Raw genomic sequence first — 121,896 nt, forward strand, 5'->3', positions numbered from 1 at the left:
CCATAACGCCCCTAACACCGGAGCTCTCAATAACTAGTAAACCCCTGCCCACGTCTGCCTGCTTAGACCCTTCTGAAGAAGCGGCCACCTTTCCACTCACAGGGTGAAAGTGTGAGGCCAGTCTACACAATGGCCCTCCACCTTGAGTGACGTGAATGCACTACCACCCCCACCACTCATCCTGCTGTGGGGCAGATCCACCTCATTGGGTGCACTAGGAGGTGCCTCAAAAGCAGAGTCCATGGAAAAAACAAGCAACACCTGAGGTGTCCCATGCAATGCGCCACATTCTCCACCACTGCTACACCCCAAGGCAGGAGCCTGAAGGTGACTGACTGACCATAGCCAAAAGTGCATCCAGCTGTTTGCGAACTGTGGCCAGCTCCTCCTACGCCCGCACACAGCATGCACACATCCTAGCCATACTAGCAAGACTAATTGAAGAAGTTAAGTACAAAAGCAGACAGAATTCCAAATATGCAACTTGCTATATTCCTGATGGGTCACCAATGAATGCTGATGTGTTAATGGGCTATGTAGCTGGCTGTTCAGTAAGCAACTAATGCGCTATAGACCAAATGAATTTACACTTACAAAAATTGGAGATTAAACATCTTAAAAAGAAGAAACATGCATGAAATTTTATAAACATACTACAATGAAAACACAGAAAAAGATAAACACTTAACTTACTGCTCTGTAGCCGTATATCAGCTCAGAGCTGTGTTACTGTGACACAGGAATAGCCCACTGGCTAGACAATACTGGGGTTATCACTCCATTACTTTGCAACCTATCTAATGCTCATGGATGGCAAAAGGCACCGGATGATCTCTACAAAACATAAGCACTGCTGATTGCTTTAAGCAAATGTGGGCGTGGAACCCTGCTGCACAACCTAATGTACATCAAACAGCTGCTTGAAACTGCACTCAAAAATTATAGAGCTGTGTGAATGGTGTCACAGTTGAAACTAGATTCAGTTGGTTCTGAATTTGAAAACCAAATAGCAAGAAAGCATCTAAGCAGAAACTTTCAGTTGTTGTCGTCTTCGAGTTGACAACTGGCAACCAGTATGTGTCCTCCTTAATCACAGACATGGCCTTTCCTGCAACCAAATGGAAATATGCCAGCACTCCATTAATATCCAGTTGCAATATGAGCCTCTTATCTTGTCTGCTGCTGCTATCGTCACCAGCAAGATAGCATGCTGCACTGACAGTTGCATCTGTGATAACACAAAAAAATTATCTGGCAGTGGCAGCCTTTTTTAAGCTCCATACTGGAAAGCCGTAATTTTTCCCAAGGGCATGCAGCTTTACTGTATGGTTAAATGATGATGGAGTCCTCCTGGGTAAAATATTCTGGAGGTAAAATAGTCCCCATTCGGATCTCTCAGTGGGGACTGCTCATGAGGACGTTGTTATCAGGAGAAAGAAATTTGGCATTCTACGGATCAGAGTGTGGAATGTCAGCTCCCTTAATCAGGCAGGTAGGTTAGAAAATTTAAAAAGAGAAATGGACAGGTTAAAGTTAGATATAGTGGGAATTAGTGAAGTTCGGCAGCAGGAAGAACAAGACTTTTGGTCAGGTGAATAAAGGCTTATAAATACAAAATCAAATAGGGGTAATGCAAGAGTAGGTTTAATAATGAATAAAAAAATAGGAGTGCGGGTAAGCTACTACAAACAGCATAGTGAACGTATTATTGTGGCCAAGATAGACACGAAGCCCATGCCTACTACAGTAGTACAAGTTTATATGCCAACTAGCTCTGCAGATGATGAAGAAATTGATGAAATGTATGATGTGATAAAAGAAATTACTCAGGAAGTGAAGGGAGACGAAAATGTAATAGTAATGGGTGACTGGAATTCGAGAGTAGGAAAAGGGAGAGAAGGAAACATAGTAGGTGAATACGCATTGGGGGTAAGAAACGAAAGAGGAAGCCGTCTGGTAGAATTTTGCACAGAGCATAACTTAATCATAGCTAACACTTGGTTCAAGAATCATAAAAGAAGGTTGTATACATGAAAGAATCCTGGATACTAGAAGGTGTCAGATGGATTATATAATGGTAAGACAGAGATTTAGGAACCAGGTTTTAAATTGTAAGACATCTCCAAGTGCAGATGTGTACTCTGACCACAATCTATTGGTTATGAACTGTAGATTAAAACTGAAGAAACTGCAAAAAGGTGGGAATTTAAGGAGATGGGACCTGGATAAACAGACTAAGCCAGAGGTTGTACAGAGTTTCAGGGAGAGCATAAGGGAACAATTGACAGGAATGGGAGAAAGAAATACAGTAGAAGAAGAATGGGTAGCTCTGAGGGATAAAGTAGTGAAGGCAGCAGAGGGTCAAGTAGGTAAAAAGACGATGGCTAGTAGGAACCCTTGGGTAACACAAGAAATACTGAATTTAACTGATGAAAGGAGAAAATATAAAAACGCAGTAAATGAAGCACACAAAAAGGAATACAAACGTCTCAAAAATGAGGTATACAGGAAGTGCAAAATGGTTAAGCAGGGATGGCTAGAGGACATATGTAAGGATGTAGAGGCTCATCTCACTAGGGGTAAGGTAGATACTTCCTAAGAGAGACCTTTGGTGAAACGAGAACCACTTGTATGAATATCAAGAGCTCAGATGGAAAACCAGTTCTAAGCAAAGAAGGGAAAGCAGAAAGGTGGAAGGAGTATATAGAGGGTGTATACAAGGGCAAAGTTCTTGAGGACAATACTATGGAAATGGAAGAGGATGTAGATGAAGATGAAATGGGAGATACGATACTGCGTGAAGAGTTTGACACAGCACTGAAAGACGTAAGTCGAAACAAGGCCCCGGGAGTAGACTACTTTCCACTGGAACTACTGACGGCCTTGGGAGAGCCAGTCCTGCCAAAACTCTACCATCTGGTGAGCAAGATGTATGAGACAGGCGAAATACCATCAGACTTCAAGAAGAATGTAATAATTCCAATCCCAAAGAAAGCAGGTGTTGATAGATGTGGAAATTACCGAACTACCAGTTTAATAAGTCACAGCTGCAAAATACTAATGCGAATTCTTTACAGACAAATGGAAAAACTGGTAGAAGCCGACCTCGGCGAAGATCAGTTTGGATTCCATAGAAATATTGGAACACGTGAGGCAATTCTAACCCTACGACTTACCTTAGAAAACAGATTAAGGAAAGGCAAACCTACGTTTCTAGTATTTGTAGACTTAGAGAAAGCTTTTGACAATGTTGACTGGAATACTCTCTTTCAAATTCTAAAGGTGGCAGGGGTAAAATACAGGGAGCAAAAGGCTATTTACAATTTGTACAGAAACCAGATGGCAGTTATAAGAGTCAAGGGGCATGAAAGGGAAGCAGTGGTTGGGAAGGGAGTGAGACAGGGTTGTAGCCTCTCCCCGATGTTATTCAATCTGTATATTGAGCAAGCAGTAAAGGAAACAAAAGAAAAATTCGGAGTAGGTATTAAAATCCATGGAGAAGAAATAAAAACTTTGAGGTTCGCCGATGACGTTGTAATTCTGTCAGAGACAGCAAAGGACTTGGAAGAACAGTAGGACTTGGAAGAACAGTTGAACGGAATGGACAGTGTTTTGAAAGGAGGATATAAGATGAACATCAACAAAAGCAAAACGAGGATAATGGACTGTAGTCAAATTAAGTCAGGTGATGCAGAGGGAATTAGATTAGGAAATGAGACACTTAAAGTAGTAAAGGAGTTTTGCTATTTGGGGAGAAAAATAACTGATGACGGTCGAAGTAGAGGATATAAAATGTAGACTGGCAATGGCAAGGAAAGCGTTTCTGAAGAAGAGAAATTTGTTAACATCGAGTATAGATTTAAGTGTCAGGAAGTCGTTTCTGAAAGTATTTGTATGGAGTGTCGCCATGTATGGAAGTGACAAGTGGACAAGAAGAGAATAGAACCTTTCTAAATGTGGTGCTACAGAAGAATGCTGAAGATTAGATGGGTAGATCACATAACTAATGAGAAGGTATTGAATAGAATTGGGGAGAAGAGAAGTTTGTGGCACAACTTGACAAGAAGAAGGGACCGGTTGGTAGGACATGTTCTGATGCATCAAGGGATCACAAATTTAGCATTGGAGGGCAACGTGGAGGGTAAAAATCATAGAGGGAAACCACGAGATGAATACACTAAGCAGATTCAGAAGGATGTAGGTTGCAGTAAGTACTGGGAGATGAAGAAAGTTGCACAGGGTAGAGTAGCATGGAGAGCTGCATCAAACCAGTCTCAAGACTGAAGACCACAGCAACAACAACAACTGCGACTAAATTAGATATGCCTCTTACACAGTGAAAAATGCTAATTATGATATCCCTATCAGTAACATTCACTACTGACAGATGTTAAGAACATGAGACGTTGTTGTTGTTGTTGTTGTTGTTGTCTTAGGGCCAGAGAGTGGTTTGATCCATCTCTCCAAGCTACTCTATTCTGTGCAAGGTGCTTCATCTCTGAGTAACTACTGCAACCTACATCCTTCTGAATCTGCTTAGTGTATTCGTATCTTGGTCTCCCTCTACGATTTTTACCCCGCAAGCTTACCTCCAGTACTAGACTGGTAATCCCTTGATGCCTCAGAATGTGTCCTACCAACCGATCCCTTTCTTTAGTCAGGTTGTACCATACATTTCTCTTCTCCTCAATTCTATTCAGTACCTCCTCATTAATTATGTTATCTACCCATCTAATCTTCAGCATTCTTCTGTAGCACCACATTTCAAAAGCTTCTATTCTCTTCTTGTCTAAACCGTTTATTGTTCACATTTCACTTCATATATGGCTACGCTCCATAAAAATACTTTCAGAAAGGACTACCTGGCACTTAAATCTGTACTCGATGTTAACAAATTTATGTTCTTCAGAAACGCTTTTCTTGCCACTGCCAGTCTACATTTTATATCCTCTCTACTTCGACCATCATCAGTTATTTTGCTCCCCAAATAACAAAACTCCTTTACTACTTTTAAGTTTCTCATTTCCTAATCTAATTCCTTCAGCATCACCCGACTTAATTCGACTACATTCCATTATCCTCATTTTGCTTTTGTTGATGTTCATCTTACATCCTCGCTTCAAGACACTGTCCATTCCTTTCAACTGCTCTTCCAAGTCCTTTGTTGTCTCTGATAGAATTACAATGTCATCAGTGAACCTCAAAGTTTTTATTTCTTCTCCATGGATTTTAATACCTACTCCGGATTTTTCTTTTGTTTCCTTTACTGCTTGCTCAATATACAGATTGAATAACATCAGGGAGAGGCTACAAACCTGTCTCACTCCCTTCCCAACCACTGCTTCCCTTTCATGCCCCTCAACTCCTATAACTGCCATCTGGTTTCTGTACAAATTGAAAATAGCTTTTCACTCCCTGTATTTTACCCCTGCCACCTTCAGAATTTGAAAGAGAGTATTCCAGTCAACATTGTCAAAAGCTTTCTCTAAGTCTACAAATGCTAGAAACATAGGTTTGCCTTTCCTTAACTTATCTTCTATGGTAAGTCGTAGGGTCAGTACTACCTCAAGTGCTCCAACATTTCTATGGAATCCGAACTGATCTTCCCCAAGGTTGGCTTCCACCAGTTTTTTCCATTTGTCTGTAAGGAATTCAAGTATTTTGCAGCCACGACTTATTAAACTGATAGTTCGGTAACTTTCATACCTGTCAACGTCTGCTTTGTTTGGGATTGGAATAATTATACTCTTCTTGAAGTCTGAGGGTATTTCACCTGTCTCATACATCTTGCTCACCAGATGGTAGAGTTTTGTCATAGCTGGCCCTCCCAAGGCTATCAGTATTTCTAATGGAATGTTGTCTACTCCCAGGGCCTTGTTTCAACTTACGTCTTTCAGTGCTCCGTCAAACTCTTCATGCGGTATCATATCTCCTATTTCATCTTCACTTACATACTCTTCCATTTCCATAACATTGTCCTCATGTACATTGCCCCTATATACTCCTTCCACCTTTCTGCTTTCCCTTCTTTGCTTAGAACTGGTTTTCCATCTGAGCTCTCGATATTCATACAAGTGGTTCCTATTTTCTCCAAAGGTCTCTTTAATTCTCCTGTACACAGTATCTATCTTACCCCTAGTGATATATGCCTCTACCTCCTTACATTTGTCTCTAGCCATCCCTGCTTAACCATTTTGCACTTCCTGTCGATCTCATTTTTGAGACATTCGTATTCCCTTTTGCATGCTTCATTTACTGCAGTTTTATATTTTCTCCTTTCATCAATTAAATTCAATATCTCTTTTGTTACCCAAGGATTTCTACTAGCCCCCAGCTTTTACTCCATCCTCTGCTGCCTTCACTATTTAATCTCTCAAAGCTACCCATTCTTCTTCTAGCATATTTCTTTCCCCTGTTCCTGTCAATCGTTCCCTATTGCTCTCTCTGAAACTCTCTGTAACCTCTGGTTCTTTCAGTTTGTTCCACCTTGGTTTGAGAAGGGTTTTTCAACGGAAAATGCTATATACACTTTCACTAATGAAATATTAAATGCTCTGAGTAACCGGAAGTCACCCGTTGGGATTTTTTGTGATCTATCAAAGGCTTTTGATTGTGTAAATCATGGAATACTTCTAGATAAGCTCAAGTACTGTGGTATGAATGGGACAGTGCTCAAATGGTTTAAATCATACCTAACTGGAAGAGTGCAGAAAGTTGAAGTAAGCAGTTCACATAACATGCAAAAAAACTGGTGATTTCTCAAACTGGGGAACGATCAAGAATGGGGTGCCACAAGGTTCGATCTAGGGTCCTCTGTTGTTCTTAATATATATCAATGACTTGCCATTCTATATTCATGAAGATACAAAGCTGGTACTTTTTGCTGATGATACAAGTACAGCTATCACACCCAACAGACAAGAATTAACTGGTGAAATTGTAAGCGATGTTTTTCAGAAAATCATTAAGTGGTTCTCTGCAAATGGGCTCTCATTAAACTTTGACAAAACACTGTATATACAGTTCCACACAGTAAATGAAATGACACCATTAATAAATATAGACTTCGATCAGAAACCGGTAGCTAAGGTAGAATATTCAAAATTTCTAGGTGTATGCATTGATGAGGGGTTGAACCAGAAAAAACACACTGAGGATCTGCTGAAACGTTTGAGTTCAGCTACTTATGCTATCAGGGTCACTGCAAATTTTGGCGATATACATCTGAGTAAATTAGCTCACCAGACCTATTTTCATTCTCTGCTTTTGTATGGCATCATATTCTAGGGTAACTCAGTTCATTGCACAAAAGCGAGTAATCAGAATAATTGCTAGAGCTCATCCAAGATCATCCTGCAGACACTTATTTAAAGAGCTAGAGATCTTCACTGTAGCCTCACAATATATATATTCACTTATGAAATTTGTTATTAACAATCCGAACGAATTCAAAAGTAATAGCAGCGTACGTGGCTACAACACTAGGAGAAAGGGTGATCTTCACTACACAAGGTTAAATCTAACTTTGGCTCAGAAAGAGGTAAATTATGCTGCCACAAATGTCTTTGCTCCCTTACCTAATAGCATCAAAAGACTGACAGATAGCCATATAGCATTTAAAAGGAAATTAAAAGAATTTCTTAATGGCAACTCCTTCTACTCATTAGATGAATTTTTGGATGTAGTAAGTGGGTAATTTCCCCAACCCCCACAAAAAAAAAAAGATAATATTAAGTGTCATGTAATATTTTGTGTAATGTAATATCTTGTATAGACACCTTTTATTAACCTGACACGTTCCACATCATTACGGAGTGTCATATTCATGATCTATGGAACAAGTAATAATCTAATCTCTATCCAAGTCCCATCTCCTTTAATTCCCACCTCTTTGCAGTTTTACTATACACTTGATAAACAATAGATTGTGGTCAGAGTCCACATCTGCCCCTGGAAATGTCTTACAATTTAAAACCTGGTTCCTAAATCTCTGTCTTACCATTATATAATCTATCTGAAACCTTCCACTGTCTCCAGACCTCTTCCACATATACAACCTTCTTCCATGATTCTTAAACCAAGTGTTAGCTATGATTAAGCTATGCTCTGTGCAAAATTCTACCAGGAGGCTTCCTCTTTCATTCCTTATCCCCATTCGACATTCACCGACTACTTTTCTTTCTCTTCCCTTTCCTACAATCGAATTCCAGTCCCCCACGACTATTAAATTTTCATGTCCCTTCACTATCTGAATAATTTCTATTATCTCATCATACATTTCATCAATCTCTTCGTCATCTGAGCAGCTAGTTGGCATATAAACTTGTACTACTGTGTTAGATGTGGGCTTCGTGTCTATCTCGGCTATAATAATGTGTTCACTATGCTGTTCATAGTAGCTCCTATTTTTTTATTCATTATTAAACATACTCCTGCATTACCTCTATTTGATTTTGTATTTATAACCCTTTATTCACCTAACCAAAAGTCTTGTTCCTCCTGCCACCGAACTTCACTAATTTCCATTATATTTAGCTTTAACCTATCCATTTCCCTTTTTAAATTTTCTGACCTACCTGCCTGATAAAGGGATCTGACATTCCACACACTGATCCATAGAATGCCAGTTTTTTTTTCCTGATAATGACATCCTCCTGAGTAGTCCCTGCCCGAAGATCCGAATGGGGGACTATTTTGCCTCCGGGATATTTTACCCAAGAGGAGACCATCATCATTTAACCACACAGTAAGGCTGCATGCCCTCGGAAAAAATTATGGCTGTAGTTTCCCCTTGCTTTCAGTAATTCACAGACATTACAGTATAAAATATTTCTTATTTCTGTAAGTAATTATGCTTTCATGGTTAAGTGGCAGTTTATTCCCATCCCTCTCCCCCCCCCCCCTCCCCTCCCCTCCCCTATCACAACCTATTTTTCACATTTTCAAGTATACCTTTGCATAGGGTTACACTGAAATATCTAAATAAAATTATTCCAATGCTTAATCAGGATCTTCCAAAAGCTAAGTACATCTAATTTAAGTAGCAGTGGTTATATCTAGGTATCAAAACAATGTAAAACGCTATCAGTTGCCATGTAGCACCTCTGACAACGAGAAGTATTTCTCAAATGAGTTCAAAATACAAGGGAAGGGTTTCAAGGTGACATGTTTCACATAAAATAGACACATCGATAACAGTGAACATTCACAATGGCACAAGAAAACATAACAACTTCCATACAGAGAAAATACTGAGTGCACTCTAGATAGGAACACAAACCGAAACACTGGAACTTGGCATTCTGTAGCCATCTATCGCTCAGTCATCTATATAGTAAGTGGTTTTTGTCTCTTCCCACGCCTTTTTCTTCTTATTATTTTTTCCCCCTCAGACTTTTCCATAATCACATTAATGGAGGCTCAGGAATTTTAGTGTATCTGGTAACAGATGGTTTCATGTAAACACAAACTATTTGTTTCCCCCCTCGAAGTGCGACAAAAACTATGACTGAAACTCTTTGCAGTCTCTGTTTTCATAATATGTGACTTTCACAATAACCCAAGATACACTCTTCACACAAGCTCATTGATGAAGCCTGCTTTCTCATATGCTGTACATTATTAATAGCTATGAAGCCTTAATCACTACCTTAGTTCCACAAAGCTTTTTCCTAAAATTTCTTATTATTAGAGTAAGTTTCATTAATGGTATTCTCATGCAGTTTATTATTTATTTGCAGTTGCACAGATATCGAAGTAGTAATCCAAATCCCATGGAAGGCAAGTCCTGACAGGTGTGAATATTACTGAACTTTCAGATTAATAGGTCATGGCTGCAAATACCACCACAAATAATCTGTAGAAGAACGAAACAACTGATGGAAGCCAACCAGGGGCACGATCACCTTTGGTTCTGAAGACATGTATGAACACACAAGGCAATACTGACCCAACTAATTATCTTAGAAGATAGACTGAAGAAAGCAAACCAACTTCTAAAGCATAAGTGGAGTTAGAAAGGTCTCTTGCCTATGTTAACATAATTATACTCTCTGAAATTCAGATACTCTCTTGAATTCAGAAGTTACTAGTCATAATACAGAGGGAGCAAAAGGTTATTTATAACCTGTACAGAAACTATACTACAGTTACGAGTTGAAGGAAATAAAAAAGGGAGACAGTAATAAGGAAGGGAGTGAGACAGGGTAGTAGCCTACCTTCCACATTCTTTAACCTGTAAACTGAACAAGTAGTAATAGAAACTATCGAGAAAATTGGAAATGGGATCAAAGTTCAAGGAAATTAAATAAAAACTTTGAGGTTTGGCAATGATATTGGAATTCTATTAGTGATAGCAAAGGACTTGTAAGAGCAGCTGAACAGAATGGATAGTGTCTTGAAAAAGGTTGCAAGATGAATATCAATAAAAGTAAAACAAGTATAATGGAATGTAGTCAATTAAATCCGACACAGCTATGGGAATTAGATTAGGACATGGGACAATGTAAGTAGTAGATAAGTTTTGCTATTTGGGCATCAGAATAACTAATGATGTCCGAAAGTAGAGAGGATATATCAACAGCAGACTGGCAATGGCAAGAAAAACTTTTCTGAGACAGAAGGTACGTATCAGAAGTATAGCCATCTGCAGAAGTAAAACATAAACAATTATGGATCAGACAAGAAGAGAATAGAGAAATTTGAAGTGTGATACTACATAAAAATTCTGAAGATTAGTTGGATAGATCGCACAACTATAGAAGGGGTACTGAATCAATTTGGGAGCAAAAGACATTTATGGCACAAAGTTGAACTTACAGGAAAAATCCTGAGGCATCAAGAAATAGTCATTTGGTAATGAAGAAAATGGGGGGAGGGGGATGGCGGTAAAACTTAAAACTTGTTGTTGTTGTTGTGGTCTTCAGTCCTGAGACTGGTTTGATGCAGCTCTCCATGCTACTCTATCCTGTGCAAGCTTCTTCATCTCCCAGTACCTACTGCAACCTACATCCTTCTGAATCTGCTTAGTGTATTCATCTCTTGGTCTCCCCCTACGATTTTTACCCTCCACGCTGCCCTCCAATACTAAATTGGTGATCCCTTGATGCCTCAGAACATGTCCTACCAACCGATCCCTTCTTCTGGTCAAGTTGTGCCACAAACTTCTCTTCTCCCCAATCCTATTCAATACTTCATCATCAGTTATGTGATCTACCCATCTAATCTTCAGTATTCTTCTGTAGCACCACATTTCAAAAGCTTCTATTCTCTTCTTGTCCAAACTATTTATCGTCCATGTTTCACTTCCATACATGGCTACACTCCATACAAATACTTTCAGAAATAACTTCCTGACACTTAAATCTGTACTCGATGTTAACAAATTTCTCTTTTTCAGAAACGCTTTCCTTGCCATTGCCAGTCTACATTTTATATCCCCTCTACTTCGTCCATCATCAGTTATTTTGCTCCCCAAATAACAAAACTCCTTTACTACTTTAAGTGTCTCATTTCCTAATCTAATACCCTCAGCATCACCCGACTTAACTCGACTACATTCCATTATCCTCGTTTTGCTTTTGTTGATGTTCATCTTATATCCTCCCTTCAAGACACCATCCATTCCGTTCAACTGCTCTTCAAAGTCCTTTGCTGTCTCTGACAGAATTACAATGTCATCGGCGAACCTCAAAGTTTTTATTTCTTCTCCATGGATTTTAATACCTACTCCAAATTTTTCTTTTGTTTCCTTTACTGCTTGCTCAATATAGAGATTGAATAACATCGGGGAGAGGCTACAACCCTGTCTTACTCCCTTCCCTACCACTGCTTCCCTTTCATGTCCCTCAACTCTTATAACTGCCATCTGGTTTCTGTACAAGTTGTAAATAGCCTTTCGCTCCCTGTATTTTACCCCTGCCACCTTTAGAATTTGAAAGAGAGTATTCCAGTCAACATTGTAAAAAGCTTTCTCTAAGTCTACAAATGCTAGAAACGTAGGTTTGCCTTTCCTTAATCTTTCTTCTAAGATAAGTCGTAAGGTCAGTATTGCCTCACGTGTTCCAGTATTTCTACGGAATCCAAACTGATCTTCCCCGAGGTCGGCTTCTACTAGTTTTTCCATTCTTCTGTAAAGAATTCGTGATAGTACTTTGCAGCTGTGGCTTATTAAACTGATGGTTCGGTAATTTTCACATCTGTCAACACCTGCTTTCTTTGGGATTGGAATTATTATATTCTTCTTGAAGTCTGAGGGTATTTCGTCTGTTTCGTACATCTTGCTCACCAGATGGTAGAGTTTTGTCAGGACTGGCTCTCCCAAGGCCGTCAGTAGTTCCAATGGAATTTTGTCTACTCCGGGGGCCTTGTTTCGACTCAGGTCCTTCAGTGCTCTGTCAAACTCTTCACGCAGTATCGTATCTCCCATTTCATCTTCATCTACATCCTCTTCCATTTCCATAATATTGTCCTCAAGTGCATCGCCCTTGTATAGACCCTCTATATACTCCTTCCACCTTTCTGCTTTCCCTTCTTTGCTTAGAACTGGGTTTCCATCTGAGCTCTTGATGTTCATACATGTGGTTCTCTTATCTCCAAAGGTCTCTTTAATTTTCCTGTAGGCAGTATCTATCTTACCCCTAGTGAGATAAGCCTCTACATCCTTACATTTGTCCTCTAGCCATCCCTGCTTAGCCATTTTGCACTTCCTGTCGATCTCATTTTTGAGACGTTTGTATTCCTTTTTGCCTGCTTCATTTACTGCATTTTTATATTTTCTCCTTTCATCAATTAAATTCAATATTGTTAAGGAACAACAAAAGCTAGACCACAGTAAACAGTTCAAATGAATGTAGGTTGCAGTAGTTATGGAGAGATGAAAATGTCTGCAAAGGAGAGACTAACGTGGAGAGCTGTGTCAAACTCATCTTTGGACTAAACGGCAGCAGCAACAAAATTAATGCAGGAGTATACATAAACAAAAACACTGTTATATATATAAATTTGTGATATAGCTTTTTCACACTTTCATTGAGTGTAAGGCACATAGAGAAGTCATTGCAGGTTGCGTCTGAAATAAGGAACACTCGCACATGTTGACACTGAAATTCAGAAAAATAAAAAGTAATTTTGTTGGAAATAACATAGATTCGTAAAGTAGCCTATTCTGGGATTTCTTTTTGGTGTGTGTGTGTGTGTGTGTGTGTGTGTGTATAGGAGTGGAAGGGGGTGGGGGCATCACGCACACTCTTTAACGTGCTGACTGCTGCCGCACGCTTAATGATAGGCCAGGCATGCGGTGTTAGGCATGAGGCTCACCTGTGGCTGCCACCAGCCACAGGGCATCAGGCATGAAATTCTGCTGTGGCTGCCTCCAGCCACACAGCAGTCAATGTGTTAAACTACTCTTCTGAAAAATAGTCACCTCTTGATTCACTATTAGATATTACCAACAAAAGCTGCTGATTTCGTAGTAGAGGATATTCAACACTTTTATGTTCTCTTGATTGCACCTACGCCCAGACAAACATGCTCATGACATACCTCTGAGATATACTTTTCATTTCTTATATATTAAATCATAAACTATGACTGAATAAATTTGCCGTCAACTTTTTAGAAAATATTTATTCCAAACTTCCAAATAACACAAAAAATAAAATTTAAAAGCTATTTCAATTTAAGTATCTTCAGTCAATATTATGTATTTTTTGTCTATCACTGACAGTTTTCAGAGATCTTCTTTACTTTAAAAAAAAACACTGATACAAGTCCACAAGGGCATAAAAATACACAGTACTTGAAGAAAAGATATTGGAAATACATATGGCAGAAGTACTTTTCCTTATTTTTAGTGACATAGGAAACTATTGTTCCTTCTTTTAGACATGTGAAGATTCTTGAGAAATTTTTCTTTTTAATGTCCTCAATATAATACTGAAATTGCCATATACTTTTCCTTAGAACTTCTACATATGACAGTTTATTATTTGTGTCCACTCCTTGAGAAGAGTTATGGCACTGACCCAACTGACAGCAACAATATTACAATCGGAACTGAATCGGTAGTTTGAAGAAGTAACAAATCCAAAAACCCCATCTGTAGGAAAAACAAAAAACCTTTTCCTGTTCGTATTTGTAATTTAGTCTTAACCAAAAAATTATACAAGATTGTTTACATTAACCAGTCATCTCAGTGGCATGGAAAGATGAAATGTTTTGTCCAGAAATATACATCAGCAAATTAAAGACTGAGTATTTGTTTCCTTCTTCAAACTGATTATGTATTAGGCATTAAAACTTCTTATTACATCAGATATAGTTATATTTTCATAAAACTTTCATAATACAACATTTACAGGAAATGTCTATACTATTCAAAGGTTTTGAAACCATTATCTATGAAATTTATTTTAAATATAATTACTGTCCTTCACTTTCACTGTTTTTGGCCTCATCAGTACCTTCTCATAAAACAGACTACTCATATGGAATGCAAGTAAGTATGTCATGTACAACCTGGATCTTCCTGTCTGGTATTAGATTTTTTCCAATGTATGCCAAATTCAGCTGTGGTTAAATAACCTTAGGTAAGAAGTGTTCTAACGGCCTGTACTTGGATAGTGAAGGACTTTTCCAGGAACTTCGCACCCTCCACCCATCCCACCCCAAACAGAGGTCACCAGTTCTTAAAATCCAGGATACTTTCAGCAGAGATCTGAGTAATAATGAATTCTGTCTTCATTAATGTGTTCATCAATAAAAGCACATATGCCATTCAGTATTGCAATGGCCATGCTTGCTCCTATTATTCAGTGCCTTTCAATAAATGATAAACAAAAATGCTATATCACTTGACTGATGCTTCATTTGTGATTGCTTCCATAATGGTGATATTTGATCAATCAGGTCCAGTGAGAATGTGTGTGCTTGATTTTTTTGGACGTACATCAAGCAAAGTTCCTTCTCATCTAAACTTCAGTATATATATATTTACAACAGCAAACATCGCAATTCTTTGTCTTACACAGTGTTGTTACACCTGTCCTAATACTCTTATACTTGTCACCACAACGTCGTTTGCTTTTCTAAATTTCACAGCTGTATGTTTCTCGACAACGAATGCCTTTCTCCTTTTTTACTGTAGTAGTTAATATCAGTTTCAGAGATGGATGAAGACCTTTTTGCAATAACTTCAACACCAAACAATTTAATCGTACACCTACAACAAAAAACATGAAACCACATTAAAAATGCCAAACTAACATGATTTTGAAACATCTAGAATAATTACTGTATCAACAACTATTATTCATTACCTTTAATGAAGAATATCTAAACTCTGACATCAAACATTAAACACACAAAGATACTCTATGAACTGAAACCACGAGGCAACCACGCATTCGACATCAACCAGGCTCTTATAACTCGGTGCATACACACAATTTGGTAGCCTTCAGGCATAAATCTCTAATTTACTGGTGTAAGATGTCTAATGTCTTTGGGAGCAAAGAGTTTTGTACTGAACTTATCTGGTACAGATGGACTCTATTGGGCAAAGGAGCATCTTCCTCTTAATAATTCAAGCTTTTCATCAAGAATAACATGTGCAAAAAGAAAGTAGTCATGCTGATAGTTGGCACAAATTGTTGAAACATACCTCAGCTAGGTGTAAAATGACCTTTCTTCGTTTTTTGCAATCTTAACTCTTAGTTATCGAACCTTATGACTTGGAAAATAAATCTGAACCTTTAGAGACTCACAGAGAAGGAAGTACGGATGGAGGAGACTTTATACCACACATGTCAGATTAATTGTATATGATGCTATCAATGCACTGACTGGAGAATTTCATATTAAGTCTATTACTCAGTCGTCAAACAAATATTCTGAGGTTCCTAAAATTCAGTTTACATTTTTGACTACCTGTCACATCTGCAAGCTTGGCAAGTAGATTTGGTTAAACAGTTTTCCTTTAATCATTAGAATCTTCAAATAATATCTCATGTCAATTTTCGGACTTGAAAACAAACATACAGACTATTTCCCTGATATCTTATGCAGTGTATAAATAAAATACTTCTTTTCTTGATGCCATTTCTGACCAGTAATGATTGAAAGAAATGCAAAAGTACAGTTATTGTGATTACCAACCAAACTGGAACAAAGCTGATTGTATCATATACTTTAGATGTAGCCTCACTAGAAATACTATCAATCTTAAGAATTTACACAAAATTTGTAAGAAATTAACCAAATCTATAAAAATGCAAATTACTCACAAAAATAGTCATGCTGTATCTCACAGTTAAAAGGACATAGTGGGACAGCATATGTTTGATCTTCGAAGGACAGAAAGTAATAACGTGTCACTGTTGGTAAACTATAAGGACGGGTGGTTGGGAACTCGCAGCTCTGCCCACACCCCATTTATTCAAGAAAAGAAAGAAAGAACAGCTCTCAGATATCTGATTAACCATGTTACGCATGAAACTCAGCATATGATATGCCACAAAAAAAGTGTCTCTTCACACACAAACAAATGCTAGACCTTGGAAAGTCCTGAACAGAGTACAAACAGTGTAAGACATAAAAGTAATCGCCCACTGAATACTCCAGGTGTTGTGCAGTCAAATTAGTGCTGAGGTTGTCCTTCAGAGCTGACAGACTAATTAGAGGGAGGGGGGAGGGGGCAAATTGAAACATGCACAAACTTATTCCAGTGGAGTATTACCACTAAAGTTAACTCAATGGAACCTATAAGGTAAAAAAAAGTTCTCTCTCTTCTTCAATAACTACAACTATATTGTCCCAGAAGCCCTGTAAGTTTGCAGCATGAGAATGCTGTGTGTCTAGTTTTTACCTCATTAGCTCTCAGAGGAGGAGCGTGTCTGAAAACTTAGCAATGATTTCATTTTTGTTTATTTGCCTGTCAACACCTAAACTACATAAGAAGTGGTTACCTTCCCCATATTCAATGGACACACACACACACACACACACACACACACACACACACACACACACAGCACACAGAAAGAGAGAGAGAGGGAGAGAGAGAGAGACTCTGGCTGCTGGGGACAGGCCACTTTCTGACCACAGCAGCCAGAGACTGTGGTCATGTATGTGCATGTTGCGTTTAAGTGTGTGTGTGTGTGTGTGTGTGTGTGTGTGTGTGTGTGTGTGTGTGAGGGGGAGGGGACATTTTGTCCATTTCTGGTGAAGGCCTTGTTGGCTGAAAGATTACTTCCTGAGAGTGTTTTTGTTGTGCCTGTCTGCAACTCAGTATCTCTGCTACATGGTGTGTAAAAACTATCCTTTTCGTAATATTGTCATATTCAATTGTTTAAAATGAATTTATACATTTTCTTGCTACAAAATCAGTGTCATGTCCATGTACTACCTCCTATTGATAAAAAAAAACTGAATTTTGTCCTGGATGCACGATGTCAATCCTAATAGTTTTCAGTTATTTGTATATGACATTTGTAACGTTTTTTTTTTTGGAAAGAGCCACAGTTTGTTCTACAACTCATTCAAAAAATTCTCCATTGCACTGTTTGCAGAGAAGGGATGGGAGAAAAAATGTTGACTTTCATTTCAAAATAAAGAGATATTGTTAATACGACATGTCAGTCCTTCAAAAATGCCTTTTCATCATTTGACACATGAAACTTTGCTTCTTTTTAATGACATATTATCTTCATGTAAAACAGATATAGATTTACAGGTTGCTTGTGTTCAGGATGGGCGCTAACCTAGATTTCTGTTTGTACAGGGGCCTCCAGTGACATTCATGGGGATATAACTGGTTACACATTTAAAAAAAAAAAAAAAAAAAATTCTTAAACATTAGTGTGACTATTTTGGTCCGGTTTTCTATTATCAGCAAAGGTAATTAGAATAAGGGCTAAGTTTTATTTATTGATGTCAAAGTATCTTGGAGTTATTTATGAATAGATTTAATTTGCTGTTAATATAGGAGACACATTGAAACTCTGCTGAACAGGACTATCCCATACCACTAATATGTGTTGATATGGAAGCTGCTATGAGGCAGAGTGTGGTATGATTCACGCACACTTGTATACAAAATCTCTAGTGTCTGAATCAGAAAAACAGATGACATTCAGCTCAGACTTTGTTGGAAACCTCCAGACAGTGGCAGCAGAAGAGCTTTGTGTGTTGTCTTGATAGCACCACAATCGTCCCATAACATAAGCCTGCCCTTTGTCACTAGTCACAAATCACAACTTGCCACTGAAAAAATAAGACATATTATTTCATTTTGCTGTATACTGATCACATTACTATCTTAGTATCAGAGTTATCCTTTAAAGATGAAGTGGCAAGTTACATATCTCAACTGGACACACTGGTCACCAGTCACTGCCAAATGCAAAGAACTGGCGACAGGTTAACAGCCACATACCAGAAGTACCTTGTTGCTTCAGAATGAAATTCATCATTTGTGTAAATCAAAAATACATAGCATTATGGAATTAGTGTGGCACTGCTAATAGAAGGGAATTATGAACATTTTGTAAAGAAGAACCACATGTCATTTTATAATTAGAACAATGCCTTGTGGTTGTATGTCTCTACAGAAGAGACCTTGGAATAGCTGGATGAGGATAAAATAATTTAATTTGTTTAAAAGGCCAACATTTTCCAAGCTACAGACACAGGAATAATTTCAATTATGAAACAAATAAATAATTTTTAAAATCTTGATCATGTCTGGAGGCAGCAAATGTAAACTGCAGGAAAAGGAGAAAAACAGACAAATCTGTTGCAATAGTAAGAAGGTTTCTTAAAACTCCTGGACTAAGATTTTGACATCATTAAAAACATCATCTTCAGAAGGACCAATGACTGACACTGGTCACCTCCACAAAACTATGTAACCAGTGTCAAAATCATTGATCCTTCTGAAGAAGATATTTTTCAAGACATTGAAAGCTACGTCAAGGAGTTAATAAACCTATTTACTATTGCAATTGATTTATCTGTATTTCACCTTTTCCTTATGATTAATAAATAAACTTAAAAGCATTCCAGTAACAATAGAAAAGAAATGGTCAGCAGTCACCTTTAGACACTCATGACATAAGACCACTGTGCAATCTTCAGAGTACACAGGAAAAAGATGCTGTAATGATCCTGGAAGGATACATTCATGTTTCATTTTGTGGCAACGATCCATACTGTCTTGGTGAATCAGTGTCAATTCCAATGTTATTGATAATTACACAGATACTATACACAAAAGGAACAAAATTTTCTGTATGTGAATCATGCCAAAATTATTTTACACACCACTGTATTTGTCCATATACAGAGGAAGAATTGCACTCAATATGTACTGCACAACAATGCTCTCAATGCATCTTTCTGACATCTCTGTCTGACCTACTATGGCTGATGATTCTTTCCAGCTGTAATTTACTTATATATTACTGTGATGATGATATGAACTCAGGGTTTTGCCAGAACTTCCCAAAAGTTATAGGTTTTCCTGAAAATGAAATAAATAAGTATCATGCAGTCTGCAGCCTAGTACAACACAGTAGGTTTGATACCACTACGATACCCTGTTTATCGGTTTCACTGATTATTTGTTCAAGCAGCTTTTCATCTGTCTTCAAGAGGCTGAGGAGACCAATCCAGACTTTTCATTTCAGAAAAATATGGTATGCTCACTGAGAAACAAATTCAGAGCCACCACACCAGTAGACCACACAAGGATCAAATCATGAACATGTAAATCAGAACAAATGAAAAGCTAGCAAAGGTAAAAGTTTTAGATTTTACTTCAGTTCCATATCCCATCTGCAAATTTATTGGTTTACTTGCTAAGGCCCTTAGTGAGATTAAAGGTTAGATAATGTTCAAATTTCCCCACTACAAGTGTATTATTTCCATCATTTTCTGCTTAAATATTTGTCACGGTATGCAAAAATTATTGCTATTACTGGTGGAGGTGCAGACTGTCATCCAATAGGCTGGAATAAAAAGGATGTGTGGAGACTTAATAATAATAATTATTATTATAATTATTATTATGTGTGACAGGGCCCCATTGGATCTAAAGTCACTATTATTAAATTTACAATGTTTCCATGCAGCTCTCAGTTTTTATTTGTAAATTCTCTTTCTTCAATGCATTTTGTTCATGTTTTCCTTGCAGTTTCATTCTCCAACTGTACCTCTTACCTGTCAATTTTTTGATTCTATAAGTTCTGTCCAAAACTTCCAAGGAACTTATCTGAGCTCTTTCTAGATCTTTTTTGACTTGATGAAACCATGAAACAGTTTTGTCATTCAGTGTGTGTTAAAATTTAGTGGGTAAGTCTTGCTGCTGGGAGACTAAAGCTGTGTCCACAAATATTGAATTTACTGCTTCAGGGTCGAATATTTTTGATGTCTGATGTGTTTCTCTGTAACCGTCTTCTGTTCTATATGGGCTGAGAATCTCTCACAATTCTGTACTCTTCTTTCAGGAAGTTTCCCATGTCATCCTTATGTGAAGTGGATAGTTTTGCTGATATACAGGGCTTCTGGTTTGATAACTGTGTTGAATGCCTGATGTTTGTATGAGTAGAGAGACATTTTTTGCTGCACATTACAAATTCTTCTGCAGGCCCTCTCGAGTTTCTTAAGCAAATCATCTGCATGTCCCCCTCCCCCTTTCCCTTCGCTCACGAACAAACTTTTTCATGTATGCAGAGTATTTTCACATTCTGAACTGCACCATAAAGATTGATTGTTCTTCTGCAATGGATTAATTTTTAGCCTTTTACCATTTTTTGTTGCAATTTTTCCCAAGTGTGTGGCTGTTTTTTGCCCTATTCCTCTTTTAAATTGGTGTGTAATTTTTTTGCATCAAATTTCAATCTCTTTATTAAATTATTATTACCACATTTGTTGTGTTGCCCACTTTCATAGCAGAGTGCTCAATGCGACATACCCTCATGCAGACAACTTGCATACTGCACGGGATTTTTCCTTGGTGGCAGGAATGGTCTGGAGTGGGCTCAGCCTTGTGATGCCAATTTAGGAGATCTCTGATTAACAGGTGGAAGCTCCAAAGTCGGGACATTGACAACAGTCAGGAGGGCGGTGTGCTGACTCATGCCCCTCTGTGTGGCATCTGATGATGATAAAGTGGTTTGTCAACTAGTGCATGGCCTTCAGAGATTGATCATGAGGTTTCCTTTTTTTGTGTTTGTCATGATGCTGCTATCACTACCATTAAAGATTTTTGTAATCTAAACCATTTCTCATATTGTTCAGCTACAGAAGGAAAATGACTGTTTTTAAAGGTAAAGGCAGGAAAATTATGATGAGTAGAATGCCAGAACTTGACCCCAGGTTATCCTAATGAATAATTGTTATTAAACTGGTGCTACTCTGGATTAAACTTACACTGGAGAAAATTGGTTGGATAATAGCAAATAAGACATTTGTATTGTTCGTTGTGTCTGTCACATAGAACTTGAAAACAAGATTCATTAGGATACCACAGACATGTTCAAGAGTTAATGTCATTGTTGTTAAGAAAATATTATATTCTGTTATGGAAATTCAATAGTCTGTACACTTTTATCATTGTTTATTACAATAAGGGGTGTATGTTTGCCAAATTTTTCAAATAATAGTTTAGCCTGATCAGCACTGAATTTATAGAATTTGTGTTGCTGGGGATAATCCAATGACAAGTAAATATGTTTTGGAACAAAAGAAATGAAGTATCACTCCATGGAATATTTTTGCTTACAGATGCCAACCAACTCCAATACACGGTTGTGCCAAAGAACAGTAGCTGCTGGTCATATTTCAGCAGACATTGGGGAGGATACCAGTCTTGCAGTGAACTCTTCACACAATAAACAGGATTTGGCTGCTAAATCACAAACCACTGTGACACAAATTGTATTGTTTTGTACACTGAAGTGCCAAAGAAACTGGTATAGGCATGCAGATTGAAATCAAGGATATATGAACAGCCATAATATGGCCCTAGTCAGCAATGCCTGTATAAGCTAACAAGTGTGTGGCACAGTTTACTGATGGTTTGATGGCAGGTTATCAATTTTTAAGTAAGTCTGAATGTGGTGATATAGTCGGTGCACGAGCAATGGGGCACAGCGTGTCCAAGGTAGCGATGAAGAGGGGATTTTCCCGAAGACCATTACACGGTTGTACCGTGAACATAAGGTATCTGGTAAAACATCAAATCTCCAACATTGCTGCAGCTGGAAAAAGATCCTGCAAGAATGGGACCAACTACAACTCAAGAGAATTGCTTAATGTCACAGAAGTGCAACCCTCCTGCAAATTGCTTCAGATTTCAATGCTGGGCCATCAACAAGTTACAGTGTGCGAGCCATTCAACGAAACATCATCAATATGGGCTCTCAAGGCTGAAGGCCCACTCGTGTACCCTTGATGACTGCATGACACAAGCTTTATGCCTCACCTGGGTTCATGAACACCGACATTGGACTGTTGATGACTGGACACACGTTGCCTGGTCGGACGGGTCTCATTCCAAATTGTATCGAGCAGATGGACGCGTACAGGCACAGAGACATTCTCATAAATCCATGGACCCTGTAAGTTGGCAAGAGACTGTTCAAGCCGGTGGAGGCTCTGTAATGGTGTGGGCTGTGTGCAACTGGACCCTTGATATGTCTAGATATGACTATGACAGGTGACATGTATGTAAGCATCCTGATTGATCACCTGAATCCATTCATGTACATTGTGCATTCCAATAGACTTGAGCAATTCCAGCAGGACAATGCGACACCCCACACATCTAGAATTGCTACAGAGTGGCTGCAGGAACACTCTTCTGAGTTTAAACACTTACGCTGGCCAACGAACTCCCCAGACATGAACATTATTGAGGATATTCGGGATACATTGCAATGTGCTGTTCAGAAGAGATCTCCACCCCCTCTTACTCTTATGGATTTATGGACAGCCTTGAAGGATTCATGGTGTCAGTTCTCTCCTGCACTACTTCAGACATCAGTCAAGTCCATGCCACATCGTGTTACGGCACTTCTGCGTGCTCGCACGGGCCCTACATGATATTAGGAAGGTGTACCAGTTTCTTTGACTATTCAGTGTAAATAACATCTGTAAATTTCTTTAGTTTACTAATTTTGAGTTGCAAGAAGGCAATCTGTGTTAATAGATTAGAGAAGATAAACTTTCTTTGCCAAAGTTGCTAATAATAACCTTCATTCTCAATAACCAGTTTCAGTAATAAATGTTACCATCTTCTGATCTGGAAAGCATTTATACAGTGTAACTATATGCAAAGCAGTTGTAGTCTACAGTATCAGATACAATATAAAAGAAAAACCAGAAATACTACATTAGCTGCATGAATGTATAAATGCTTTCCAGATCTGAAAATGGCAACACTGATTACTGAAACCAGTTATTGAGAGTAACGATTATTATTAGCGATCTTGGCAAAGAACTTTATCTTCTCTAATCTATTATCACAGATCACCCCCTGCAGCTCAAAATGAGTAACCTAAAGGTTACTAGTCCACGACAGGTGCTAAGGGAAGCACACTTCACACTGCAGCAGAAAATTATAAAATTCCGCTCTCAAATTCTTTTCAACAAGAAGTGTCTGCAGCTAATACTGTATTTCTGGTTTGTATATCATATTTGCGTTTCTGAAGAAGAGAAATTTGTTAACATCCAGTATAGATTTAAGTGTCAGGAAGTCATTTCTGAAAGTATTCGTATGGATTGTAGCCATGTATGGAAGTGAAACATGGACGATAAATAGTTTGGACAAGAAGAGAATAGAAGCTTTCGAAATGTGGTGCTACAGAAGAATGCTGAAGATTAGATGGGTAGATCACATAACTAATGAGGAAGTATTGAATAGGATTGGGGAGAAGAGAAGTTTGTGGCACAACTTGACCAGAAGAAGGGATCGGTTGGTAGGACATGTTCTGAGGCATCAAGGGATCACCAATTTAGTATTGGAGGGCAGCATGGAGGGTAAAAATCGTAGAGGGAGACCAAGAGATGAATACACTAAGCAGATTCAGAAGGATGTAGGTTGCAGTAGGTACTGGGAGATGAAAAAGCTTGCACAGGATAGAGTAGCATGGAGAGCTGCATCAAACCAGTCTCAGGACTGAAGACCACAACAACACAACATATCATATTGTACCTGATACTGCTTGTTACAAATGCTTTGTATGTAGCTACAAAATATAAGTGCTTCCCAGATCTGAAGATGCTAACATTGACTACCAAAACCAGTAACCAAGATTAAATGTTATTATTAGTGATATTGGCAAAGATGTTTATCTTCTCTAATATATTAATTTACAAATTAAAATCTTTATGAGACACTAGGAAAGTGTATTTGAGTTTCTTCAGGTGCATTAATTGTTTACAAATCTCCCGAAAATGAAGGTGTGTAGACGTTCAGTAGAAGAACCTACTGCTATTCTCAAGGTACACTGTAATACTGAAATACCGGGTTGTTCATTAAATCCTACATATTCATACTGTACTCCATATGTACAAGGATCTTCTCATACCATATTTCTCAAGTGAACATAATATCTAACCTAAACTTCATAATATATAACTGTATGACAACTACCAGGTATACATAAAAAAGACATACACCAGTCAATAGAGAATTTGCAAAATGAGAATAAATTTGTGACAGTTCACAGGAGATGTCATACCACATATCAACCAACAGGTCTAATAACCAAAAAATTTACTAGTAAGAAAATGGACCATTAGAGCTGGGATGACTCTCCTCTTGTACAACTTTCATTAGTTACCTACCAAAATTCTAAGTGAATTTTTCTCCAAGATCATACCAGCTGCAAGATATAATTCCTGTCACATGTTTGGGAGTTGTGTGGAAAAAGAATACAAATAAATAATTTAAGAGTACAAGAGACCATTCAGTGAATAGGAGAAGCTGAGCAGTCAACAGGTGCACAAAAAAAGAAAGAAAATTTGGTAGATTTTGGAAAAATCCTGTAATAAGCCACAGTAAACGAAAACAACACACACACACACACACACACACACACACACACACACACACACACACACAACATACACCTGTGCAGTCACACTCTGCCAGCTGAACACACATTTTTCATGTTGCATATGACAGCTACATTGTGCACTGATAACATCCGTTTAAAACTACACAATAATGTACTACTTTTTCCTGTGGCTCTTAGAGTTTTTTGCAGTCAGATTCTTAAATCATGTAGATATGTTTCAATAATTCCATACTGAACACACAAAATTATCTAGGATGTAGCTACCTGCCTGCTGTCTCGCAAGCTTTATAAAAGGAACCCTTAACAGTTTTGTGCAGTAACATGCTAATGATTTCAATTAACAAACAAACAAACTGAATGTGCAATTCAGCAAAGGCATCCATGCAGACTAAATGTGAACACATCCATTATTAGCTCACAGCACAAATCACTTTGAAAATTCCGGACTGATATATACATTGAATCTAATTCATGACATACAGGACTGTGTCAATCTTGTTTTAATATTATCAATCTATCTTTTTCTCACTATTATTAATGTTAGAACTTTGTACATGGCATTTTCTTTTGGTAGTTGCATACAATCTTTTCTAAGGAAACTTGGCAAATGTTGCTTTCACATTACTGAAGCAATAAATACAATTTATCCTCAGAGCTTACCGAGCGACATGACGCAGTGGTTAGCACACTGGGCTCACATTTGGGAGGACATCAGTTCAAATTTTCGTCCAGCCATCTTGATTTAGGTTTCCTGTGATTTCCCTGAATCGCTTCAGGAAAATGCAGGGATGATTCCTTTGACACGACATGGCTGATAGCCTTTGCCATCCTACCCTCATTCGATGGGATCAACGACCTCGCTGTTTGGTCCCCTCTCCCACATCAACCAACCTCAGAGGTTATAGTTAGATGACTCTTTTGGTAAATCTGCTTTCAATTGAGATAAATGAAAACTGCAATCTACAGAGAGCATATGCTCGACTGAACAAGTGTGGCAAGTTAAAACCAGGATTCAAAACCTGTCTATTGCAAGACATGGGCTGTATGCCATTCAAGCAATACTTCCCAACTCTGATATGGGTCTTCCACAATACTCTGAGACTAGTACTTTTGAGAGAAAGTTATAGTGGTGAGGTTGGCTTATCAACAGCCTCTGTTGCTATTAACTAGTCAACTAAATCTTATTTTCCTCGCAGCATGAAGTCAGTATACATAGTTGATGTTCTAGTCAGAAACAGAAACTAAGCTGACAAATTATGGGCTGCATACACAAGTTAAAAAATTGTTCTGGCTTCCAAATATTGATAAAAAAAAGAGGTTAAAAGTTAGCCAGTGTAAATGTAGCCATGCCAGTACCCTGCCCTGAAAGCCTCTACAGTGAATTATACTCTTACTCTCCATGCTGAATAAAACAAAGCAGCTGTTTAAATATCAAGTTTCTAGAGGGTCATCCACTAATGTAGGAAGAAGAGAGTGAGAAGAGGCATAAATTTGAAATAAGAGATTAAAAGTGGAATGGAAAATTAAAAAGCCATTTTAATAGCATATGCAAATTTTTCTGACACAAAATATTCCAAAGAAGAAGACACAAGGAGATGATGATAATCATTAACTGTGAGCCATTAACATCTGATATCAGTATGTGTGTTTAAGTAACAATTGATCATCATTTTCTGTAGTGATAGAATTAATGTAAAACTTACCTTTGGGAAAGTTTGGGAGTACCAAAAATGCCAAGCTATTTCACAGTTTTCCTCATGCACTATGTTTGCTGAATAACTTGACTACATCATAATAGAGTAGGGGCACAATACATTTGTTAGGATATGGTGTGTACAGCAATGAGTCTTCAAAGCAATCTTCTCAGCACTGCCGACTGTTTTTAGTTTTATTTCTGGATACTTTTTACTTGAGAGAGAGACAGAGAGATTAATGTAATTCTTGTCAAACAATAGCACTCAGAAACAGAACAAGAATATGTGACTACAGGTGTGTTGTCTAAGTTACTGTTCCATTATTTTAAAGGACTTTTATTATTAAAATAAACAACAGCTGTTGAAAGTGTCTATCTACAATGATATATACAGAATAAGGGACCTGCATTCAGGATGAATATTCTACAATTATTTTAAGCATTTAGTAAATTTTCTGTGTGGTGTAATGACATGTATATTCCACGCCACAAGCAGCTACTGAATGCATGTAAAAATATACATAGAATTCAGAATTTATAACAAGGACTGAAACTAATGAGCACAAGAAACAATCACACTTTTCAAAATAATCTCTTCACTAGTGTACCAATCACAGAAATAAGAAACAATGAAGACACTATAAATCTATACATGTTACCATATATATATTCATAAGTAAATAATGGTATCTCATTTTTCACTCTTTACCTAACAAAAGAATCATAACATTTACAACGTTGTACAAGCAAATCTACATTATTTGACAAAATATGACACAAAAGTTATTCTTCCCCACAACAAGTTGTGTTAACAAGACCTGGTGTCCTAAAAGCATTTCATCTAACATTGTACTTTAATATCTTCTTTCCAACAATAAAGCGCCACAGATTTTATTTCAGTATTTGGTAGATGTAACATAGTATCAGTTAATTCTGAACTTCCAAAATATATGTACATCAAATTGTTATGATAAGGGGAAGGAACCACAATGTAGAACAATTTCCTTCAGTATGGACCTTCAAACTGCACAGCATGAAAGCAATGAGACATCACAGCTTCAACAGCACACTAGCACCATGTGATGAAACAACAGTTATTGCATTGCTTAGTGTAGTCACCATTAACAAGTTTAAGGCAGAACTGAGAAATTGTTAACAATGGTATCATTATTATTAAAGGTGTCACATCTACTAATACATCTGAATACAGTAAAAAACAAAACTGGTATAGGCTTTTATTTTTAAAGAAACTATTTCTTCTCATAATGCATATATTTAGCCATTTATAAAAATTTTCCACTTCCAATAACTATTAATCTGGTGATTATGTATGAGGCTGCAGTCTGTAAACATTAAATGTATACAAATGTTATATTTTCTTTTCCTACATTTTGCATTGTGGAACATTATAAATAAGCAAGATAAACTTCCACATACCTGTCTACAGTTCTTGCTGTAGTTCATATTTGCATAACGATTGAGAAATTTCTGTAACAGAAACTTTAAATTGAAAAATAAGTATAACTAAAAGCTCTCACATGGATGCTGAACTATTTCAGTTCAATGAAAATCACTGAAATGTGTCTCGTATAAAATTCACTCAAAACTAACTGCAACTAAATAATTTTATGATCATTAGTTGAGAATTTTTACTCTACGTCCTTACCGTAAGTTAAAACTAGTTCCAACGATCACATTATTCTAACACGTAATGCCCAAGTTCATTCACAGTTGAGTCTTGGATTGAATATTCTGCTGAATTTCATTTTGAATGATTAAATATTTTAAGGCAAGGTTTTTTCAGCACTTGTGAATGCTTCAGGTGTTTACTTCATACCAAAAAGCATTTTATCATGGCGTTTTGTTCTCAGTGATAAGTTTTTTTTATATTTAAGATTATAATATTTTTATAGTGTAAACTATTCGCATGAAAAACATCAGACATTTCATTTTCTGTTACAAGAAAAGTCAAATATACCCACTGCACTCACATTTTCAAAAAAGAACTAAAAAATTACTGTAGGATTCATTCAGATTTGTACTGGTGTTACTTGCATTTTGTTCCTGGAAATACAAGTACAATAAGGATTTCTTCATAATCAATGAAGTGACTCTGAGTTGCAACTTAAAACTTTTACTTAAGAACAGGAACCAAAGAAGGTAAAGAATTCTGTGCTAGCCTTTACCAGTACCTCTTTTCCTTGTATAACACAAACAAGCAAAATACTGATTCATAATAACATTGGCCTCACCTGCGGCCAATAACAGGTTTCTGCTACAAAAATTAAACTCCTTGTACTTTGTGACAATTAATCCACTGTTTACACTATTGATGTCACACAATCCTAATAAACTAGGTATAAAATGAATGAAGAGGGAAGGATAGGACAGGGAAGGAACAACTGCTGACATTTAAAAATAAACTGAGTTAAGAAAGGATTTAAAATTGATGTAACAGTCAGTCATGATAACAGTGTTCACTATTAAATGAGAACTACACTTGGTACCGTATGAAGTGGACTAGAACATGCTGTTCTTCACCACACAAATGTCTCAAACATTCATCATTTATCTCCTGAGACATCTTGACTGTTCTCAATCCTCATCTTCTTTTTACTTTCTTCTTCTAGTGTTGTGTCAGCCTCCTCAACCACCTCAAGTTCCCTCTTAACAGTTGTTTGCTGGGGAGATTGTTCAGCTGAGGTTGTAGTTGTGACGTATGAGTTACTGCAAGTTACAAAATAAAATCAGCATTACAACATCAATCAATCAAGTTATATAAGCAAGAAATGCAACATGAAGTACAATTACCACTGCATAAATTGCTTTGGAAACATAGAGTTCTGGAAGGCAAAATGGTGAACTCTAATGTAGGTAAGTTGGCCTAACTACAAGTTTTGTGCTTTGATTATAAATTAACTTGTCCGATAATTAAAGCCTTCATGACAGTTCTGCTGATGATACATTACAGGTTACTGATTTTTAATGCAGCATGATATCTGTTGACAGACAAGATGTTTTCACTAAAATAGTGTTTCTGTAATTCCAATCTTCCCTCTTTGTTATATATTTCTTCTCTACATGCATTCTTCCTTGCCTTATCTTCATTATGCTTTTAACACCTTCTATTTGCATTGCTACAACAGGTCTGGCACCCCATTAAAAGAAAACAACTTAATTCAGAAAACAAGCTAAACCAGTAAAGTTCACAACTTATTAATCATTATCTATGACACAGCATTAATTTGAACATACACTGTACAGTTATTTTTTGTAGGTGTTTCAGCTGACAAATTTTGTTTCAAGTCCCTCTTTTCATTGTGTATGTTGTACTCAATTTCCAGTCGCAATTTTGTTATAATCCATACGGTAAGAGCAAAATCGATGAGATTCTAAGAAAAGTATAGGTTACACGAGAATTAATACCACAAATTTCCACTGCAATCACCGTGTCCCTTGCAGGCAACAATAAAGCAGTTATATTTCAGTTCTATCAAACAGAAAATGAATTAATTTGTGATATGTGAACATTTGTTGTAAATAATTGCATATACCCACCTGTAATTAGAGTATGCAGCCTGCACAATGACAGGAGCTGGCGTAAAAGTAGCTGGGGACAAAGAGCGTTCCTCAGCTATACTCACAAGGGTGGTAGTGCTGTTTGGCATTAGGTACTTCTCTGTAAATCAAAATTAAATGGTTACTATTTAGGATTTAAGCAAACTACACATTATCTTATGCAATTATTGCACACAATGATGATAAATCAAATACTTAAAAGTTTTCAAACTAGTCAAAGATGAAAGAAAATATAAGAAATAAAACACTTTTTTTAAATTTTCAAATTCTCTAAGTAGTTTCACAAGCAGAGCATATAGTAGGATCATCCACCCCATCACTATTTCAAGTTTTTGGAAAAAATACCAAATCAAAATCCTAAGCAAAATTACAAAATCTCCTATGTCAAAAACAGTACCAACATACGTAAAAGTATCATCTATTTTAATGATCATCTTAGCATAGCAATGTGAGAACAGCCCCTATCCAGCAGTGGATCAGTGCTTCTCATTTCACATATCCTCATTCTTTTCACATTCACATCAAAAAGGTAATAACATTCAGAATAGTGGGTGCACATACTGAATTTTGTTAGTACAAAATTTTAACCACTGAGATAATAACTGAACAGGAAAACTTCGTGCATGTTGAACAGCGTTTTGTAGTATAATTTTTACACTTGGGAAGACACACTAAAATCAAGAAAACCTACACAGTGGCAGACCAAGTCCAAATGTGCATATGATATAAAAATATCAGGTGAACAGGAAATATTAATAATAAATTATCTTTAATACCACCTGGTATTTATATGAATGGCCAAAAGAAGACCCAAACCAACAAATTTACTGAGATCACACTATTCACACTATACTGTGGGAGAAAGGGGGGGAGGGGGGGGGGGGGGGAGGAGAGGGTAGAGGGTAGATCAGAGGGAAAGGGAGAGCTCTCTCTTAATCTCAGATTTCTTCAATTCATGTGGAACTACTGTTTTCACAGAGCCCATCATTAATCCTATAACACAGCAGTAACCTGCTCTCCAAGCCTGGCTACTGTCAACAAATCAACATAGTACAGACACTGTGTTTCTGTACAAAGACTTCTTTGCACATTCATCTGAAAGTGTCTGTATGCCGTATGTATTTACAATTTAAAAACCTACGGATACCTTTGCTCATCTTAAAAACTGAAGATCAGCACTGAAGTACACACATTCACTTACTCACTCACTTTGCCCTGAAGTATTTGCACAAATGTAAAAATTTTCATTACGTAAAAAAACCTGTTTCCTGATATCACCAGATAATCTGGAAGTCACAGACACAAAATTAATTAAAACAACAGCCATAGGTTTAAATTTCAGATAAACTGCACGACAAGCAGAAAGTATGAGTACTAATCCACAATCTCCATGCTGCAGCATGGAATTCTCTTCAGAAAAAGAACAGAACCCTGCATTTACTCCAGTTTGACCTTTGAATGAACGACAGACTTTCACGTACCACTTCTTATCTGACATTATAGGACAATCATTAATCAATTGTCTCCACTTAATTTGTGTTTTCAAGACACACTGTAATATGTGTCAGTCCATAAATAGTTTACTAAAATGTCAACATTACACACTGTATTTCAGCATTCTTTCACTTTGTGGACCATTATAAGACTTCATACCAGGTATGTAGGCTGTGTATCAGAACTGTTGAACAGATAAAACTTTAGCTTCATAAGGGATATGATTGCTGCACAAACTGACTAAGGCATACGTACTGATGTAGTTTTCTCTAACTATTATTTACACAACTCAAAGATGGAAAGGACAATCATTGTTTACATGACTCAAGAGTGCAAAGAACACTTTTTGGAAAAGTGGAGTAGCTAAGAAGTAGGTAAAGTAATTGTAACAATGGTTCATCACTGCAAAGTGCCGATACTGATTTAAATACACACAGTCATCTATAGTCACTCATGGTTGACCCTGTCCTCATCTTCGAATACATCTATTACTGGAAAGAGAGTTAACAGTCTTCAGTTGGACTATGGAATCCTCCAGTAACATTTGCTACCTCAAGCAGTGATCAATGTTTGTGTTTCTTTCCTCTATCTTTAATAGTATTAATCAGGATGATGATGTTTGGTATGTGGGGCGCTCAACTGCACGGTTAACAGCGTCCGTACAAATTCCCAACCATTACTCAGCCCAATTTCGCCGCTTTCATGAATGATGATGAAATGATGAGGACAACACAAACACCCAGTCATCTCGAGGCAGGGGAAAATCCCTGACCCCACCCGGAATTGAACCCGGGACACCGGGCTCAGGAAGCCAGAACAAGACCTTGAGATGCGGACTAGTATTAATCAGTTGCACACCAAGTGGTCCCGAATACAATATGCCTCAGGATATATTTGGTTATGTCAACTAGTCCCTTAATTACTTGACCAGCAGTAAATGTCACTCTGAATAATCTGACTGTGCCACTTATACAAAGTACAGAAATATCCATTTTCTTACTCATTTCTCAAAAAGAAAGGTATGTCCAGAGCTCTGGGGTGCTGAATAATATTGATTATCTCTTCTTCTATCTGAATTACGTGAACTGTCATTGTTGATGCCTCGTACACTACTCAACTGTTTCTTAGCAGCACATTCAACATTATCTGCATATAAAATATTCTCCACTCTTCATTTTAAAAAAATATGGGGAACTGATGGTGAAAGCCTCTTTTGTTTTGCAGCTGATTCATGGTCGACTATGTAGTAAAGTCATCTTGTCTGTTACTTTTAGTCTGGATGGTTCTACAGTATTCTTATACTCACTTGGTCTCTGTTCGATTTTATAGTCCCTTAATCCTAGAAGGGTACATCAGGATCAGCCTGACCATTCAGCATTGAGTGAGACCTAGTAGAGGACTAATGTTCTTAGTTTTGGAACATTGCTGTTTAATTAATGTGGCAGACAGATTTTTTTAAGGGTCCCTGTGACCCTGGAGTACACACTGTGTAACTGTTCTGTCACTAAGTGTGAAAAATGTTTATGTGGAAACAGCACGTAGAAGTGACATTTTACTAACGGCAGATGCTATATGGGAAGCATTTTTAGATGAACTCAGTCTTGAAAGTGACAAACGACTTCCCTGATGAAAGTGAACCTGAAACTGATGTTCCTGCAGTGGTAAAAATTACGAGTCTGACGAATCTTCAGACAGTGTTGAAGAAAATACAATTGTCCACTGCAAGAATGGTCATTGTTGCAATACAGCTGTTCCTAATAGAAGAGGCGAGGCAGTTGTCAATAACATTGTACTCCATATTCCACGAGTGTGGAAATAATTTATTAATGGATTTATAAGTAATTTGGAACATTTCAAAATATTTGTGTAATACATGCATTTAATTAAATGACTAGCATCTTCATGAAATTAAACTGCAAATAAAGTCTTTAAATCTGGATCACATTCAAGTTATATCACTGAAAATCTTCCATGACAGTTTTTCACTAGTCTCGAGTTTTGGATGCATTAATATTAATAGGGACTGAAAAAGTATGTGACAGAAGTGAAATAAAAAGTGTTTAATATCTGAGAGTCCAATATCATTATAAAATATTTTACACCCAGACAATTTCTCCAACAAATAACTGATGGCCACAGTGACACTGGTGCACACTTCATTGACAATTTCAGAGGTGTACTTTATTTGGGTTAATTACACTGAGATGCTCTCCAAATAGGAGCTGTAGTAGTTCCTGCAGCAATTTTTTGCACATCTACTTGATCTGGAGCACATAAACCCTAGAATTTCCTGGTAAACTTTCAGTGTGTTCTATCCAAGAACAGTGAATTACTGTAAAATGGCGATTTAAAAAGGAGGACTTCTGTTCTTTGTTATGATTTGCTTAGCAAATCTCCTGGCATGGTATTGTCATGAGTGTTGTCCCATAACATGGTTATTACACAAATGAGATGGAACTGTTCGGGAATAATGGAGGAAATGCTTCACAGTGAACTAAAGTCCTCAATAATAAGTGGTTCAAAATTAGGTCAATGGGTAAAACATTGAGTCACACTGTTTTCATTGGGTATGTGAGTAACTAATGCATCTCAATGGAATACGGGATCAACATCAAAGTTTGGCAAACTTCTTTACCTACAGCACAATGCTCGCAATTACAAGCAACCTCTAATGAGGTCTATTCTTCATAAATCGGTCAATGATTTCTATAGTATTTTGACGAAAATTCATTACAAAAACCATTCAAAATTTGCATTATTCTCTTCAAAATTTACTGGAGATTTTAACAGGGATGTAAAGGGTATAAATATTCGTTGGCAGAAAGTTTTCATTCCATCAGTAGAGTTTTGCACTTTTGCACATCCAAGCAGCTATTTTTTCAAGTCCCGATCTGCACACTGAATAAACTTCAGTATAATGGCTCACAAGTTCAGGATACCTGTGCATCTTGACAAAATTATATCATGCAGCTTATCAAACAACAAAATTCTTGTATGTGGAAATATCATGAGTGAAATACAAGCCATAGAACAAAATAATTATTTATCATTTGTATGCAGTCAGAGCTGACTGACTCCACTTTCATGGCAATATGCTTTAATACAAACACAAAATCTTTTGTACTGAATGAAAACAAATTAATTCAGCATTATGCCACGCTTCTTCTTCACGCCTTTTTCTGTTTCTCTATAGAGTCTCTCAGGGGATCAGCAACAGTTTCGGCACATTACAAAAAATTCTTAACAATAAGATATATTTACACTCCTATTAAAAACATATGTATTATACACAATTATAGCTTATTACTTTTTCCCAAAACTTGGCCAGCTTCAATGCATTTTCTGTTCCTTGATGAACATATTCTGTGCAGGAGGCTGGTCACAGTCAGCGTTAAAGCGTATGATGAACAGCCTGGTCTTCTACACAGTCACCCTGAATATCATCTTTATCAGTGAAGCCCCATCTTGTTAAATTAATGTTTGATAGGCCAACTCCAAATCTCAGTCTACTCAGGGACTTCTAAGGTATCCACTCCTCATCATGCCCAGGAGGTAGAGTTTCTGAAACTCTTTTCCAGCCAGGGGGAAGGTAGATCATAGTCCTCCAAAATTGCAATCTAACTTTTATGGCAGTGTTTCTAAGTGTGGTCTATGTTCTAAGAAAACATCTCCTTGACTTCAGTCATTCTGGGTGCAGTCTGTGCCCATACAGAGGATGCGTTCTCTCCTGATCCACTGCGTTACTAGCCTGGCACAACTACTACAATAAACTAACCCTGATGGAGAGTTTAGTGGAAGGAGAAATTTCACACTTTTTGTCAAACAATCCATTTTCTTGTGTAATAACTGCAGTAGCACAAATTTCTATAATCGAAGTATAACGTGACAACAGACAGATAATTTCCTGTTTCCAGTATCAAATGTGCTCTATGAAAGTACCTACCACCAAGGAAGAAGCAACTGCTGCATTTCACAGAAGGGTTACATCTAAAGGCCAAAATCTACTTTGATTTCTCACTGATTAGTTTAAATGTAGTGTCAAGAAAGTATATATTTAAGAGTACTACTGGTGATCATTCACTAACAAAACCACAGATAATTTGCAGGCGAAAAAATGAGAATATATAACAGCCAGTGACACTAACATGTGAGCAAATTTTGGTGTTTAAAATTAATGTGTGATGTCCATGCAGCTATCTCTGAATCCCAAATTAAATGGGACTATCTCCAAGAACATTACCTTTTTATCTCTCTTTAGCCTACTGTCTGTACTGATACAATAGCTGTAACCTCACACCTAATTTCTTTCTATCGGCAAACTATGCTCAAATTAAGCCCTCAGATACATCTTTCGGAACGCAGATGGTGTCACTGAGGTGAGGAAGAAAGATGTGGCCTTCTTATATGCAGTGTAGCTCACCTCCTCCCCCCCTGAGTACCTGGCATTGCCTGGGTATGTATTTATTCCAATCTTCTATTAGTTCGTCTCCTCCTCCTCTCCACCTCTCTCTGACCATCTTCTCCTCCCCCTCTGATCTTCTCTCCCTTCCCCAACTGCATCCATCTTCTCCTTCCCCTTCTTTGCCTGTCCATCTCTTCCTGCTCCTCCTCCCCACTTTCTCCATGTTGTCACCCCCACCCCAATAGGAAGCTGATGGTTCTTTTTGGCACCAGATCATAACTAACGTGTGTATCAAATTTTATTGGAAATATTATGGGGGTTTAGGATAAGCTTTCTAGATGTGGTTTGCATGTGTATGCACATGTCAAATACATTTCACATCTATTTAAATTATTTCACAAGTATTTGTACACATATTCCACCTGTATTTCTTCCAAATTTCGCCCTGCAGTCTCATTTTCATGCATCTCAATGTTAATGATGTTGTAACTCCTGAAATGTGTTGGTACAATGTTTACTTTGCAGGTACATTCAGTAGGATATGTAAATCTTGTTTGTAAAATGTGTTGTGAACACAGTAGTACAGAAGTAATAAATTAAAACGTCATGCTTCAGGCGGCAGTTTTAATGGATGAATAGCAAATATTTCTTAAGAGACAAACTTTTTCCTATCATAAATAAGAAAAATGGTGGCCACAGGTATAAGAAGTTTGAAACTATTTATTATGGCAAATCTATTTCAGTCACTGTGTAACCATCTTCAGCACAAATATTTTAGTCTTGAAGACTCAGTTCAAAATTTGTTTGGTAGCTGCTATGTTTTTCGTATTGACGCCATGTTGAAATTGTAATATGAGCTATTACTCCATGAGTCTTCAAGATTTAAATACTTGCACTGAAGATGGTCACACAGTAACTGAAACTGATTTGCTGTAATGAATGATTTCAAACCTCTTATGATTGAGGCTGCCATTTTTCTTGTTACAATACTAAAATTGCAGTCACTGAGCACATGGTTCCCAATGGAGTCCAACCTCAAGCTTTTTTCCTTTCATCATTGTGTAGGGGTTGTCAGAAAGGAAAGTTTCATAAAGGTTTAAAGCTATTTGTAATGTTTGCTGTGAATCACTACTTGCTCTCATTGTCAAATACTGGATGAATACCATACGGGTATTCGCACAGCGATGCGTACATTGTCTTTTAATTCACACACTGAGCTCTTTGATATGTAGATAGTTCTTACCCCCACAGCACATCGTTCCGAACAGTAACAGTTTAATCAAGTTTAGTTGAAATCTGTTCAGTGGGTTAATAGGAGGAGACGTGGAACATACACATGTACATTTTTATAACACGTATCAAATGTCCAACAATAATTATATGCCAAATTTGATGTAATTTTTCAGTTTAATTTGGCATTTTTTGCCAATTTTGTTGTTATTCTTTGATAATTCTGGTGTTTTTACAAAATTCAAAAAAATAAAAATATGGCACAGCACTGAAACATCTGATTCAAAACAAGGCTTCCAAAATAGGTAGGTGCTGACAGGTGTGAAGAGTATTGAACTACATGCTTAATAAGTCATGGTTGCAAAAATAATGACAGAAATTATTTAGAGAAGACTGGAAAATCTCCTGAAATTCAACCTTGAGAAGGATCACTTTGGTTTCCAGAGAAATGTTAGGAACATGTGAGGCAATACTGATTCAACAACTTATCTTAGAAGTAGGCTGAAGAAATACAAATCTACATTTATAGCGTTTGTAGATTTAGAGAAAGTTTTTGATGATGCTGACTGTACTGCACTCTCCGACATTTTGAAGATAGCAGGGATAAAATACAGTGTGCAAAAGGTTACTTACAACTTGTACAGAAACCAGAATGCAGTAATGTGGATCAAAGGATCTGAAAGGAAACAGTAGTTGAGATGTGACAGGGACATGATTGTAGCCAGTCCCCGAAGCTGTTCAATCAGTACATTCAAGCAAGGTGTAAAGGAAACCAAGGAGAAGTTTGAAATGAGAATTAAAGTTCAGCGAGAAGAAATAAAAACTTTGAGGTTTTCTGATCGCATTGTAATTCTGTCAGGGCCAGCAAAGGACTTGGAAGATCAATTGAATGGAATGAATAGTGTCTGAGAAAAGAGGTTGCAAGATGAACATCAACAAATATAAACACAGGCAACAGAATGTACTCAAATTAAATCAGATGATGGTGAGAGGATTAGATTAAGAAATAAAAAGCTGAAAATGAAGACTGGCAACAGCAAAGAAAGCATTTTTGAAAAAGAGGAATTTGTTAACATCTAATGTAAAATTAAATACTATGAAGTCTTTTCTTACGGCATTTGTCTGGAGCATAACCTTGTACGGAAATGAAATGTGGACGATAAACAGCTCAGACAAAAAGAGATTAGATGCTTTTGAAATAGAGTGCTATAGAAAAATGCTGAAGATTAGGTAAGTAGGTCAAATAACTAATGAGCAGGAAAAGAATTTAATTGGAAGGAAAAGAAATTTATGGCAAAATTGACTAATAGAAGAGATCGGTTAATAGAACACATCCTGAGGCCTCAGGAAATAATCATTGAGGCAATGGAGGTAAGGGCATGCCTAAATACAGTAAGATGGTTCATATGGATGAGGGTTGACAGTAGTTATTCAGACATAAAGACATTTGCACAGGATAGACTAGCAAGAGAGCAGCATCAAGCAAGTCTTTGGACTGAAGAACACAAAAACAGTAACTGATACAATCTCCTTCATATTTTATTACATATTTAATTCTCATGTAACATTTACCATTAACATTACTCCAAAATCAACACTTATATGAAAATTCACAGTGTTTAACATATATAAACATTTAAAAGGTAAACTGTGTGTGACTTAAGTCTTCTTTCATGCACAACATACTTTGATGAGATATTTTTAGATTTTTAAAGTCTATAAATTATTTTCATTGCAGTTGCTGAATTTTTACTAGTGATACAGCTGCAAGGCAAAGATCTGTATGATAAGCACTGTAGTTAACAAGTGACATACACTTGTCATTTTGACAATGTGAAAGTCAAAAACTGTTCAAGCAGAACAAGTGAGACATTACCTAATCCAAACCATTCCAGAACTTTTGACACATTGTGTATATGACTCACTCTATTGTACTCATTAGAAAATGGTGATGTTAAAGATCACTCAAAAAAGAGTAGTAAGTGAGAGGGGAGGGATAGAAAAATAAAACATTTTATGTCCAGCCGTGTGTTGAAAAATCATGTTGCTTACTCCGATCGTTTAGTTTCTGTATTACTGTGCAAATTGTAGAATTATATTACATTCATCTTGACAAATGATAATCTGAGGTACTGCGTATGCAAATAATAATTAAAATAAAATAAACTATATCTATCTGGGTTCCCCATGTGATATACAAGGCCTGTAGTCTAAAACTATTTTCACTCACATTAAATTATACATGTGAGGAAGAATAGTGCCAAATGTCAGTGAAGTGGCGAAGCTTTTAACAGTTAACATGTAAGATAATCAAATTAAGCACTTAAAAAGATGTGTACCATCTGCACATATGACAGATAATAAATGCCGTTTGAGATCGAATCTATTGAAAATTATTGACTGTGTGCAAACAATCTTAACTGGTAGATGTGCCCTTTAACAACTAAATAATCAATAATTTTGAGGCAGAATTAACCTTTCACTCTGCAGAAGAGTGTGCACGGATATGAAACTTCTTGCTTAACTGGGACTCAAACCTATATCTAATCTTACCAACTGATTTACCCCAGTATGACACTCAGTCTACACTCACAGATTCAACTCCTTGGCTGTGGTCATTGCTCCATGACATGGTTCCTTTCAGGAATGCTAGTCCTTTTAGGTTTACACAGAAAAGCTTATATGAAGAACAGAAAATATGAGAAAAGTACTGGCACAAATGAAGCTACAAGGATGGGTCATGAGTCGTACCTGAATAGCTCAGTCAAGATTAGCATTGCCCACAAAAGGCAAGATTTCAGGTTCAGGTCCCAGTATGGCACACAGTTTTATAATTTCGGTAATTCTGAATTCTTCTGTAAGAGCATACATATTTTCTTTGCAAGATACAGCAGTTTTTGATGAGTTAAAGCTGATTATCTGAGTCAGCTACATTTCACAAGTGAGACAGAAATAAACAATTTTTCAGTCCTGTGATTGTGAAGAGTATAGTTTGAGCAATTAACATTCAAGAAGTCCTCTCTTCTCTTGAAACACAATTATACCTTCAACTATCTGCAAACATTCTTTGATAAATCCATCTTCCCCTAAAAACTTTGTGGTGTTTCTACTTATGTGGCTTTGACAGTGCTATGGGGCTGAATTCTTCACTTTTTTTAAACATTTACTGCTGGATATTCAAGTCGTAACTTTTGTAGCCTATTTCAAATGAATGGAGTCGGCTATCAAAATTTTAGATGCCTGTATATCTCTCTTTATAGTGTCCCTACCATGTAGCAAAGTAGATTGGTTCACAGCAAGCATAATAGAAAATATTTATTAAAATAAAATTTCTCCACTTAATTGTCTTGAAACTGATGACACTAGGCCACCAGAAAAAAAGAGCAACAGCATACATGCCAAAATTTTTAAAAGTGGAGCACTGTCTTGCACTAAATGTCTAGTGGGCCATTCCATGTCAAATCACACAGGTTATGTCAGCCATCATTTCAGATTTTCATGGAACTTTGCACATTTGCTTATATTTATAAGAACTTGTGCAAAATAATTTTGGTCTCAGACTGAAAATTTTTTTATAACTGATTTTAAATGTTGTGTTATTCTGGTAACTGGACTCTGCAAGAATGTAAATGCAAAATGGTACTTATGTACATAAATGCCGTAACTCAGGTGTTTATGAAGCTTTCAATTTGGATTTTTTTGTTCATACCGTAAGAGAAGCACATCCTTAACAGGCATGTAATTATTTAAGCAGTTAAGTTACAAAGGATAGTACAAAAAAATTAATGTGTGTCACTTTCCAATTTCTGGCAAAAGTACAAACACACTGGAAAATGTTTATATCACATTTCTCCAACTTGGTGGGGATTTATTACTGGTCTTAAATAATTCCCAAGACAGTACACATTGTAATGAAATAAAATTATTAATGGGTTTTCTACAAATGGACACACAAATAAATCTGAAATGACAGTACTTTGGTTGTGATGAAAATAATAATAATAATTCTAAGAAAGATTATCGATACCTGACACACACTGCTTCAGATTTTCATGAAACTTTTTCTACTTTTTATTTTCTGTGTGGCAATAGTCAACGCAAAATCTCACCACATATTTCATGTGGTTTGAAGGGAATAAATGGAAATTTTTTACACACGTAAATGACAGAACTGAAGTTTGTCATTAGGACTGCATTACTATTATTATTACAGGATTAATCAATACAAAGATCAATTAATAACAACATCTTGTTATATTCCTGTTATCCTCCGCCAAGACTCTTTATCCAGCGCATCTTCCTTGTCGATGCTGCAATGTTCTGTTACTCCATTTATATGGTCTGTCCAAGAACATCATGGGCTTCAGCACTTACATCTGTTGGGTGGTTTCCATTCATAGACCTTCTTTGGCCACCGATGATCTGCCATTCTCATCATATGTCCATACCATTTTTGTGGTTTTCTTTCAATTCTATCTATCACTATTTTCCCTCATTCTAGCTCTTACTTCATCATTAGATTTCCTTTTGATTCTTGATATTTTGGCACTCCTATGCAAATAATCCATTTCCACAGCTATTAGTCTTCTTTTGACATCAGCATTTAAGATCCATAGTTCTGATCCATAGCACAGCACTGATTCAACAACTATCTTATCTACTCTTTTTTTTATTGCATTACTCCAGACAAAAATAATAACGGAAAGAATCTATTTTCAACACATCACTGTCATATTTCCCCAGATGTATCTTTATTGGAAAAAAATTAATAACTAGTCTTGACTTATGGAAATATAGAAAATCATCTTAAGCTGTTAAGCTGTTGTAGTCCAAACAATGATTTTCAAATATGTAAAACACTTTCTGACAACTGAGACAAGGCTTATTTTTACCAAAACTCTGATATTATTATTTCTTTTAAAAAAAGAGAGAGAGAGAGAGAGAGAGAGAGAGAGAGAGAGAGAGAGAAGTTTTGACAGATATTGGATGTTCATTTAACATACATCAAATCACTGTTCAGAAGGTCATTCAAATTAGATTATGTAAACCACAACCTACAGCACGACTTCCTCATGAAAGTACTGAGCCAAAAGTTATTAATTTAACTGAAACATTTTCATTACACGGGTTAACTTCATTTAGTGTGTCAAATTAGAATCTTTAAACAATTACTCAAGCCACACTAATGTTAATTTAAAATGTACATGTTCAGCAGTGAAGATCCATGAAACTATCAATGAAACTTCGTAAGAGCATCTCTGTTTTTCATCCACTGCGACAAATTATATTCTGTTAACTTCGTAACTTTTTCATTAAAGTAATACATTCTGCCTATTGATGTTGATTTAGGTACACCAACACCACATAAAATGTTTTCCAAAGGCACAAAACAAGAATCCTCCTTCTCAGATCAAAATAATAACACTGTTGGTATAGGTGGGTGGAGAAAAAGTAGTTCAACGTCTCCTTCTTCATCACTGACATTTCTGCGCCTGCTGTCATATACAGCTGCTACAAAAGAATTTATTTGAGGACAAATGCATGTCCATTATGGGGCACTTTCACTGCCTGAAAAAATCAAGGAAGCTTTTTAGAAGTATTTACTCTCCTAATCTCTAAAGAATCACAGGAAAGTGGTTTATAATGGTGAAAATTCCTGGTACCAGATATTGTGTGGATTGTTGTAAATCTCTTTGAGGTTCTTGTGTAGGAAATCTACAATGACTTTTTCTAAGAAGTGAAAAAAACATTTGTCAATATTATCTCTGCATAAACCATAAAAAACAGATGCAGTTGTTATTTGCACATCATCCAATAGTTGAAGACTAGCTCTTCTCAATATATTTTTTACAGTTCCTTCCAAACAATCGTACATAGATTTACAATAGCTATTAGCAAAAAGTAATGCTCAGCATCAATAGAAAAACTGTTTTTCTGCTCACACAAAATTTTAAAGCTTTTTCTATTCTTATATTGTGCAGTAAAGTCAGCACTTTCTTCACTTGTGGGTAATGCTCTGCCAGCCATTTAACCATTTATTTCTGGACGTTACAAACCCAACATGTTCCACAACATCACTTATAAAGCAGTGGTTCACTATTACCAATTTACTTTCCTCATTTATCACATAAACACACATGGGATGGAGTGTACTGTTGCTCTTTGTCCAGTGGTAACTCTGAATTTCATTCTAAATTACAAAACTGTAGTTTTCAGCAAAGTCCATTAACAGAATTGCTTTTTCAGGGGTTACATTTTCTTTTAATTTTTTCAATGATTTTGTCTGATACTTAGATAGAAATTAGTGTGGTCTAAGTACCTGTAATTTTGTTACCAACGTCTATGTATTCACCAGTTGCAGACTGCTTTACCAACTCTGCCCAATGATCTGTGTTTATCCATTAGCTGAATTCAATTTCATCATCAGCATCTTTGTAAGCTAATTTCTGTTTTAATGACTGTGACAGGGTCACTACTGGGACAATCATCACATCTGCATACTGTCTTAGTTTTCAGTGTCACATACAAGAAATTTTATAAGTTCTTTGTATGTTTCTTCAATGTGTTCCACATCCAAAAGCAGTTTTACATTTTGGTGGATCAAATCTCTTCATCTTCACCAAGTTCTTCAATCTTTTTTTACTAAGCTATAGGTTGTCAAATGTCATGTTGTTTTTAGTAATTTTCCAACAGTGCAGGAATTCACATTTTCCATTGCAATTAACTGGGCACTAATTCACTCAAAACATACTTTATACAAGTGGAATGATAAGGCCAAACCACAAACAAATATGCACTGCCTCACAGAAAGACAAAGAGAAACTGAGGCCAAATAGACTAACTGTTGCAAGGCACTTATTCTCAACAATGAATTTCAGCAATAGTTGCTTTGTTTTCATGTCTATAAAGGTTTCAAACAAGTTACTGCTGTCAAAAAAACACTTTATCACTGTGAGCAGATGACTGGCTGAACACACAAATCATATATATTATAGTCTTTAAAGAATAGCTGAATTAGTCAAATGAAAGGAAATAAATTTTCACACTAAAAGTTAACCTGCCTGCCTAGAATGAGTTATACTTAAATATGCTAATTTGGTATTCTTGCATCTGAGGCAGTGAGACAGTGAGTGAATGAACTTACTTAAAATGACCCTTTCTATCACAGCAAAAAGTATTTTGATTTCAGATGGGTGTGTCAATTAACAGAAGCTCCATTAACATTTATTTTATTAGAAAGCTTACAATCTAAGGGATTATTTAAGACCAAAATCAGGTTCCAAGCAGGTTGGAGAAACATGATCTAAGCATTTTTTCACATCCTCAATTTTTCTGAAATCAAAAATTGAAATACATCAATTTTTTTAAAAATTTTCTTTGTAACTTTACTGCCTCAATAACTGGATATCTGTTAATTATATGCCTTAACTTCTGGGAAAAAAAACCAGATCAAAAGCTTCATGAACATCTTAGTCATGAGAATTTATGTAGGTAATTACCATTTTGCAGTGACATTCCTACAGAGCCCAGTTATCAGAATATCGCTACATTTAAAATTCGATATGAAATAAAGTTCTAGTCTGAGACCAAAAAGATATTTCAGAAGTTCCTCTGTTATTAGTAAAAGCAAAAGTGCAATGTTTTGTGAAAATCTGAGATGGAGGGTTACAAATCTTTGAATTATTGCAGGTTTTGATGTGGAATGACCCTAGCAACAGTTAAACGCTGATTGGCAGTTTTATTCTACAGTACCTCTTGCACTGTCACTTCGCCTACATTTATTCACAGCAACATTTTGCATGAATGCAGATCCCATATAAATAAATTAAGAATAAATAAATTTTACTGGTTAATTTTTTCCTTCAGAATCTAAGAAACAATATTTTGGCATTCATACATTATCACTCATTTAATTTTGAACTTTTTCTAAAATGTGTTCTAAATGATTATTGGAAAATCTCATATTAAGATGTGAAACAAATACTAACAAAGAGATAGCGGGGCTGGCCAATACTTACCTCAGCTCAGTACAGCCGATAGATTCACAAAACAGAACAGAAAATTTACATTCCTAGCTTTCGGAAATTTGTTCCTTCATCAGGGAGGAGAGAGGGGAAAAAAGGGAAGAAGGGAAAGTGGATTGGATTCAGTCACTCACAACCCAGGTTATGAAGCAACAGGGAAAGGATAACAGGGAGGGTAGCAAGGATGGAGGCACGGTTGTCAGAGGGAAGCCAAAGATATTCTACTGTTAAGTACTGTGCCAACTTCAAACCAAAGAGGATGCATACAGAAGTAAAGAGGTATATAGTATAGAGATAAACACAACTATGTAGGATGAAAAGATGTGTGAATGGCTAAAGAGGAGAGGGGAAAAAGGAGAAGACTGAAGAGTAAACGGTAGTGAGGTTGTTTAACATAGGTTCAGTCCAGGGGGATGGCGAGATGAAAGGATGTGTTGGAGTGCAAGTTCCCATCTCCGCAGTTCAGAGGAACTGGTGTTGGGTGGGAGAAGCCAAATGGTACGTATGTTGTAGAGGTTCCTAGGTTCTTAGAATTATGCTGGACGGCATGCTCTGCTACTGGGTATTAGACATCTCCTAGGCGGACAGTTCGTCTGTGCCCATTCACGCACTCAGCCAGTTTAGATGTCATACCAACGTAAAAGACTGTGCAGTGCAGGCATGTTAGCTGATAAATAACATGTGTTGTTTCACATGTGGCCCTGCCTTGAATTGTGTATATTTTACCAGTAGCGGGACTGGAGTAGGTGGTTGTGGGGGGATGCATGGGGCAGGTTTTGCAGCGGGGTCGGTTACAGGGGTAGGAACCGCTGGGTAGAGAAGGTGGTCTGGGAATATTGTAGGGTTTCACAAGGATGTTACGGAGGTTAGGGGGACGACGAAAGGCAACTCTGGATGGTGTGGGGACAATACTGTCAATACAATCCTCCCCGTCCAACAACAATGTTCCTACCCCCAGACCACACAGAAGCATCCCCCTTGTCACCCAATATTATCCTGGCCTCGAATACATCAACAAATTACTCCACCAGGGATATGACTTTCTCAAGTCAACCCCTGAAATGAGATGATCCCTTGACAATATGCTTCTGTGCAGTCTGGGGGTACAAAAATTGTTGTTGGACGGGGAGGAATGTATTAACAATATTCTCCCCACACCACCCAGAGTTGCCTTTCGTCGTCCCTGTAACCTCCGTAACATCCTTGTGAAACCCTACAATATTCCCAGACCACCTTCTCTACCCATCGGTTCCTACCCCTGTAACCGACCCCGCTGCAAAACCTGCCCCATGCATCCCCCCACAACCACCTACTCCAGTCCCGCCACTGGTAAAACATACACAATTCAAGGCAGGGCCACATGTGAAACAACACATGTTATTTATCAGCTAACATGCCTGCACTGCTCAGTCTTTTACATTGGTATGACGACAACTAAACAGGCTGAGCGCATGAACGGTCACAGACAAACTGTCCGCCTAGGAGATGTCCAATACCCAGTAGCAGAGCATGCCGTCCAGCATAATTCTAAGAACCTAGGAACCTGCTACAACATACGTACCATTTGGCTTCTCCCACCCAACACCAGTCCCTCGGAACTGCAGAGATGGGAACTTGCACTCCAACACATCCTTTCATTCTGCCATCCCCCTGGACTGAACCTATGTTAAACAACCTCACTCCCATTTACTCTTCAGTCTTCTCCTTTTTCCTTCTCCTCTTTAGCCATTCACACATCTTTTCATCCTACATAGTTGTGTTTATCTTTATACTATATACCTCTTTACTTCTGTATGCATCCTCTTTGGTTTGGAGCTGGCACAGTACTTAAGAGTAGAATATCTTTGGCTTCCCTCTGACAACCATGCCTCCACCCTTGCTACCCTCCCTGTTTACCATTCCCTGTTGCTTCATAACCTGGGTTGCGAGTAACTGAATCCACTTTCCCTTCTTCCCTTTTTTCCCCTCTCTCCTCCCTGATGAGGGAACAAAGTTCCGAAAGCTAGGAATGTAAATTTTCTGTTCTGTTTTGTGAATCTATCGGCTGTACTGAGCTAAGTACTGGCCAGCCCCTTTATCTCTTTGTTAGTATTTGTTTCACATCTAAAAAATGTGTTCCTCAGATAGGGTAAGTTTCTAAGTATTTCTTAGTAAACTTTTTTTTCTCAAATTTGAGGTAACAAAATGTACTAATTCAGGTTTGAAGATGGCTGTACCTAGTCAGATAGTTGCAAATCAATATCTCATTAATTACAACACCACTGACAATGGTGCATATGCTAGGACTGCGCGCATATAGCGAGAGAAAATAACCATTTCAAATGAAGAACTCTGAAAATTGTTTAAGCGAAATCAGAATCATGGTTTGAACGCTACTCTCCCTAATTCAAGACCAGTGCCTCAGTGACTCCACTTGGTAAATTTGTTCCTAAGGCAAGGAACAGTTTGGTTTGTCTTTTTTTCTTAAAATAAATAAACCTGCTGTGAATGTAACTAGTTACTGAAATTCGTATTTCCACTTGAAAGTTTGGTTTATCTCGAATAATAATAATTTAACACACTTCACTTAGTACTAAGCAATGTGAGAAAGACTCTGTTAGTAGAAAACATAGTATGTTTATAACAGGAAAAGTAGAGGGTTGTATCTGATCTACAAGGAGCAGCAGCTTCCTGTATGTGAAAGAAATACATATGAGGAGTCACTGACAATATATTAGTACAAGCAAAACCTGTCTACTAACTGTCTGAATCTAAAGTTACAACGATCAGTTTAGGGCTTGTGTGTCCATGATACTGAGGACTGACTCAGACTATTGATTCTGGACATTATGCCTGTCTACTGCAGCAAATATATCTTATGTGCCTTAAGCAGAGAACAAAATCTGCTTTGGTGCAAATGTGTGTACTGATTCATTGAAGCAATAACAAAATGCATAGAAGTGTTACTTGTCCTTTAGTACAGTATTTTGCAGAAACTTCACCTCGTACACATCTTGTTGTGATCTCCAGTCAGCGGACTGGTTTGACGCAGCTCACCCTGATACTATATCTTGTACGAGCCTCCTTATCTCCCAATAACTACTGCATCCTACATCTTTCTGAATCTGCTTACTGTATACATCTCTTGTTCCCTCTCTACAATTTTTACCACCCACAATTCCCTCCCATACCAAACTGGTGATCCCTTGATGTCTCAGAATATGACCTATCAACCGATCCCTTCCTTGTCTTCCCAATTCTCTGCAGTACCTCCTCATTAGTTACGCGACTGATCCATCTAATCTTCAGCACTCTTCTGCAGCACCACATTTCAAAAGCTTCTATTCTCTCCTTGTCTACACTATCATACACGTTTCACTTCCATACATGGCTACAGTCCATACAAATACTTTCAGAAAGCTACACTCGATGTTAAATTTATCTTCTTCAGAAATGCTTTTCTTTCTATTTCCAGACTACATTTTATATCCTCTCTACTTCAGGCATCATCGGTTATTCTGCCGCCCTCATAGCAAAATTCATCTACCACTTTAAGTGTCTTGTTTCCTAATCGAATTCTCTTAGCATTACCTGATTTAATTCGATTACATTCCTTTAGCGTTGTTTTTCTTTTGTTGATGTTCATCTTATATCTTCCTTTCAAGACACTGCCCATTCCATTCAACTGCTCTTTCAAGTTCTTTGCTGTCTCTGACAGAATTACAATGCCGTCAGTAAACCTTAAAGTTTTTATTTCTTCTTCCTGAACTTTAATTCCTACACTGAATTTTTGTTTTTTTTTTGTTTCCTTTACTGCTTGTTCCATGTACAGATTGAATAACATCAGAGGTGTACAACCCTGTCTCAATCCCTTCTACATCGCTGCTTCCCTTCCATGCCCCCTCGACTCTTTATAACTGCTGTCTGGTTTATGTACAAGTTACAAATAGCCTTTTGCTCCCTGTAATTTCTCCCTCCTACCTCCAGATTTTCAAAGAGAGTAATCCAGTCAACATTATCAAAAGCTTTCTCTAAGTCTGCAAATGCTATAAATGTACGTTTGCCTTTCCTTAACCTATCTTCTAAGATACGTCATACGGTCAGTATTGACCTGCGTGTGCCCACATTTCTCTGGAATTCAAACTGATCTTCCCTAATGTCAGCTTCTACCAGTTTTTCCTTTCTTCTGCAAGGAATTTGTGTTAGTATTTTGCCACTATGACTTATTAAACTGACTGTTCGGTAATTTTCACACCTGTCAGTAACTGCTTTATTTGGAATTGGAATTACTACATTCTTCTTGAAGTCTGACATTATTTCATCCGTCTCATACGCCTTGCGCACCAAATGGAAGAGTTGTGTCATGGCTTGCTCTCCCAAGGCTATCAGTAGTACTGAGAGAACATCATCTATTCCCGAGGCCTTGTTTTGGCTTAGATCTTTTAGAGTTTTGTCAAATTCTCCAAGCAGCATCATATCTCCCATCTCCACTCCATCTACGACCACTTCCTTTTTTATAATATTGCTTTCAAGTTCACCTCCCTTGTATACGGACCCTCTACGTATGCCTTCCACCTTTCAAACTTCCCTTCTTTGCTTAGGACTGGTTACCACCTGAACTCGATATTCATACAGCTGGTTCTCTTTTCCCCAAAGGTCTCTTTAATTCTCCTGTAGGCATATCTATCTTTCCCCTACTGGAATATACTTATAAATCTGCACATCTGTCCTCTAGCCATTCCTGCTTAGCAATTCTGCATTTCCTGTCAATCTCATTTTCTAAATGTTTGTATTCCATTTCGCCTGCTTCATTTGCTGCATTCATCAATTAAATTCAATATCTCTTGTGTTATCCAAGGACTTTTGCTAGGCCATATCTATTTACCTATTTGATCCTCTGCTGCCTTCACTATTTCATCTCTTTAAAGTACCCACTCGTCTTGTACTGTGTTCCTTCCCCCAGTTCTAGTCAACCTTTGTGTAATCCTCCCTCTGAAGCTCCCAACCACCTCTGGTTCTTTCACCTTATCCAGGTTCCATCACCTTGATTTCCTACCTTGTTCCAATTTCTTCAGTTTTAATATGCAGTTCATAACCAATAAATTGTGGTCAGAGTCCACATCTGCCCCTGGATATGTCTTACAATTTAAAATCGGGTTGCTAAATCTATGTCTAACCATTACACAATCAATCAGAAACCTTCCGGTGTCTCCAGGTCTCTTCCAAATACACAACCTTATAATATGATTCTGAAACCAAGTGTTAGCGATGATTAAATGATGTTCTGTGCAAAATTCTACCATGCAGCTTCCTCTTTCATTCCATTCCTTCAGTTCATATTCACCTACTATTTTTCCTTCTCTTCCTTTTCCTACTATCGAATTCCAGTCCCCATCAAGATTAAATTTTTGCCTTCTTTAACTATCTGAATAATTTTGTTTACCTCATCATACATTTCTTCAACTTCCTCATCATCTACAGAGCTAGTTGCCATGTAAACTTGTACTATTGTGTTAGGCATGGGCTTCGTGTGTATCTTAGCTACAATGATGCATTCACTATGGTGTTCATAGTAGCTTACCCCCACTCCAATTTTCTTAGTCATTATTAAACCTACTCCTGCAATACCCCTATTTATAACCCTTTATTCACCTGAACAGAAGTCCTGTTCCTCGTAACTAACTTCACTACGTCCCACTATATCCAACCTGCCCATTAAGGGATCTAACACTCCATGCTCTGATCTGTAGAATGCCAATTTTGTTTTTCCTGATGACAACATCCTCCTGAGCAATCCCCACCCGGAAATCCGAAAGGGGGGCTATTTTACCTCCGGAACAGTTTACTCAAGAGGACACCATCATCATTTACCCACACAGTAGAGCTGCATGTCCTTGGGAAAAATTACAGCTTTAGCTTCCCCTTGCTTTCAGGTGTTCTCAGTATCAGCACAGCAAGGCCATTTTGGTTGATGTTATATGGCCAGATCAGTCAATCTGAAGCACGCAAGCCACTCCACAGACGGTAAGATCCATGGTTCATACAAAAGCAACAATTAAAGAGTCTTCCATAGCCTTTGCTGGAGTGTACTGACCAGAATGTGGAAGTATGTCTGGTGGCTATTCTCTACCTTTTAATAAAATGCAGTTGTCCAGCTTTCAGTATAACTACTATTTCAAAACACTAACCATGGCCATACATTTATTTTGCTTTTCTTTTGACCACCTTGTGTCAGATTATGCCTTCTGATTTGCACATCAAAACTCCCCCTTCCTTCTCACAACTGACTACTTCCTAACTCCCCCTCCCCCCTACAGAATTTTTTTTGCTTTTTCCAGAACTCTGTATGTGCCATGTGGCAATAAGATACTCCTGGCAAAACACAAAAACCCTTCCTTGTACAAAAAGCAAAATATAGTTTTGTGACAAAATTTTTAAAAAATCAAGGCATTTTTTTGGGATCATTAAACACAAGGGCCATCCTGAAAGTAACACACATTTTGATCTATCGCGGCACTGGGTGGAGTTACAGCCGCCATCTTGGTGTCATAACATTTCTACACTCAGTGGGCATCCAGTGGTAGTAAAGTGTGGTCCTTGTCTCTGATACTTTACTTTCTGTGACTTGTGAAGATTATTTTGGGAACAAGTTTCCGTTGGCAAAAAACTACAAACCAACTGAAATTTATAGTGACCTTTGTGATGTGTACAGAAAAGGAATACTGAATGATTACGTTTTGCAACATTTTTCTCAAGTTTCAAGGACTTTGATGCATGAAATTGTGGTGGAGAATCTTGGTTACCAAAATTTCTGTGCTAGTTGGGTTCCCACAAGCCTAACAGAAGACCACAAAAAACAGGGGCAGCCTGCAGCACTGACCTTCCTCACAGATTGTGAGAAAAATGGTAACTAAGTTATCGATTGTATCATAACCGGGGATGAGACTTGGATGAAGAACGTTAACTGTGAAAGAAAAAGGCAGTTTATGGAATGGGGTCACACAAATTCTACCAAGAAACCAAGGAAATGTTTGCAAATATTGTCAGCAACAAATATCATGACTACTTTGTTTTGAGACTCTAAGGGAGGAATTTGTATTCATTTCTTTGAATGTGGCACAACAATTAACTCAGAGAGGTATTGTCAAACACTGACAAAGGTAAGGTGGGTGATGCAAAACAAGCACCAGGGAAAACTTAGCGGAAAATTTTGTTTTTTCATGACAACGCATGTCCACACACAGACAAATGTACTTGAGAGCTCCTACGGAGTATGGATAGGAGGTGTCTGATCATCCACCATACAGCCTGGATTTGGCACCAAGCAGCTACCACCTTTTTTCAGCAATGACACAGTACAACAAGTGCCTCAGTCTGAGTGGTGATTATGTAGGAAAATAGGTTAAGAATATCCATTTAAAATGTAAATAATAAAATTTGTTTTTACCAAATTGTTAATTTTTTATTTCAAAACATCTGTTGCTTTCTGGATAGCCCTCATATTTTGTTATTGCCCATTATCTGGTTAACAGAAAGCTCGCATTAAATTTGGACATCATTTCCGTCTACTGCATTTGACATCAAAACTCACTCAGACATTATCTACAAATCTAGCTTTAAGAAAATGCACTTTTTTGGATAAAGGAAGTTACTGGTAAAAACTGGAAAATTGTGAGTAGTTTCGGTACAAAGTCATTATTTTGTCAAAATCAAATAATGGAAACTCCAGGTAGGAATATGAACAATGAAGGAGAAGACAGATTGCTACTTACCGTAAAGAAGGCATGTAAAGTTGCAGACAGACACAATTAAAAGCTTTCAGCCACAGTCTTCGTCAGTAAAACACACACACACACACACACACACACACACACACACACACACACAAAGCAAGCAAGCACATCTCATGCACACACTACTGCCAACTAAAGCAAGGGATAGTAGTGTATGGGTGGGGAGAGAGAGACAAACTCTGTCTGATGGAGTGTGCAAGGACTAGACTGCTGACAGGCGCAGTGTCAGGAGGTTGTAGGGCAACAATAAGGGAAAAAAGTGAATAAAAAAGTAGAGAAGCAAGGAAAGACGGACGGATGCATTGGCAGAGGGCTGCAAATAAACAGGGTGGGAGATGAGAACGGAGAGGAGATGATATGGCAGAGTGGGTGGAAACTGGTCGGTGGAGGGTGCAGTGACAGTATGTTCCATAGGTTGAGACCAGGATAATTATGGAAGCAGAGAACGTGTATTAAGATAAGTCCTACCTGCGCAGTTCAGAAAAGCTGATGGTGGAGAGAAGAATCCCGTTGGCTCGGGTAGCGAAGCAGCCATTGAAATCAAGTGTGTGATGTTCAGTTGTGTGTTGTGCCACAGGATGGTCTACTTGCTCTTGGTCACAGTTTGACGATGGGCGTTCATCGTGATGGACAACTGATTGGTAGTTATACCAATATAAAAAGATGTGCGATGATTGCAGCAGAGCTGGTAAATGACATGGCTGCTTTCACAGGTGACCCGGCCACTGATGGTGTAGGATATACTTGTGACAGGACTGAATTAGGAATTGCTGGGTGAATGGATAGGGCAGTTTTGCATCTGGGGCTACCACAAGGAGTTGATAGTTGTGGCAAAGAGTTAGGAATGGGAGTGGCATAGGAATGGACTAGGATATTATGAAGCTGGGTGGGTGATGGAATACCACTTTAGGAGGGGTGAGAAGTATTTCAAGTAGGATGTCCCTATCTCGAGTAGGATGTCCCTCATTTCAGAGCACGATGGTAGGTAATCAAAGCCCTGGTGAAGTATGTGGTTCAGTTGTTCAGTCCGGGATGGTACTGGGTGATGAAGGGGACACTCCTTAGTGGCTGGTTCTTGGAGTTGGTAGGAGGATTGAGCGTGCAAGGAGAAATGGCGTGGGAGATCTGTTTGCAGACTAGGTAGAGGGTAGTGTCTGTCCGTGAAGGCCTTGGTGAGACCTTCAGCATACTGAGCAAGGGCATTTTTGTCACTGCAGATACACGGTCACCAGGTGGCCAGACTATATGGGAGGGATTGCTGGTGTGAAGGGGATCTCCTCCGCATTCTCATCTCCCACCATGTTTATCTGCAGCCTTCTGCCAATGCATCTGCCTGCCTTCCCCACTCTTCTCCTTCTTTGCTTATTTTTTTCTCCGCCTCCCTGCTCTACATCTTCCTGATGCTGCACCTGTTGGCAGTCTAGACCCTGCACACTCCACCAGACAGAGTTCGTCTCTCCCCCCACCCATACACTATCATGGGGTGTGCTTGGTTGTTTGTGTGCGTGTGTGTGTGTGTGTGTGTGTGTGTGTGTGTGCGCGCGCGTGTGTGTGTGTTTTGTTGATGAAGCCTGTGGCTGAAAGCCTTACGTGTCTTTTTATTTTTTCAAAAAGTAGATTTGTCACAGAATATTATGAAAGTTGGATGAAGTACTTCAGCTTCCAACAAAAGAATGGATACCAGTTATGCATATGCACACTCACTAACTGAATGCATATAAAAACCACAGACATTACATCCTCCGACTTCACAACTATTTATGCACTCCTCTTGCCAGGAATGAAGACTCAGAACATCTAAAAGGAAGTTATGTGGAATTTGGATGAAAGGAAAATGACATTCCAAACAGATGAGGAAGCACACAATATGCAAGCAATTTAGAGGCAGCTCTTAAAGTTGGGTACTCAATATGTGTCTTCTTCCACTACTGTCTGTTCTAGCTGCAATAGTTCAGCAATTAGTAAATAGATATTCTTTTCTGTCAATATTCATGTTGGAAAAGAACTCAACTTTCCACAAATAATTTCTTGTAGTTACAAATACATTCACTTTTACTGCCAATCTAACAATCAACTTTCAAATACAACCGTTTTGTTACAGCTTTCACACTATACTTAATAACCAACAATAATAATTTTAAGGGAAGAAATGGGTATTTAAATTCATTCCACTAGCATAGTAAATTGTTTTCAATGAAACAATATTCTATACATTACATGAACTAATTATATGGCTTATTACTCTTTTTCTTCATTTAAAGATGTCTTTCAAATACAAATTTCCTTTTTTTCTCTATTTATAAAAAGACAGTTTAATAATTACATTATACTATAAATGTGTAAACATAAATGAAAGTGTTTCACCCAAATGTTTGAAAGGAACATAGAAGAAAATTTATTGTTATTATGAGTCCCACTGCATATTTGCTTTAAATAAGATATGGCCAAACGGAATCGTATCTCAGAATATGAATAAAGAATGACATTACTGAGGCCTTCAGTTACTATTGCTCTGCCATAGTAATTTCCTCACACATTTCACATTAGGTCTACCCATATTTACACAGTACAGTTCATTTATTGAAAGCTTATTAATGTTAACCAATATCTACTTCATGGTTTTTCATTTGACAGTTGGATGTTTCAAAACAAGAGATCTTCACTGGAATTTTTGCTTTCATAGATCTCAGATGAGACTGTCTGAGGAGGAAGGAATTGATCACAGTGCTGCACTTTGTCAGAAAGATATGCATCAAATTCACAAAAAATAAATGACACCAAAGGTTTAACAGGATGAACAAGGGCAGAAAATACTTCAACAACATTGTATGACACCTCGTTGTTCTAGTGCATGCAAATAAAAACAAAAATAAGAGAGGCAGCCAAGATTTGTTTAACCCCGTTGTGTATGATTACTACTTCTGTGTCTTGCAGATGATGAATTATTCTTTTATGTGAATTATACATTCCTTTCTTTCACATCCACATTGCACAACTTAAAAATATCACGTTCTACAAGAATTTATACTGTTGTTGGTACACAGTGGGTCTTGCATGGTATTACTATGTCCTACTGTCAACAGATTCAGCACCAATTTTGGGAGGAATTGGACATTACTTAAGCACTACATCAATACTACACACATACCATGCAAGATGATGAACTCTTACAGCATTTTAACATATTTCTGTTTCTCCACTGTCGACAACGATATTCTTTCAATTTGGCATTTAGTCAATATGTAAATGAAATGACCATGAATTTCCATATGTGGTTTGTAACACCAATGTTAACACCATTGCCCACTGTATCTTGTGGATTTCCGTACCTCTCAACTGTTACAAAAATTTATGCAATACCGCTCATCCGCTCACATCATTATTTCAAGCTAAATTAAAATGAGGTGTATAAAGGATACAAGTTTATAAATGCTTTCCCAATGTCTGTGGTTATACATTCTTCATATAAATGTCTTAGGAGAACGACTGGAGTTATTTTCTAACACACTTATTCATGTCATGCAAAAGCTGCGGTTCCTCCAAAATAAAAAACATAAATATAATTCAAAATTACAAGAAAATTGATTTAACTTTGCTACTGTGTTGAAAGAGTATGTGTACCTTCTCTAGTAACTTCTCCACTCACTCCATTGGTAACCACAGCAATCTGCTGTGCTGGCAACATGATCCGTGATTTTCCCATTACTGTGACTTGCTGTGGTTGCCCAGTAACACTGCTTGTCACAAAAGTGACACCTGTTAACACAGTCATACTTGCATTATTTTACTGTGCACCTTAACATGTACTCTCAAAAATACACATAGGAAATTAAACTTCTCACAAATCACAACCATTCTCGAAATTCACAGAGTTTACAGAAATAAACTTGACCAACATAATTTACAAGGATGAATCAAATAGAAACAGGATTTTATTTTAAAAAATCAATTTATTGAAAAGTACAAGGTAGTTACAATTCATTTCTCCACATAGTTTGCCACTTTAGAAATACATTTTTCCCTGTGAAAAGGAAGGTTTTTTTTATCACAGCACCATAGAATGAAGCTGGTTGCACCAGGAGCCAACTGGGCACAAATTCCTTGACACCTTCATCATCCTCACATCAGTGCCCTCCCAGACATTTAAACAGTCCAAAAAAATGAAATCACAGGGTGATAGGTCTGGGTCCTACGGAGGATGATCAAGTTGAGTCTTGTCTGCCAATGTTGCAGAGAACGATGTGTCAAATTGGTTGGTCTTGTCTTTTGGAGCGATATACATCCCTCACCTCCTTCAACAACTCGCAGTAGTGTGCTGCACAGACTTTGTGTTACTCACGCAAAAAAATCAATGAGCAAAAAGTCTCACTAGTTGAGAAAAAAATGGTTGCAAAAAAACCTTCCCAGGTGACAGTCGAGTCTTGGCTTTCACTGGAGCTCACTAGCCTTTCCTCTGCCACTCCTGGCTCCTTTGGATGCGGAAGTGTAGTAGTGGACACTACAATTCACTGCAGGTGAAGATCCAACTCAAAAATGCATCAACTTCTTTTGCAGCCTTTGCTCTAAGCCTCTGGCAGACTTCCAAACATCTCAACTTCTGATTTTCGGTCATAAGATGAGGGACTCATCTCAAACACACTTTATGGAACGGTATGTCATTTGCAATGATTGCTCGACAGTTCCCATACCTTATTCCGACCTGTTCTGCAATATCTGATACTCTCGCCCATCGATTGCCTTCAACAACATCTCGAACCGCATGCATGTTTTTGTCTGTAACGCTGGTCTGAGGGCCAGTGATCATGTTGCTGATCTTCCACGTTTTCATCCTTCCTTGAATTCTTTATGCCAGGCGAATGCATGTGTCCTTGACAATGTTTGATCACCGACTGCACAGTCAATCTCTGGAACATTACTGTTGCATGGTCTCCTTCACAAGCAAGAAATTTTATAATTGTGTGTTGCACCGTGGAGAGGTGCATCTGTTGCTATGGCATCCTGTGCATTACTGACAAGCTGTTGGAAGTACATAACGGCTGGTTCTCCCCACTACTAATGGCCCCGTCCTAGCAACAATTGATGCTCAGGAACAAAAATCCTGTTACATTTGATTCACCTTCATATTTACAAACAAACTTCATTACTATTAATCAATGAATGAAACTATAATACAAAGTCTATTTAGATTGCAAAATTATCTGTGATTCACTCTGTGGAAATCCCAAACTTTAAAAAAAACATGAAGTTGTCTGGAAGTGCCAAAACTGTCACCATCAAGAAACAATATTAATGACGAGCTAAAACTTGTCTTTTTGTTCTGCCTCTCTGCGACTCAACATCACCTCTACATGGTGAGAAGCGATTTATCCTTTTCATAATACTGTCATTATTCAGTCCTGGATTTTCCACTGCTTGATACTATCTATTAAAGGTAGTATAACTCTTAGTACAATAGCAAACCACTGGTAAAAATCACACAAACAGATGGCTAAAACCTTGACAGCTAAATGGTTCAAATGGCTCTGAGCATTATGGGACTTAACATCTGAGGTCATCAGTCCCTATAACTTAGAATTACTTAAACCTAACTAACCTAAGGACATCACACACATCCATGCCCGGGGCAGGATTTGTACCTGTGACCGACCTTGACAGCCTTAATTAAAATTACCAAAATGAATTTCAAATGTGATGATTAGTAAATTGAAAAATATTATCCATCATATTTTGAAAGAACGTTGTTGAAGAGTTTATATGATTTTTTGAATGTGAATTTGCAGAACATTTCTAAAAGCATAGCACAAAACACAGATCCATTTAATATCATGTAGTGTCATAATTCTGGGTACAAACCAACTGAATCGTGTAAAAGCTTACTTTTCAAAAATTCCCAGTCTGTACATTCCAAGATGTTTGTAACAGTTGTCATTGCAGTGGTTTTCAGTTCTAAGAGTTATTTGATGCCACATTAATTTATCCTGCGCATGGCTCTCGAGTTCTGCATTAATTACTGCAACCTACATTCACTAGAACCTGCTTATAGAAGACAACGGTTATTTTCCCTCTACAGTTTTTACCATCACCCTTCCCTCCATTATGAAACTGCTCATTCCCTGGTGCCTGAGGATGTGAGTTATCATCTGATCGCTTCTTTTAGTCTACTTATGCAATAAATTTCTTTTCTTCAAATCAATTCAGTATCTCCCTGTACCTTCATTAATTATTTGATCTACACATCAATTCTTCAGCATCTCCTACAGTAACATATTTCAAAGGCTTCTATTCTCTACTTGTCTGAACTGTTAACTGTCCACATTTCACATCTACAAGGCTATAGTCCAGACAAATACCTTACGAAAAAGACTTCCTAAGAATTAAATTTATATTGGATGTTGACAAATTTCCCTTTTTTCTTGCTACTGATAATCTGTGTTTTACACCCTCTCTACTTCAATCATCATCAGTACCAAAAACCAAAACTTACCAACTGCTTTTGGCATCTCATTTCCTATTCTAATTATCTCAGCAGTGCCCGATTTAATTTGCTACAGTCCATTACTCTTGTTTTACACTCATTGCTATTCATCTAATAACCTCTTTTCAAGACACTATCCACTCTCTTCAACTGATTATAGAAGTACAATACTGTGGCACCTTTGTTGTTCAGAAGCACAGTGCAATGTTCCTTTATACAAGCAGGCATGACGACGTATGGAAGTTTGGGTCTGGCCACGATGCAAGCTTGGACAGCCTAAAGGTAAGGTGACCACTAGGGATAAGTGGGAAATCCGTGTTTGAGTCGCGGTCAGGAACAAATTTTCACTGTCATCATTCCATTATACAACTGATGCTTGTCCATATTCGCAACTTTGAATATATTTCATGGATCTTAGCAGTTCTTCACAGTTTGACAGAATTACAATGTTTTGACAAACTTTAAGGTTTTTGTCTCTTTTCCCTTAACTTTAATTCCCCTGTTCAAACTTCACTTCATATATTTCAATGATGGCTCAATATACAAATTAAATTACATGTGGGATTGGCTACTGCCCAACTCACTTCTCAACTACTCCCTTCCTTCCATCCACTCATAACTACAGCCTGGTATTTGTAAAAGCTGTAGCTCACTCACAACTCTCTGTATTTAAACCCTGCTACCCTGATAATGTCAAATAGTATTTTCCAGTTAACATTGGCAAAAGCTTTTTCTAAATTTACTAATGCTGTGAACATAGATTTACCTTACTTCTATCAATCACCTAGGATAAGTCATAGGGTCAAGTATTGCCTCATCTGTGCCTGCATTTCTCCAGGACCTGAACTTATCTTCTCTGACATTGGCTTCAGGCTTTCCATTCTACTATAAACAGTGTCATTATTTTGCAACTATTAATTATGAAACTCATGGGTCAGTAATATTCACACCTTTCAGGCACCTGTCTTCTTCAAACTGTGATTATTACATTATTCTTGAAGTCTGCGGGCATTATTCCTGTCTCATATATCTTGTATACCACGTGGAACAGTTTCATCAAGGTTGATTCTCCCAAGGATCTCAATAATTCTGTCTACTTGTTTTGATTTAGGTCTTTCAATTGTCCATCATATTCTACAATAGTACTGTAACCGCCACCTCATCTATCTATTTCGTGTCCCCCTCCCCCAAAATCCATAATACAGTGTGTATCAAAAGGAATCATCCGATTTAAACAAAATCATAATTATTATGTTATTTGAGATATGTGCATGCTCAACATACTGTTGGAAAGAGCAAACTCTCAAGTTTTACATGGTTCCCACTAGGTAGCAGCAGTGTGCACCCACTTCAGTTCTAGTAAAAATGGTGTTGGGACAACAGAAAGCATTCCGTGTTCTACGTTTTGCGCAGTGCGGGTCAGTAATCTCTCTTCAGCATGACTTTCATACTAGGTATGGTGCGGATCTTCCTGCAGAACAGAGCATTAGACAATGGCGTGAACAATTCTGAAAAATAGGTTGTTTGTGTAAAGACAAATCACCAGGTTGTCCCCGAGTCTCTGACACAGACATCAAATGGATCCGCCATAGCTTCACAAGGAGTCCACAGAAATCCACTCGCCATGCAGCTTGACAGCTCAACATGCCCCAGATGTCCACCTAGTATGTGTTGCCCAGCCACACTGGCATCTGGAAGTGCAGGACTTTTTAAATCAAAGGATTACTGAACAATGGATTGGTCACACTGGACCTGGCTGAATGCGATTATGTCTTGTGGAGGTTTATAAAACACTCTGTTTTTGTGCCTCCATTGCCAACAACAATGAATGAACTGAGACGTCACATAACAGCAGCTGTAAAAACTATTAACTCAAGACATGTTCACTGCAGGGTGGGAACAATTTGAATACCGCATTGACATATGCCGTGCATCTCATTGGGGGCATATTGTACATCACCTATCAAAACGAATGGAATTTTTTTCCCCCCTTAGTTTCTCAGTAAAAAAAAAAAAAATTAATAATAATAATAATAATAATAATAATTCACTGTATGTGTTTATTAGTTTCTGAAATACAGAAGTGCCGAACTGGATGGCTCTTTTTGGTACACCCTGTACTGCCTTCAAGTTTGTTTCCTTTGTAATAATCATAATGGTAAAATTACTTAAACAAGGGGTTACAAGGAGTATTACAACAGTCATTCTCATCCTTCACTATCCATAACTGGAATGATAGGCAGGAAGAAAAATGATTCTCCACAATAGGTCGTATTACAGGTGGCTGACTTTAGAATGGATGATGAACGAATGTAAGTACACAAAACTGCACAAAGCTCAACCTTCTCCAATTACCTTCAGTCCTGGACTTTCTGTGAATGGCTTATCTTCTAATAAGTGATACAAACTCAAATAACTAGCTTATCTATTGATAGCAAAGACTTTCTCTTAAAATTAGATACTGGATTTCTTAACAGATTACTTCATTCTACATCTCAATAAAACTGCATTAAAATAAACAAATTAATGAAAAATTTTTAATAACCAATTTGTGCTCCATAAATAGTCAAACAGGAAAATAATTACTATTTCAGGAATCCAAACTGTTCAGATATTGGGGATAATTTCTACGATGGAAGAGAAATGCAGTGCCAAATGTAAATACTAAAAGTGAGCACACAATGAGTGAAGAAATTAGCATTTTTACCACTCCCAATTAATAAGTCAACTAACAAAGATAACTACACTATGTTTCTCTTGTCAGTTTTGAGGAACACAAATGAACAGTAATGATGATTTTTAAAGAATATCTAGAACCAAGGGATTTTTTTCATTAAATGGAGGTTTAGCTCAAGCACACTATAGAAGTGACTCAGAACCTGACACAGGTAGAGAATGCATTTTTTAACCACAAATTAAATTAAAATACACCCTAACATAAATATAATTTGCCCTTCAAGAATCTTAATAATCTGTAGTGACAACACCTTTGTTAGCAGACGTTATAACCTGTGGCCAGATGGACCAGCATAGTGCTAAGGAAATTCAGCTCATAGGATTTCTTATTTATTTGTATGTCATTAGCCAACATTTGTTGTGATAGACAATTTTATAATTCAGATTCTACATCACATTTAATAGTTTACTATCTTATTGTCAGAATTTGATTAGTAACTGTCAAACCGATATGGTCCATTGAACATTATATAAGCACCATGAGAGTTGCCCCACATTTTTATTGCATACTACTGATGAGACCGAAAGAAGGCATAGTAAGATAGTAAGATGGCAGTAGTTGTGGTTTGCTAACTTTTTTTTTTTTTAACAAAGACTGCTCTAGATAGTTTGGCGTGTAACTGTTCACTTCGGTGTGGCTGTTCCAAGTCAGCTTGGGCACCAAGCAGATTCCAAGGAGTCTAATAGAGTCAGATTCATTTACTTCTTCATTTAGCTAGTGCAGGAAAAAATACACAGTTTCAGGTTGCTATTGTTTAAGAAATGCTTGTTACTGGGGGGACCATATGGTAGACTTTTCAAGCATTGCCTTTTTTTTCCCACATTGTCTAAGTTGTTGTCCACAGTAATCACGGTAGTGTTATCAGCATGTACTGTGGACTTGTGAAGCATGAGAGTGTACAAGTCATTCATGTACACCAGGAAAAGGAAGGGTCCAAGCACCAAGCCTGATACCTCTAATAACTGAGAGTGCATTTGATTGACTGTTATTTACCATAACCATCTGTGTCCTGTTAGTCAAATATGATCTAATCAGTGGCAACACTTTATTCTTGATACCATAACTCTGGCTTATTTATGAGTATTTCATGTCACACAATGTCTAATGCTTTGTTCACCTGTAGTAGTAAGAGACAAGTGAAGAAATTGATCTCAAAACCATCAAGAATATCTGCAACAAGTGTTTCTACTGCTGTTTACTGTAGATGAACCTGCCCTAAAACCAAAAAGCAAAGTGGAAATCAGACTGTGATCTTCAAAGTACTGGCAAAGCTGTAATTTAGTATGATGTCTATTACCTAGGATATTATAGGTACGAGGGAGATTGGATGGTGACTTTTTAGAATAACAATAGTAGCCTTCAAGCTCACGGGATACTGCCAAGGCGGCATGATGCAAGACACCTGCCTGTTACAGTAGCGAGTGCAGTTACCACATGCTGCGCTGACTCGGCCCCTCTACGTATCCAAAAGTGGCACCTTGTCATAACAAAACCATGACAAGGAAGTATAAACACTAGTCACTCAGGCCTAACAGTTTCTGTCATTGTCTGCTGCCTATACTGACGATTACTACACGGCAGCTGATGATGCAATGTAGGTCGCCTCTTATCTTCAACTAACCACTGCATCTGCCAGCTGTTGGTTTATGGGCTGCTCCTAGGCCCTACATCTGAAGAGGCGCCATCCCACTGGGCTTTCCCCTCAACTATCAACAACAGGCTTGCGAACATCTCCAAGGGGTCCTGGATTCACAGCTTGCACCTGGGTGCATCCCACACCTACTCCAGGTTATTGGCTGTCCAGTGCTTCTTTGCCCTGTTGGCGGCAGAATGCCTGAGGTAGCAATGTGTTCACAAAACCGCTTATGTAGTGAGTCCGTTGTGGCTGCCTAGCTGCATGTTGGTGATAGTGCATGTTATGCTAACATGGGCTCTGCTAACCTGGGGTTGAAGCACATCATCCAGATGCCAAAAGCTGCTACCGTACAAGCTCTTGCTGAATTAAGTACATTATATAATCGAAGTTCTGATTCCACAGCTACCAGGGAACTTGTGCTCCGTACTGGTCACCATACTCACAATCCTGAGTTATCACTTGACATTTTACAATGTCAATGACAATTGGACCATCTGACACTTATGGGGCTGCCATCCTGCAATAACTGCTGCCAGAAGTGTCTTCACAGATTCACCCCATAACAATACAAATTAACATTAAACTTTAAGAACACTCATCCATTATTTAAAAAATCAAGGGAGTTTTTGTTTTTTCTCCCAAGTATAGTGTTGATGCCAGCAATAAATCTGGTATCTGCACTGAAAGCAGAAACTAGTTCCCAACAGTGTGCCCCTGCACAGCTGCAGCAAAACCTGGTGGGGTTTGTGGTGAAGACTGTTGTTGTTGCTGCTGCTGCTGCTATTACTACTACAACTACACCACTCTTTTTTTCTTGCTTCACCCATATTTGTGTCTATGTTGCTCAGAAAAGTTTTGAAGATTTCTGCCATCATGCATGCCTTACTACTTAAGTCACATGTGCATCGCAATGCCTCTACACTCTAAAACAACAGGGAGTTTTACATTTCAAAATTATTAATGGCAGAAATTTTTCATCGTCATCATCACTGCTCATAAAGGGCAGTGCCAAAGCTTGTCCTCATTTTTTTCCCTCCATAAATTATAATTTAGATCAGTTCCATCAGTGTCAAAAATGTTCCTTGGTTCATAACTTGGAATCAACTGCGGCAAACTACTTTTACTATTATTATTTTTTATTCCAACAGTCGACACTTTCCAACCCCACAGTCTCAGGCTCTACACTTAACCGTACCAGAAGACATTATGAATTTTTTATAACAACATAGACAGCATCTCAGTGCAAAAAAAAAAATCTTCAAAACCACTCTTCAGGAAGTCTACAACAGTGCATCTCTGGTTATTGGAATGTTGCCTACTCTCATTCCTTGAAAGCGTTTTAAAGGATTGTTTCCAAGAATTCCAAAGTTTATGTACAGATGGTTTTCCTCTTCAAACCAGAACCTTGCACCTACCCATTCAGGAGAGTTGCTTTATCTTTCAGTACTCCAAACAAAGAAGATGGTGCCAATCACATTTCTTAGCAATATCAGTAAGTTCATAGTCTTACTGTCAACTTCTATTAAATTTTAAGTTTTATTCTATCACAGACCACATTAAAGTATTATTAACAGCACATAATTCGACAGGACTATACAAAAAGTGTGGTTGTTTCAGTGCTCAGAATGTAAGTTTAATATGTCAGGTCACACTTAAAGTCGCAGATCAGGTTCAACTTGATAATATCAATTTACCATTGAATTCTATTCTATTTCGGTGGCTTGAAGAAGGATGAAAAATTATCACAAAAAAGATGATGATGACAGAAAACTCACAAACTCCATGTTAGGATTTGTGTCTAACTACACCCACACAACCTGGCTGGCCCATCAGTACCGACAACAACCGTGTCATCTTCCGCCAATGGCATCACTGGATGCAGTAAGGAGTAGTGTGCGGTCAGCGCACCACCATCCCAGTCACTGTCAGTCATTGTGACCTGGAGTATTTGCTACTTGATCAAGTAGCTCTTCAATTGCCATCACAAGGCTGAGTGCGCCCTGTTTCGGTCCTCCCAGCAAGAAACCTGGGGGTTTTCCACGAATAAAACTCGGGACCTCACCGTGGCTGTCAGCTGCATTGACAATTAAGTTACGGATGCAAATTGGATTTGTGTCTAAACCAGGTGTTATTTTTTTTTATAGAATCTTTCATGTTTGTTCCTCAGAAGCACGTTACTACTTTCAACAAGGTTCATTAAAAATGAATTTAAGTAACACTGTTTGCATGGAATTTCACTAGCACCTATGAAAATCTTCATTAAAAGTGGAAATTTATTAAATGCAGGTCTTAATATGAGGTTATAATCTAATAAAGAAGATGTCTAAATTCTGGTCAGTCATCTTCTCCTTTTGACAAACTAACAGTTGGTGTTACCAGGTAAAGCAAAAATAGTTTGAAAGACAATGAAAAACAACTCAATTCTAACAGCATGGAATGTTGAAAATGTGACTAGAGGCACAATGTCAGCATATTCTCCTTAATAAGGTAGTCAAGAGACCAGAAACAACATTCTGCTGTCGTTTTGGACAATACACGGGCATGAAGTACTCTGACGATAAATTATATATTCAGTCTGTCAAAAAGCAGCATACACTTCACCGCAGGACAACTTTTTTTTACAGCATAAGGTAGCTGTGTGAAGGAACAAGAAGGGGAAAGTAAAGAGAGTAGGACAAAAACAACATGGGTTGTTGCATCTGATGAATTTCTCCAAATGAACTGCTTTGAAAATGAACTTCAACAAGAGAATTTTCACTTTCAAATAACAGTTCCATCCACTGTAGTTGCATAAATACTATTAAATTTAAACTGACAGAGTTATGATTACAAAATTTTCTGTCTATTGAAATATGCCATTGTGGAAGATAGATGCAAATAGTATTTTACAAAGTAATATTATGACTTCTTCTTCTTCTTTAAAGAAACATCATTCCAAACTGTCATGAGCAGCACTTAGTTAAATAGTAATCTGACAATGAACAAAAACTTTCACAATGTATGAAAACCTAATCTTAATTTTGGTAATAATGAGCAGTGACACCTGCAGCAACTATTAAAACACAGTTCAAATGGTTCAAATGGCTCTGAGCACTATGAGACTTAACTGCTGTGGTCATCAGTCCCCTAGAACTTTGGACTACTTAAACCTAACTAACCTAAGGACATCACGCACATCCATGCCCAAGGCAGGATTCGAACCTGCAACCATAGCGGTCACGCAGTTCCAGACTGTAGCGCCTAGAACCGCACGGCCACTCCGGCCGGCTAAAACACAGTTATTGAGAATTTTGTTTACTTATGCTTATACTCTAAGAATCTAGGAGGCCCACAAAATTCTTTATAATTTGAGGTCAAATGTTCTGAGAGAACTAATGTTTGAACAAGATCCTCAACAAACTGTTTATTACTTAGTTCATGCCATTATTTACAGAATAAATGCATACCAGAGTTTCCAGGAGAACCAGGAGCTGACTGGCTGGTCTTGACCTCTAGGTGTGAGCTATGGACTGCCGGTGATGGGACAGAGCATTCAGGATACTGTTCTGGTGCTGGTGAGCCTTCTCGAGAAAGGGACTCTGGTGTCATCAATCCACTTACACCAACATGACTTGGAGAAGCAGGGGCACTCCTGGAAAATTTAGGATAAACTTTGATTTAAAAATTATTGCTAAGTCTATGTAGATTACACCCATGTGTGCTAGACTTAATACAATAATTACATATAAGGCTTTTGTAGATCCATCTATCACCATATAGCACTACTTCTAAATCACAAAATGCTATGAATCAATTCATAATGAAGGGAATAACAATAAGGAGTTGTTCTGTTATTGACAGGTACAGAAACAAGAAAGTGAATTTTGCTACACTTTCAGACAAGACCTTCCTCAGAACTAACAGGACACACACACACACACACACACACACACAAAAGGCAACATTCTTGGTACTATTCACATGGCTATTGGCCACTAAATGCCTCATGTATAACCTGATTTGTTACTTTCACTCTTTTCTTTATTTATATTCCACCAAGGACTTCCATTATAATACTTAAATCAATTCAGTATGATCAAACACTTACATAAAACTTTGGGATTTATAAATCTCAGAATAAACACATGGTTTGAGTACAAAAAAAGACTTCATACTATTTTAGCACACTGGTAACTCTTATACAGAGGGAGTGCCATGAGAATATTTTTTCAACTTTCTGCTCCAACTGCCACTATTGCAGTAAAGTCTTACCCATGATTTATAAAAATACAGTTCTTATGTATTACTGTGCATAACCAAGTGAGGCTTACCCAAAATTACCAACATATAATAACCACAGAAATGTCGAAGAAACAGGGCCAAAACTTCGAACAATGTTATGACAGAAAAAAAATTATGTTTCAATCCTGAATGGATTTGTGAGGTAAAACCAATGTGAAATTACAACACAGTTATTTACAAAAAAACTAAAGCAGAATTGATGAGTTCTCAATTTTTTCTGAAGTCGTACTTCATTATGCTAAAATAAATATGATTTCACAAGCTAAAACACAACACTATACTCTCTGCATATGTAGAATATTCTCTTTTTATGTCTCAACAGCAAAAAACCCTTTCTGATGAGAAGTTCGAAAAAAAGTGTTGTTCTGAAACTAATTTAAAAATTATACATTTGTCTGATAAATGACAAAGAATTGAAGCACTAATTGGATTTCAAACGTATCTATTATTTACAACTAATTCATTCACAGATGACAATTTTTTTTCCTTTTTTCAAATGAATAATGTTTAGAACAAATATTTGAATTTGTTATTTACAAATAATGAATAATAATTTTTATCTCTATTTGTTATACATCATTCGAATAAGTTTTGCCAGACCCTGTCAGTCAGATACTGCTTGTATAATACACTACAAAATATAACCATATAGCGGAGGTGCTGAGTCGGGATAGGCACAATAAAAAGATTCACACAATCACAGCTTTTGGCCATTAAGGCCTTTGTCAGCAGTACACACACACACACACACACACACACACACACACACACACGCACATGCGCGCGCAAGCGCAACTTGCACACACACCTGCAGTCTCAGAGAGCTGAAACTACACTGTGAGCGGCAGCACCAGTGCATGATGGGAGTGGCGACTGTGTGGGGGTAAGGAGGAGGCTGGGGTGGGGAGGGGGAGGGATAGTAAAGTGGGAGTGGCGGACACTGAAGTGTTGCAGTTTAGACGGAGAGCATGAGTTATTACATTCCATCCTGGATTTTCCATTGTTTGACATTACAAAATATGTGTCATAAATTGTGTATCTGTCAAGATTTTAAGGGGTGTGCACTTAGCAGGAGCACAATGCACTCTGTCCAAAGAAAGAAACAGAATACTTTGTGGTAGTACTCCTTTGCTCTAACTGTCTCCGTTCAACACCACTTGCTCATGTTACTGTTTCTCTCAGCAACCGGCAGTGTTAAGCCTTGATTTAGCTGCAGCCACAGTCTGCTCCTGGTTCTCTCTCTCAACAAACTGATACATACAGAATGAGGTCACTCTTGACTGTTTACGTAATATTTGTTGTGTTTATTATAAGTCGCTCTTACACAACACTACAACAATAAAACCGCACACTACAACAATAAAACAGCTGTCACCACAGTGAACTAACAGGAAAATCAAATCAAAATATTCATTATGAAAGCTGAAATCTTGTGACAGACACGTAATGGTAAATGGCACTTTTAGGTTGCGCACTGTGTGTTACACTGTCTGTCAATAGCACAACACTCCCTCACCTTACCTTGTTAACCCTCAATACTCAAACATATATAGCTGCTTATTTTGTCCTGTACTGGAACTATGCTGTTTTCCCAGTTGACTGCACTTTTATGTTTGCAATAGTGTTCCTGTTTATTCAATCAAAACAGTTTAAATAGTCCAATCTTAATCATTATGTAGGTGGATTATCTGGACCAACTGCCATCAATTTTCCATCTTCACTACCACTTCCATGACTATCTTGTTGGTTCCACAGCACTTGAAGAGATAGGGTCATCAGCTGCTAAATATCTTATTATCAAGACAAAACTCTTTATTTTGTTTTTTTTATTATTTTTTATGTCAAAACAGCTGTATTTATAGTTTTTTTTACTAACAGCAATAGATAACAAAGCACAGAAGATTCATCCTTAGGTACATCGATCGTTGCCATGCTATGTGCCTGAAGATGAAGCCTTTCTGCTTTGAAACTGATTTAAATTAGTGAAGAAAAGAATAAATACAACTGGGTAGATATATGAAATAATGATAAAAAAATTATTTCCATTCTCCATAATAAGAGCTTCAATGACAGGTGCCCCAAACAACTGTGATACGAGGGTTATTCCAAAAGTAAGGTCCGATCGGTCGCGAAATGGAAACGACTATGAAAATCCGATAAAGCTTTGCACAGATGTGTTGGGTAGTGTCTCTAGTATAACCCCAGTTAGCATCACGTCGCTCTTCTCATTTCTGAGCTCGCAGTGAGTGCGTAAAGATGTCTAGAAAATAGTGTCTGCCGCCAAGTACGAGGGCCTGGTGAGAAATTTCGCCTGAAGCTATGCAGCCAACATGTTAGATTACCCACAATACAGTCCGCAATTGTCTCCCCCTGAGTTTCATCTCTGGTCACATGAACCGCTGTCTTTGAAGACAACATTTTGACACAGACAACGAGGTGTAGGCCAGCGTGGAGAATTGGCGGAAAGCACTGGCGGCTGCCTTCTATGATGAGGCTATTGAAAAGTTGGTACAACGCTATGACAAAATTCTAAGTCAGAACGGCGACTACGTAGAGAAGTAGCTGAAAGGTGTAGCTAATTGTTACAAGTAAAACATTTCTGATGTTCACTGTGGTTTCAATTTGGCAATCAATCGGACCTTACTTTTGGAATAACCCTCGTACAACCACTGTCATTCTCAATATACTTAAACTATCTGACAGACAGGGTGAGTAGCAATTTATGCCTCTTTGCTGATGATACTGGATGTAAGGGGACGGTGTCATAATTGAGTGACAGTAGAATGATGCCAGAGGACTTAGACAGAGTTTACAGCTGATGTGATGAATGTCAGCTTGCTATGAATTTAAATTTATGTGGCCGAGTAGAGAAAACAACCTTGTAACATTAAAGTACAGCATTAGTAATGTGCTGCTTGACACAGTCACTATAATTAAATACCTGGATGTAATGTTGCAAGGGTGATGTGAACTGGAATGAGACCATTGGTTTGGTAGTATGGAAGGTGAATGGTCAACTTTGTTTTATTGGGCGAGTTTTCGGAAAGTGTAACTCACCTATAAAGGGGAAAGCATATAGAATACTAGTACGACCAATTCTTCGGTACTTCGAGTGTTTGGGATCCCCACCAGGAGAGATTACAGGACGACATCAAAGCAATTCAAAGATGTTCTGCAAGATTTGTTAGCAGTAAGTTTGATAAGTACACAGGTTTTACAGAGATGTTTCTTGAACTCAAACCGGAATCCCTGGAGGGAAGACAACATTCTTTTCATGAGGCACTATTAACAAGTTTAGAGAACTGACATTTGAGGCCAACTGCAGAATGATTCTACTGTCACCAAAGTACATTTTGTGTAAGGAAGGTGAAGATTAGGCAAATTAGGGCTCATATGGAGGCATAAATGCAATCATTTCTCTCTTACTCTATTTATGAGAGGAATAGCAAAGGAGACGATTAGAATGGTATGTGGTACCCTCTGCCATGCACCATACAGTGGCTTGTAGAGTATCCATGTAGATGTACATGTAATGTACTGATTGGTATGGTACCTTTAACAGCTGCAGACTGAGGAAGTAGTACTTGTATAAATTATTTGCTGAAAATATCCCCATAATACCACCACCACTGTTTCAATGCTCCCTTGCACGGGTGTTAAAGATTGTTCCTTCACAGGAAGTTGCCACAGTAACTCTGTATTTGTTATTTCATTGGTAAGTATGTAGATACAGTTCATAGGTTTTGTGGTTAAATCTTTCATAAATTTAACTAGTGTGTGTGAGTTTTGCTGTCATATCATCAACTCTACAGCACTTTTGAAATTAGAATTACTGTGGCTGTTTCTTACATTGTGGCCATGGCAGTGTAAGTTTGAGTGTCTGTATTTACATACTGCTCCATCCAATAATTTCCACGATTGGTTTTCATTTTTCTTTGTGTGTGGGTCCACAGTTATGGGGAATTTCTTAAAACGAATCATTTTTCCTGAAGAGAAAAGTATTATTTACATGTAACAACTGATCAATTTCATCTACATCATTTTCAAGAGAAGCATTACTCTCACAAATATACGATAAAGCATGTTGATCTAAAGGCTGTGTAGAGTGTTCCTTAGATATTAGCAACATATGTTGTACTCCACATATATCTGAGTTCTTATATGAAACAGCAAAAATAGTAAGTACAAGAACAATATTATAAAACATAATACTGCATGTCGTTCCCATACACATGGTGGTTTAACTTCGTTTCACATACGAATTCAGGTACAAGAGGAAACTACAATAACTTTTTAATGTCTGATGAACACTATGACAACTGTTAAATACACATACTTGTTCAATACATTCGTGTATATGATGGTTCACTTTACAGTGACAAATCAGTCAAAAAGTGACAACTGTGATGTATAAGTAATCCTGTCAAAACTAAGCTGCCCTGCCCAAAAAAAGTTTTTATATAATACTTTTTTATTAGGGAATTTTTTAAACTTTTTCTTAACATCTTCTCTTCATTATCAAGTTCACAGACCTATTTTGGGATGATCATATTTTGTTGTGTTCCGATAGACTTTAGCACCAGACAGATTTAAATTATACTACGTTTTCTTAACACCACTGTCACTTGAAAAGTTAATGCTACAGTATTTTAATTGGAGAAATATTATTTGAGCTCCATGGTTGATGATGAACTCAGTTGTCTGAAAGGCAGGGTCATATATGCCTCAGAGGCATTAAGTTCAACTATTGAACAGCATATAATCATCACGTTCAGACTGATCTCAATGTTACAATTTCATTTCACAATATGTAAAGCGTCCAAAGATGGATCATTCTCTTCTTAAAAATATATGAGCAACAGAGTCACGTGTCCAATAACGTCCAATAGTCTGTACCAACTTCCGTGTTGTGACCAGCAGTATGTGTGCTATTGTATCTCAGTGACTGTCTGTTCTAAACCAAGGGAGCAACTAAGATTGTCCACAAATAGCATAGCCTTCAGTCACACCTGGCTGACATTTTACTTGAGAAATTGGCCATGTACTAATCTTCACAGAACAACCAGCTTGACAGGTATAACACTAGAAGGGATCAAATTACAATGTGCCAGACAATATCATAATCATCTCCGAATGATAAACTCTCCCAATTTCTGCGAGGAAGTATCAATGTTTGTTTATTTATTTTTATTGACCAACCCAAAAAACTGGTTTGTGGGCACTCATGTCAACAAATTTATATCCTTTACCAATGTTAGTGTCCCTATACTGCTGATGTGGGTTTTTGCACAATGCCATCATTGATTTCTTAACTCTTGCCGCTTCAAGCCACCACGGAATACACTTCTGTGTACACATTCTAAGGGTGGCTATGATCATCTACTGAAGTCTCATCTCGACACACAATGTACCAAAGTAATGGGAAATATTTTTATCAATATACTAGACATATGTACAAACAACCTAATAATTCCTATTACTTACACCACTAATCATGTACATATTTACCTAACACCAAATAGAAGCAAATACTACGGGTTTAGCTATGAATTATTTTTACTTCCCTTCCCCTTTGTGAGCTGTGAATTAAGGATTCTTGATCCAACAGCTGGCTGTATTTTAATGTGTACACAACAACTACTCTCATCTTTGGTGAAAACACACTTCACACATCAATATTGCCTTAGTTGAATACAAATCAGTGATTCACTTGTATAAACAGTTTTTATGTAGCCAAATATGCTGCATCATGTAGATTTCCGTAAAATGTAAGCTCTCACAACCACAAACATTACAATTATTAAAATTTTCCATTCTATTATATCATGGTCAAACAGATTTTCTTCATATATGTTTCATCCTCACCTGCAGATGATATCTTCTGGGGGTTACGGCTTCAATTCACTGCACATAATGGCTTACTGCTGACTGAAGTGAAATTTCCACTGAGGAACATCTGCACAGGAGTGCACATGTTTTTAAAATTCAAGAACAGATGACAGCTTTCAACTGTTGTGCACTACTGCTACTGTTCTTCAGTGTTGACTACTGCACAACCTCTTTGTTGCGTTTTTTCCAAGATCTGACCTACACAGCCACAAATATTTTTTTATGCAAGATAAAAAGATTTGGGTATTCACAGACTGATCATTGTTACAGTTACATCTCAGTGATAGTTGTTATGTCCTTTTTATATCTGAAGACAAGTGCCCACTGAGATCCACATTCTTGTCCAAGCAACTCAGGCTTGTAGACTTTTCTCACTCAGCCCACAAAAATTTCACAATCCCATGCTGTTGCTGCTTCTGCTGATGCTGCTATGGATAGCGATTTGAATCACCACATAAGAAATGCCCGATGTACCTTGGTAGTTGATATGACAACTGTAGTACACAAATTCACAAGCAAAGGTTATGAATTTTGAAGACTGGCAAGCAGTAGAAAAAGCAGAATCTTATGGCAGGATACCGTGTAGCTGTGAGCAGGCGAAGAGGACCCAGCTGAGAAGGATACATGCGACAGGTGAGACTGTGAGTGGGGAAGTAAGTCTTTCCCCTCACTCCGGTTGTCTGTGTTATTGGGAGTCAAAAAAGTAATGTGTGACCACTGACACCATTGTCAGCCTTGTTTTGTTTCATTGTTCACATCTGATGCAGTCCCGCTTCCTTTTACTTTTTATGCACAGCACCAATGACAAAGAGGAGGTTACTAGTGAAACATGTACGCAGGCATCACATACACAATGCACGCAAGACACAGATTGGAACACCCTACTATTGGAGATGATAAGCATGGAGAGCTGCATCAGACCAGTCTCAGGACTGAAGACAACAACAACAACAACAACAAGCAAAAAAGTATTTCCTATGAAAAAAAAAATATATATTTAAATATTTGCATAATCAATGCTAATATTAATAAATTATTGCTACAGCAGCTACTGATACCAAGTGCACACAAATGGAGAATATGACTGAAGTTATTTCAGAAGCGTCAGTGAACTGAAGAGGGAGACAATTTAATATATTTACATTGCTCGAACTTTATCAAGTCAGTCACAGTTACAATGCACAACTTAATTGTATTCATAAAAATGTTTTTAGAAGAACATGCACTCTTCTGCCTACATCACGTCACAATGAACATACTGTTACACTGTCACACTTCTGTCAGGTGCATTTTTCTGTACATGGATAAAAGTGGGAAACTGAATAGGAGAGCTTGAAGGCAAGTGTCAGAAGGGAAAAATATGAGGACTAGCTGTAGCAAATCACACTTTACAGTCAGGAAACCACAACATCCAATCTGATGATACCTGTAGCTGGGATCCAATTGTGCTAGAATGTCAAAAGTGTTTGATATTACACTTTTGTGTGGATGGACTTCACTACAAAATTTCGCTTCAGCAATAGCTAATTTCTGTATGCAGTAAATAAATCATGACCCTCCCACCCTTAGGCCCTGGTGATGTCTTCCGCAGTTAGTGACAAAACTTCAGATTTATCAAGAAAATACATCTGGCTGCAGCACAACAGCCTAGAGAATTTTAATAATTGTACAATGCACACTTTCTTTAGACGGTTATTTGACATCATAAAATTACTTGAGAATACACATGTAACTTTAAAAAAATTCTGCATGACTTATTATTCAACACCTGCTACTAAAAAATTTCAAGGTTCTACAAGGTTTAGTATCATAGCTTGTAAAATATCAAGGAAGTTACGACCCTCACTAATCTTTCACACCAACTTCGTGGAGAATCCCTTTCTATCAATTATACTGCTAATTCAGATACATCAGATCAGAAATAGATAAAGCAAAGCAAGAACATTGTCTGCTACATACCTTGAAGACAGACCGAAGGGTGCTCGAAAGCAGGATACTCCCCTCTGTTTTCTTCTGCGAAATGCTTGTTCAATCAGTTTTGCTTCAGACTGTGGATCAATGCGCCAGAAAGAACCTTTCCCCGGTTCTTCTTGCGAACGTGGAACTTTAATAAAATATCGGTTGAGTGAGAGATTGTGTCTGATGGAGTTCTGTTAACAAGCAAAATAACTGTATGTACATTCTTATCCTATCACCGCAGAAAGTATAACTGAAATCTCTTACAGTATAACAAGACTACCTCATCTACCCAGAAGAATATTAAATCTTCTCTAACACACATTGGATAAGAAGGTTAAATGCTAACAATTCTATACAATGTTGCTACTCGCCATATACCGGAAATACCGAGTCGCATATAGGCAACAAAAAAAAAAAAGACTCTCCACAATTATAGCTTTGGCCATTAAGGCTTTCGTCAACAATAGACAGACGCGCGTGCACGCACGCACGAATCGCAACTCTCACACACAACAGCAGTCTCAGGCAACTGAAACCACACTCGTTACCATTCCATCCTGGATTTTCCATTGTTAACAATTCTATACAGTGTGATTCCATAAAAAGACGCAAAACTAAATGGGGATGAGGAACATCCTGCTCAACATTTTGAGGTACGGAATGTGGTTTCTGTGAAGTTACGTCACGGAATGTGGGTTTAAAGAACTTTACTAGAACTGGGGCCTATTTATCTATTGGTCGATTAAAATAGTAGCAAGTCAATCAGTAACACTTGCATGGGTGGTTCAATTGAAAAATTCCTTTCTAAATAGGCAGATGTCCCTATTAAAAAGGCACCTTCTTAAACGATAAGCTGCACGTAGATATTTCATTGTCAGGCTGATAGTGGTTTCTTTAATTTCCTGAGGGTAGCACAAAACGCTTCAGAGTTGATCACTCCATCAGAGGGAGGACACCAATCACAATAACCCCTCTAGAGTCCCAGAAGAACGTCACCACGAATTTACTGACTGAAGGTGCATCTTCAAACTTTTTCTTCGGAGGTTTGGTGGTGTGGCCGCACTCCATGGATTGTCCTTTTGTGTCCAATTCAAAGTGATGAATCCATGTTTCATCGCCTGTGACAATTTTCGCCAAAAAATTGTCATGATCAGCCTTGTAACATGCAAGAAATTCTCCACAGTTTGTCCTTCATTGGTCTTTATGTTCTTCTGTCAGATGGGTAAGGAATTCAGTGGGCACACACCTTTGAGTACCCCAATTCCTGGACAAGTGTGTCAGCACTATCGATCAAGCACCTCGAATAAGGGTGGCTGCGCGTTCCAACACTGCAGGAGTCACAGGTTTATGTGGACATCCAGCATGCAGGAGATCAAGACAGATTTGTGCGGCCTAGTTGCGATGATGACAGCTGCCTCACCCAATGACTCACCATGCTTTTGTACACTGCCAGGTCTCCGAAGACATTCTGCAAGCACCTATGTGTGTCTGTGATGTTCTGGTTTTCCGCCAAAAGAAACTCAATGACGGCTCTCTGCTTGGAATGACCCTCCATTATAGACACCTTTTTGAATGCTACGTATAGTGCTGCAGCCTATCAGAACTTCAGGAAATTATATGTGTGGAAGCAGAAATATTTCATGGGGAATATTCCATTATATCCTGCAACAATTCCGAATCTTTTCAACCAAAACTGACCAAGGAAAAAACATGCTGCACTACTTATTGAATGCCCCTCGTATTTGCATATATAGCAGCAGAAACACAAGCATACTTACATATTACGAGGGTTGCCCAGAAAGTAATGCACCACTTTTTTTTCTTCAATTCTTTACTGAACGTAATGAGAATTACACACAAAAAAGAATGGTGTTTTATCTACACACCCTATTTTTCCACATAACCTCCATGCTGTTCTATGGCCTTCCTCCAGCATCAAACAAGGGCATATATGCCATGCCGGAACTAATCCTTGTCCTGGTGGCAGAGCCACTGCTTCACTATGTGAACTTCCTTTGCTGATTGGCAGATGCAGTGCCAATTGCCAAGTCGTAATGCGCCTGACATCGCGAATGACAACATCAGCTTGATGCAACATGTCAGGTATGGCAGCCATGGATGGTCTCCCCAGCAAATCGTGGAGCTCTGCCAAATCACCTTCTGATGACCTCACCCTCCGTGCCCAGCGATTAACTGTACTTCCGTCAACAGCATGCCCCATATACTTTGCACAAGCATTTGTGAATATTGCCCACAGTTTCTTTCTCTGCAGTGAGAAATTAAATGATGGCAGGTTGCTTGTAACATGCATCACCCACAGACACCATTTTGAAACTATCCTGCAGCTACGCCATCTGTCGGAAGTGACGGAAACTTGGCATGCTCACTCAGGAGATTTCAAATAACACATAGGTACCATTTCGCATTCGCAGAATTGTTTTTGGCTGAGAAAAAAAAATGTGGTGCCTTACTTCCTGGGCAACCCTTGTATAAATGTGCATGTTAATGAACTCATCAGAATTCAGTAGATCTCATTTAGTTGTATGTCACAATTATTTTACCTTCAGAGGCCACATAATGTGAACAAAAATTTTTGCTCAGTTACACACAGGACAATCAAAATCCTTTAAGTGTGGTGAATATTAAGACTGAATTACACACACTGAAAACGGTAGCATCGAGCTATGGCTTTGACCCAACACCAGTTATGAGATTGTACACCAAACAGCAGCAGAGGGATACTCTAGGAAGAAAGTGAAAGAAGAAAGACAGATGTATAACATTACCATACTGTGGTCACATAAGCCGCTTTTGTTTCAAAAAATTAGGCTGTAAATTGGCTTCTGGGCAGAGAACACTGTAGGATAGTAGATAAGATCAACGCATATAACAGCTCAAGAGTACATAAAATAACATGTAGTGACTGTGATAAATTTTATGTTGGGCACACATAGAGAAACTTCAAAATGAGGGTTACAGAACACTTTACTGTTAGTCAATACAATACCTCAACACCTAGCATTCATTTGGAGATTGCAAGCAATTTTTTAATGACACTAAAAACATCACAATTCCTCAAAAGGCAGAAGAAAGTAGATCACTAAACACCCTAGAACAACGTTCTGAATTTTTTCCTACCTGTGAGAAGAGATGGTTGCTAATAGGAACTTTTATGAATTGTGAATCACATGCAGTATTTTCTTAACCATAATAATAATATGAATATAAACATTTTGCCATGTATTCTTTCATGTTTGCTGCTATCTCATTTAAATTTTGTCTGCCTAATATACGACGAAACTAGAGTGAGACAACAGCAAACGCAGAAGAATATACATATCATGTCATGTTTATATTCGTATTATTCTTACGCCGAATAGTGATACAATCAGGAATCAAGCACGGCAATTGATTAGATTTTTAAATCTAAGATGACTAATTTCTGTGCAGAATGTAATGTACTAAAGTGGCGTCTGCAAAGATTTCCAAATGGAGAAAAATTTTTGCTAAACTCTCGTTCAGAGCATCTTCTATCATACGCAGTCTATTATTTGGTTCTTGTTGATCATTATCAAAGAAAGAAGCAGTGTAAGTAACAACAAATAGCACTCTCTTGCCATTGTTTCGCTAATGAGACTTCTTTTTAAAAAAAAGCAAAAACAAAAACGGCGGTAGCGCGCACAAAAGCAAGCAGGTTGTAAACACTCATTATCAGAATGCGACAAACAATGCATGACACAGTACAGTAATGCATTTTCAGCTTTGAGTGACGTAAACACCTATAACAAAGAGGACGGCACTTATCAGATCAAAGAAAAATAAGCAATCAATTCAAACCAGACGAAGCACGTGAAAAAGGAAGGGTACCCGTATAAATACAGACAGACCGCCTGACGCATAGCAACGGCTACCTGGTAAAGCTTAACTGCTAAGTTTACGACTCGAACCAAACTACTGTAGCTGTATCGTCATTCATTCGACCTAAATTGTGTCTCATATTACAATGGACCAACTTTGTTTCGATTTGGAGGTGCGGCCTAAAACTTTTCTCTCCCCTTGAATTTCAAGTCTCATTTTTCAGGTGCGGCTTAAATTCAAGTAAATACGGTAACACCCAGACAACATCTTTCATGAACAAACTGAGTTATGAAATCAGATGTATATCCAGAATATTAACTGTGTTTTAACCAAACCGGTTCAGTTTAGAGTTCGCCCCATTTCCTGCATGTTAAATTGACTAATCTGACCTGATATGTTGGATCATCATCATATCCAGGTTAGAGCTGACAACCTCATTATATGGTACACACACATTTTTCATCACATCCATCTTATTCAATATGTTGTTCATGACAGTTTACATCAGTTTTTATCTTTAAGTATATTCTACTCTTATATACTAAGTGTCCAATCATGATATTTAATCCACCACATCTATATCTTGAAACAATCTCAGAATAACAAGAAATGCTGCAATACAAACACACTAACCTATCAGTCAGTTTCATGTTTGCATTCTATGACAGTAGCATCCAATGTGGCCAAAAAAAGTCACTGTTTGAACATCTGATGGCTGTAACATGTATGCATGTAATCTTTGTATTGTGAGTTACGACAGATGTTGTATCTTACTGTAAACGCACGAAGACTTTATTATAATTAGATTTTACATATCCAGAAGTTTTTGATTTTTTCTACATCAGAATTGATTTCGACATCATGGATAATCTATAACTGACATAAATGTCATTTGCTATAGTCATACATAATACACAAGCAAACTTACGTGTCTAGTGTTTTGTATACAAATGTTGTTATGTAGTAAAAATTGATAGCATACAATTGTTGTTCTGATGAAATCTAGCAATGTCAAGCAATGTGGAATATCAACATGGCCACACTGGTGGAAGCCTGAGAATATCTGTCAGCAGTATCGCCAGGAAAGTTTACATCCACCTATAATTTTTTGTTTGTCCTCTGTGTCAGATGTCTGTCAGATGCCACTGACGATTCACTCTATGCCCGATTACCAGTCTTGCAATTAAATATTTTACATGCAGCTAATGATGTTAAAAATATGTATTTTAACAAATACTTACAATTGTGGAGCACCAAGCACATAAGACTTTTGCAGACATCTGTATTCATGAGGTGTGGTCCACAAAACAGTTTTTTCTTGATTTAAATTATCTACCACTGCAAGGCATACTACAGGAAAGACATTCCACCTCTTTGTCACATAATACAACAAACAATAATCTGCCAACAGACTTTTCATAATAGATGACACATTAGTCACAACTGGTATGTGTTATGATGGTGCAGCACCACTAAAATTCCAAACATGCATTTTGTTTACGGAAAGGACCACAATAATATCTTAACAAATAAAATTATATACACAGAGGTATAGTTATCACAGACCTCAAAAGATTTCAGTTGTTGACTATTACAAGGGCTATTCAGAAAGTAGGGAACACTTTGGCACACAAAAAAAAAAAAAAGTACAAGAAATACATTTTATTATATACATCTGAAGCGGCAACTGACACACAACTATTCCACATAGTACCAAACACACTGAGGCAGTTATCATAGCAGCGGACAAGCTTTGAAAGACCTTCGTCGTAAAATTCGGCCGCCTGAGACTTCGGCCAGTGAGTCACGCCCACCTAGAGTTCCATGTCATCAACAAAGCTCTGCATTGCAAGCCAGTTCTTCACCTTGGGAAACAAGTCGAAGTTGCTTGGTGCGAGATTGAGGCTGTAGGGCGAATGAGGGAAAATTTCCCATGTGAATGAATTAAGGAGTTCTTTAGTGCGGTTTGCTGTGTGAGGTCGAGCATTGTCGTGCAAAAACAAGATTTTGGATGTCAGCTTTCCTCGGCATTTGTTTTGAACTGATCTTCTAAGACTGTGCAAAGTTTGACAGTACCGGGCAGAATTTATGGTTTTTGTGTGCCCCCACTCCACGGACTTTAATTTTGTCTCGCAACTGACGTGTTTCATCCAAGTCTCGTCACCGGTTACGATTCAATCCAGTATGAATCACCATGTTTGTGGTAGCCCTCCAGAAATGTCAACATTGCCCCCATTTGCTGTTCTTTATGGTGCTCTGTAAGCATCATGCACAAAATTTGTGGCAGCCTAGCTTTTGAGTGACAATTTCAAACAAAAAAGTCCATGAAACTTGTGGAAAAGGAAGCAAAAGCTTCGTTATGGTGAAGCAACGGTTTTCACAAATCATTTCATCAACTTTAATGACAAGATCATCAGTCACAATGCTCGAGCGTCCACTCGCCATTTTTAAACCAAATGCACCATTTTCAGACGGAACATTCGCTCATTACGTTGATTATGTACACTTCGCACAGTTCACGATAAATTTCTATAGATTTTAGGTTTTTTTACCAACAAAAACTGTATCAGAGACTGCACCTCAAAAACCAGACATGCAGAGACGTTCCCACTATCACAGATGGATGCCGACTGAGCTGCCGGGCACGCACATACGCGATCGGCGTGCACCTAGCGGCGTCAGACAGAAACGTTCCTTACTTTCTGAATAGCCCTCATAACTGCAGGGTACTGATTTAATTTTGTTGCCGGTGGTTTGTAGAAAGGGAGATGGCACTCAGCAGCATCTGAGAGGTGTTCCATAAAGTTCAAGTCAGTTGAACTTGGTGTTCAAGACATCAACATGAGTTCACTATCACACTTCTCAAATTACTGTAACACAATTCTAGCCTTGTAATATGGTGAGTCTTCCAGTTGGAAGATGTCATCACAACCAGGAAAAAGACGTGAAGTATGAAGGGATGCAGGTGGTCTGCACAACATTCATTTAGTTCACAGCTGTCAAGGTGTCTTTGATTACTATGCCAAGTCACACAGAAGCATAACGTGTATGTCCTCCATAGCACAATACTGCACTTTCCAGCTTGAGTCCGGTGACACAAAAGTTATATGTTATGTTCACTCAAGAATATGGTGTATCCACGCTGAGTAGAATGACACCACTTTTAGTGGAAAACTAAGAGACTATTTCCCCAAATATGATAACATTAATGAAGACATACTATTACTAATAACTTTATTTACAATGTAGTTTTCAGTATTTCAGTATTCAATTTGGGCTAAACAATCTTTAACGTTTAAATGATTAATGGAAAGTCTAATATAAAGATGTGAAACAAATACTAACAAAGAGATAGAGGGGCTGGCCAGTACTTACCTCAGCTCAGTACAGCCGATAGATACACAAAAAACAGAACCGAAAATTTACGTTCCTAGCTTTCGGAATGAAAGTGGATTCAGTTACTCACAACCCAGGTTATGAAGCAACAGGGAAAGGAAAACAGGGAGGGTAGCCAAAGATATTCTACTGTTAAGTACTGTGCCAGCTTCAAACCAAAGAGGATGCATACAGAAGTAAAGAGCCATATAGTATAAAGATAAACACAACTATGTAGGATGAAAAGATGCGTGAATGGCTAAAGAGGAAAGGGAAAGAGGAGAAGACTGAAGAGTAAATGGGAGTGAGATTGTTTAACGTAGGTTCAGTCCAGGGGGATGGCGGGATGAAAGGATGTGTTGGAGTGCAAGTTCCCATCTCCGCAGTTCAGAGGGACTGGTGTTGGGTGGGAGAAGCCAAATGGCGCATACGGTGTAGCAGGTTCCTAGGACCCTAGAATTATGCTGGAGGGCATGCTCTGCTACTGGGTATTGGACATCTCCTAGGCGGACAGTTCGTCTGTGTCCGTTCATGCGCTTAGCCAGTTTAGTTGTTGTCATACCGATGTAAAAGGCTGTGCAGTGCAGGCATGTCAGCTGATAAATGACATGTGTAGTTTCACACGTGCCCTGCCTTGAATTGTGTATGTTTTACCAGTAGCGGGGCTGGAGTAGGTGGTTGTGGGGGGATGCATGGGGCAAGTTTTGCAGCGGGGTCGGTTACAGGGGTAGGAACCGCTGGGTAGAGAAGGTGGTCTGGGAATATTGTAGGGTTTCACAAGGACGTTACGGAGGTTACAGGGATGACGAAAGGCAACTCTGGGTGGTGTGGGGAGAATATTGTTAATACATTCCTCCCTGTCCAACAACAATTTTCGTACCCCCAGACTGCACAGAAGCATATTGTCAAGGGATGATCTCATTTCAGGAGTTGAGTTGAGAAAGTCATATCCCTGGCGGAGTAATTTGTTGATGTATTCGAGGCCAGGATAATACTGGGTGACAAGGGGGATGCTTCTGTGTGGTCTGGGGGTAGGAACATTCTTGTTGGACGGGGAGGAATGTATTGCTCGGGAGATCTGTTTGTGGACAACGTCTGCAGGATAGTTGCGAGAGAGGAAAGCACTGGTCAGGTTATTGGTGTAATTGTTGATGGATTCGTCACTGGAGCAGATAAGTTTGCCACGAATACCTAGGCTGTAGGGAAGGGAGCGTTTGATGTGGAATGGATGGCAGCTACCAAAGTGAAGGTACTGTTGTTTGTTTGTGGGTTTGATATGGACAGAGGTGTGGATGTGAGCTTCAACAAGATGAAGGTCAACATCCAGGAAGGTAGCTTGGGTTTTGGAGAAGGACCAGGTGAAATTCAGATTCGAAAAGGAGTTGAGGTTATGGAGGAAATTAAGGAGTGTTTCTTCACCATGAGTCCAGACCACAAAGATGTCATCTATAAACCGCTACTAGGCCACGGGAAGCAGATGTTGGGTCTTCAGGAAAGCCTCCTCCATGCGGCCCATGAAGAGGTTGGCATAGGACGAAGCCATCCTGGTTCCCATGGCCATTCCCCTGATTTGTTTGTAGGTCTGGCCTTCAAAAGTGAAGTAATTATGGGTGAGGATGAAGTTGGTAAGTGTGATAAGGAACGAGGTTTTTGGAAGATCTTCGGGTGGGCGTTGGGAGAGGTAGTGCTCAAGGGCAGAGAGACCATGGGTACGTGGGATGTTTGTGTAAAGGGATGTAGCATCTATGGTGACAAGAAAGGTTTCAGGTGGGAGAGGAGTGGGAATGGATTTGAGGCGTTCTAGGAAATGGTTTGTGTCTTTGATGTAGGATGGGAGTCTGCGGGTCATAGGTTGGAGGTGTTGGTCTAACAGATCTGAGATACGTCCTGTTGGGGCTTTGAAGCCTGCTACAATGGGACAGCCAGGATGGTTCTCTTTGTGGATTTTGGGTAATAGGTAGAAGGTAGGGGTAAGTGGCTCAGGTGGAGTGAGTAAGTCTATGGAAGCTGTTGTGAGGCCTTGTGAGGGACCTTGGATTTTTAGGATTTTCTGTAGCTCAGTCTGGATGGAGGGAATGGGATCCTGTGTAACAGCTTTGTAGGTTGAGGTGTCAGAGTTGACGCAGTCCTTCTGTCACATACTCCACACGGTCAAGTACCACAGTTGTGGAGCCTTTATCCGCCGGCAGGATGACAATAGAGCGGTCTGTTTTCAGCTCCTTAATGGCACGGGAATCAGCTGGGGTGATGTTGGGGGTTGTCGGGATGTTCTTCAAGGAGGACTGGGAGGCAACACTGGATGTGAGGAATTCCTGAAATGTCTGCAAGGGATGGTTTTGGGGGAGGAGAGAGGGATCTGGATGAGAGGTTTAGAACTGAATTGGGACTGGTGATATGTGGCATTTCCAGAGACATCTGTTCTATCAAAGGGCTTAACCTTTAGCCCCACGCCTAAATTCAACCACACTGCCCTGGTTAAAGATCTCCTCTCATTCAACCGGAACCTCAACTGGAAATATCACTTCACTACCCAAACACAGGCCCCAAATACTGGACCCAGTGTTGAACCCTGTCTAGAACAGTTCCGACCACCTTCTCAAAGGGATCCTCCTCCCCTCCCCCAAAACCATCCCTTGCAGACATTTCAGGAATTCCTCACATCCAGTGTTGCCTCCCAGTCCTCCTTGAAGAACATCCCGACAACCCCCAACATCACCCCAGCTGAATCCCATGCCACTAAGGAGCTGAAAACAGACCGCTCTATTGTCATCCTCCCGGCGGATAAAGGCTCCACAACTGTGGTACTTGACCGTGTAGAGTATGTGGCAGAAGGACTGCGTCAACTCTCAGACACCTCAACCTACAAAGCTGTTACACAGGATCCCATTCCCTCCATCCAAACTGAGCTACAGAAAATCCTAACAATCCAAGGTCCCTCACAAGGCCTCACAACGGCTTCCATAGACTTACTCACTCCACCTGAGCCACGTTCCCCTACCTTCTACCTATTACCCAAAATCCACAAAGAGAACCATCCTGGCCGTCCCATTGTAGCAGGCTTCAAAGCCCCAACAGAACGTATCTCAGATCTGTTAGACCAACACCTCCAACCTATGACCCGCAGACTCCCATCCTACATCAAAGACACAAACCATTTCCTAGAACGCCTCAAATCCATTCCCACTCCTCTCCCACCTGAAACCTTTCTTGTCACCATAGATGCTACATCCCTTTACACAAACATCCCACGTACCCATGGTCTCTCTGCCCTTGAGCACTACCTCTCCCAACGCCCACCCGAAGATCTTCCAAAAACCTCGTTCCTTATCACACTTACCAACTTCATCCTCACCCATAATTACTTCACTTTTGAAGGCCAGACCTACAAACAAATCAGGGGAATGGCCATGGGAACCAGGATGGCTTCGTCCTATGCCAACCTCTTCATGGGCCGCATGGAGGAGGCTTTCCTGAAGACCCAACATCTGCTTCCCGTGGCCTAGTAGCGGTTTATAGATGACATCTTTGTGGTCTGGACTCATGGTGAAGAAACACTCCTTAATTTCCTCCATAACCTCAACTCCTTTTCGAATCTGAATTTCACCTGGTCCTTCTCCAAAACCCAAGCTACCTTCCTGGATGTTGACCTTCATCTTGTTGAAGCTCACATCCACACCTCTGTCCATATCAAACCCACAAACAAACAACAGTACCTTCACTTTGGTAGCTGCCATCCATTCCACATCAAACGCTCCCTTCCCTACAGCCTAGGTATTCGTGGCAAACTTATCTGCTCCAGTGACGAATCCCTCAACAATTACACCAATAACCTGACCAGTGCTTTCCTCTCTCGCAACTATCCTGCAGACCTTGTCCACAAACAGATCTCCCGAGCAATACATTCCTATCCGTCCAACAAGAATGTTCCTACCCCCAGACCACACAGAAGCATCCCCCTTGTCACCCAATATTATCCTGGCTTCGAATACATCAACAAATTACTCCGCCAGGGATATGACTTTCTCAAGTCAACCCCTGAAATGAGATCATCCCTTGACAAAATTCTCCCCACACCACCCAGAGTTGCCTTTCGTCGCCCCCCCTAACCTCTGTAACATCCTTGTTAAACCCTACAATATTCCCAGACCACCTTCTCTACCCAGCGATTCCTACCCCTGTAACCGACCCCGCTGCAAAACCTGCCCCATGCATCCCCCCACAACCACCTACTCCAGCCCCGCTACTGGTAAAATATACACAATTCAAGGCAGGGCCACGTGTGAAACTACACATGTCATTTATAAGCTGACATGCCTGCACTACACAGCCTTTTACATCGGTATGACAACAACTAAACTGGCTGAGTGCATGAATGGACACAGACGAACTGTCCGCCTAGGAGATGTCCAATACCCAGTAGCGGAGCATGCCCTCCAGCATAATTCTAGGGACCTAGGAACCTGCTACACCGTATGTGCCATTTGGCTTCTCCCACCCAACACCAGTCCCGCTGAACTGCGGAGATGGGAACTTGCACTCCAACACATCCTTTCATCCCGCCATCCCCCTGGACTGAACCTATGTTAAACAATCTCACTCCCATTTACTCTTCAGTCTTCTCCTCTTTCCCTTTCCTCTTTAGCCATTCACGCATCTTTTCATCCTACATAGTTGTGTTTATCTTTATACTATATACCTCTTTACTTCTGTATGCATCCTCTTTGGTTTGAAGCTGGCACAGTACTTACAGTAGAATATCTTTGGCTTCCCTCTGACAACCATGCCTCCATCCTTGCTACCCTCCCTGTTTTCCTTTCCCTGTTGCTTCATAACCTGGGTTGTGAGTAACTGAATCCACTTTCCCTTCTTCCCTTTCTTTCCCCTCTCTCCTCCCTGATGAAGGAATATTTGTTCCGAAAGCTAGGAACGTAAATTTTCGGTTTTGTTTTTTGTGTGTCTATCGGCTGTACTGAGCTGAGGTAAGTACTGGCCAGCCCCTCTATCTCTTTGTTAATCTTTAACATTTCTCAGCCAAGAACTCTTTTTATACCAACTGAACTGGTAAAAATATAATTGCAAGCTCTATTTGGCCTATTCAATGATTAAAATGCTTCAAAATAAGCTCAAAGGTTGACCCATAACAATTTTCACTGACCACAACTAATGACATTTGTACGACACAATAAAGCAGAAAAAAATGTCTACTATAACATCTAGATTGCACTGTGAAGTTTATTAAGGATACGAAATATCTTGAGACACACAGTATGTGACAGCTGACACACAATCTTGCACTAGTGCAGTTACAAAAGAAACTAGATTTTGTAGTACTTGTTGTTCTTTTTTTTCCCTGCCCTATTATGCCTACATCTCTGACATCTAAATATGAACCACTTCTGAATACTTGTCTGTTTGTGAAAGCAGAGATTTTCCAGTATGAGTCAGAGTAAATTGATCACGGACAGTCGTAGAAGGCTGGGTACGAGAGCTTTGCGGACCTACCTCAATCAGTAACATACTGTGATTTTGTAAATGTTTCTCTGGCAATGCCTCATTGTTGTCTCAGCTCTGTTGATGGCTACTGTGTTCACCTGCAGCCATTAGCACTCCACAGCTGACTGCTGGCAACAGCGCTGCGAGCTGTCAGGGATCTACTTACACCATCTCGACTATAGTTTTGTGCGAGAACAACGTATAGATGTCTCACTATGTGTATGTTGACGAGTGTTGCCCTTTGTTTGTCAGTTCAAAGAAATGCTTTCATAGAAGCAGTAGCAAACATAAAAGCTGTTGTTGCAACTGACTGAGCCATTATGCACTTCGTTGTCATGAAATTTTGCATATACTCATTAGATTTTGATGTTTTCTGTAATTCTGTCACAAATAAGTGATGTTTGCTGAGCGAGTAAGAAATTTTTAAAACTCTGGAGAAAGAATAGAATTTTTCTGAATTGGAGGGAGAAATATCTGAGTGGGAACAGTCTCGAAAAATAGGTGAAGGGCTTTTCCCGAACGGCATAACAATGGCTCAATGAACTGTTCCTAGTGCAACTATCAGCAACAGACTTGTAGGACAACATTTTTCTGATAAAATTCCTGCAACTGAGTTGAAACAGTACAGAATGTCATTTTGCAAAATTTGTTTTGAAAACTAAAGTCTATTGGCAAAGCAAGCTGAAAAGAATCAAGCTGGTGTTGCCCTGATTGCAACATGTTTCTCTACGTTTCAGGTTTTTCCATACAAAAGTCACTTATGCGAGAAATCACACAAGAACTCATTCTGCATGACTTTTATTTTTTTAATGGTAGGAGTTCTTTCTGGCATCATCATTGTAAAATTTGTTATGTATCACTTAACTAAAATAAACATGAAAAAGCATTTTTTTAATGTGTGCTGCCCTTTAAGATATCTCAGACAAAGATGTGCCAATAACATTTCAAATAATGGCATAAATAGCTGCTTTTCTGTGATTGAAATTTTTCTAAATAGCTGGACTTCAAAGTGTTAAAGACCTAAACACTACAAGCTGGTTGCTTGTCAGACTTTATGCAGAAGATGAGACCATGGATTTGCAAATTATAACTGGAAAACCTAATGGAACATGGTTCTTAACAGATATTTATTTTTTTATGACCTACAATATGCAATAAAGTATTCATAGGTCGCAACACCATAACTGCCCTCTCACAGGACATCTGAGGTGTGAAATGCATTTGATGATGATATAATGGCTCTCTTGGCAGTAGCTCTGTCAACTGAGTGAAGCCCACTGTCATCAAAACAAACTCTCCCACCAGAAAAGTAAACAAGTGACCTTGAGGCATAACATGCACACAGTTGTATTCAAACACTGGCTAGGCAGTCTGCCTGCACAAGTGCTAGTGCTTCCAACCAGTAAGCCAGTCCCTGCTGTGTCATGGATATTGAGTGCGTTTTACCCCAGGTTCTGACAATTGAGGAAGAACAGTAATGATACCAATATTCCTTGTGTTGTACAGAGTGTCCATGATTATTTCTTTGACCTTTAAAATATACACCTGTATTTAACAAGATATTGTGCTTTTTACCACAATCCAACAGCACACCAGAAGAAATTTCTATGGCATAAATTTGTACTTTTTAGATTACTTTGCAGAATAGAAGTAAAGCAATAAAAAATAACAAAAGCAGTACTATTACAATAGAAAAGTGTTGCAATGAATGCTAATATCACTGGAGTCACACTGTATAAAAACACACACGCGCGCGCGTGCCCACACACACACACACACACACACACACACACACACACACACACACACACACACACAATAATAATAATAATAATAATAATAATAACAACCTGAGATTTTATGATATAAGCGAGCATTAAGACATGATGAAAATACTCACTTGCCAACCCTTGTCAGCTGTGCGATAATAAGGATAGTTTTTGGTAATATATGAATATATACCACTAATGGAGTCACACTGTATAAAAACACACACACACACACACACACACACACACACACACACGCACACAACAATAATAATAGTAGCCCAAGATTTTATGATATAAGCGAGCATTAAGACATGATGAAAATACTCACTTGCCAACCCTTGTCAGCTGTGCGATAATAAGGATAGTTTTTGGTAATATACGAATATATACCACTAAGTGTTAGTTGCTTATCTGGTGCTGAAGCAATGGCTTGTACAATTAGCTGGGCATATGAATATGGTGGTTTTGTATCATCCTGGAAAACAACACAAAAAACTGTAAATTACACTCTGGACACATTTACTATGTAACACATAATCTACAAAATGAAACAACAAAACTGCAAGGATGTTTCACTTTATCAAATAAATGTTATAGTCTTATTAAAACGAAAGTAACACTTAAGTCACTGGAAGAACACGCACAGCGTAAGCTATTTATAATGATACATAGTGAAACGAATTTCACATTTAAAAGTAATAAATAAGATAATGTGAATACTTAAAATACGGGTACATGAAATAGGATATTACTGTTATACATACACCATAGCTAAAGTTATCTATTTGCACTTTAGTATTAAATTAAGATATTTATTGAAACATATATGCTTATGGACAGCAAGAAGGCAAGCCAATTTTTTTAATTTATTTTTTTAAAATTAGTTATACCAATCAAAGTATGAGTTGCTTCCACTCAGCAGCTGTGAAGTTTACAGTATCTATTGTACAGCAAACATTTAGCTATGCTTTCATGAGAAATCATTTTCTAGCTTAATATCAACAAATGTATTCCTGCCTTCACGAATGAGTAACAAAAAGGACATTCTTTATTGAAAATTATGTGCAGGTTTGCTTTCTTTAAAGTACATACTTCTACTTCTACTGTTACAACACTGAAAATAATTTACTTGGAACTATAATGTTACACATACCAGTGACCTGATGAACAGCAGATAAAAATTACATATGTTTGTGTGTATCATGGATGAAACTGAGAGTTGGAAAAATCACTTTTAATTATGATCGAATTAAAAAAAACTACATATGGCCTTCTATTGAAAATGTTCTGTGTGAGCTGTCCGAGATAAACTCATGAACCACCTTAACAGTTTCAATGCACTGTCTAATAATAATAATATCATCAATAATAATAATAATAATAATAATAATAACAATAACAATAACCTTGAGTATACATACATGTACCATATAAGAACCTATGCCTTGCTGAACCCAGTCTGCAGGAATACTACAAGATGTCATAGCATTTGGAGGAACATTTTAAACTGGTTCGCAGCTTGCTGCACTCAAGGTGCTATACAAGGAATTAGCAGAAGAAAACTGCTGACATTTTCTTTTGGTGTAAAGGCCTAAAGGCCTCTTTACTATCATATTTAGTTACATGACTCTACAGAAAATGTTCAATTTACAGCTCCTGGATTGATCACCAGATCTTTACAGCTCCTTGATTGATTACCAGATCACATTATGTAAATACATATTCACATGGTATATAAACTTATAAAAAGGGACTTAAGATTCTGAATAAGTAAATCCTGGTGTTCACACTTTGGTTCCTGGTAGGGGGTCGGGGGTTTGGACACGTTACTGTCATCCATCTAAAACAAACTCTGTTGCGCATGTGCAACTTTCGAACGAGGTCTCCACAGGAAGAATGTCAGTGTGGATTACTTTCCAGCAACAACTACCCGACAGTGATGAGCTGCTGTCTCTAAGAAATATTGTGAGAGTTACGCAACATTACCCAGTGGCAGAACCAAAATACATATACCTTTTAGTTGTAGTTTTAATTGTTTACAGCTCTCTTCTCTACAATTTGTTTATGGAATTTTAACTTCGCCCAAATTTTGCTTTAAACCCTTCAGACCAATATAAGTACTCATTTGATAATAAATAAAACTTAGAGGAGCTTAAGACATAGTAACTGTAATGCAACATTCACTTAACCAAGTGTCAAGGGATGCTGATGACAAAAATGAACTGGGAGACTTTAGCATGGTGTAAATCTGCAGCTAACTAAAAGAAAAACAAAAAATAGCTATAAAAACTATGATATACTTCTGATTCCTTACAATAATCACTCTTCTTCCTCTGCTTCTTCTTCTTGTTCTTCTTCTTTTTCTATTGTTGTTATTTCTACCATTACTACTACTACTGCTGGCAATACTAGTAGCACCCACATAGTCTTCTGTACCTCTAACAGAAAAATACATTCAGAAATGAATAGTTCAGAGATTTACTATTGCAGAACAGGAAATCAGATGGAATTTCTAACTTCGATCTTCTGGCTTTCCATAATGACCCATTTTCTTCCAGTCAGCTGACAAAATTCCACATATTGCTCTGAATTTCAAAGGTATAATACAGATAGTGTACTTATTGGTATTTTACTACAAAAATAAAATTTTACAACCTATACTATGGACATAGACCAGCTCCAGATAAATCTCTCACCCCTCTCTAAACAATGCTAAAGTAAACACTTCATAAGCTGGTTGTTATCTTAATTCACAGAGTTTGCTAACCTAGTGTATTTTATTCACTTACTTTCTCAACAGACACCCGAAACACCATATTTATGTCAAAGTTACAAGCTGAACAGACAAAGATAATGAAAAAGCTATTAAAATAGAAGATGAGGGAGAGCAGTTTAAGAATTGTTATTAGCTATGTAGATGTAATTTTGCTTCACTTCCTATTCAATACATCAAAAAGAATCTTAAATATTTAACCTTTGGTGGACTGCAAGGTTCGACCACAGTTGGTGGAGGACATGTAGTTGTGCCATTGTGACCACCTTGTCTGTACACTTTGTGGCCATTTCCCATGGTGTCCACACCAGAACTGTGTTGATTTTCTGGGCTTGATGTCAAGGCTGCAAGGCCACTATGACTAGAGGAACCATTGTCTGGCCTGAAAGAAAGATTATGCATTATCATACTATGAAGAACAGCAATAACCAAAGTTAGTAATGGGTCCATCATTTATATGTTTCAACTGATGTGTCTTTATTCCCAGAGGATACTGAAGATAATGGGAACCCCTGCCTGTATTTACCAATTAAAACTGACCACAAAACATCTACACTAATAAGATACAAATCAATGTCACTGAAGGAAGTACAAAAAACAGTTTCATAAAACAATCTCAATACAATCAAGATTCTATTCTACAAAGTCCTCATTCCTCCGTTGCAGTGGTTTTTTTTCCCCTGAAATTTGTCATTTCATTCTCAGTAGCAATTCCTAAATCTTGTGGAATTATTGCCGCCTAATCACTCAAAAACATTCACTGTACAACTCTCAATCCAATATTTCACTATTTATTTTTACTCTAAAATCTGAACATTTCAATATTAGCAAAAATGCTTATCAGTGAGCAGAACATATCACGGTGACTCTGTAACAGATCATTCCTATATTAACTACAGGTCCTGGCAAATATATCATTGATAAGAAAAAAAGAAGACATACAAAATGCGTTATTCATGGGCCATTGTCTGCACATCGTTGACATTTGGAGTCAGGACTTCATCTATCTTTGGTTCCTTGTATTTCATTACAATAATATGATATGATCAGTATGCCCTAAATAAACAGTCTATAATTGTGCTTCTGCATTATTACCTATCATCACAGCTTGATGTAGCGACAGTGACCGTATTAACAACTGAATGTGGGCCACTACTAGCAACAGCTGCTGCTGCATACGCTGCCACCATCTGAAGATCTGCACTAATATTGCGTTTTCCATGGCTTCCTCGGGGACTAGCTGGGCACGAGTTGGCAGCACTAAAATAAAAATATTAACCATTATGCATTACTTGCACAATTTACAAGGACAATTGCACTAACAATAAGCTAATGTTTTCTAATTATTTCGATAGTTATTTTTGTGTGTGTGTGTGTGTGTGTGTGTGTGTGTGTGTGAGGGGGGAGGGGAGGGGGGGAGGGATGTAACTGCAAGGTCTTCTGTCCCTTGTTCCCAGTAGAACAATTACCCAAGGGAAAGAAGAAAACTAAAACGACGTATGGCACAATAACAGGAGAAAGGAAGAACCAGAAGAACAACAAACACTACAATGGACAAAACAGGACAAGAAAACAACCGAGAGATGCAAGATACAGGGAGAAGAGACTAAAAACAAGAAAGCAGATTACCGTGGCCGGCTGACCAAGAGAATAAAAAAGGAGAAGCCAGCCAGTCTACAAAACATTAAAGCCTCCACCCTAGGGTGGAGGACACTGAGGGACAAAGGACATGCACTAAAACTCAGATCAAATGATAAAACCCACCCTCACGAATAACACATAAATCTAAAGCTGCTGTTGAGGCATTGTCACCCAGCACCGAAAGTAGGGTGCTGGGAAAGTTAAAAGTTAGTCGCAGAATGGCTAAAAGTGGGCAGTCCAGCAAGAGGTGGACAACTATCATTTGGGAGCCACAGCAACACTGCGGTGGGTCCTCACGACAGAGGAGGTAACCATGTGTGAGCCACGTATGGCCAATGCGGAGCCGACAAAGGTCAACCGATTCCCTGCGAGAAGCCCGCAGGGAAGACTTCCACACATTCAGTGTCACCTTAATGACACCCAGTTTGTTGTGCATACTGTTATGCCACTCTGTCTCCCAAAGCCGAAAAACCTAGTGGCGTAAGACAGAATGCAGGTCAGTTTCAGAGATGCCCATCTACAGGAGCGGTTTCCGCCTAGCCTGTTTGGCCAGCCTGTCAGCAAGCTCATTACCTGGGATTCCGACGTGTCCCGGGGTCCGCACAAACACCACAGAACGACTGGACCGTTCCAGGGCAGAGATGGACTCCTGCATGTTCGCTACCAAAGGATGGTGAGGGTAGCACTGGTCGAAAGCTTGTAAGCTGCTCAAGGAGTCAGAACAGAGAAGAAACGACTCAACAGAACAGGAATGGATGTACTGAAGAGCATGAGATATGGCCACCAGCTTTGCAGTGAATACACTGCGGCCAACGGGCCACGAATGCTGTTTAATATGGCCTCTGTGGACATAGACGAAGTCAACATTACCATCAGTCATCAGTGTACACAACTTCAGAGCCCCAGAACATGTCAAGAATTGAGAGGAAGTGACAGCGGAGAGCGGCGGGGTTAACGGAGTCCTGAAGGTCATGCAAAAGGTCCAGACGAAGCTTCATCCGAGGTGTACACCATGGAGGTGTACGTGAATGGACCTCAAGTAGAGGTGGTAAAGGGAAGGACTCCAGTTCGGAGAGAAGGGATCGCACGCGAACCGCAATCGTGAGTGCTGACCTGGGCCACCGATGCAGGAGAAGAACAGAGGCAGGTGGGAAAAGGAGACAGTAATTCGGATGCTCAGGAGAACTACGAATGTGTGCAACGTAACTGGCAACCAGTTGTGCACGTTGGATCTGAAATGAAGGGACTCTGGCCTCCAGCAGGACACTGGTCACCGCACTCATTCTAAAAGTTCCTGTCGCTAGGCGAATGCCACAGTGGTGCACTGGGTTGAGTAAACACAACACTGAGCGCAAACCATAAACCAGATTCCCATAGTCAAGGCGGGATTGAACAAGGGCTCTGTAGAGCTGCAGCAGCATAGAGTGATCTGCACCCCAGTTGGTGTTGCTCAGGCAGCGGAGAGCACTGAGGTACTGCAAAGCACACCTACTTAAGCTGACGAATATGAGGTAGCCAAGTCAATCAGGCATCGAAAACCAGTCCTAAGAACCGATACGTCTCCATTACAGTGAGTGGATGATCATTAAGATAAAGTTCAGGTTCCGGATGAACAGTACAATGCCGACAGAAGTGCATGACACACGACATTGTGGCTGAAAACTGGAAGCTGTGGGCTAGAGCCCATGACTGCGCCTTGTGAATGGCCCCCTGTAGGAGCCGCTCAACAACACCAGTAGTGGAGGAGTAATACGAAATGCAGAAGTCATCCACATACAGAGAAGGGGAGACCGACGTCCCTACAGCTGCTGCTAGGCCGTTAATGACCACTAAAAATAGAGATACACTCAATACGGAGCCCTGCGGAATGCCATTCTCCTGAATACAGGGGGAACTACGGGAGGCACTGACTTGGACAGAGCGACAGAAAGCTTTGGATAAAAATTGGGAGTGGGCCCCAGACACCCCACTCATATGCAGTGGCAAAGGATATTATGTCGCCAGGTTGTGTCATTTGCTTTACTTAAGTCAAGAAAGACGGCAACCAGGTGTTGGCATTTGGAAAAGGCTGTTTGGATGGTAAGCTTGAGGGACACAAGATTATCAGTGCTAGAGCGAGCCTGGTGGAAGCCACTCTGACCTGAAGCCAGCAGGCCACGTGACTCCAGGACCCGACCCAACCCAACCGCTGACACCATATGTTCCAGCAGCTTACAGAGAACGTTGGTGAGGCTGATGGGCCAACAGCTATCCACATCAAGCGGATTTTTACAAGGTTTAACACCGGAATGATGGTGCTCTCCTGCCGTTGCGATGCAAAGACGCCATCATACAAGATCCAGTTGAAGATCACAAAGAGATATTGCTTGTAATCAGCCAAGAGATGTTTAATCATCTGACTGTGGATCTGATCCGGCCCAGGAGCTGTGTTGGGGTAATGTGCAAGGTCGCTGAGGAGCTCCCACTCTGTAAATGGGACATTATAGGGTTCACTGTGGCATGTAGTGAATGAGAGGACTTTCCTTTCCATCCGCTGTTTGAGGGTGCAAAAGGCCGGGGAGTAGTTCTCCAGTGCAGAGGCTCAAGCATAGTGCTCGGCAATCGCGTTTGCATCGGTAGAGAGTACACCATTGGTGTTAACACCAGGAAAACCTGTTGGGATCTGTTACCCAAAAAGATGGCTGATCTTCGTCCAGACTTGGGAAGGTGATGTATGGCACCCAATGGTCGACACGTACCTCTCCCAACACTCCTGTTTCCGTCGTTTTACAAGCAGGCGAACGCGGGCATGGAGCCGCTTAAAGGCTATTAGGTGCTCTAGGTAAGGGTGCCGCTTAAGTCGCTGTAGAGCTCGCTGACGCTCTTTTATTGCCTCAGCAACTTCCGGCGACTACCAAGGGACTATCTTTTGCTGGGGGCACCCTAGAGAACATGGGATTGCATTTTCCACTGCAGAAATATAGTGACCTGCTCAATCACAACATTGATGGCACCACATGGGGGAGATTCAACGGTGACAGCAGAGATGAAGGCTGCCTCGTTTAAAGCCCAACTGGCCCCAGTATTAAAGAGGCGGAGGCGAGTTAGGACAGTAAATTTTCGACATCTTTGCCTTGGCCAGCAAGCATGATTGCTACCCCACAAGGGGTTATGGGCATTAAAATCTCCCAAAAGTAGGAAAGATTTAGAGAGTTGATCAATCAGTGCAGCCAATATCTGCAGGGGTACCGCACCATCTGGAGGGAGATATATAGATTGCAGACAGTTATTTTCTGAATTGTCCGTATCCTAACAGCCACAGCTTCAAGAGGAGTTTGAAAGGGCACAGGTTCACTACATACCAAGTTCAGGACATAAACATAAACTCCACCTGACACACACATTGTATTTGCTACGGTTCTTGTAATATCCCCTGTAGCTGCGAAGGCAGGGGTCTGAATTGCCGGGAACCAGGTTTCCTGGAGCGCAATGCAGAAAGCAGGTGTAAAGCTTAACAGTTGCCGTAGCTCAGCCAGGTGGTGGATAAAACCACCGCAATTCCAATGGAGGATGATGTGATCATAAGACTGGGAAGGCGTGAAACACTCAATGAGGCAGTCTACACCTCAGAGTCACCTGCTGCCACCGACTTATTTCCTCAACAGGCTATATCCATTGCGTCTGAGGGCCTGACGAGATCTAGGTCCACAGCGGATGCTAGAATCTTCACCTCATCCTCAGACACAGACACAGAGCTTGTAGGCAGCGGTGGTGTGGGTGCCACCGCAAATTCCTTGGTCTTGGGGATCTTCCTTCTGGATTTCTCTCACTGATTCTTGGGTTTCTCTGGCTGGGAGGGTTTCACTGATTCAGTCTCCGGGACTGAGGATGATGGTGAAGCCCTACGAACAGTTGCTTTTGGGCTCTTCAGCCACTGTTGGGTTTCACCTTTCCCTCTAGCAGAAACCTGGGAAGGGAGTGACCCAAGGGTCTGGAACTGGAACCTGCAGACTGATGGGGCTACACCTGCTCTCATAGCAGCGGCATAAGAGGAGGTCGTAGCCACAGGATGAAGGTGCTCAAATTTCCTCTTGGCCTCAGTGTAGGTCAGTCACTCCAGGGTCTTGTATTTTATGATTTTCCTTTCTCGCTGTAAAATCCTGCAGCCTGGTGAGGAAGGGAATGATGCTCTCCGCAGCTGATAGCAATGGGAGGCGGGGCACATGGAATATGGGAATGGGGTGGATGTCCACTATCTCGACATGTGATGCTGGAAGTACAGTGGGAAGGCATATGGGCGAACTTCCAGCACTTAAAGCACTGCATTTGGGGAGGGACATATGCCTTACTATCACAGCGGTAGACCAATACCTTGACCTTCTTGGGTAATGTGTCACCCTCGAAGGCCAAGATGAAGGCACCAGTGGGAACCTGATTATCCCTCGGACCCCAATGGACGCGCCAAAAGAAATGAACTCCTCGGCGCCCTAAGTTGGTGCACTACTCTTAGTCAGACTGCAAAAGAAGGTCCCTGTGGAATATAATACCCTGGACCACATTTAAGCTCTTATGAGTTGTGATGGTAACGGAAACATCCACCAGCTTGTCACAAGTGAGTAATGCCTGTGACTGGGCAGAGGACTTCGTTTTTATCAAGACTGACCCTGCCAGCATTTTGGACAAGCCCTCCACCTCCCCAAACTTGACCTCTAAATGCTGTACAAAAAAACTGAGGCTTCATCGAGACAAAGGAGTCCCCATCATCTCTCACACATACGAGGTACTGGGGTGAATAAGGTTCCCTGCCATCCTTAGCCTCGCATTCCTCCCACGGTGTGGCCAGGATTTAGGATCATACTTGCTTGCACTGTACTGAGACTTGGGACACTTAGAGACTGCTGGCGGTTGATCACCAGCAAGTGATGACGTGGTATGCTTCATCATGTGTCATTGGCCCTGATGCCACCCACTTCACCCAGGGGGCCTCCCCACGGGTGCCACCTAGCCGCAGCAAAGACCGCCTGGAAGGATGGCCATTGCCGGGAGTCCCGATGCTCCAGGGTGACGGGCATCTAATCCTTGGCATACGTGAGAAGTTAATGATGCAAGCATCAGCAGAGCGATACCTGTATAGTCAGGGGGCTTCAACCAACAGGGTACATGGTAGCCCCACCACAATGGACTGTCTACCATGCTGGATATGAGGTGCAAAGAATTCCATGGTCATCATTGGCACAGAACACAACACTGTATAGTGGGTGGAGGAAAACGCACCCAGGAGGGTGTCCTCGCTCAAGAGATGGAGGATGAGTGGGACTGCAATGCCACTTTTGAGAAAGTGGGCTAAAGATCTCAATGCGCGATAGACACATTGCATGATGTAAGGCACTCTTCCCCAATTGGCTCACTCTTCAGAAAAATTTTGGAAAATGGAGATCAAACCCTACGGGGGGCCATCACAAAGGCCAAAAGCTGTGAGACTCCTTTTAGTCACCTCTTACAACAGGCAGGGACACCTCGGGCCTATTCTAACCCCCAGGTCCACAGCCGAGAGGTGGGGGTGGGTGGTGGTGATCTGAGATGAGGGGCGCTCAACATCATGGTCATCAGCACCCTGACGAAAAGTCAGCTTACCAATCTCATGGGTGGGGACGAAGGCCATCCCCACACGTGTGGCAGGTTATAATGTATTAAAGTCTGCCTCCTTTCTCCACCAATTTAGGGATGAGGCCTGACAATTCACAAAATTTCACCACTCTACACTGGAATCAGTATCTGTGAGGATGGTGGGCAGATGTCTATCAAGACTGAGGGCTGCCCTAATATCAGTATATAGGACAAATGTTGCCAAAATATGCTTAACTGAAAGTGGCATGCCACAAACTTAACAGGTTGGTGGATGCTCCCACCAGAGGAGGAAGCCATGTGTTAAAGGGCTATGTCCGATGCACAGTCTTGTAAGCATTTTCTGTCATCTGCAACCATTCAGTCTCCCACTGACAAGTGATGCGTCTGTCAGAAAATGAGAGGATGGCGTGCAATGGGATGGGACTTCATTGGACAGGACCTTCCAGATATGCTTCCTCGGTGGCTTTGTCGGCCATGTTGTTTCCCTGTATCCTGATGTGGCCAGGTACCCAGTAAATGATCACCTCCCTGCCATGGTGTTGGAGCTGCTGTTAAGGAGTCATGGATGAGCTGAATCACCTGGTCTACTAGATACATTTGGTGAAGTGCTTGCAGTGCACTAAGTGAGTTGGAACAGACAAGAAATCTTGTACAGTGATATCTTGGATCCTCTCCAGTGCCATCAGAATGCTATATAATTCCATGATCATAATTTGTAAATTGTTCGGGAAGATGTGCTTTAAAAACTCTATCTGGGAAAAAAACAGAACAACTGAGGACATTCTCTTGCCAGGATCCATCTGCATAAACAACAATAAAACTGTGGTACGTACTTAAAATAGACGAAAACAAAGTTGTAAAAACACAATCTGGAGTACAAGTTTTCTTATACTGTGTCAAGCTTAATATCACTCTGGGCCTCTGAAGACACCAATGCGGCAATGCGTTCCATCCCTGGCTGCGTATTTTGATGCCTGATAGATCCAGATCCTTGAGACAGTCTCTAGAAAGCATCCTAAATGGCTTGGTCACATGACACCAATTCCTGAACAGCCGTTCAAAGGTGGGTTGGATCACTGCATTAAATGCCAATGAACCAACTCCTGAACAGCCATTCAAAGGTGGGTTGGAACACTGCATTAAATGCCAATGACTGAGTTGACACAAAGATTTTCAGTGCCTGATGAGCCGAAAGGATACAACAACAAATCCAGAGTGGTGGTTCACCAGCATCTGCACACAGATTCGGAACTGGGCTGGTCCAAAAGGCTCCAGTCGATATTCGAATGCTCTCATGGTTTATAGCATCTAACATCTTGAGGTAGGAAGTGCAGGTTGATCCATAGGCCACGCTGCCACAATCTAAATGTGATCGAAAAAATTTCCTACAAAACTGCAGGAGGCAGGACTTGTCAGCTCCTCAGTTTTTCGGATAAGGCATTTCAAAATATTCAATGACTGGAAGCCCTTTGTTCGTAGGTCTTTCACGTGTGGGAGCCAAGTTGATTTCAAGTCAAATAACAAACACAAAAAGCACACAGTTTCTTGAAAACATAAAATATTGTCTCTCATTGCGAGCACTGGTTGATTAAGAGAGAGAGAGTAGAAGTCCATACTCTCAAGAGCATAGTCCTGATCAGCGGGGGGGGGGGGGGGGGGGGGAGTACTTGCCGATCCGAAGGTTTAACTACCACTTTCTTGGTCTTGGAACTACTTTTTAAAGGATGTTTTTCTTTACTTTTTGGAGGAGGTGGTTGCCTGGGTTGCAAGGTCGGCTTAGTTGGCTTCTGATGATGGACAGTGATATGTGGCTTAGGTAGTAAGCCCATTGCTGACAGCTTCTGAATGACTACTGTTTCAAGCAGAGCATCCCCCCCCCCCCCCCCCCAGCAGGTACACCGACAAGTGCATGTGCTCGTATTTGAGTGTGGGGTCTGAGTTTGTGTGGAGGCATCACACTTGGCAATTGGCATCTTAACGCAAATGCACAACAAGTAGCAAAAACTAGAGGTTGCATAGCTTTGAAAGCTTTTTTAGCTTCCCCATAGGGTATACGTCCCTAGACTTTCAACTCCCGAATTTTTCTTTCCTCGATGTAAACCCCACACTTGCTGCTCCACACTATGTGATCCTCGGAGCAGTTTACACATTTCAGAGGAAGTGTACAAGAATTGCCCAATCGTGAGCTGGTCTCCACAATTGCCCCATGCTGCCCTCCCATTACATCCCATAGTGGTATGACCAAATCTTTGACATTTGAAGCATCACACTGGGTTAGGAATAAACAGGAGAAACTTAAGACGGATATAGCCTGCAAGGATATGTTAATGTAATTCTGGAGTACTAAATGTTAGAATAATGTTGCCAATTTGCCATTGACTCTCCTCATGTAGTTCTGCACTACCGTGACGCCCATATTTTTCCATTCTTCACGTGACTTTACGGGTCCACCTTCATTATATCGGAGGAGGTAACCACACAATTACTAAAGTTAAGGGTGTTATGCAACTCAGCCTTGACTGGGTATTCATCTAAGGCCTTACAGGCCAGAAGCTTAGATACTGAATTAGCAGTTTCAACAAGAAGTGTTATATTATGAAGCAGCATGAAAGCACTACGTCTTCAGGCCACAAGTGGCCCACTGGGACCATCCGACCGCCATGTCATCCTCATTTGAGGATGCGGATAGGAGGGGCATGTGGTCAAGCACACCCCTCTCCTGATCATTATGATGGTTTTCTGCGACCGGGGCCACTACTATTCGGTCAAGTAGTTCCTCAATTGGCATCACGAGGCAGAGTGCACCCCGAAAAATGGCAACAGCGCATGGTGGCTCGGAAGGTCACCCATACAAGTGTCGGCCACGCCCAACAGCACTTAACTTCAGTGTTCTGACGGGAACCACTGTATCCACTGCGGCAAGGCCGTTGCCTGCATTACAAAGTCATTTGACACTTTTTAGAGATCCAGCAATATCCTCCAATGTCCAGTGAATATAAAAAGGAAGACCTTCTCAAAGGCTCCCCCTGTTTGCTTGATTACAATGAAAGTGTTATGGCACACTAATGCCCTGTTACTATGATTCTGAGACTTCTTTTCAGTAGGACCTTCAGGAGTAGTAGTTTGATGAGACCATTCCATAGGCATCCCACGAGACCCTAGGGAAACAACCATCAAACGAGGCAGAGCCCTGCATGCCTGAGCAAGCCTTATACAACTGTAGGGTGGCAGTTGCCCCAGAGTTTGCCCACTAAAGACTGTTTTACCACAAGAGCCATTCACGTTATCAGCACTTAGCACACCTTGAGGTTAAGGTTGTTTTTAAGAGGTGTGTATCTTCCTCGTGGCCCAGGTGGTGAAGCCAAGGCCCCATTCCCCAAAACACACAACATTCCACCGTTGCACCACACAGTGGTTGCTGAAGCATGTCCAAAGCTTACGGCGAGAGAAAGCTGGTGGCGCTTACCAGTCCCTAGCTCAGGAACCCTGGGATTGCCAAGATCATACTCAGCAAATGAATGAGCCCCTGAGAGGTATAAGGAGATGTCACCAATAGTGATGAGTGCAGACAGTTGGTTGGTTGAATGGGGAGGGGGGAGGGAGATGGTCTGTAAGAGCCTGAACAACAAGGTCATCAGTCTCTCAATCAAAGAGTGGAGCATCCAGAAGTAGAGACATCCATCAAAAATGTTTTCTGATCTAGTCTGAAGATTCATAACAGTTAACGTAAGAAGGCTAGAGATGTAATGGACATCTTTTACAGTGAATAATAAAAGTAAAATGAAGGGAACAGAGAAGTCAGCAGATGGGCTCCGCACGCGATGTGAAACGCCCCACCCATAGCTGTCCCACACCCACTATATAACGTTGTGTGCCACCTAGAACAGGAAACATGGCGCAGCAGAAACAAGGCAAACAGAATCTAAAATCAATTAAAACAGTGTATAAGAAGGATGAAAGAGTGGTCTGGTCAAGAAGGTAGGATCGGGGAACCCCAAGACCTAGCATACAGCGAGAGAAGCCCCTTCGCTGACCATCCTGCCCTTGCTCCATAGGTAGATTAGAACATTACAACTGAGAATAAAAACCCCTTTCACTGAAGAAACTGAGAACAAAGTCAACTATCCAATGAACTAAAATGACAGAGAATGAATCCAGAACTCCATACTTAGCATGGAGGACCAAAAGGAGGGGCATTCCACCACGATATGAGCTACTGTCTGTTGGGCTCAATAACCATAATGTGGAGGCGGCTTGTAACACAAAATAAAACTATGGGTCCTACAGCTACACAAATAATCAGCAAGCCACTGTATGATGTATAGTGGAGGGTACCCTGTACCACTACTCGCCATTTTCTTTCCTGTTCCAGTCGCAAATAGAGGGAGAGAAAAACGATTATTCATATGTCTCCATACAAGCCCAAATTTCTCATATCTTATCTTCTTGGTCCTTATATGAAATGTACGTTGGAGGCAGCACAATTGCTCTGCAGTCGGCTTCAAATGCCGGTTCTCTAAATTTTCTAAATAGTGTTCCTCAAAAAGAATGTCTCCTTCCTCACATAGATTCACATTTGAGTTCACGAAGCATCTCTGTAACACTTGTATGTTGTTCAGACCTACCAGTAACAAATCTAGCAGCCCATCTATGAATTGCTTTGATGTCTTCCTGTAATTCGGCCTGGTGTGGATCCCAAACACTCTAGCAGCACTCAAGAATTGGTCATACTAGTGTCCTATATGTGGTCTCCTTTACAGGTGAACCACATGTCCCCAAAATTTTCTCAATAAACCTAACTTGACCATTCACCTTCCCTACTACAACCTGATATGACCAATGCAGAGACGACATAGGACTGTGGATTCCTTCCGGGAGAAGCAGAAGGAAGAGTGCCATGTTACAGCAGTTTGCTTCATTGTGCGGAGTTTATTAGATGGGGCGATTCTGCACCTGGGACTGACAAAGCGACCGGGAAGAGAGTAAGAGCTCCTGTAGACAAACAGTCAGCTAGTTCATTCCCCAGGATACCCATGACTTGCAACCCAGAGAGAGATAACTGAGCAGGCAGCATTACGATGATCAATGAGAAGGTCTTGAATGGCAGAAACCGAAGAGTGGCAAAGCAGCATCAGTTAATAACCTGGAGACTGCTCACTGAGTCTGCACATAATAAAACACAGTCAAGGGAGTCCCTTCTGATAAAATGGAGGACTCTGTTACTGGCTGTCAGCACTGCTGTAAACACACTACACGTTCCCAGCAGTGAGTGGTGTTCCATACCAGTAGGAGATACAAAAGCATATCCTATCTGATACACAGTTTTTGAGTGATCGGTCCTTGCAAGATATCAGCCCTATTCTGTGGCCTGGGCAACATTCAAGGGGGAGTGCGTGATTTCTGCACGGGGAGCACAGTCCAGAGAGAGGAAACAGATATCTTGGCATTCCAACCCAAGGGCTGATGTCAGGAGGACACCACCACTCACATGCAAAGACGATAGGACATGTGGGAATATCCACGAACTGTTGAATGGTGACTGCATAGCAGACCACGAGCTGGTACTGTCGAATATGACCACCAAAGATCCCCACTTCGGCAAGGAGACTGTCAATGGGACTAACCTGAAAGGTACCAGTGGCCAGATGCATGCCATGATGGTGGACTGGGTCTAACAGTGTCAAAGCTGAAGGAGCCACCAAACCGTAAACCTGACCACCATAATCCAGTCAGGATGAAACCGGGGCCATGTACACAGGTAAGAGCAGCACGAGATGCACCCCAAAATGTGTGGGTGAGAAAGCAGACAGCATTACGCTTCTGCATGCATTTAGTCTTCAAATGGTGAATATGGGGCAGCTATGTCAGCTTTTTATTAAAAAAGAGGCCCAAGAAACAGGACTGTGCTACAACGGCCACATGCTGGATACCAAAGTAGGGTTCTGGGTTGGCAAGGAAGGTAGTGCAATGGCAGCAACGCATGACCCTCGTTTTTGTAGGAAAGAATTGGACAGCACGGGAAAGAGCCTTTGCAGAGGTCCACCAGATGGCACCTTGCTGCTGATGTTCAGCAGAAGCTGCTGAGTAGGATCTGTACCAAGTGCAAAAATCATCAACATACAATGCAAGGGTGGCCCATCAGAGGTCACTAGCCCACTGATGGCAATGAGGAAGAGAATGACACTCAACACTGAGCCCTATGAGATGCCATTCTCTTAGACTTGTGTGGAGCTGCATGAAGTGCCGACTTGAACCTGGGACAACCACATGGATACAAACTGACAAATAAAAATCAGTAGGGTGCCCCAGCGTGGAGGATAAATGAAATGTGATGACTCCAAGCCATGTTGTGTTCCTTATGCTGGACAATAAAGACTAAACTTAGATGTTGGCATTTAGAAAGAGACTGTCGGAATGCTACTTCCAACCTAAGCAGAGTGTCAGTTGAGAATCGTCTCTTCCTAAAACCACACTGATAAGGGTACAAGCCAGGGTAATTGCCCGGTAACTGTTGAGAGACATTTGATTCTTGCTTGTCTTGAGGACTGGGACAACTACACTATCTTGCCATTGCGAGAGGAAGGCACTTTGAAGCCACATATGGTTGAACACTCTGAGGAGATGTTGCCTTTGGAAAACACTGAGATGTGGGATTATCTGATTGTGAATTTAATCAGGACCTGGGACTGAGTCATGTGATGAGGCAAGAGCCTGAAGTAATTCCCAGTCAGTGAAGGGTTCATTGTAGGAGTCAGCTTGGTGGGGAGTGAAACACAAGGGGAAATTTTCAACTTGCCACTTCTGCAGTAGAAAGTAGCTAGACAGGTAGAATATGCCAATGCTGTTGCAAAGCGGGTTGCAAGGCGTTCTTCAAGAACCAAGGAATTGGTACAAAAACCATGCTGTACAACAAGACCTCAAACAGCTACTGATCACTGACCACCCACAAGACCATGGAGTTTGACCCACACCTGAGATGAAGAGGCATACCCACAGAGGAGACATAGCAACCCCAGCACCCCGTCTTACTGTTATTGATTAGATAGTGAGTCATAGCACAAAGTCGCTTAAAAGCAATAAAGTTACTCTGTGAAGGATGTCATTTGAATCGTTGCAGGGCTTCTCGGCTATCTTGAATAACTATTGCAATATCTTTGGTCCACCACAGCAGTGGGAGGTGAGGGCAGACCTGTACAAAGGGGAAGAGCAGTTCCAGCAGCGTGGATCACCACCTTGCACAATCTCTGTATGTCAAGGAAATCAAAGGATCACTGGAAAGTGATCATAGTCATAAAGGTCATTGCACAGTTTCCAATGTAGTGAAGCCATAAGATTGGGGGTTGAGACTGTTCGACTAATAGCTGAATAGTAGCCACAGGCGGTATTGAAGTGGGACGGAGAACTGTCACTCAGTATGCACAGATCATGGTCTGTGAGAAGCTGGTCAATTAGAAGACTCCTACCAGACAAAGTGTTAGTCCCCCACAGGGGGCAGTGTGTGTATAAGCCCACAATAAGGAGAAAAGGAGAGCATACTGTCGATTAATATGGTCAATTCAACAAAAAAAGTGGCCTGGCTGAAGGTAGGTAAACATTGTAAACGATAATTGCTGAGATTGTTTGCACCCACACCACAACATTATGACAGAACACATGATAACCATGGAGTGTTGGAGAATGGTCATCAGTGAAGTGTGTTTCTCGGAGACCAATGAAAACTGCAGAGGAAGGGAAATAATGTGTTGTAGTTCCGGCAGATGACAGTAGTACTCACTGCAATTCTACTGGATGGTCATGTGATTGGTGGCCAGGTTAGGTGTGAAGGGGTCATGCCACAGGACCACTGCCTGTCACCCCTGGGAATAGCACCACTTCCATGAACATTGGCTCAAGAGTCTGACTGCGTGGGGGGGGATTTGGTGCCTCCAGTGGCACAGCAGGAGCCTTGTCCCAATTCTTATTCTTCCTCCTCTTTTTCTTCTTAACATTTGGTAGACAAGGTTCATTCAAGGGGCTACCTGCATTGAGCACAGTGAGAATGAAGAGAGGACAGCCCTGGGACCTTCAACCCATGGCTCCTTCAGACAGTGTCTGGCATCAGACCTCTGTTCAGGGGGTTGCCAGGGACAAGGATCCTGAGAGGAAGCCCTGTCACCATAAGGTGCTGAAGAAGGAGAATGCTTCTCCGGCTGGGAGCAGGAAACGCCCCAAAGAAGGTACCATGAGAACCACATGAGACAAGAGTTATGGAGATCTGGTTTGAGGAAGGTATAGCGTGTGTGTGTGGGGGGGGGGGGGGGGGGCTGTGCCTCAGAATACTCAGAATATGGCATGCAGTCAATAGATTTGTATTCCTGGACTGGATCTCCTGTTCTTTCTTGACACTGACAAATGTGGAGGGTGATGTTCCATACAGTTGACACACAAAGATGGATGTTCACAATGACAACTTTCATAGACTGATTGTTCACAGATGCCATATTTTGGGTCTGCCGTGCATTGGGATGACATACGCCCAAAGCATAAACATCAAAGCTCCTCATAGGTAATGGCACATACAGTGTCTTATCACACCTGTTCACCGTGACCTTAACTTTCTCTGGGAGGCATTACCTTCAAAGGCTAACTGGGTGGGCATGCCCAAGAGTAGGTGCAGGAAATGGTTTGTATTTTTTATATGGGAGGCTAGGCTGTAAGCAACTCCTCGAGCCAATACACAGAGATAAGAGGAGAAAACCACAGCTGCTTGCAAGAATAAGGGCACAGAAAATACAAAAAGTATCGCACATTAAATTTTTATCCAATAATTCTAATATTTTCTTCCTCTTTGATGTAAATATCTACAAAAAAGATTGTTTTTTACCCAACAGCTTTTTATACCAAATAAAAAGTTTGGGGGGGGGGGGGGGGGGTAGGAGAGGAGGAAGGGAGATTATGGTTTAACATCCAATGTTCTGTACAAAACGAACCATCCCAGAATTCACTTTAATCCATTGACAGAAACTACATAACATCTAAATCTGGACAGCCAGATGAAGATATGACCCACATACTTCCTGATTAAGAGTCCAGTACCTTAATCACTTTGCCACCTGAACTCAGCAGCTAAGTAAAATTCCTATTGCTTTCTCCATGTAGACTGTAAGCAAAGAACTTGCACTGGTGAATGAGATCACTGATATTTGAACATACAGTTTTTTCAAGTTAGTCAAGAGAGGTGAGGGACATAGGTTTGCCAACGTGGTATGATCAGCTACAGCTGAACCCTTTCCCTCTTTGAAGGCAAACCATTAACAGTAGATAACTCTTAGCAATTCTACAATTAAAGTACATTACAAGGAGCTGACAATAACGTGTTTTGCTGCCTATTTTAACGATCACTGATCTATCATTAAGAAAGGGGAGTGATGGTGTATGGGGGTATAGGAGGAAAGTAGGTTGTGGATGCACAAACCTGGTACAAAACAAAATATTTTATATTATTTGACACCAGTTTGTAACAACAGACACCATTTTGGGTCTAAGCAAGCACTTTACACTGCTGCAAAATACTGAAAAATTATAAGGAACATTGAAGATTTCCTTGAATCTGCTACAGGCAGAGCAACATCTTCACCCATCACAAACAAATCACGTCTGTTCTGAGAAATTATTTTTGAGGCTCTATAAATGAGAATGTAAATCACACTAGAAAGAAATAATTATAAGTTAAACAGGAGATGGTATCAACAGGAATGTATCTTAAAGCCATACAAAGACAACAGACACCAGCAAATACTTAAATATCACAATATTAACAACAAAATCAGTTTGTATGAAATGAATTGTCACTGTTTATGCAAGTCTGTACAACTTATTTTAACATTTGGTTTGTTAAAACATTAAAGGTAAAAATTAGTGACAAAAAGGGAACACCAAGCTGCAACTAGTCTTACTAATGTTCTCATTCTCACCTAATAGTGCCTGTTGGAGAAGGGAATGGGCTGCTGAAACTTGCATCCGGATCTGGTATATTTATTCTAAGTGGTGGTAGGGGAGCACGTGGTTTTGTTGGAGACAGTTGCCGTACAGCTACTGGAGGATCTGCTTCATCAACAAGCGACTGGAAAAACAACCTTATATTTGTGCTTGGAAACCGGAAAGTACACCTGCAAATAATATCACCCAGTTAGAAAACTAATAGCATGTCACTGTGGCACAAAAAATGTATTACTAGAAAAAAAGAAGACGAAATTTATGAATCCTTATTTGCTTTTAAAGGAATTTAAATCGAGAATTTTATTATCCATTTATCACTAAATAGGCTATGTCTACACACTAAAGAACAGTAAAAGCAATTAAATAAGTACAGCCAATATTCTGCATGTCATAGATATCTCTCATATTGTAAAATTGGTTGTCTGAAAGCCAAAAATGTTGTCCCACTTCTGATATCAGGCTTGTAAATTTCTTCCCTCATGACACATTCTGTAATGTTGTTCCTGATATAGAGAATAAAGAAATAACTACGATGATGCACAGCTGGTAGTAGCCCGACCTCAGTAGTACAAGGATGGCAGTGTTCCTCAGGACAACGAGGAACATACAGGGTGTCCACATGAAACCACCTCAATTTCCAAATGCAAACTATGAGACAGTCTGGAGCATCACATAAAGCAAACCAAAAAGTTTTGTGTAGATTATTTTCTAAACAATTCCTATTGTTCGGTGTCACCCATTGATGTCCACAAAAACTCCCAAAGTCATTTGCAAAAGAGCCACAATTGAGACAGTTAAGGCTTGATATCACAAGTTACTAGCCCCTGGGAGTGTGATAAACAGTCACTTTCTGGCTCAAAGTGCACATCTAATGAAACTGTACAGGACCACAGAGAGACCTTCTAACGAAGCCCATCAAAGTCAGTTCAGTGAGCATCACAAAAGCCAAACATCCCTCACTCACCAATTCAAAATCACCACATAAACAACTTCGTTTGCATGTTTACAGAGTTAAATTAGTGCAAGCATTTAGGTAAAATGACTTGGAGCTTCATCACATATGTTGGAGCATATTGCACACAACCGCAGCTATTTCGGAAATGTCATTTTCTCTGACAAACCAATCTTCCACACATGTGGAAAGGTTAACTTGTACAGCATTCACACCTGGGATTCACAAAACCCTCAATTTTTACCAACATGTTAGAGACAGCTAAAAGGTCAATGCGTGGTATGTGTTGTTGAAACATAGTTGGACTATTTTTCTTCACTGAGGAAACAGTAACAGGAACCGTATATATGGACAAGCTTGAGCAATTTTCTGCCCCTCAGTTTCTTCCCCTTCAACCAAATGTGATCTTCCAGTAAGATGATGCACCACCACACTAGAGTTGATCTGTTCGAGATTTCCTGGACTGAACATGAATAGGACGTGATGGACCAACCATATGACTGCAACTATCTCTGGACATAGTACCTATGGATTTCTTCCTGTGTAATCATGTGAAGGATATTTTAGGGTCAACAGCCTCTGTCACCCCAGACATGTTTATGCACACATAGGTTGGGATAACAGCACCATTCAGACATTTTAAGGTTCATGAAAGAAGCCTATATAGAAGTGTTTTAATTTTTTGTACAAAACTATGAGTTCTTATATGACGCAACAAACTGTGAATATCAATGCCTCATAGTGTTGTGGTGGTTGTTGGTAGTTTTTATTACTACTACTACTACTACTACTACTACTACTATTATTATTATTATTATTATTATTGCATTTGCAAATTGAGGACGTTTCCTGTGGACAATCTACATTGCATAGAAAAACAATTTTTTCTTTTTAAAATGCTTATGATGTGAGGATACTGTCCCAACACCAATAAACCGAGGAAATACGTGACTGGAACAGCCTTAAATAGATTGCCCAGAAAAAATTATTACTAACCACACCTCTCAGTTTTTATACTAGATAAGCGATTACGCTTTCATAGGTAATAGACTACAACAACATCAGTCGTGTGAGATACAAATAACTATATAAAGGCAAAAATGCACTGACACTAATAAACAAATCAGAACATGCTTTTCTTGTACTTGTGCTTAACTTTCAACTGTACATACAAAAGAGCACACTTAAACATTCATTCAAAACTGCTGAGTATATTATTCACAACGGACAGTCCTGAAATAAAACCAAGTCCTGGCAATTATCATATGTACTTTCCACAACCTTGAGGCATCTTTTTAATATACTAATATTCCAACATCACTAACAACAGCATAAATTATAGATGAAAACTACAGCACTTGATAACCTCCATAAACCCATCTTTGTGTAACTAAGCAGAATTGCATCTTCAAACAAATGTAATGTAATCCAACATTTGAATGAATAATCAAAACTGATAAATTGCACTTTCAAACCAATTTAACAAATTGTAGTTTTGGAAAATAAATATTTTTTATCAGAGCTAACATAATTTATATAGTCACTGCCTATCACTCCAGATGATTCAGAGTTTGTGAGGGATACCTCAACATCAAGTGTAATCCCTACTCTGGCTGACTTAACTGCTTTACTCACTGATGAGAATGTTGTTGCAGTTCAGAAATTAGACCCAGGAAACTGACATGGCTCATACCACCACAAAGATGGAACTTCTTAAAAGCAATTGATACAATTTACAAGATCATATTCAACTTAGCAAGCTTAGTTCTTTGTAAGTTCTGTATTCTTTCGTAAAGCAATGGATGACACACTGTAGCATGTAACAGAAAGAAACGCTCACAAAAAGCAGTTCTGTACAACTTGCTATGCAAAATAGTATTCCATTAATAAATCTTGGCTTTATTATCAATTAGATGCTTGGAATATACAAATATATGTACTGTTTAGCAGATTTGAAACAGGACAGCCAACAAAATTATCTGTGGGTTTGAACTGAAGATTTCTAGGATATACAAAAACAGAAAGCGCTACAACAAATTTAAATTTATGGAAAATGTTGATATAAATGTGTGCACAATGTTCTAATCATGGTATAAGTTGGGGCACCTATGCTCCCTTTCATATTTATGCCTATTGTTCCTGCACGAGGAAAATCACTAAAGCATAGTTCATTATAATCAACAACACACACCCGTAAGAACAATAGGTGTTTTTAATGTTCAACACCAGGGTGCTATGAATGTCACTCACAATAAAATTACAGTGTCAACAAGACAGAAGATCTGATTACACACAGCAGGGCAACAAGAGGAAGAAACTTATCACATGAACTGAATTGATTAAAAGGCACATAGTAACCTTCCTGTATTTTTTGTGGTTTATGCACAATAAATGTAAATAATATGCATCAAAATTTTCATCAGAAGTCTGCCTGTTATCTAATACACCTTTTTTCTAAATATATGTTGCAGTTTTAGATTTCATAACAAATAGTGCATTACGTATGGCATGAATGCAAACACTGGGCTACGCTACAGAGCAATCTGTTACCACAGCTATTTCACACTGTAATCTGTTGGTTTAGCTAACATGAAAGCCAAGTAGCCACTCTCCTATCTAATCTACATCTCAGGCTACACTATATATCAATCTGTTACTAAATCCAAGATTTTGAACAGAGAGTAGGGCAGGGGGAACAGGAGGGGGAGGTCAAGGAGGGAGGGAGGGCACTTTCACACTGTCTCAATTGAATTTCTGCTACAGAATTCCAACTGTTTATAAGTCTGCTGTTATTATTTATTTATCAGCTTTCGTAGAAGCTACTTGGTCATGAAATAAATAAATACACAGTTTACAGAAAGCCGACTTAAAAATTTATAAGCAAATGAATTGCAGAATTAATCAAACATGAGACAGTGCATACATAAATAACACATTCCAGGAACTCCTGTACAGAATGAAAGTAGTGTGCTACAAGGCAGCTTTTCAACTTTGATATGAATCCTTAAGAGTTTATCACATTTCTTTTATAGTTGAGGAGGAAGCTCAATTGAAAAGGAAACCTGCTCTCTGACTGACCACCTTTGGACAATAAAATTCATCTTTTGCAAGCGTTGATGTCAGAAACTATATGCACAGTCTTTTGTTGCATGTAAATGTTAATATGTCCCTTGAAAGCAATGTTCTGATACTACAGGTAACTCATTACCAACATAATTAATATTACATTTCACATCTTTCACACCAACATTTGTATCACCTGCAAAGAGAAACATTTTTGAGACATCTGTAATGTTGACTGGCAGATCACTGATATACACCAAGAAAAGCTACAGGCCCAGAAGAGAACACTGTGGCAACATCCACTTCACATTACCCTAGTCACATTCAGACCTCTTTCTTGTTTGTTGACACTGGAGGACAACCTTCTGCTTCCTACTTCCCAGATATGGAGTGGTGTTGTTGGGCTTTTTACACAATCTCATAAAGTCCCAACTTACTCAAAAGTATTGCATGGACCACACAATCAAAGAAAATGCCTACTGCCCCCAATACTTTGCTTAGCCCTGATAGTGCCTCATATACAAAACAACAAATTGGACTTCCTGTGGATACTCCGTTACTGAAACCCAATTGCAAGCCTGACAGTAAATTGTGTGTACCGGGATGTACCAGTACTCTCATATAAACTGCTTTCTCAGACAATTTTGAAAATAGACACTGATAGCAAGGAAATTGGTCACTAATTATCTACAATACCTCTTTCACCCTTTTTATAAAGTTGTTTTACTAATGAGAGTGTCAGTTCATCATGAAACTGACTCTCCCAAAAGACACACTACACAGTAAGTAATCAGTGCACTAATCTCTGTGATCCTACTTGAAGTTTCATCATACCCACAGTAGTTACATACTAGGTGCTCCACAGCTTGTAAGTACTGTATTTGTTAAAAAGATCTTACTGTATGCCATGAGCTCCATTTAAAATATTTAGTTGCCAGATCAGTAGTCTGGCATGTAGTCTTCAATTAAATATTTTAATGCGTTAAAGTGTGGTATTAGACCAGCCCCTGAAATCTTTGTTGTGATGACAGACTGATCTGTAGCGCAACCCAAGGTCTAGATTAGGTTGGAAGGTAACACATTTGGTTGAGAGTTGGTGAAGCCAATGAATGGGAAAGCACTCTGTTTGTGGTAACAAATCACCCACTGGCAAAATCTAGTGTTCATGTTTGCACAATATTGGAAAATGCAGAGGGGGAGGGAGTGTTCAATATGAAATGCAACTGGATTTACAATGAGATGTCTTTTAACAGATGTAATAATTGATTTGGCAAAAGTTATGTACTGAACCCTCCCACCTCCTTGTGTTTTTCAACACATTGGGGATGTAAACAATATGCTTTTCTACTGGTCAAGTTCTTACCAAAACCAGATTTTCTGCTTTAAGATTCACTGGCTTTGCCAGCTCACAAACAAATTGTCACCTTCCAACCTAACCTAGTCCTCGTGCTGAGTTACATATCAGTCTATAACCACAACCAAGATTTCAGGAAGGTGTGGGGTAGTACAATACAAAACTTTAGCCATCGGTTGTGATACGCGATGTAGTTGTCTCAGAACCCCAACTTTTGAGAGTTCTGCATACTTACCTACACCAAATAAATTTCAATTGAACTTTCTGACTACTGAAAAGAGGAGATTATTACATATTTTTCACAGCATTGGTGAATCATCAACAGCCTCTCTTTCACACAAAAAAGGTGTAATATGTTTAGCATGCACATGGTGCTCCAATGTCTTTTTCACAACTGATGTCTAGTTCTAATTTTGCTCAAGAGAGCTTTTTATTCTCTTGGTATAATGCACGGTTTTAACATGTCCGATGACATTCTTCAGCACTTTGCAGTATACCTTGCAGTGAATTTCTGTAATCGGGCTGTGACTATCCTCCGTACTATAATATAGCTCCTGTTTCCTCTTATGCGGCATTCTAATCCTCTTAGTTATCTAAATAGATTGCTTACTAGTACTGCATATCTGCCTGCAATTTTTTAATAGGAATTGCCTTCTCAAGCAACATAGGTCCGACAAATTTGGACTTCAAAATTTGTTTTATAATTACATCAGCATCGCGAGAGGACTCATACCGGTACATCTTTTTCTTGCTACCGTGGAATGACTTTGCCTTCATTCCTCTCAGCACTGTCTGTGCTTCTTATTCCGTCAGGTCACTACTAATTTTTTTCACAGTGTGCCTTTAAACTACAGAACAACCAATGACGATACTGTCTATGATCACACAGTGGTTTCCCTGAACTCTAGTTGGAATATAATGTCTGCTCCAGGTTGTAAGGTTATCTGGAGAATCAATGTTTATATTGAAATCCCCACAAAATTAATTTTATGCCTTGTTTTAAAAAGTGAGCCAAGCACTGTGCCAAGCCTGGAGAGGGAAGTCTTGTAGTCTAAACTGGGAGACCTGTAGAGGCCTGTAGCGCAACCCAAGGTCTAGATTAGGTTGGAAGGTAACACATTTGGTTGAGAGTTGGTGAAGCCAATGAATGGGAAAGCACTCTGTTTGTGGTAACAAATCACCCACTGGCAAAATCTAGTGTTCATGTTTGCACAATATTGGAAAATGCAGAGGGGGAGGGAGTGTTCAATATGAAATGCAACTGGATTTACAATGAGATGTCTTTTAACAGATGTAATAATTGATTTGGCAAAAGTTATGTACTGAACCCTCCCACCTCCTTGTGTTTTTCAACACATTGGGGATGTAAACAATATGCTTTTCTACTGGTCAAGTTCTTACCAAAACCAGATTTTCTGCTTTAAGATTCACTGGCTTTGCCAGCTCACAAACAAATTGTCACCTTCCAACCTAACCTAGTCCTCGTGCTGAGTTACATATCAGTCTATAACCACAACCAAGATTTCAGGAAGGTGTGGGGTAGTACAATACAAAACTTTAGCCATCGGTTGTGATACGTGATGTAGTTGTCTCAGAACCCCAACTTTTGAGAGTTCTGCATACTTACCTACACCAAATAAATTTCAATTGAACTTTCTGACTACTGAAAAGAGGAGATTATTACATATTTTTCACAGCATTGGTGAATCATCAACAGCCTCTCTTTCACACAAAAAAGGTGTAATATGTTTAGCATGCACATGGTGCTCCAATGTCTTTTTCACAACTGATGTCTAGTTCTAATTTTGCTCAAGAGAGCTTTTTATTCTCTTGGTATAATGCACGGTTTTAACATGTCCGATGACATTCTTCAGCACTTTGCAGTATACCTTGCAGTGAATTTCTGTAATCGGGCTGTGACTATCCTCCGTACTATAATATAGCTCCTGTTTCCTCTTATGCGGCATTCTAATCCTCTTAGTTATCTAAATAGATTGCTTACTAGTACTGCATATCTGCCTGCAATTTTTTAATAGGAATTGCCTTCTCAAGCAACATAGGTCCGACAAATTTGGACTTCAAAATTTGTTTTATAATTACATCAGCATCGCGAGAGGACTCATACCGGTACATCTTTTTCTTGCTACCGTGGAATGACTTTGCCTTCATTCCTCTCAGCACTGTCTGTGCTTCTTATTCCGTCAGGTCACTACTAATTTTTTTCACAGTGTGCCTTTAAACTACAGAACAACCAATGACGATACTGTCTATGATCACACAGTGGTTTCCCTGAACTCTAGTTGGAATATAATGTCTGCTCCAGGTTGTAAGGTTATCTGGAGAATCAATGTTTATATTGAAATCCCCACAAAATTAATTTTATGCCTTGTTTTAAAAAGTGAGCCAAGCACTGTGCCAAGCCTGGAGAGGGAAGTCTTGTAGTCTAAACTGGGAGACCTGTAGAGGCCTATAATTAAAAGTTTTTTCACTGAAAATTCAATCAATCTTGCTTAACCTCCAAACATTTGGCCTTTACAATGTTTCAATATAAATAATTCTTTTGAATGAAACCTTACATTTGGCATGACTGGCCACTCCTCCCCTCTGCAACAAAATCCTGGTATAGAAATTAGACAAGATGTATCCCTCCATAGAACGAATTAGTATTTCTTCACGATATAGATGATGCTCTGATATACAAATCAGCAGTTCATCTACTTTATTATTATTATTATTATTATTTCATCAATGTTTAATAAAATACTCCCTAAAACTGTTACAACACAGATGTTTTGGGTAAGGAACAATAAAGCAGAAAGTTTTCTTCATGTTGTCAATAACTAGTTCAGTCTTATGTGACAACATAGGAGATGTCAAATCTCATACTTCAACATAGCTTAGATCCACCACAGAAACAAATCCAGAGCAACAAATGTTCCATATAAATCACACGTTAAAAACTCAACAGTTACACAATGGTCCTGGTTGTTTACAACTATTGTTACAAAGGTCTCAAAAACTTTATATGCGTATACTTCATAAATTGACTTCTTGGGGGCCTCCGTAATTTCAAACTGGTGACAGTGGTCATAAAATCTTAACTGGAACTAATAATGATCCCAGTGATAGCATAACAACAGACCACATTTATATACTGCTGGAATTACCCTGACTTGTTAGATTTCAGACTTTGCAATAAAGTATTTCCTTAATTTTATTTACCAAGGCATTTGTATTGATCTGTATCGTAGTACATCACAAAAGAATATGTGTATGGTGACCTTTTCCAGATATTCCAATGTGGGGAAAAACTTAAGGACTTACTACATTTTGAAATAGAGGCCTAACAATGTATAAGTTATACCTGTTTACTTTAAACTAAATAAAGTGATAGAAACAATGAAAGTTAAGTCTACCAATTGGAAAGACTACTATGCAAGGCAAGGAGGGGAAAGGGTGATTTAACAGGTTTCAAATAAAACTGATCCGTTTGAACCGTAAATATTATTAACAACAGAAGAAAAATAAATGTATAACTATTTTATTGGCTTTGACTTATATCTCAGAAGAAAAAGCTTAGATGCAATCTGTGTTTATTTTCATAGCAGATTTTTTGGAAGGCCAATAACATTTGGCGAAAAATTGTTATTATCTCTCTTTTGAAGAGCCTCAGTAATTTCGCAGAACTTAAGCACAGTTAAACTTAGATATTTCACGTGGATTCTTTCATTCATTTCAACCGTTTATCAATTTTCTAAATCCATCAGCAATTTTCTTAAATCCAGTTGAAAATATATTCCATGTGTGTATTCGGTGGCGATATAAACGCAATACAGATAAAAATAGGAATAGCCAATAGTTGATGTTTAACCGGCAATGAAAATCAATTCCTACGCACGATGTCAACAATTCGCTTCAGTGATATAAATAGCTACCAAAAGATGTCAGGAGCTGTAATAAACAAACAAATCAAATTACAGCAAAACTTCAGCAAAACATGTTATACACGACCGGTTACAGAAATTGAAGACAGTCAATGTCCTTCGAAACATTACACAAATATTTTCATCAGACACGACACGACCCCCCACTTTAACCCATGTTGTTTACACATGCCTTTACTTACGCTTTAGGTAACTGCAACGAAGGCGCTCCTTTCCTTTGGAAAACGCCATCCACAAAAACGCCGTTCTTCCCACTGCAGGACATATAAAAATGAGGATGTTCGAAGAAAATCTCTATATGTTTTCTAGAAATAAAACTTGAATGTCCCATGTTTACATCGACCTCGCCTCGCGAACTGTTCCGACCAATAGTAATCCTCTTCTGTCGCACCATATATTCGAATTCCCTCCCTTCTAATCGAGCAATTGCTGTTCCTTTGCTTTCTGAACTCCATTGCAGCTTCGAAGGGCTAGCTGGTGCCGATTTTAGGGCTAAAAGAGCCCAAGCATCGCTCTCCTGTGTCCGTGAATGTGCAGACATCACTCGGTGAATATGGCTTCCTGGCAGCCGATCTAAGTATCTCTGCGATCTGGATCGTGTGCCTGTTGTTTACCCACAATCCAGACGTGGGTGGCAGAGACCACGTGATGGCCTGGACAGAAGATTTGAACAACTAAATGTAAAGTCTATGGACAAGGAGGAATACAGAATGTGCAGCCAGAGAGGAGAAAAAAGAAAACCTTAGGAACAAGATTCATTATTATGAGCTGGAAGGGAAAAATACGGAAAATGGGCATTGAAGTTTATAATATAACGAATGTATACTGTTTTGAAGCTTTCACGAAATGTGTTGTACCTGACCTTGTGTTTTGTTTACGTTTGTTAGTTTCTATGAGCCATGAGCACTATAGTGTTTGTTTATTTTTCACTTGATGTACTGCCGATGGAAATAATGAAATAACTGCCGTTCTAGTGAAAGCGTGTATCGTGGATGTGCGTTGTTGGGATTAATTGATTCTACGGGCTATGCTCTAAGTAAACAAGTGTACTGTATTCGAATATTGACTCAGTTTACATTATTGTTTTTTGGAGGTCGTTCATTTGTTTGTATTGGGGGATTTGAAGTGACTTCTGATTGTCAGTATTATCGAAATCTATGGAAAAAGAAACTTCGCTTCATGACACCTTCTTCAAGAAACACGTATTACAAGGGAGACCTTCCAAGCTCCATGAGTTTGTTTATTAGAGCTTGCAACGCAAGAAAGACATTAGTTGACTATTGCCCAACGCGCGGTGTGTCTGTGATATATTAAAGACACTAATTTTCATGTTGTGTAAATAGCGTTTTAGAGCAACAAATGTAATAGGGTGAAGTGGGGTAAGTGTAACCATGGGGTTAGTGTAACCACGGCTTATGGTGCCTTAAAGAAGCTGTATTTTTATCTCTGACCTATCACACATGTTAATTTACTCCTTTCTTTGTTATATTTAACCATAAGTTGTCAAATCTGGCATAAATTGGTAATTAATTTTTGGACTTGAATTGACGTCTACATTTTCACTCTGCGAGAGAGTGACTTTTTGGTTACAAACTAACTTTTGCATGATAATTTCAAATATGAGTTTTACTCTACTGATAAAGCTCTTGATATGCCAGACATGGTTACGCTTACCCCAACTTTTTCCCATGTGGGGCAAGTGTAACCAATCGGCTGGGGCAAGTGTAACCGGGGGGGTTACACTTGCCCCAAACAAACTTACCAGAACATATCTATTTATTTAAGCCGTAACCTTGTTTTTGCCATCACACTACATCAACTACACTGGCCTTC

At 39.2% G+C, this 121,896-nt stretch overlaps 1 protein-coding gene across 1 annotated transcript; it reads right to left on the reverse strand.

Moving 5' to 3' along the window:
* Positions 1–27,096: 27,096 nt before the first annotated feature.
* On the reverse strand, positions 27,097–120,645 carry LOC124589829 (forkhead box protein K2). The gene is made up of 10 exons (XM_047131603.1): positions 120,246–120,645; positions 110,726–110,920; positions 94,620–94,784; positions 93,726–93,906; positions 91,080–91,226; positions 76,254–76,444; positions 67,571–67,755; positions 56,898–57,032; positions 30,334–30,454; positions 27,097–29,502 (listed from the first exon to the last, which is right to left on the reverse strand). Exons 1-10 carry the CDS (start codon positions 120,602–120,604, stop codon positions 29,340–29,342), a joined length of 1,842 nt encoding a protein of 613 aa, XP_046987559.1. The 5' UTR covers positions 120,605–120,645; the 3' UTR covers positions 27,097–29,339.
* Between the last annotated feature and the right edge of the window lie 1,251 nt (positions 120,646–121,896).

This window comes from Schistocerca americana, chromosome 2 (genome assembly GCF_021461395.2).
Source record: "Schistocerca americana isolate TAMUIC-IGC-003095 chromosome 2, iqSchAmer2.1, whole genome shotgun sequence".
Taxonomy (NCBI): domain Eukaryota; kingdom Metazoa; phylum Arthropoda; class Insecta; order Orthoptera; family Acrididae; genus Schistocerca; species Schistocerca americana.

What these genes read in the sequence shown, in the direction of transcription:
- LOC124589829 (XM_047131603.1), bottom strand. Translation starts at nt 120,604, where the DNA reads ATGTCTGCACATTCACGGACACAGGAGAGCGATGCTTGGGCTCTTTTA. An exon ending in ACATCAAGCTGTGATGATAG is followed by an intron (nt 93,907 to 94,619) that starts GTAATAATGCAG and finishes TCTTTCTTTCAG; the next exon opens with GCCAGACAATGGTTCCTCTA. An exon ending in GCTGCATACTCTAATTACAG is followed by an intron (nt 29,503 to 30,333) that starts GTGGGTATATGC and finishes TGTAACTTGCAG; the next exon opens with TAACTCATACGTCACAACTA.